Raw genomic sequence first — 144179 nt, 5'->3', positions numbered from 1 at the left:
TTCTTCACCTTCTTCATTTTTTTCTTCATTTTCTTCACCTTCTTTTCCACCACTCTCAACAATAACAACCTCCTCTTCACCCAAGCTAGCACCCCTAGAAGCACTAGGAAAGAAGACTTTCCTATCCGCCCAACTAAGCAAAGGACAAGATGGGTCAAGAAGCCCTTGCCTAGCTAGATGTAAGAGAAGCGGATATTGTGCTCTATAAGCATCGACTTTATCCTCATAAGCTTAATTGTGCATTTGTTGCATCAAAAGAGTCAAGTAGTCATTCCCCGCCTTAACATTTTCGGGTTGAAACTCATGGTAGGTGAATGGGTAGGGTGGAGTGATAATAGAGGAGGAGGGCTCGGCAATGTCCTCCCTTTGATGTTGTATAATGTAATCGGCTTCCTCAGAGAGTGGGAGAAGGTAGTGTGGCCTATGGACATTTAATCGGCAAATTTTGTTCGGTAAAGTGAAGGATTAGGCATCTTTTGTTAACCACCCAAATTTGTCGTCAAGAGTATCATTCTTGACCCATTTGAATTTTTGAACCATGGTGGCTAGATCAATGATATGGCCTCCCTTAACCGGTTTATAGGTGTCATCCTTGTTGAAGTTCCGGTTGAAGTGTTTTGCCAAATAAGTTACCAATCCTCCATTAACAATAAAGGCCGTACCTTTCTTGCCATGATCGATATTGAGCCACCTCTCAATTAAAAGTTGAAGAATGTTGTACCTCTTGGTGAACTCTCTACCAATATTCAAGGTCGACTCGAGATAAATAAAATCAAGCTCGGTGAAGTGGTTTGTTCCCTTTCTAGCAATCAAAGTATGCCCAACAACCTTATGCCACACCCTTATGCCCGGATGATGGACATAAAGGGCACGACAATCATGGTAAGATGTAAAATTTCTCCCGGTAATAGCCTTCCATAAGGGAGCGGGATCATATTTGGTCAGGGGCCTCTTCATATAAGTTGGGTCATTGCTAATGCCAAAAACTTTACCCAACTCGTCATAAGACATTTTCCTATCAACATTCTCAAGGTGGAATTCAATGTTTGTTCGAGTCTCCACCTTTGTAACTTTCAATGAGCTTAAAAACTCCAAGGTGAGGGATGAGTAGGTCAACTCTTGCATATTAAACAAAGTAAGCAATCCCATGGACTCGAAGAAATTCTTTGTTTGTTCTGAGACACCCAATTTAGTCAAAGTCTCTTGGCATATGAACTTGGTGGGTAAAATAGATTTCTTAGCAAGAGATAAAAATTTTCTTCCTATGGGCATCGGATGCGAAAATTACCTCCGGATAATCATCTAGTTTCTCAACAACCGGAGTAGAAGTAGTAGTTTCCACCATAGGAGGAGTAGTCTCTTGAATCTCCATACTTGCACTTTGAACCACCAAAGCCTTTGAAGCTTGTAGAGCTTGTTGCCTTTTTGAGAGATTCTTCTTTGGAGGTGCCTTGCTTCCACCTTTTGTCCTAGCCATCTTCTCCTTGTATGTAGTAACACCAAAGGGATGCTTGATTTCTTCAAGTTTCAATAAGACCCAAATCGATTTAGGATAGTTGAATTTTGTCTTGTATCCTAAAAATCGATTCAAACTTTGAAGATTTTGGTGTTTTAACTGCTTGTTGTTGACAAAGGAGTGATTTGTTTGAGTTTGGAATTAATTTGGATGAATTTGGTTGAGAAATTTGATTTTTGTGGATGGAGGGATTGAGGGTTTTGAGGGTTTTGGAGATGTTGTTGTGTTTTGAATGAGTGAAATGAAATGGGAAAGGTGGGGTTTTAATCCCGTTGGATTTGAATTACACGGGAGACGAGCGGATTACGGGTCGGGATGCTCGGATTACGCGATTTGCTTTAAAAATAAGACCGTGTTGAGACGAGCGTCTTCTGAGGAAGACGAGCGTCTTTTTGAAGGGAGACGAGCGGATTTGCTTGAGGACGCTCGAATTCCTTGTCAGGAGGAAATCCCAAATTTTACCAGCAGTAAGACGAGCGGATCCTTGGTGAGACGAGCGTCTTGACTGAGACGAGCGGATTCTACGTGGAGACGCTCGGATCTTCAGTCAGACCAAAATTTTTTCTTTTCAGCTCTCTCAGGACGAGCGTCTTCTTCCCAGGACGCTCGGATTGTCTTTCAGGACGAGCGGATTCTTGTCGGGCCGCTCGGATTGTCCCTCTACCTCACGAATTCAGTTCCATCCGTGGGCATTTCATAACCCGTGTCATTTACTCTTCATTCCTTTGGTCTTCATTGTGGGGGCACTACGAAGGCTTGGATAGCCTAGGCAATTACTATCCCCATACTATGTCAAAACACTACACATCAATAATCATATAAGTCCCTCCCTCACTTTCTCTCGAAATGATGAAAATCTTGATCAAGGCATAAAAATACAAATCCAAAATTGACAAAAATGCAATACAATAAGTAAAGTGCAAGTTAAGGGGTTAGAATATTTACAAATGGTGGTTTAGGGAGGACTCCGCCAAACTCTCATCCATAAATGAGATGTCAAGGGGGCATAGCCAAGGTGTTGTTGATGTTGCTCAACAACTTGAAGAAGTAGTCGAAAGCTTGTTCATTGTCATGATAAAGATCCTCAATAGACCTTTGCACATGTTGTTCTTCATTGTGGTCTTGGGTCATAGCATTACCGATATAGGGATTGAATATCCCTTCAAACTCATCATCCCAAAGACTGCATACTTCATCTACTTGTTCCCCAATAATATCACGAGTTGACAAGAGCAACTCTTCTTCCTTCTTGTCATCATGGCCAATGAGGCCTTATTCTTCTCTTGTCATGAGTAGTGGTGAGCTATTCAAGCTCTCATTCTTGTTGAAACATTCTTGCTCTTTGGATGGAGCATCTTGGAGATTACCCATTTTCTTCTTACATATGGGTGGTGATTCTTTGCCCATATCTTGTTCTTTGCATTGAGATGCCAACTTCTTCCTATCACTTTCTCGGCTATAATGATCAACCATGAAACATGGCTCATGTTGTCGGGGAGCTCTCATTGTCTTGTCAAGATTAAAAGTGATTGTTTCATCTCCCACTTCGAGTGTGAGCTCTCCATGTTTCACGTCAATCACCGCTCCCATGGTGTGTAAGAAAGGTCTTCCTAAAGTGATAGGAATGTTGGAATCCTCCTCCGTATCAACAATAACAAAGTCCACCGGGAGAAGAACTTGCCAATTCTTACCGGCACATCTTCCCATACCCCTAAAGGTGTCTTCGTTGATCGATCCGCCATTTGAAGTGTTATATTAGTGCAATTAAGCTCTCCCATCCCTAACCTTTTGCACACCGAATATGGAATGACATTCACACTTGCCCCAAGGTTACATAGAGCTTTCTTGATTGTGGTGTCGCCAATGGTACATAGAATAGAGAAGCTTCCCGGATCCTTTAGTTTTGGAGGTGAACTTCCCTGTAGGATGGCACTACTCACCTTAGTGAAAGCAATAGTCTCAAGTTTCCGGATGGATTTCTTCTTTGTAAGAATATCTTTCATGTATTTCGCATAGGCCGGAACATGATTGATTAATTCCTTAAATGGAATTCAGACTTCCAAGTTCTTCACAATCTCCATAAACTTCCCAAGTTTTTCATCAAACTTAGGATTAGCCTGACGACCTGTAAATGGAAGCCTAATCATAATAGGCTCCTTCTCTTTAGCCTTCTCTTCATTCTCCTTTGAAACTTCTTGAATGGTGATGGATTATTCTTCTTTCTTAGAGTCTTCAACTCTTTCCTTGTCACTAGCATTCACAACATCTTCATCAATGGGCCTATTCGGCCCTTCATACCTTGTACCACTCCTTAAATGGATGGCACTCACCGACTCTTGTCTTGGGGGATTACCTTGAGGTGGTAATTGTCCCTTTTGTCTTTGTGAACTTGAAGATGCTAATTGAGACATTTGGGTCTCCAACATCTTTGTGTGAGCTAGTATGTTGTTAATGATGATGTCTTTTGCTTGGCTATCCTTTTGTATTTGAGTGAAAAATTCTTGTTGGTTCTTTTGCATTTGAAGGACCGCTTTTTGAACATCAAAACCTTGGTCATTTGTTTGATTGTATGGAGGTTGATTTTGATAACCTTGGTTTTGATTGTAAAAGGGTCTTTGAGCTTGGTTTCTCATTGGAGATAGGGTGTATGATGTTTGAGGGTTTTGAACATTTTGGCTTTTGTATGAGAGGTTGGGATGGAATTTGGTGTTTTCATTGTAATAGTTGGAATAAGGGGTACCATTCTTGTATGCTTGGAAAGCATTCACTTGTACACTTGTTCCCCTACATTCACTTTGGTCATGTCCCAAAGTTCCACAACTCTCACATACTCCACTTGGGATTGATGAAGATACCACCATGGCATTCACATGTTGCTTAGGTGATTTGGAGGCCTCTTCAAGTTTAGCCATAGCCTTCTCAAACTTCAAATTAATGGTGTCAATATGAGCACTAAGTTGAGCACCCAATTGAGTAATAGAGTCCACTTCATGCTTTCCTCCTCTAGTAGCCTTCCGAGGTCTACTATATTGCGAGTTATGGACAGCCATTTCATCAATCTTGTTACATGTTTGATTATCGTCAACTTCGGTAAACATACCATTTGATCCCATATTGAGAATGTTTCGGGAGTCTTCATATAGACCATTCCAAAATTGTTGTACAAGCAACCACTCGCTAAGTCCATGGTGTGGACAAGATCGCCAAGTATCCTTGAATCTCTCCCATGCTTCATATAAAGATTCCTCATACCTTTGTTTGAACCCGGTGATTTGGGCTCTCAACATGTTAGTCTTCTCCGGAGGATAGAACTTTTTGTAGAAAGCAAGTGCCAATTTCTTCCAAGAGTCAATACCAAGAGTAGCCTTATCAAATCTCTTCAACCATTGTTTCGCGGAACCAATCAAATAAAAAGGAAATAAGACCCATCGAATTTGGTCTTGAGTCACTCCGGTTTGATAAATCGCATCACAATAGTCACAAAAAGTCTCCATATGAGAATGAGGGTCTTCACTAGGCATCCCTCCAAATTGACTTCTCTCAACTAATTGTATAAATGTGGATTTTGCGATGAAATTACCGGTTAAGTGTTGTGGTGTAGGAGTACCATTTGGTAGGTTCTCCTCGGTTGGTACGGAATGTGATTAAAATTTAGGCATTGTGGGTTGATTTTGTGGTTGGTTATGTGCTGGGTTATCCTCTCCTTCTCTTGCGAAAGGGTTGATGAACTCAATGTTATTTGGTTGAATGTCCACAATCTCACCAATACCTCTCAAAGTATTTCTAGCAAGTCTTCTATTGTTGGTCAAAGTTCTTTCAATTTCAAGATCAATGGGTAACAAGTTACCTTGTGATCTCCTAGACATGCAAAATATCAAACAACTCAAAAACAATTAGAACAAACCTTGAGGAGTTTGACTTCCCCAAGGTAAAGAAATACACAACTAAAAACAATCAAAGAAAATAAAATCAAGTTAACACCGTCCCCCGCAACGGCGCCATTTTTGGTCGAATTCGGTTTTGTTACTCGTCGTCAAAAGTTACCTAGACCAAAACAATATTTATAACTTCACAAACTACTCTACTCTTAGTAAAGAGGTAAGTAAAGGCCCGTCCGTATTGATGTAGTATTTTCGATTGCAAATGGTTGTGTCTAAGGGTGTCACAATTTGGGTTGAGGTAGGAGATCAACTAAACTAATCAATAATATAAAAGCAAAGCAATGAAAGCAAGCAAGATGATTAAAATGAGATGTAACAATTGATTAAAAGCACTAGGGTGTCATGGGTTCATAGGGGATTCATGGGAATTGATCATACAAACATGTTCTCTACTAGATGCAACCACTTATTGTTGTGATGGGATCGAGTTAGTGTATATCTTACAATCCCTAAGAAGGTTTGGGTCCCGGAGCCGAATCGATTAGATTGTACAACACCTACAAGTCGACTTAATCCTTCCTATCCAACTATATGCATGGTGTAATGAGACTCGAGTTAGTTTATGTCTTACAAGTCTCATTGAAAAGATAAGTGATGGGTAAAAAATGCAAGGATTCATAGGCTCGCATTTCATCAAACATAACATGTGCATAAGTTGGAATGACAACAAGCAAGAAAATTAATTATGAAAACATATTAGATTAAGCATTAATCAATCCCCATGTTGGTTTCCCCTAATTCCCCATTAACCCTAGTTAAGGAAACTACTCACTCATTATCAAGTTTAACATGCTAACAAGGCTGTCAATCATACTAGCAAGGTAAAACATGATGAACAAATGAAGATGATTAACAATAATTAAAAAGGATTAAGAGAGAATTATACCTATAGAGATGATTCCAAATAATAAAGCAAAGAATAATAGAAGTACTTGATGATTTATGGAAGGTTGTCAATCCTCCAAATAAACCCAAATAATCTTCTAATTACCCAAAATAAATGATGAACAATAGAGAAATTAAGGAAAGATTAAGAAATGAGATTTGTATTATTAATGCTAAATTAAGAATTGATTACAAGATTAAGAGAGTATTGAGACTTGATTTAGATAAGATTAAGATCCTATTAAGATGACATGCTAATCTAGGTAGTACAATAAGGTATTTATACTAGAGATTAGGTATAAGGATTAGAGTTACTAAGGGCTTAAATGACTATTAAGACCCTTAAGAAAAGTTGAGGAAGTGCTCCTCTCCAAGGAGATGCTCATCTCCGTTTTGGTAGTCTCCAGGAAATCTGTTCGTCCCGAGCGTCTAGGCAGTAGGCACAGTGGGTTCTGCAAGGGAATCCGAGCGGATCAGGGGAGAGACGCTCGGATTTGTTGGCCTCAAGACGAGCGTCTTGGCATCGGGACGCTCGGATTCTGGGCAGGGAGACGCTCGTCTTGGGCAGGGAGACGCTCGGATCCTGGGTCAGCACTTCTCTTTTCTTCTTTCCTCAACAATCCTCGGGGATCTTGTTGGGGATGCAAGGATCCTTTCTTCATTACCCAATCTACTTTATTATCTACATAGGCCTTCTAGTATCGTCTTCCCTTTGATGCTTGGTCATTGAATTTGATCAATTTAGCTCCATTTTGCCATGAAAATGCAAGGTTTGCACTCCTTTCCTACCAAGGGAACAAAACCTCAAAGAATATGCAAAACGGGAAACTAAAGATAGTAAATGACCCAATTATGCACTAAAAAGCATAGGAACGAGGCTAATTCGGGGACTAAATATGCTTAAATATGAGTCACATCAACACACTATCGCCGGGGCACTGTAAGCAAACCGCTTCTCCTGGGTGGGGTTAAGGTAGGTATCAAAAACACCACCTCATGTGAGTTAAGCTTACTCACATCCTTCCTCCCGTATAGAAAACAAGTCAAGGATCGGAGAAAGATATTTAGGGTCATGTGCTGAACATCATTGATCAGCATGGCACTCAAGGTCAGGACAGGTCTACCGGTAAACAAAGGCAAGTAACTACTAGCACCACACTCGGTCGGGATATCACTAAGATATCTCTTCTTGGCCCAGGTAAGCCTCAAAATGATCGGAAAACTGGTCAAGGGTCAGATAAAAGCTCGTGTTCATCAACCGAAAACCACCATCTTCCCAGCCACGTCATAGGTAAAGGAACTCATAAACTAAAGGGTCAGAAAGGCATACGAATGCTTCCTCAAGTGATATAACCCCTCCAAACCCAACACCTCAAAGATGTGAGAGACATCTACCTCTATCTTTAACTCCTCTAAAACAACCGGATCTATGCACCTTGTGGGTCTCGAGGTGCGGTCTAGAAAGCTAACAAAGGCATCCCTTTGTTTGAAATCAGCAAAGATTATCGTCGGATACCCAGGTACCGGCGGAACAACGGGTCCTTGCCTCCCTTCCCCCACCTCTTCCGCGGCGGCGGTGTTAGATCGGGTCCTCTTGGTCTGTCGTGTAGCAGCAGTTTTTGGCATATCTTTCAACATAGTTTAGCCACACATCGGCTTTTACAAATTCAAAATAGAAATTTTCAATTGTCACATACGAAAAAATGATGTTTAGGATGGATTTTCTTGCCAAAACACGTATAATTTGAGAGCAAAACATGGTTTTAATATTTCCTCTTACCCTTTGCAATCTATAAAAGATGGTTCAAACTCTAAAAATACGAAGTTTAAGCAAATTATAGAAGTAATCGGGCTGCATTCCTACCAAAACTAAACTTAATAAATCGATTATTGCAATAAAAATTGGAACAAAGTTTCAGCTTTGTGCACTCAAAAGACGGAGTTTTAAGGCAAATTTTTTTGATGAAATTAACCAAAATCAAGCACCAAATATGATACTACTAGCATCCCTTACCCTTTTTCAACACTTTAAGATGAATTTGATGAACAAAATCGAAAATTTGGGGCAAACCCTAGAAAAATCCGGGTTGATTATTGTCACAAATCGGGTTTAACTTGTAATTCCTAACATCAATAACAATGATTCAAGGTAGTTTCTATCAAAATCCAATAATTACAACACAAAATTAAGGTATAAAAACCGAATTTTCAGAAACTCCAACACCAACACATGCTTCAAATTGCTTTAAAATCAAAGAAAGGAGTAGAAATTTACCTTGAATTAGTTTGCAAACGAACTAAACGGATGAACTAGAAGGATTTGGGAAGAAATCAAGCACAAATTCCACCAAGATTTTGTAGAGGAAGAAGTTTTATGAGAGTTTTAGGTTTTAAGAAGAAGAAATAAGAAGAAAAGAATGAGAAGAATTAAAGATATAGGCTCGAAAATTTTTAAGAAACCCGTGTACTTTAGCAGCGATACTCGATTGAGTACCGACTCGATCAAGTTAGGGTTGCTCGATCGAGTTTTGACGTTGGCAGAATTAACATTGATTCTGTTTTCTAGAAAACTAGATCGAGTGACCCACCTTCTCGGTCTAATAAGGCCTACTCGGTCGAGTACTCCCTCATACTCGGTCGAGTAAGTCAAAATACTCAACGAAAGATTACGAATTGTTTGGTCGTTCCTGCAAAACAACAAATCGTTCAGAGTCTAAGGCATGCTTGGGACTCGTCACTAATTATCTCTATATTAATACTATCGATTATCATTACTTTACATATAACACAAGTACCACAACTAAAACTTTATAATTCTACTCTATTACATTCCATACAACATATGATTCTACCATTACGTACTTTAATCCATATATTCACTCATAACAGTGACGATATTCTACCTTGTTCATCTGCATAGCAAATTCTTCAACACAACACAACATGTCATACAATCTATCAAATATAGCAAATTTGTAAACCAATTACCAACTTTCATGTCAGCACATATCCTCATGTATACTCCCAACACATCCTACCGTCCATCCACATACTTACGCATACACAATTATACAAGCAATTACGTACCACATGTACTATCATCTACTCACATGACATTACTTCTATACATATATCTTGCACATTACACACATATGCTCATGCAATTCCCGACTCCATATCCCCATTCGAAGTGACTGACTTAAGCATATTGGGGTTAGGATTTTTGAATGAGGGCGCCTTCTCACCCAAAATAAAACATTCAAGGGGCTCCCAACACACATACAATAGGTTCATTTTATTAGACTCACTACGTTCATTATGTTTATTGCTTACAGGTTTCAAAATCGTCGCTCTGATACCACTTTGTAACACCCCCATCTACCAAGGAGCCTTAACAAGACCTTCCCTAGCTGATACGGGCATTACCATCTCAGTTGCCCGAGGAATAGTATATCATAACGTCAATAAAAGAACTGATTAAGTTTATTCCAATTTAACTCAACAAAAGAAAAGATACAACTGATGAATAAACAACTACGGTGAGACTATTCCATGCCAAGACTCGGTGAAAGAGTCGTCCCTCCAACGCACCCAGATAAGCTCCACATATCAACACCTTCTAAGACTGACTGCTCACCATAATGGATCACGGCAGACACATAACAAGAAGAAAGACAAACAAACCACACAAGGTCAGTAACTGAAGACAACATTCAACAACCATAGAACAACACAAGTACAATCTCCAACGTCAATACTCTACCAGTCATCTGACTAACACAAAGGTATAGTCCTGCCAGATTACCAATCGCAACCGGTAATCCACACCGCCAGTGGGGACCGTAGCTTTACCACCTAAGCCCCGCTCAAACCACAGAGCGAATAACCCATGTCCATTAATGTGCACATCCCCCTTGTGACGTGAACCACAAGGGGCGAATATAATCAAGGGCGTGGAACCATTCCCGATGATGACTCCACTCAGCCGAGGGCGCACCTTGCGAACCACAGACAATCACAACCATTCACAAACAAAAACACCACGCGTCACACATGACAACTAATCAACAGTACTGAGTAGGAAAACTGTAGATACCCGTATCTGTCGATATTGGAATTTACAGAAATCCCGACAAAACACCCGATGATGATAGGACACATGTCTACTTACATCGCTTGTTAGCGGATTCCGTTTTGTGATGCAGTACAAGCGTTATTTGACGGTTTTATAACTTAAATAAAATTTAAATTATTTCGAAATAAATGTAATTTATTTCATCGATTTTCATATTTTCGAAGTTTATTTAAAATTTAAGCTTTTATAATTTATTTGAAAAATAAATTATCGTTCAAAGTTTTTATTTTAATTTATGAGATATGTGATGGTTTCACTTTATCGGTTTATCTTTAATGTGAAAAATTAATTTTAAAGCGGTTTTCAAGTGATTTTTTCAAGCGATATTTAACTCGATTTTAAGACGGTTTTTTAGCTCAATTTCTGGACGGATTTTGGCATGATTTTCGAGGCTTGCTATAACCCAACCCATCCCCCCCATACATCTCAGGTTCGAACCCCCCCTACCCACACTTTCCCTTCCCCTATTCCTTTCCAAACCCGACACCCAACCCCCCCCCCCCCTTTCCCCTATTTTTGCCCGAGCCCAACACCCAATCAAACACCAACCAAACACCCACCCGACCCATCCTACACCATATCATCACCTTACCTATTAACCCAACACTCAACCCAGCCCATGCCCACGTCCAAACCCGCACTAAAACCCGCACCCAAACCCGTATCCATACTCTGTTTTGACGCATCAAAACAGGGGAAACCGAGCTCCTTTCGAGCTCTATCCAACCATGGACGTAGCCAGAACTGAATCCTAGGTGGGGCCGAAATTAATCTTTTCGTCTTTGACTTAAATATGTCGACGAAATTAAATCTCTTATAGTACATGCTATTTGTTTTCGATAACACTTATCTCCTCAATATGTCTCGAAATGTATGAATAAAAAATTACAAATTATTAAATAAGTATTATATGAAAAATTTACAAATTATTAAAGAATGTGTATGGAACAAATAAAAAAAATAGCGTAAGAGTAAGAACTTACAAGAATAATGTTAAAAGTTATAGAGTCAACTAATATAAAGGTATAAAGCTTTGATAAAACAATCAAAGGAATCGTAAACCCACTAATGAATTCTAATATAATAGAGGAGAGTTTCAATAGATGGAAAAAAATAAAAATAAAAGAATGCATATATGTAGAGTCGAACACTAGACCATTAGATGGCATATCCTTATTAGAACTGCTTTGGCCAACTGTGCCACTTGACCAACATGTCATATTTGTTGTTTTCTAATACATATATCATTTGTAGAAAGGACCCCGGGCCATGGCCCGGTCTGGCCCAATCCTAGCTACGTCATTGTATCCAACTCCTACTCCATTCCCTATCTTTCCCTACTTGCTCCCCAAGTAAAGAGAGATATTTCCCTCCTATAACCAGCTCACGCAATCCTCCCATAACCGAAAACAATCTCTGAAATCATATCCTTTCCATAACCAACATATCTCCTTCCATACTTCATATCTTTTCCAACTCTCTTCCCCCTTCCACAAGCCAATAATATACAAGCCAAATAACTTAAACCTAGCATCCATACCCCGTTTCCTATAAAAACCAACCCCCACACACCTTAACACAGGACGAAAAAGAGAGCACACACACATACACGATTTTATATTCGAAACCCTAGCAAAATCCCCATCAAAATCACGTTCAAAAGCAACCCTAAACTCCTCTCCTACCCAGAAACAAAGCATAAGGTTCATACAAAGGATTAGATGAACATTAGAGCATCGATTTGCTCTCTTGATCGTGTCTTCCCGCGTTTTGGACAGCCACTTTTCTCGTCCATTTCTCTTTGTATTAAAATCTTTTTTGCTTCTATTTCTTGCTAAAGTTTGTATCTTTTAATTCAAGAATTCCAAAACATCTTTCGGATTTAGATTTGAGCAAGAAACGAAGTCACAATCTTCATTTGAAAATCGTTGTACAAAGTACAACATAAATCGTGTTTTTAACTCGTGTGGACAGCACCTGTTCTTACTCGTTTTTAATAATTTCAAAGTTCTTTTTACTTCTGTTTTTGCTAAATTTCGAAACTTTGGAGCCTAAGGATTCCAGAACATCTTTCGGATTCAGATTTGAGTAAGAAACGAAGTCACAATCTTCGTTTGAAAATCGCTGCACGAAGTGCCTTTTTACGCGAGAAAGTTAGTTTATTTTTCGAAATTGTTTTCGTTAAATTGTTTCAAAAATTGTTTTACGATCGTCGAAGACGCGCCTTCTAAGTAACACTTGCATACGGGATCCCGAGTGGTGTCCAAGTCTACATGTAAGTTGAGGGTGCACAAAATCCCGTCTCAATTCCTTCCATTCACTCGTGTGGTACACGGCCATGTGGCCTTTCTATTTCGTTTTTTTATCGTCTTTTAATTATCATTTCATTAGTTAATGTTTCATAATTAGGATGTAGATGATGGATTAATTGATGTTTAGAATAGATAGTATGTTAATCATATGCTTAGTTTTTCATTTATGACGATAACATGCTTAGTTAGAATAATTAACATGTTTGATGAAATAGTTTACAATTGTATCCTTCAAAAAAAAATAGTTTGCAATTGTATGACGATAACATGTCTTAAATTAATTAAAATGAAATATTAATTAGTTTAATTCGATCTCACATGTTTAATGATTTAATTACAAAGTAATTAGTTTGTTTCACATGTTTAGTGTTTTGGTTTAATTTTAATTATGAAATAATTAGATTAAATCATATGTTTTAATTGATTTATGATGCATGTATGTTATTTGTATCGTTATCAATTGTTAAATCTCAACTTGGCCTAATTAATATGTAGATGCATGTTAATTGAATAAGACATTCATAGGTCATACAAAACTCGACATAGGATTTAAAATGAATTTCTTTAAAGAACTTAATGAATTCATCTTTTCTTATGACGATTTCTTGCTAGTTGAATTACGCATGCTTAGCATCCGATTCATTGCACTCGATGACTAGAATAGTTAATATTGACCATCCCCATGTTGGTCGTGTGTTGGCCGTGTGTTGTCTCAGTTTTCGTGCCGAGTTCGGTTCGGTTTGTTTTCCTCTATTTAATTATTACAGTTTTATTTCAATTGTTATTGTTATTTAATCGTTGTAATTATTGTAATTCATTTCAAGCAATGTAATTTGTACTTTAAAATATGGGTCTAGTTAGTCCTTTATTTTGAGTCAAAATGATTTACAAAACCTTTGTTTTAATTAGTTAAATTGAAGTATTTAATCAATTAAATCGAAGTAAGTGCGCAAAAGGATGATGAGGCTAAGGACGAAGTCCATATGATCCATGGCCTCATCATTGGCATGTTTTTTAAGGCCTAGATAGGCGTGTCAAACGTGTGTCAAGTGTCGTGTTTTAGTAATTGTATTTAGATCGAGTTGTATCTTTAATTCAATTGTTTGCAAATCGAGTCGACGAGAATCGTTTGGGTTGTAATGGTTAGTTCCCTAACGGCTCCCCCATTCCCATCTAAGCCATGTTTGTGAATTCTTGTTAGTATAGTTCAAATCAATCTCACATGCTAAATTACTTGGACAAAGTAGATTAGATGCATTAAACGATTAGAAACCAAGCTCACATATTAGGATCAAAATGGTGTTTTGAATTTTCTTACAACGAATCGTAGTCTTGTCCAACTAGCCATCGTAGTCCTTAATAGAGGTCGTTATTGCAACGGGCGGGGGTGGGCTGATTTTTTTTGTGCCGTGAGAATTTTTTTTTTTTGGCCTGTTTTTTTTGTTGATGATTTATTTCCATTTGATTCATATAAATTATTGTTTTAATATGTTAAGATGATAATAAAATGAATTTGTAGATACCTTGATTTAATTCGGATTAAATTAAATTGTTAATGGAATAATCATGTCGATGATACAAGAACTTGTTTTTGCTATATAGTTTTAGCATATAAGATTAAACATGTTCATTAATTCATTTGCTAAATCATGTTCTATATGGCAACTGTAAACATTTTCTTCATCGGTTTTGTTTTAGGGCAATTCTTGCCGCAAGTTTTTTTGTGACGACTGTTTTATTTTTTTGCCGTTGATTTTTTTCGGTACTGTTCACCGTGAACAGTGTTCAAAAAAAAAAAAAAAAAAAAAAAAAAAAAAAAAAAAAAACTGTTTTTGGGTTATTGTGTTTTTTTTATTGCCGAATCTAAAAGAAAAAGAAAAGGAAAGTTTTTCTTTCCTTGTTTTTGTTTTTTTTTCTTCCGAAAATAAAAAAAATAAAAAAAATTTATTGGCTGTTTTTTTTTTCGGCCGTGAGCTGAGTTTACAAATAAAAAAAAAAATTTGTTTTCCTTTTTGCCGAGACCCAAAAGGAAGAAAAATTGGATTTTTTTTTTTTATTTTGGCCAATTAGATATTGTGAAACGGTTCACAATTTAAAGATATCATATTATTTTAAAGCAGTTTATAATTTTGACGGATAGAATTCATATTACAAGTCTAATATGGATTAAGAATGAAATTAATGTGATTAATTGCGGAATTGTCACTTAATTTAATTTAAATAGGTGGTTTGGATAAATTAATCAACATAATTAAGGAATTGTGTCATGTATGTTTAATTTTTTTAGTTGATGCTTTTAATTTTGTTGAATGAATCGAATGAATGAATTTTATTTACGTATTTAATTTTGCAATCGGTTGTAAATTGTAATACTTAGTGTGGCCTTAGTCAAATTATGTTTTCGTAATGAAGGAAACATGATTTTTTATGTAATTATGAGATCTCGAATCTCCTTTTATTTTAGTTTTGGGTTTTGAAATTAGAATGTAATAAATAGGTCAATTATGTAATTTTATTTATTGTAATTTCAAAGAAGACTAAAGATGGAGATTGGAGCTCACTCCCGCTACATGGATCAAGATGGATGATACGTGCCTAATGTATAGTCTTTTTGGCCTATTTCAGCACGTATTTCTATGCATTTCTATACTGTTTTTATAGTATTTTGCCCCGAATTGGCTACTTTGGTGTATTTTGTCCTTTTTGTAGGAATGATCGCGGAAGTAGCGGAACCATACTCCTTTTCGTCCCTTTTGCATGCATTTAGAGGAGACGGGATTGTCCCAGAGTGAGATGTTGCACTTGGAAGTGTCGTTGCACGCATTACGAGGCATTTGGGTGAAGACGTGAGCTGAATTGAAGACCCAAGTGGTCTATCGAGCTGTTTAGGGGTCTATCGAGCTGTTTGGTGGTCGATCGAGTTATTCCTTACTCGATCGAGTAAGTTTCGCACATGACAAGTCCTCGATCGAGAGCCCATTTGGTCGATCGAGGGACTTCGCCGAGACGATGGTCGATCGAGTGGTGTAAGCCACTCGATCGAGAGGCTTCGACGCTATGGGCTTTAATTAGTCCATGTTTTAGTATTTTTCCGCAAAGACTCTTAGACTTTGGCTATTTAACCTATGTTTACTAGGTTAATTAGGATCTCTCTTTTACTTATCTTTTTAGCTATTATTCATTAGACTCTCTAAGTTTTGACAGTAGAACATTTTCCTGCGTTGCTCTTACTTTTCGACTGCTACTCTTGCTTCCGGGATTGCTTCATTAAATTTCGTGTTCTTTACGCCGGAATTTGCTTGGATTGTAATCTCCTCTCTTCTCTTAATAATAATTAACCTTCTTGTGTTTTTAATTCTTGTTTATGTTATCGTTCTTTCTTGCCCTAATTTCCGTTATTGAATTCTTCTATTATTTCATTATGTCATCTGCTGGAAATTCGTATGCTGTTAGTTTTATTAAGAATATGAGTAGCTAAACCCTTTCATGTTGGGATTAGGGGATCTGCGGTAGTGAAATGACGACGTAGTGAATGAATTAGACGAATTGACTAAGAGACCACCGTCACTATAGCAATATAACCGTAATTCTCGACCTAGTTGAGTGCACGCTTCTATGTCACCCATTAATCTGCCTACAATTAATCCTGGATCGAAAGATTGGACTAAATAGGCCTGCTATAAACAGTAGACTACCCTAATGAGGACGAAAGTTAAGTTAGTGGTATTTTAGGGTGGGAAGTGGACCGAAAGGACCTTCTACTATCCGTCTCGCATTAGTTAAATCCGAGTCATTTACTTTGCTAAGTTGTTGAACTACCGTAGTGAACCGAATTCCCGACATGTCCCCCTCTTATTGATAGTTTTAATTCACTTCCTGCTTCACTGCTTTCTGCTTTATTTCTCTTCCTTTCAACTCCGTAGTTTAGAATCAAAAATCCAATCAAACCCAATTGTTACCATAGGATTAGAAATAGATAGCTGTAGTTGCATTACCTCCCGAGGATTCGATACTGACCGCCTCTACTACATTTTAGTTGAGACCGTTAGGTTTTATTTTTGACAGTACGCGACAGACGTGTCAAATTTTGGCGCCGTTGCCGGGGAGGCAATTGTTCAATTTACTAGCTGTTTTATTTTTAATTCTTCTTTTAGTTTAAGGAACATCGTTCCTTAGACTACTCTTATATCTTGTCTGTAGTTCCTTCTTATGCGCAGGTCGCAAGGTGGGCCACTACTACCTTTTGATCCCGAGATTGAGAGATCTCTGCACGTAAAAAGGAGACTATTTCAAGAACAACAGGCAGAGGAAGAGCCTAGTTCTCGTGGTAGCTTTTACGAGAACGAGCTTTTCAAGACAATCCACCGTCTTCTCCGTTTCCAATTCATCGATTGAATCTATTACTTTCCCAAATTTTCCCGAAATGGCTGAGGAAGCAACCATTGCTAGTCACTCCGAGCCCACGGCCGACAATCTCTATAAAGGGTTCGAATCAGGAGATGCTAGGAAGTTCGAGCCTAAGCCCGCATACATCAATATGGTCGAGAAAAATCATTCGGGAGCTGCAATCAAGACGCAGCTCAAAGATATGGAGACCTTCATTGATTATGCCGCTCCATACCTCCTCCCACCGGCGTGACAGCTGATCAGATCAAAGAAACTATGTTCATCTTCTCACTCCGCGATGCTGCAAGGGAGTGGTATAGGGATTTGGACCGAGCTGCTCACGGCATAACAGATTGGAATTCGCTAGCATTGGCGTTTTATAAGAAGTATTTCTCTGCTTCGAGAACCATCGCCATCAGAGCTCAGATAACGAGTTTCAAACAAGGGCCCGACGAGAACTTCCACGAGGCATGGCTTCGTTTTAAGAAACTAGTGCGGACCATACCACACCACGGTTTCGAAAAATGGAGTCTGTGCAACCATTTTTACAATGGTTTATATGATGATCGGGAGGCTATCTTAGATGCAGCAGCACCAATGGTCGATTTGTCGACAACTTGGGGCGACCAAGGGATGGAAAATCATAGATGATTTAGCCACTCATAGGGCTGAATATGGGAATTCAAGAGGAAACCAAAGAAGAGCCGCCGAGTCCTCTTCAAGAGCCGCATTAGAAGCCCTTACCGCGAGGTTTGACAAGTATGAATTAGGGGGAGCTCTCAAGGGAGGGATGTACCAGGTTAATGCTTTGACAGACGGTCCTTTCGTCTCATACGAGGTGTGGGGTAGATGGACATGTCTCTGATTATTGTCCTCGTCCTTATGAGCAATGTGCTGCCTTCCAACATTACAGGCAAAACAATACTCATTACGAGCCGAATATCCACCCCAATTTGAGGTGGAGTAACCAACGTACTCAACCCCACCGCTCCTCCGAATCAGCAAGAGCAGCCGTATATTCCACCCCATAAGACTCAACAGGGCTATCAGAAGCCTCCATCTTTTAACCCTCCTAACCACGGTTCATCTTCAAGTGGGGTGAGTGAAATGGGCGAGTTAAAGTCTATGATGCAAGCCATTACAAAGCGCCTTCATGCGAGTGATCTACAAAGAAGCACAAGTGATCAACAGAGAGACGCGTCCATAAAGGCACTTGAGACTCAAGTTGCTCAACTCGCCGCGAATCAATCCTCGAGGAAGCCGGGTCATCTACCGACTCAAAATGAGAAGAACCCAAATGAGACGGTACATTTGATAGAGTTGAGAAGCGGTCTTTCTTATGAGGGACCGGAAGTACGTAAATCGGACCGAGGGAAGTCACACGATGATGAACAAGTGCTCGTTAAGAGAAAAGGACTCACGACACAGAGTTACTCGATCGACTGAAGTCTGATGCTCGATCGAGTGGAAATGGTGAAGAAGCTGGTCGATCGAGTAGCATCCCTGCTCGATCGAGTGAAAATGAAGATGAGGTCGGTCGATCGAGTGGTAAGTTTGCTCGATCGACTGACGCTGGTGAAGAAACTACTCGATCGAGTGAGCACAGTTCTCGATCGAGTGATATTGATGACGGGAAGCTTATTCGAGAGCCTGCTAGTGCTCGTTTAGGCGAGGAATTACCAGAAAGGCCTCGATCGAGAGGTAAGAAGCGTCCGAAGGATACCGAACTTGCTCCGGAAGACACTTTGGAAGCGAGAAACAAGGGACTCGAGATTCCACCATTCGTTCCCTTCCCGAGGCGGCTGCAGAATACCAAGATTAATCAACAGTTTAGCAAATTTGTTGAACTTTTGAAGAGTTTGGAAGTTTCCGTGCCGTTCACCAATTGTTGACTAAGGTACCCTCTTATTTAAAATTTATGAAAGAAATTTTAGCTCGTAAGAGGACTATAAACGATAATGAGACCGTAGCTTTGACGAGGTGGGGTCACCCTATCTCAAAATAAGCTACCTCCTAAGCAATCGACCCGGTAGTTTTTCGATCCCTTGTCACATCGGTATGCGATTGATTGATAATGCGCTATGCGATTTAGGCGCTAGCGTAAGTGTTCTACCTTTATCTCTAGCTAAGAGACTTGGTGTGACAAAACTGAGTTGCACCAACATGACTGTCCAGATGGCCGACCGTAGTTTATCACGGCCACTAGGTGTAGCAGAAGACGTACCTGTTCAGATCGGGAAGTTCTTTATTCCCGTTGATTTTGTCGTCTTAGATATCCCCGAAGATGTGCACACCCCTATCATTTTAGGGAGACCATTTTTGTCCACCGCCCGCGCAGCAGTAATAGACGTCGGGGGGAAGACTTTGACCTTTCAGGTAGGGGACGAGGAGCTGACTTTCCATCAGTCCAAGTTCCGGAGGGCTCCCATGCAAGCTCAGCCTTGCAATGCCCTCTCTTCTGTTGACCCTATTATTGACACTCCAGATGAAAATCTAGAGAATATTGCTGTTATTGCTAACCCTCCGCCTCATGCTGAGAGCAAAAAGGAGGAAAATTCGTCTGTTTCCCTTTACCGCAGTGCGGATGAAGGCAAGAAAGGAGTCGTCAAAGGACAGGGTGCAACCATTATCAATCAAACTGGAGCCAAGGATGCCAAAGAAGATGACAGAGGGGCGAGAACGAAGACAGTTCGAACCTACATAGATTGGAACTATGTTCCTCCTCCTCTTGCAAACAGTAATTCAAGCTCATGGAAATCAAAGAGGACGGTCAGTATCGCTGAAGTGACGTCCTCCAGTCAGAAGCCCACGAAGGGGCTACTGAAAGCTGATGGGAATTAAACGGGGAAATGCCCCGTGTAACAAATTGTAATAGATATTTGTTGAATTTCTTTTGAATTTCTTTATTACGTTTTTTTTTAATTAGGACAATTAGTTTAGACAATCCTTTAGCTTAGACTGAGACTTTAGACTGTGTTTTCTACGCATTTGGTATTTTGGGATGTGTTTGGATATGTTTTATGCAGGTTTGGGGAAATGTCACGCATTTCGAGGAAATAAAGACGAAAATCCAAGAGTCAACGAGAAGAATCCCTCGATCGAGTACTTTTTGTACTCGATCGAATGGCGATTGGGTCGATCGAGCTGGCTGGTTACTCGATCGAGGAAGACCAAAAAGAAACAGGTCGATCGAGAGGTTTCGTATTCGATCGAGCAGAGGGACATCAAAAAGTCCTCGATCGAGTGACTTAAAATCACTCGATCGAGTGAAATGAACAGGAGACGGGAGTTTTCTTTCTTAAAACTCTTTACTTTCCTAATTCCATTTCATTTAACCCCTAAATTCCGTCTAACTCCCCCTTAATTGTGATTCCCATTTCCCCCAAATCCCCAATTTTTGCCCAAAATTATCAAATCCACCACCTACATTCTATTACTAGCACTTAGTTCTTCAATAGCCCCTTATATTCCCCCTCTTTTGTGCTCGTTTTTGCGGATTTTAAAGGGAATTAGGGTTTGCGGTTTTTCGATCAAAATCCGCCTTTGTTGCTTGTTATTTGAAGTTTAATTGCTTGTTGTAGGATAATCATCATCAAGTAAGTGTTTCTATCACACTCTTTGCATTTTCTCTTCATTTAATTCGATTTTTTTTTGAGGTGATTTGATTTAGGGCTCGAAAATCCATGTCTAGTCGATTTTGTTTCGACTTATTTGTGTTTTTATGCCCTTAATTAGCTTGTTGATGATCTTTTCGCAATTCCTCGCTGTGTCTACATGTTTAATTCGAATTTCGCGCGATTTCCGCGATTAGGGTTCCTGTAAGTCGAAATATGTCGACTGTCAGACGGTCTTTCTATTGCCTTGCTTGCTTAACTTCAGTTCTTGCTTACTTATCGCTGTTGTTAACTGCCGTTACCGTCCCCTATCGCCATTACTTGATGTGAATTATTGGGAAATCCCGTGCTGTGAGTAGAAATCTTCAACTGCTAGGAGTCATTCATGCTCCCATTTTTGGTTTTCATGCTGTATTCGCCTTTAGCAGTCATATTTTTATCATATCACCACCACTCACATGCTGCCCTTCGAAATTTTTGAGGAATTGTTAGGTTTACATTCTGGGAGTCGATTTTTTCGACTAATAGGGCCATTCTTTTTGGCTGTCACATGCTGGTTAACGCTTCATTTTAGCCACGGTTAGCAGCTATCTTCGCTTATCATGCCTTTAAATACCTTGCAGGATGGACGCGAGTTCTGTACCTTCCACTAGTACGTCCTCCAGCTCGTCCGTGAGCGAGTCAGTGGTCCCTGCTGTTGCCACTAGCTCTGCCTTGGTCACCACTGCAGGCACCGTTCTACTTGTCTCACTGCGGGACGGTTTACTCCGCGGCTAGCTCAGCCGGGAGCTCGGTTCAGGTTACACCGGCCACTACTCCCACCAGGCCTTTCTCTCTGCTAGACTGCGGATTCACGCCCCGTTTCCAATAGCCTGGTATGCTGCCACCGAGGCCACACCAGCAGGCTAGCCAGTTAGCCATCACTTCCACCCTTCTGAGGTCACATGTTGTTACGGGAGAGGGCGCTCTCGCACCTTTACCGAAGCTGCCCACGGTACGTTTCACTTCAGAGGCTCACCGGAAACGGTTAGTTGCTTTACTTCGTTGCCCTCTCTCCCCCACCCGTTTCCTTGCGCGGACTGACCTAGAGACCTTAGGCATTTATGAGGAGGTCTGTAGTTTGTTGAACGGGACGGGTATGTCGGGTCTGATTACCATGCAGGAGGCTACCATTCGTACCCTTACGTACGAGTTCTTTAGCTCCTATTCTTTTGACACCGACTCCTACACTGCTGACCACTCCAGTTCTTGCATTCACTTTCGACTCCGCAATGAGTCACACCACTGGACTTTGGCTAAGTTTGGCCAAGTTTTAGGCCTAGTTAGTGACGGTCCCACCGCCCACCTCGAGACCTCCTTCACCACTGGGTCGTCTTTCTCACACTCCCTTCCACTCACGGAAGGGAGCTCACATTCACTTACCTCGCGCCCGTTACTACTTGCGTCTGTTAGGAGAGACTATTTTTGGGCGCCCTGAGTCCAATAACATGACCAACACTGAGCTAGCCATTCTCGCGGGGTACCTCAACATTGACTACGGTACCCCGTTTGTTCTAAACATTGCTTATCTGGTAGCTCAGCATTGGAATGGAATTGGGACTCGGGTAAAGACCGCTATTGTCTGCGGCGGGCTAGTTACTAGGATTGCCCGCCACCTTTACCCCACTGACCCCAGGCTCACTGCATCTGATGAGATGGCTTACCTTGACCTGGGAGCCATGACTGACTTCGCCTGGTTCCCAAAGGCGAAGGGGAGTGCGAGGACGTGGAAGATCTGTGGTTCCACGTCTGTTACCTTGTCGTGCTCTACCCTTCCGCCACTTCGCGCTCCCTACTGCTGCCGAGGGAGCAAGGCCACCTCCACCTACCTACCACCTTACCTTCACCCCTCCTTCTTCTTCTAGGAAGAGGAAGCGGGAGGCCGGAGCATCTTCTAGCTCTCAGGCTCAGACTCAGGCCCAGGCTGGACCGACCCCCACGCCTCAGCCTACACTCACTCCACCTCCCTCTGACCCGGCCTTTCCGGCCAAATTTGTCTGCCCTCCTGTTTTAGAGGCGCCCGAGGTCATGGACCAAGGGCGTCGTGATGCCGTGCTTTCGGATATGTGCAGGTACATTACGAGATGAGACGGATATGGCTTTGGTCGTATTCCCGCTCTACGAGTTCCATATCCGAGCCCGGCGACCGATTCCAGAGGGGTGGCCGCATCCTTCCTTCTACCGATACCCAATGGACGGGTACCCTCCACTTTCTTCGACTCGAGGAGGAGCCGGAGGAGACAATGTAGCACGAGAGGTGCGGTTACGGCCGAGCAGCAGCACAACGAGCTACCGAGAGAGGAGGAGAGTGATCCTCCGTTCGTACCCGGCCGGAGGATCACCGAGATGACGACCGAGTCTCCCCCTTGTTTGTTCTTTGTTTGGGTAGACTGTTTTGTTAAGTCGGAGTACCTAAGAGACGGCGGTGCCGACGACGAGTAGCTATTGGTCTACTCACTTCCCCGCCTAAATTTGGTTTGGGGAAGTTCGTGTTTTGTATGTTCTCTCACTCTTTTTATTTCGTCTCCTTTATTTTCTTTTATTGGTTGTATACTCCCATCCCCCATTTTTCTCATTGGTGTATCTTTGGAGGACAACGAGGGCGTTGTCCGTTTTGGTTTGGGGAGGGTATTGCATCCTTTTGAGTCTGCATCTGCATTTGTTTTGCATTCACGTTTACTTTTTCAGTTTGCATTTGTTGTTTAAAATCAAAAATCCACAAAAAAATAGAAAATTTCAAAAAATTCAAAAAAATTTCACGTTTATTTTTGCATATAGGTTGAGTCGGAACGGTAGATTCCCGTGATGAAATTGCACTATAGCTTGTCATATTACTTGAGCCTTGCACTTGTATTGATAGTTTTTAGCCTTGTCATACGCATAATCTACGAATTTCTCAAATAATAGCCGATCGTTTAGACTTGACCTATAAACTGGCAAACTACTTAAAAATTCTGAGTTTTAGAGCCATAACTGGTGACATTCATGACCAGTTCATTAGGAATTTTGAGAGTAGTACTCCTTGCATAGCATGTTTGTCTCATTTGCACATTTATGACATTCAATTTCTCGTCAAATGCACATATTCGGGTTTGTGGTTGGTGTCACATGCAGGGAGGGTCTTGCAATTTCCCCTTTCTTACATCTTTCACCCATTTAGCTCCACTTTAGCCAAACTTGCCTTTTTGACCCATTAGCTACATTCCAAACTAAGCCTGCCTAGTCAAGCTAGTTAGTTTGTCCTCTTGTGGTATGTTTCCATTGCAGTTTGGTCTGTCATTCTTGTTGGAGTTGGTGTCTGTATTAAGGAAGGAGAAAAGAGAAAAAAGAGTATTGAAAAAAAAAAAAAAGAAGGAAAACGTGAAAGTAAAGAAGAAAAAAAAAAGAAAGAAAAAAAAAAAATGAAAAACAGAAAAAGAGCTGATAAGCAAAAGAAAGAAATAGAGATTGTGTAAAAAGTTGTCCCCTCTTGTCAGAGTTGAGAAGATGTTCGAAGATGTACAATCGACAAGAGGGTTGGTTGTTTCATTAGTCAATGTGTTTCGAGACGATGTGTTTAAAAAAGGGAACTTTGTGACCGTCTGACTCCTCCACTCTTATTCTATATTTTTGAGGAGATTGTGCTTTGAGTCTAGTGAGTTTTGTGCCAAGTGAAGGGCACCCGTGTTTAGTCTTTCAGTCAGTTTGAGATCCGGATGGTTTATTATGGTCATGTTAGGAACTAGCTTGACGCTTTTACCTCCACATTTCCATAACTTGTTTTGCCTTTTCTCACCTGAACCTCACTATTCCCATATTATTTGCAAATCCTCGGATGTGACGGACATTATTGGTTGGAGTGTGTGCATTAGTACTTGAATTGTCTTTCATTTTTGTTGCATGCATGCTATGTAGGTCGCAGTTAGGTGAGTGACTGTCTTTTCTTCTCTCTTTTACATATAACATTTGCCCTTTGCTTCATGAGAGAAAAGTGACCCCGTGAGAGTCCAGTTTTGTTGGTCTTGCAAGGTCGATAGGTCGACTTTTAGTTATGAACGACTTATATATTCGTTTGCGTATTGACTGCTTGGCTTTAACTGTTGATTTTTGTTGCATTAAATTGGCTCAAGTAGACAAGTTAAGCTAGCTCTGAGTTATCATTTCCGTTCCATTAGTTTAGTTTTGAGTTTACTCGAGGGCGAGTAAAGGTTTGGTTTGGGGAGATTTGATACGTGCCTAATGTATAGTCTTTTTGGCCTATTTCAAAGACGTATTTCTATGCATTTCTATACTGTTTTTATAGTATTTTGCCCCGAATTGGCTACTTTGGTGTATTTTGTCCTTTTTGTAGGAATGATCGCGGAAGTAGCGGAACCATACTCCTTTTCGTCCCTTTTGCATGCATTTAGAGGAGACGGGATTGTCCCAGAGTGAGATGTTGCACTTGGAAGTGTCGTTGCACGCATTACGAGGCATTTGGGTGAAGACGTGAGCTGAATTGAAGACCCAAGTGGTCTATCGAGCTGTTTAGGGGTCTATCGAGTTGTTTGGTGGTCGATCGAGTTATTCCTTACTCGATCGAGTAAGCTGCACATGACAAGTCCTCGATCGAGAGCCCATTTGGTCGATCGAGGGACTTCTGCTGAGACGATGGTCGATCGAGTGGTGTAAGCCACTCGATCGAGAGGCTTCGACGCTATGGGCTTTAATTAGTCCATGTTTTAGTATTTTTCCGCAAAGACTCTTAGACTTTGGCTATTTAACCTATGTTTACTAGGTTAATTAAGATCTCTCTTTTACTTATCTTTTTAGCTATTATTCATTAGACTCTCTAAGTTTTGACAGTAGAACATTTTCCTGCGTTGCTCTTACTTTTCGACTGCTACTCTTGCTTCCGGGATTGCTTCATTAAATTTCGTGTTCTTTACGCCGGAATTTGCTTGGATTGTAATCTCCTCTCTTCTCTTAATAATAATTAACCTTCTTGTGTTTTTAATTCTTGTTTATGTTATCGTTCTTTCTTGCCCTAATTTCCGTTATTGAATTCTTCTATTATTTCATTATGTCATCTGCTGGAAATTCGTATGCTGTTAGTTTTATTAAGAATATGAGTAGCTAAACCCTTTCATGTTGGGATTAGGGGATCTGCGGTAGTGAAATGACGACGTAGTGAATGAATTAGACGAATTGACTAAGAGACCCTGTCACTATAGCAATATAACTGTAATTCTCGACCTAGTTGAGTGCACGCTTCTATGTCACCCATTAATCTGGCTACAATTAATCCTGGATCGAAAGATTGGACTAAATAGGCCTGCTATAAACAGTAGACTACCCTAATGAGGACGAAAGTTAAGTTAGTGGTATTTTAGGGTGGGAAGTGGACCGAAAGGACCTTCTAATATCCGTCTCGCATTAGTTCGTCTGAGTCATTTACTGCTAAGTTGTTGAACTACCGTAGTGAACCGAATTCCCGACATGTCCCCCTCTTATTGATAGTTTTAATTCACTTCCTGCTTCACTGCTTTCTGCTTTATTTCTCTTCCTTTCAACTCCGTAGTTTAGAATCAAAAATTCAATCAAACCCAATTGTTACCATAGGATTAGAAATAGATAGCTGTAGTTGCATTACCTCCCTGAGGATTCGATACTCGACTGCCTCTACTACATTTTAGTTGAGACCGTTAGGTTTTATTTTTGACAGGTACGCGACAGACGTGTCAATGGAACATCAAGACAAGCTTCTCGGGTCCAAGGATGGATTCCAAACTTGTATTTATTGTTCATTTTGATAGGATAGGCCACACTAGGACTTTTACTGTTTTTACGTTTTTTTCTTATTGCTTTCCATTCACATGTTAGTAATTGCATCACACATATTCCGCCTAAAACCAAACCACCTACTACTAAAATGCATGAAAATTGACTCATATAGGTTATATGTTAGTTTTCATGGACATGCAGATGTCACAGTCTTTAAGCCATCACCTTAGTTTAATCATTCTCGCATGCTAGATTATAGTTCACTTAAAATGAATTAATATAAAGTTGATGGGATCTTCCTCTAAAACGGAAATTGAGATTAGTCTTTATAAGGGCAAACATCTATGAATCCCTTCTTCGTCGGTAGGCCTAATATGACCCCTTCTACGTTGGGTAAGTAGTTGTGTTGACTTAGTTTACCTTAACATCATAGTCCGAAGAGTTTCTCGTGATTATGATGGACTATAGATAGAATTTACAGAAATTTATCGACCAAGAATTCTAACGGTAGAATTAGCTAAAAGGTTAGCTTATCAATTTACAGAGAATTGAGTCTTGGGATCATTTATATAATTCTTGAGGGAGGTCAATTGTATAAATGTTTTTTAGTCTTCGCGTTATGACATTAGTTCATTAGACTTAAAATCAAAACGATGCACATGCTTATTATTTTTATTCTTCTTTCGCAGTGTAGAACACGTTTATTATCAATAATACTGTTACAACAAATGGCTGGAAATAACGAAATCCCAATGCCGAGTGTCACACTAGATCGTTCGTCCTGGCTGAAAATATTCATGGACCAAATGAATTAGTCCACGCGACTGAAGAATGATGGGTCCAACTTTGCGGACTGGGAGGCGGCACTACGGAATGCTGCCATTGCTGACGGTAAGCTCAAGTACTTAACTGAGCCAATACCGCCAAATCCAGGCCCAAATGCAAGAATCAATGATATTGATGCTTATAATGACTTCGCTATGGAAGCGGGTGCGATAAAGAACGTACTCATCTTTGCAATGGAAACCAATTTGCAGAGACGCTTCATTGCCCAAGGTGAAAACAAGATATTCACCACGCTCACTAACGAATTCTCAAAAGCACCGAGGATCGTTACATATGAGCATACCTGTCGCTTCTTTGATGCGAAACTCCAAAAGGGCCAACCGGTTAGCCCACACATTCTTCACATGATTGAGAATGTCGAGAAGTTGGAGTCACTTAATTGCAAGATCAGTGCGAGCATTGTCATTGACCGAATGCTTTATTCTCTTCATGATGGTTTTGCCCCTTTCAGGGCGAACTACTACATGAATGACTTGAAAAAGAGTCCTCATGAGCTACACTCCCTTCTCGTACAGACCGAGAAGGATATGAAATTGAGTGGGAGCATGAAGCAGGATGTTCTCACGATTTCCAATAAAAGTAAGGGTAAGGGCAAGGCGAATGGCGACCTAGCTGTAGGTAAGCCAAAGTTTAAAAAGCCAGGAAACGGTAAGAGTGCGCCTGGTGAGACTAGTGGCTCACAGGGCAAGGCAAAGAGCAAGGGCGGTGACATAGAGTGCCACCATTGTCACAAGAATGGACATTGGAGGAGGAACTGTCCCGTCTACCGTGAGGACATCAAAGCAGGCCGCGTCGTTCCTGTTGGTATGTCATCTTATATTCATATGATTGAGATTAACCATGCAAGTTTGAACTTGGGTACTTGATACCGGTTGTGGTTCTCATCTCGTGTAATCATTTGCGGGGCTTAAAGAACATCATACCTCTCGAAAAGGTGATGTGGACTCTGCGAGTCGGGAATGGAGCACGAGTTGTCAGCTTTGCCTCGAAGGGGACATATGTAATCCAACTCCCTAGTGGTTTTGAGTTATCTTTAAATAATCATTACTATGTACCCTGTTTATCTAAGAACATTATTTCTGTTTCCGTACTTGCTAAAGACGGTTTTACATTTTCAATAAAGGATAATAGTTGTATTTTCTCTTTTAATGAAATGATTTATGGCAAAGCAGTTTCCATGAATGGAATTTACATCTTAGATCAAACCACGGAAGTATTACACATGAATAATAAGAAATTAAAGGTTGGTGACAAAGATCAAACCTATCTATGGCATTGTCGAATGGGACACATAAATGAGAAACGCGTGAAGAAACTCGTCGATAATGGGACTATTCCCGCATTCGATTTTTCTACATATGGCACGTGTGAATCATGTCTCATTGGCAAGATGACACGAATTTCCTTCAAAGGTGTTGGAATGCGCGCTAGTGACCTATTAGGACTCATACATAGTGATGTTTGTGGACCTATGTCAATTACCGCTAGAGATGGCTATAGATATTTTATCACTTTCACGGACGATTTGAGTAGATACGGATATGTCTACTTAATGAAGCATAAAAGTGAGTCCTTTGAGAAATTCAAGGAATACCAGAATAGGGTACAGAACCAACTGGGTAGAAAGATTAAAGCACTCCGTTCAGATCGGGGTGGCGAATATCTTTCAAATGAGTTTGATCAACACCTGAAAGACTGTGGAATCGTTTTGCAGTTAACTCCACCTGGAACACCTCAATTGAATGGTGTGTCCGAACGGAGAAATGGAACCTTACTTGATATGGTTCGATCCATGATGAGTCACACCGTAGTGTCTGATTCATTATGGGGTTATGCTCTTTTGTCAGCTGCTCTTATACTTAACCGAAGTCCGTCTAAAGCTGTCGACAAGACTCCATATGAAATGTGGAAGGGAACAGTACCCAACTTGTCCTTTATTCGGGTTTGGGGATGCGAGGCTTACGTCAAGTGGAGACACGAGGATAAGCTCGGCCCGCGATCGGTCAAGACATACTTTTATAGGTTATCCAAAAGGAACATTTGGTCATTACTTCTATTCGCCTACCGAACATCGAGTTTTTGTTGCGGCTAGTGCGACGTTCTTAGAGAAAGAATTTCTTGAGAACAAGTCGAGTAATAGAACCTTCGAGCTGTCGGAGATTCCAGAACCAACAACCGAGGAACGGATAAAGGAAGCTGTACCTCCAACTGATGATACGGTTAATATTCCTGAGGAACCTAGGAGGTCGGGTAGAGACTCTCATCCTCCGGACAGATACATTGGTATGGTCGAGGAGAATGACGTTTTACTTCTAGAAAGTAATGAACCCGCAACCTATAAAGGTGTTATGGCCTGTTCCGACTCAAAGCTATGGCTTGAAGCCATGCAATCCGAGATGGACTCCATGTATGAGAATAACGTATGGAATCTAGTTGATTTACCTAATAAGGTAAAACCTCTACAGTGCAAATGGCTTTACAAGATAAAGCGTTACGTAGACGCCAACCTGCAACCGAGATACCTATAAGGCACGACTTGTGGCAAAAGGTTTCACTCAAGTGCACGGATTGCACTATGATGAGATTTTTGCACCTGTAGTCATGCTACGTTCCATTCGGATAATCTTAGCGATTGCCGCTTTTCATGATTATGAAATTTGGCAAATGGATGTGAAAACCGCCTTCTTAAACGGTTATTTGGAGGAAGAGTTGTACATGGTGCAACCCGAAGGTTTCATAGATCCTGAGCATCCTAAGAAAGTATGCAAGCTTAAGCGTTCCATTTATGGACTTAAGCAAGCTTCTCGGAGTTGGAATCATCGTTTCGACCAAGTGATAAAAGAGTATGGTTTCACTCGATCGGTCGAGGAACCATGCTTATATATCAAGTCGAGTGGGAGCAAGATTGTATTCTTGATATTGTATGTCGATGACATACTCTTGATTGGGAATGACATTCCTCTCCTTTCTTCGGTTAAAGAGTGGTTGAAGAACCATTTCCAGATGAAAGATCTGGGTGAGGCACAGCGCATTTTGGGAATCCGTATCTACCGAGATAGATCACGACGGACGTTATCACTTAGTCAGGAGTCTTCTTTGGATATGGTTCTTGAGAGGTTCAGCATGACCAACTCCAAGAAGGGGAACCTTCCTATGACGACTGGGATGCAGTTGAGCAAGTCTCAGTCACCCACGACGCCTGAAGGGATTGAGCGCATGAGTCGTGTTTCTTATGCATCTGCAATAGGATCGATCATGTATGCCATGATATGCACACTTCCAGACGTGGCATATGCATTGAGTATGACGAGTCGGTACCAAAAGACTACAGGTGAAACACACTGGATAGCAGTCAAAAATATCCCCAAGTACCTACGGAGGACTAAGGATTGGGTATTGACTTATGGAGGCGATACTAAGCTATGCGCAACCGAACCTGTGCAGATGCTAGCTTCCAAACGGATCGAGATGATTCAAAATCTCATCCGGGTTCGTCTTCACTCTTAATGGTGCTGCGGTCACCTGGAAGAGTTCCAAACAGAGTGTTGTAGCAGATTCTACTCAATCCGAGTACTATGCCGCTTCGGAGGCGGCAGGAAGCGATATGGATGCGTCAATTCTTACAAGGGCTTTCGGTAGTTCCTAGTTCGAATGACCCGATCACCATCTATTGTGACAATAGAGGTGCCATCTTCCAAGCTAAGGAGCCAAAGTCTAGCAACAAATCTAGACATGTACTTCGGAAAGCTCACCTGATCCGTGATTACGTGGAGCAAGAAGAGATAGTGATTGACAAGATTGCGACGGATGATAACATCGCGGATCCTCTCACCAAACCGTTGAATTATGATAAGCATGTAGGGCATGTTAACTCCATGGGAATTAAACATGTTCCTGAGTTGTAGTACTTGATTATGGATTTGATACATTATCTTTTTCATATACTATTTATAACTTCATCGTTTTATATATATAATATTTTGTTTTTCATGTGGATTGTACTGACAACATTGAACGCCACAAAGTGAACTGAATTACATTATATTTGTTTTGGTCCGTAATCGCCAATGTGAACTGATAACTCCGGCTATTATATTGTGCAGTCGATTGATGGTGGGTTCAACGAGCCATAAGTTAAACGGTTGACTAATCGATCACAGATACGAGATTATGACGATACCTCGTAGGACAATTTTTTTTGTGACAACGTAATGGAGTCCTAAATGTTTAATAACATTCGGTGCCAGGTCGTGGATAGGACATCCATTGTGTTCCTAGAGTCGATTCTTTTGACTATCAACTATCTCTTGAGGTTAAGGCAGTTTTTGGGTGACTTTGGTTTCTTTCTCACGGTCTACCGTAACTGGGGCTAAGTAGATTTTTTCTGGGTCATTTCATACTGTGCTTACATCTGCAGGATTCGAGTTGAGAAAAATATCCAACCCTTATCAGGCATAGTTATTTCTCAGGGCCACTCGAGGAGTTGTAACTGAAATGCATGGCCATGCTCGAATGTTGATTCGTTTATCAGTTAAGTTACTCTCTAGTCGGGGAAACCACTCTTGATATTGATCTCTTGTAAAATACGACCTTTGTGAATTCGGATTTGCAAATTGTTTTACATTGAGTAGGAGAAATTTTATAGGATATGAGAATCGGTTATCGCACATACACTTGTGAGGACAAGTGGGAGTTTGTTGGAGCTTGTGTCCTCCACAAATTAGTGTGATAACATTTGTAAATCTCTTACAGGTTCACAAGGGTATACTTCGTATATTTAATCAGTTGATTAACGTTTACCTAATAACGGTTGGCTTGCTAGAAAGTTTGACGTTATTATCACACAGATGGCGGTGATCAACTGGTCCCTAAAAGTCACACCTATAGGATGTGTTTGAGAAATGTGGTTATAGAAATATAATCACATTGATGCCCAAAATGACTAAAAAGTTAGTCAATGTGTTGATGAGATAATTATTTAATGAGAATTAAATAATATTAATTGAGACGAATTAACTGTCAATTCGTAAATTAAATATAATAAGTTATATTTAATTAAATATATATAATGTTAGCTTGGACGAATTAATCTGTTAATTCGTAATTAAATATAATCAGTTATATTTAATATCAACAAGTTGAATGTGTCATAGTGGTAATAGTGAGGGTACACAAGCCAAGAGGTCATGGGTTCGATCCTCACTAGATGACAATTTAACACACTTTATATATTTTTGGAAAAACCAAAAATAAGGAGATTACACTCCTTATTTCGGTCAGATGGGCCGAAATTAGGAAAGATTTATCTTTCCTAATTGACTCCCATATTTCGGTCAGTATAAGAAAGAAAGGGAGAGAATTATTCTACCCTAATTCTTTTTCTTGACCTAGCCTCTCTCTCTCATCAGAAAAACACAAAAACAACTAAATTTTACAGAAAATTTTAGATCGATTTCTAGCATAATCAAGGGGCATATCTCATATCGTCTTGGGTGCAACTAATAGGCGAATATCAATTTTGATATTGTTCTTAGGCCAATTTTGCTAGGACCAAAGGTTAATTCTAAATCCTTTATACTTTGTTTATGTATTTTGTTTATGACCTTTAATCATCATTGTTAAATTCGTTATAATCCTTCTAAATTAAGGGAAGTATACAGATTATTTCCCACAGTCCTTATATGTCAGGATTTGGTGAGGTTGTATAAAAGACCAGCTGTGTCACCTAGATGTATGTTCAAGATTGATCTCCAAAAGGCTTATGACACTTTTGAATGGGGTTTTGTGGATCATTTATTACAGGCTTTGCTTTTTCCTATTCAGATCATGGAGTTGATTATGGAATGCATCACAACAGCCACCTTCTCAATATCTCTTAATGGTGAAAATTTTGGATTTTTTCATGGGAGGAGAGGCCTTAGACAAGGGGATCCTCTTTCCCCCTTGATTTTCACTTTATGTATGGACTATCTGACTAGGACACTCACATATTCAGCAAGAGTGCAGGATTTTAAGTATCATCCGCTATGCAAAGAGCTTAAATTAACAAATCTCATGTTTGTCGATGCTGTACTGATGTTCTGTAAGGGTGATGCAAACTCAATGATGCAAATCCTCAAAGCTTTTTCTACCTTCTCTAAGACTTCAGGCTTAAAAGTGAGTGCATCTAAATCGAATGCTTATTTTAATGGTGTGAAAGACAACCTTAAGGAGGATATTCTGAAGGTCTCTGGGTTTACAGAAGGAACTCTTCCTTTTAAATATTTGGGCATGCCTATACAAACCACTAGGCTTAAAAGGAAGGATTGTGATGTCTTAATTGAGAAAATCTGTAGCAGAATTCATGGTATAGGTACGAGAAAACTATCTTATGCAGGCAGGTTAGTCCTAGTAAAGTCAGTTTTAACCACTCTCCATTCTTATTGGGCATCCATTTTCATCATTCCTAAAGGAGTAATCAAGAGTATTGAAGCTATGTGTAGAAACTATCTCTGGGACAGTAGTGCAGAATATAAAAGGGCTCCTCTGGTATCTTGGGCTACAATTTGCAGACCAAAAAAAGAAGGGGGGTTGGGAATTAAAGATCAGGTGACGTGGAATAAGGCTATGGTAGGCAAACTAGTGAACTGGGTCACTACTATGAAAGATAGCTTGTGGGTCAGATGGGTTCACCAAATATACATCAAAAAATTTGTTCACATACATGCCTACCTATGATTCAAGCTGGGCATGGAGAAAGATATGCAAGGTTAAGGAGGAGATTGCTGCTGGATATATCAATGGGACCTGGTTTGGCCAAACAAACAGATACTCGGCAACTGGATGCTATGAATGGATTAGAGAAAAGAATCCTAAATGCGGATAGGCAACAAAGAGTGTGGAATCCTTGGTCCATACCCAAACATGTTATTCTTGCCTGGTTAATCTCTAAGGAATCCCTTAACACCAAAGTAAAGCTTTTAAAAATAGGGGTTTGTCTTGAATCTAATTCTTTGTCTATGTGACCAGGAAGATGAGAGCATTGATCACCTTTTCTATCAATGCATATACAAAGATGCATTAATATAAGTAATTAATGAGAGAGTGGGTATAAGATTACCTGTGAGCAGGATTCTAGATTGGTGCAAGAGTAGAAGGGGATCAAAGATACAACGACGCGTTCAGATTATGGTAGTTGTAGCTGCAGCATATCACATTTGGAGTCAGCAGAATCAAGCTCAAATAGAGGGGAAATCGGACAAACCTGAATTAATTGCACAGAGGATACGAGAGAAGATGGTAAACAAAATTAAGAAGGAGATCAAGTTACCTGTTACTGGCAGAGATCGCAGCTGGCTAGAACGAAAGGGACTAATCAAATAAGTGCGGGTGTGACTCAATGGAGGAAGGTGATGAGACTAAGATAAGATGAGGAAGCTGAGATTCTTTGTTTTATCTAGTTTTGTTGGTGTTTTCTTATTGGAAAGTTAGTGTAATGGTTTTGTGTCTCAAAAAATCTTGCCTAGTCGGTTTTTGACTAGTTAAGATGGACCAACCCAACTTTATACATTCGGACTCTTTTTTGGATATATAACACTTAAATTATACCAAAAAAAAAAGATGTATGCCGTATACTTGTTTTGATTAGAAAGTTGTGTTTGAATGATTGATTTTGTTGTTGGATTTTTTGAATTTAGATTTGAAAAAAAAAAGTTGAATTTGAATTTGAAATACGAATAAGGAAAAGGTAAGGATGAATGGATGAGGGAGTTGGGTAAAATTGGGTAAGTGCGATAATTGGTGGAAAATACGTCCTTTTAGGTCGTGTACATATTAAATTAACTAGTTTTGGAACCCGTGCACTGCACGGGTGGTAACGGAAAGAGTTATTAAAAGCAAGAACTTACGTATTTTTTTGGTTTAGTAGTTACTAAATTTTAGAAAATTTTACTTTGTCTACCCATATATTTTTAATAAGTTTATGTTGCTTAATTTTATTCGAAATCTTCTGCTTTTTTTTCCTCGACTTTTTAACTTATAAGAAGTGAAATTTGAAAAGTGCATAAAAAATTATTGTAGATTTCATAACCTGTTTATTTACATAATGATGTGTATCATATTATCCCTCTTGTTTGTTCTCCTCTCAATTCTCTATATATGATCTTTCCCATTTTCTCTTCCACCCACCATTGCATGAACGTGTGGAAGCAGCGTTCCCTATCACTTACCCAACACCTCAGACCACGACGTCCCTCTCCAGTCTAAACCCGTATCTCAGCCCCACAACCAACTAACCACCACCTTGCAATCCATACCTAGCTACGTCCTTCAACTACCCTACTACCCCTTCTTTACCGACCCCTAACACGGCCCCCACCATATCTTCAGGATAACCACCATCCCAGCCTTACCCCTTGCATGACCCTTAACCCTTCTCGTAACCTTATGCGACTCCCCATCTCATCATTATCCACCCATCGCAACCCCTCCCCTATCACGACCTCCTACGTACCATTAACACTGGCCATTAATTTGCCTTTTAAATCGCCAAATATTAATTTTTTTTATTTCTTTTCTTTTGTTTAATTTATTTAGTCATGGAATTACTTGAGAAATTTAGCTAGTTTATATTTGTTTCGATTTCTTTTCTAAAATTCTAAAATAGTTTTAAGGTAATGAAATATTGTCTTCCACTTCTTTTGTTAAATGACGCACTTTAATTTAGATATTTAATTAAAAATTATGACTACATTCATAATAGTATAAACTTAGTGAAATTGTAGAATACATCACGCTTACATGAAAAAATTATGTTATAATGTACCTCTTAAACCATGATCATCAAGAACAAAATTTAATCAAACTAATCAACTATCATGGAAATTATAAGGTTATTTTCAAAGTATCATCTTCAGCGTTGGATGATTATGATTGATAAGATTATACTCCGTTTGTAAGTTGGGATGAGATACACGAATTATAGAAACTATCTTTTCCTATATTGAACTAAAAATGAAAGCATTTCCTTAATCGTTAATAACAGGAGCTAATTTATGTATTTCCTTAATGTCATGTTAAGTTCATCGTCAATAGTTGTGGGAAATAATCTGTATACTTCCCTTAAAATTGAAGGATTATAACGAATTTAATTAAGACGATCACTAGTCATAAATAAAATACATAAACAAAATAAAGGATTCAGAAATAACCTTCGGTCCTAGCAAATATGGCCTAAGAACAATATCAAAGTGGATATTCGCCTATCAGTTGCACCCAAGACGATATGAGATATGCCCTTCTGATTATGCTAGAATCGATCTAAAATTTTCTGTAAAATTATGTTGTTTTGTGTTTTTTACTGATGAGAGGAGGCACAAAAATTCCTTAGGAAAAATTCGGTCAGAATGATAATCCAAAAATGTATAAAATGTGTTAAATTGTCATCTAGTGAGGATCGAACCCATGACCTTTTGGTTTGTGTACCCTCACTATTACCACTATGACACATTCATCTTGTTGATATTAAATATAACCGATTACATTTAATTACGAATTAACAGATTAATTCGTCCAAGCTAACATTACATACACATTCATCTTGTTGATATTAAATATAACTTATTATATTCAATTTACGAATTGACAGTTAATTCATCTCAACTAATATTATTTAATCTTCATTAAATAATTGTCTCATCAACACATTGACTAACTGTTTAGTCATATTAGGCATCAATGTGATCATATTTCTATAACCACATCTCTCAAACACATCCTATAGGTGTGACCTTTAGGGACCAGTTGATCACCACCATCTGTATGATAATAATAACGTCAAACTTTCTAGCAAGCCAACCGTTATTAGGTAAACGTTAATCAACTGATTAAATATACGAAGTATACCCTTGTGAACCTGTAAGAGATTTACAAATGTTATCACACTAATTTGTGGAGGACACAAGCTCCAACAAACTCCCACTTGTCCTCACAAGTGTATGTGCGATAACCGATTCTCATATCCTAAAATTTCTCCCACTCAATGTAAAACAATTTGCAAATCCGTATTTACAAAGGTCGTATTTTACAAGCGATCATTATCAAGAGTGGTTTCCCCGACTAGAGAGTAACTTAACTGATAAACGAATCAACATTCGAGCATGGCCATGCATTTCAGTTACAACTCCTCGAGTGGCCCTGAGAAATAACTATACCTGATAAGGGTTGGATATTTTCCTCAACTCGAATCCTGCAGATGTAAGCACGTATGAAATGACCCGTAAAAATCTACTTAGCCTCGATTCACGGCAGATCGTGAGAAAGAAACCAAAGTCACCCAAAAACTGCCTTAATCTCAAGAGACAGTCGATAGTCAAAAGAATCGACTCTAGGAACACAATGGATGTCCTATCCACGACCTGGCACCGAATGTTTTTAAACATTTAGGACTCCATTACGTTGTCACAAAAAGTTATCCTACGAGGTATCGTTATAATCTCGCATCTGTGATCGATCAGTCAACCGTTTGACTTATGGCTCGTTGAACCCACCATCAATCGACTGCATAATATAATAGCCGTAGTTATCAGCTCACATTGGCGATTACGGACCAAAACAAATATAATGTAATTCAGTTCACTTTGTGGCGTTCAATGTTGTCAGTACAATCCACATGAAAAACAAAATATTATATATAAAACAATGAAGTTATAAATAGTATATTAAAAAGATAATGCATCAAATCCATAATCAAGTACTACAACTCAGGAACACGTTTAATTCCCATGGAATTAACATGCCCTACATGCTTATCATAATTCAACGGTTTAGTGAGAGGATCCGCGATGTTATCATCCGTCACAATCTTGTCTATCACTATCTCCTCTTGCTCCACGTAATCACGGATCAGGTGAGCTTTCCGATGTACATGTCTAGATTTGTTGCTAGACTTTGGCTCCTTAGCGTGGAAGATGGCACCTCTATTGTCACAATAGATGGTGATCGGGTCATTCGAACTAGGAACTATTGTAAGTCCTTGTAAGAATTGACGCATCCATATCGCTTCCTTTGCTGCCTCCGAAGCGGCATAGTACTCGGATTCAGTAGTAGAATCTGCTACAATACTCTGTTTAGAACTCTTCCAGCTGACCGCAGCACCATTAAGAGTGAAGACGAACCCGGACTGAGATTTTGAATCATCTCGATCCGTTTGGAAGCTAGCATCTGCGTAACCGATTGCGCATAGCTTAGTATCGCCTCCATAAGTCAATACCCAATCCTTAGTCCTCCGTAGGTACTTGAGGATGTTTTTGACAGCTATCCAGTGTGTTTTACCTGGAGTCATTTGGTATCGACTCGTCATACTCAATGCATATGCCACGTCTGGACGTGTGCATATCATGGCATACATGATCGATCCTATTGCAGATGCATAAGGAACACGACTCATGCGCTCAATCCCTTCAGGCGTCGTGGGTGACTGAGACTTGCTCAACCGCATCCCGGCGTCATTGGAAGGTTCCCCTTCTTGGAGTTGGTCATGCTGAACTTCTCAAGAATCTTATCCAAATAAGACTCTTGACTAAGTGATAACGTCCGTCGTGATCTATCTCGGTAGATACGGATTCCCAAAATGCGCTGTGCCTCACCCAGATCTTTCATCTGGAAATGGTTCTTCAACCATTCTTTAACCGAAGATAGAAGAGGAATGTCATTCCCAATCAAGAGTATGTCATCGACATACAATATCAAGAATACAATCTTGCTCCCACTCGACTTGATATATAAGCATGGTTCTTCGACCGATCGAGTGAAACCATACTCTTTTATCACCTGGTCGAAACGATGATTCCAACTCCGAGAAGCTTGCTTAAGTCCATAAATGGAACGCTTAAGCTTGCGTACTTTCTTAGGATGTTCAGGATCTATGAAACCTTCGGGTTGCACCATGTACAACTCTTCCTCCAAATAACCGTTTAAGAAGGCGGTTTTCACATCCATTTGCCAAATTTCATAGTCATGAAATGCGGCAATCGCTAAGATTATCCGAATGGAACGTAGCATGACTACAGGTGCAAAAATCTCATCATAATGCAATCCGTGCACTTGAGTGAAACCTTTTGCCACAAGTCGTGCCTTATAGGTATCTGGTTGCGCGTCTACAGAACGCTTTATTTTGTAAAGTCATTTGCACTGTAGAGGTTTTACCTTATTAGGTAAATCAACTAGATCCCATACGTCATTCTCATACATGGAGTCCATCTCGGATTGCATGGCTTCGAGCCATAGCTTTGAGTTGGAACAGGTCATAGCACCTTTATAGGTAACGGGTTCATTACTCTCTAGGAGTAAAATGTCATTCTCCTCGACCATACCAATGTATCTGTCCGGAGGATGAGAGACTCTACCCGACCTCCTAGGTTCCTCAGGAATATTAACCGTATCATCATGTGGAGGAACAACTTCCTCCATCCGTTCCTCGGTCGTTGGTTCTGGAATCTCCGACAGCTCGAAGGTTCTATTACTCGTCTTGTTCTCGAGAAATTCTTTCTCTAAGAACGTCGCACTAGCCGCAACAAAAACTCGATGTTCGGTAGGCGAATAGAAGTAATGACCAAATGTTCCATTTGGATAACTTATAAAGTATGTCTTGACCGATCGCGGGCCGAGCTTATCCTCGTGTCTCCACTTGACATAAGCCTCGCAGCCCCAAACCCGAATAAAGGACAAGTTAGGTACTGTTCCCTTCCACATTTCATATGGAGTCTTGTCGACAGCTTTAGATGGACTTCGGTTAAGTATAAGAGCAGCTGACAAAAGAGCATAACCCCATAATGAATCAGGCACTACCGTGTGACTCATCATGGATCGAACCATATCAAGTAAGGTTCGATTTCTACGTTCGGACACATCATTCAATTGAGGTGTTCCAGGTGGAGTTAACTGTAGAACGATTCCACAGTCTTTAAGGTGTTGATCAAACTCATTTGAAAGATATTCGCCACCCCGATTTGAACGGAGTGCTTTAACCTTTCTACCCATTTGGTTCTGTACCCTGTTCTGGTATTCCTTGAATTTCTCAAAGGATTCACTTTTATGCTTCATTAAGTAGACATATCCGTACCTACTCAAATCGTCCGTGAAAGTGATGAAATATCTATAGCCATCTCTAGCGGTAATTGACATAGGTCCACAAACATCAGTATGTATGAGTCCTAATAGGTCACTAGCGCGCATTCCAACACCTTTGAAGGAAATTCGTGTCATCTTGCCAATGAGACATGATTCACACGTGCCATATGTAGAAAAATCGAATGCAAGAATAGTCCCATTATCGACGAGTTTCTTCACGCGTTTCTCATTTATGTGTCCCATTCGACAATGCCATAGATAGGTTTGATCTTTGTCACCAACCTTTAATTTCTTATTATTCATGGGTAATATTTCCGTAGTTTGATCTAAGATGTAAATTCCATTCATGGAAACTGCTTTGCCATAAATCATTTCATTAAAAGAGAAAATACAGCTATTATCCTTTATTGAAAATGCAAAACCGTCTTTAGCAAGTACGGAAACAGAAATAATGTTCTTAGACAAACTGGGTACATAGTAACAGTTATTTAAAAATAACTCAAAACCACTAGGGAGTTGGATTACATATGTTCCCTTCGAGACAAAGAGCAAACTCGTGCTCCATTCCCGACTCGCAGGTCCACATCACCTTTTTCGAGAGGTATGATGTTTTTTAGGCCCTGCAAATGATTACACAGATGAGAACCACAACCAAGATCAAGTACCCAAGTTCCGAAACTTGCATGGTTAATCTCAATCATATGAATATAAGATGACATACCAACAGAACGACGCGCCTGGCTGTGATGTCCTCAAGGTAGACGGACAGTTCCTCCTCCAATGTCCAGTCTTGTGACAATGGTGGCACTCTATGTCACCGCCCTGCTCTTTGCCTTGCCCCGTGAGCCACTACTCTCACCAGCGCACTCTTACCGTTTCCCGGCTTCTTAAACTTTGGCTTACCTACAGCTAGGTCGCCATGAGCCTTGCCCTTACCTTTACCCTTGTTGGAAATCGTGAGAACATCCTGCTTCATGCTCCCACTCAATTTCATATCCTTCTCGGTCTGTACGAGAAGGGAGTGTAGCTCATGAGGACTCTTTTTCAAGTCATTCATGTAGTAGTTCGCCCGAAAAGGGCAAAACCATCGTGAAGAGAATGAAGCATTCGGTCAATGACAATGCTCTCACCGATTTTACAATTCAAAGGTGCCTCCACTTCTCGACATTCTCAATCATGTTAAGAATGTGTGGGCTAACCGGTTGGCCCTTTTGGAGTTTCGCATCAAAGAAGCGACAGGTATGCTCATAAGTAACGATTCTCGGTGCCTTTGATAACTCGTTAGTGAGCGTGGTGAAAATCTTGTTTGCACCTTGGGCAATGAAGCGTCTCTGCAAATTGGTTTCCATTGCAAAGATGAGTACGTTCTTTATCGCACCCACTTCCATAACGAAGTCACTATAAGCGAGTGACTCGTTGACTCCTGCATTGGGGCCTGGGTTGACCGGTATTGGCTCAGTTAAGTACTTGAGCTTACCGTCGAATGGCAAGATTCCGTAGTGCCGCCTCCCACCGCAGTTGGACCCATTATTTTTCGTGGTGTGTGAAATGATTCATCCGGTCCATGAATATTTTCACCAGACGCGCGATCAAGTGTGGCACTAGGCATTGGGATTGCGTTATTTCCAGCCATTTCGTTGTAACAAGATAATGAAAATAAACGTGTTCTACATCATGAGAAGAAGAATAAAAATAATAAGCATGTGCATCGTTTATATTTTTAAGTCTAATGAACTACCGTCATAACGCGAAGACTCAAAACATTTATACAATTGACCTCCCTCAAGAACTATATAAATGATCCCAAGACTCAATTCTCTCTAAATTGATAAGCTAACCTTTTAGCTAATTCTACCGTTAGAATTCTTGGTCGATAAATTTCTGTAAATTCTATCTTTAGTCCATCAATCACGAGAAACTCTTCGGACTATGATGTTGAGGTAAACTAAGTCAACACAACTACTTACCCAACGTAGAAGGGGTCATATTATGCCTACCGACGAAGAAGGGATTCATAGTTGTTTGCCCTTATAAAGACTAATCTCAATTTCCGTTTTAGAGGAAGATCCCATCAACTTTATTTTAATTCATTTTAAGTGAACTAATATCTAGCATGCGAGAATGAATAAACTAAGGTGATGGCTTAATAAGACTGTGACATCTGTATGTCCATGAAAACTAACATACAACCTATATGAGTCAATTTTCATGCATTTTGTAGTAGGTGGTTTGGTTTTAGGCGGAATATGATGCATAAACTAACATGTGAATGAAAAGCAATAAGAATGAAAACGTAAAAACAGTAAAAGTCCTAGTGTGGCCTATCCTATCAAAATGAACAATAAATACAAGTTTGGAATCCATCCTTGGACCCGAGAAGCTTGTCTTGATGTTCCATCTTGATCCATGTAGCGGGAGTGAGCTCCAATCTCCATCTTTAGTCTTCTTAGAAATTACAATAATTAAAATTACATAATAAACCTATTTATTACAGTCTAATTTCAAAACCCAAAACTAAAAATAAAGGAGATTCGAGATCTCATAATTACATAAAAATCATGTTTCCTTCATTACGAAAACATAATTTGACTAAGGCCACACTAAGTATTACAATTTACAACCGATTGCAAAAATAAATACGTACATAAAATTCATTCATTCGATTCATTCAACAAAATTAAAATGCATCAACTAAAAATAAATTAAACATACATGACACAATTCCTTAATTATGTTGATTAATTTATCCAAACCACCTATTTTAAATCAAATTAAGTGACAATTCCTCAATTAATCACATTAATTTCAATCTTAATCCATATTAAACTTGTAATATGAATTCAATCCGTCAAAATTTTAAACTGCTTTAAAATAATATGATATCTTTAAATTGTGAACCGTTTCACAATATCTAACTGGCCAAAATCAAAAAAAAAAAACCCTTTTTTTTTGGTCTCGGCTGAACCAAATAAACAATTTTTTTTTTTAAAAAAAAAAAATTCCCAGCTCACGGCTGGAATAATAAAAAAACAGTCCAAATATTTTTTTTATTCGGCATTTAGGCAAAAACAAAAAACTTTCCTTTTTTTTTTCTGTTTCGGCATTTCAAAAAAAACAGTTTTTTTTTTCTCACGGCAAACCCTAAAAAAAAGAGCCGTCAATTTTTTTCTTTTGCGGCAAAAAGCCCTAATACTAAAATTTCGATGAAGAAAAATGTTTACAGTTGCTAATAGAACATGATTTAGCAAATGAATTAATAAACATGATTAATCGTATATGCTAAAACTATATAGCAAAAACAAGTTCTTGTATCATCGACATGACGATTCTATTTGCACTTTTAACTTAATCTGCATTAAATCAAAATCTACCAAGTCTTCATATGATAATTTTAACTGATTAAAACAATGATATGAAAATGAAATTGGAAATAAATCATCAAGCAAAAGAAAAAAAAACGAAAAAAACAGTCCGAAAAAAAAATTCTCTCGGCAAAAATTTTCAGCCGAAAAAAAACCCTAATTTTTTTTTCAAAATTCCTCATTGTTTACATACAATTTTATGAAAATCATCAAAATTAAAATTCGTGGCCTTTGCTCTGATACCACTTGTGGGAAATAATCTGTATACTTCCCTTAAAATTGAAGGATTATAACGAATTTAATTAAGACGATCACTAGTCATAAATAAAATACATAAACAAAATAAAAGATTCAGAAATAACCTTCGGTCCTAGCAAATATGGCCTAAGAACAATATCAAAGTAGATATTCGCCTATCAGTTGCACCCAAGACGATATGAGATATGCCCTTCTGATTATGCTAGAATCGATCTAAAATTTTCTATAAAATTATGTTGTTTTGTGTTTTTTACTGATGAGAGGAGGCACAAAAATTCCTTAGGAAAAATTCGGTCAGAATGATAATATCCCTCACTCCCTATATACCGTGTATAAGGAGTTAATTAGGGTAGATTATCTTCTTTTAATTTTCGGCCCATTTGACCGAAATAAGGAGTATGTTTCCTTATTTTCGGTTAATCCAAAAATGTATAAAATGTGTTAAATTGTCATCTAGTGAGGATCGAACCCATGACCTCTTGGTTTGTGTACCCTCACTATTACCACTATGACACATTCATCTTGTTGATATTAAATATAACCGATTATATTTAATTACGAATTAACAGATTAATTCGTCCAAGCTAACATTACATACATTTAATTAAATATAACTTATTATATTCAATTTACGAATTGACAGTTAATTCGTCTCAACTAATATTATTTAATCTTCATTAAATAATTGTCTCATCAACACATTGACTAACTGTTTAGTCATATTAGGCATCAATGTGATCATATTTCTATAACCACATCTCTCAAACACATCCTATAGGTGTGACCTTTAGGGACCAGTTGATCACCGCCATCTGTATGATAATAACGTCAAACTTTCTAGCAAGCCAACCGTTATTAGGTAAACGTTAATCAACTGATTAAATATACGAAGTATACCCTTGTGAACCTATAAGAGATTTACAAATGTTATCACACTAATTTGTGGAGGACACAAGCTCCAACAACAGTAGGAGCAAATTTATGTATTTCCCTAATCTTCCAACTATATTACCTAACCTTTCAAATAGTTAGCTACCAAATTAATAATTACTCCCTCCTTTTTTTTTGGAAAAGCTATGTTTGAATAAAATACTACTCACATATACTCCTTCCGTCCCGGTTAATTGTTGTCCTTTGGTTTTGGCACGAAGACCAAGGAAAGAGGGGAGGACCAATAACTAAATGACAAGTGGAACAAATTGAATGAGAATGATCAAATTACTCATCAAATTCATTCTTAAAATAGAAAAGACAACAAATGACTGAGACACCCCAATATAGAAAAGGACAACAAATGACCGGGACGGAGGGAGAATTCATCAAACAATGCTTTTTCGGTGAATGAGAGGGATAGTAATTACTCCTTCTGTTTAGTCCTTTGTTTAACTTTGATTAAACTACTCCTCGATTGCAAAGAATATAAAAGACAAAATAAAAAATGATTGAGACAAACGGAGTATATATTTAGAAATACTAACTTAAAAGCAACAAAAAATGGTTTTCATATGATATTTTTTTGCTTGATTGAACTTTTTTTTCTTTTACCGTATTTTTAGGAACGACGGATATATCATGAAGATATTTTGCAATATTTTGATGCAACTATGCGAATCAGTAGATACAATAAACGAAACCAACAAATTCCTAACGTCTAAAGTAAACTTTCATTGGCACTATATACATTCAAAATGAGTACTATATTATATCGCATACATACCAAGTGTTTGTATAATCATAAATCTTAATCTATCGTGTAGATCAACACACGAATATAGTGCGTAAAGTGATATGGAAATAAAATGTTGAAAGATAGATGAAAATATTAAAATTAACAAACTTGGGAGACTTGAGCCATGACATTGGAGGTGAGCTTCGTCAATTTGTTGTTTAATATTCCATCTCTCATTCTTAGTTTTTTTTGGTTCAATTACATCTTGTTGTTGTCACTCACAGTTTTTATGAAACAATAATTAAAACCACGTAAAACAAAATCTAAGAAACCTTGGATAAATTTTTTAAATCTCCCAAAATTAATATTGAATCCTATTTAAAAAAAGAGATTCCAATGTGGCAAAGAGGGATCAAGTTAAATATGAAAAATTTCTAGTGAACACAAATTTCTAGTGAACACAAATTCTAAGACTATCTAAGCAACTTTGCTTCAATGATCGATTTCAGTGCATATATATGCTTATTCACGTAGTTCGTCGAAACTTAGGAATTTACATGAGTACGGCACAAGAAAATCAATAATTGCGAAGATATTGAACTTTGACAAGTATGATGAAATAATGCAGTAAATACAATATATGCAATAATGTAATAAAGGAGAGGATATGTTGATTGTTTGATCTTGGGAGATTGTTGGGTGGAGAGATTTGTGAGGAAGGATGTTATCCTTGATAAGATCAGTTGATAAGAAAGTCCAAATCCCCATAGTTACCTCGAATCCTAGCCTCCAGGCAATGCCTTAATAAAGATAAGTCCTCTTTACTTTTCAGTCCAAATTGCTCTACCTTCAATTAGCCTTATGTATTTTTTTTAAAAAAACATACAAAGGAACAGAAATGATGAAGAAATTGGTTAATTGTAACGGTTTTTATCAAATTAAAACATTGTAAAACTATTATTGATAAAGTACTTTGATGTCCTTGTTAGGCTGTTAGACAATTATGGTAGTTAGTGGTGATTATTGGTAATTAAGTAAACTAACTAATGGCATATGGTTTTATAGAAGACTTTAAATAAGTTTCTGAGACGATGGTCTGTCGATAAGCTTATTGAGAGAACTACAAATTGATGAACAAATGGTACGAAAAGCATTAAAATGAGTTCGAATACTATATAAAATGAGGTAGTAATAGAAATGGTTATATTATATAATAAAATAGGTACGATAATTATGAAACTGTGTGCCACAATCAATAATAAAAGGGGTACGAAAAAAATACATAAATGTGTACGACAAAAGTAGTTTTTCAATAACTTTATAAGAGACTGTCTCTCAAAAGTTTTAGTGGTACACGTTTACAATATTTTTACTGTAATACCGTTTTAATGAACACTTATCCGAACAAACAGGGCACCTTGACTCAGATAAAATACTTTTGGGCAATAATCCAAACTTTGCATCAATGATCGATTTCAGTGCATATATATGCTTATTCACGTAGTTCGTCGAAACTTAGGAATTTACATGAGTACGGCACAAGAAAATCAATAATTGCGAAGATATTGAACTTTGACAAGTATGATGAAATAATGCAGTAAATACAATATATGCAATAATGTAATAAAGGAGAGGATATGTTGATTGTTTGATCTTGGGAGATTGTTGGGTGGAGAGATTTGTGAGGAAGGATGTTATCCTTGATAAGATCAGTTGATAAGAAAGTCCAAATCCCCATAGTCCCAAACCCTAGCCTCCGGGCAATGCCTTAATAAAGATAAGTCCTCTTTACTTTTCAGTCCAAATTGCTCACTTATGACGGTCAAGAAGTGCTTAACTGAGTTTAAACTTGCCCCCAAGCATGATCTTGGCAACTATTTTGGCTTACCTACGAGTATTGGGTCTTCTAAGAGGGATTTATTTAAATTTCTTGTTGACAAGACTAAGCGCAGGCTATCCTCCTAGAATAACATTGTTCTCTCTTCGGCTGGTAAATTGACTCTCATTCGTTCTGTTCTCTCTTCACTATCTCTTTTCTCTCTATCGGTATTTCGCATACCGGTAAGTGATGCCTGTCGTTGTAAGCACCAAAGATAAAATTTATAATCCAACTAAAACTATAGCTAGCGGCAGTCGGGTCGAACCACAGAGAGGCAGATGTAATTTCTAGTTGTCTAATTTCGGTCTAAGGTAACAAATATGTGGGGGTTTGAATTGATTTGGTCTATAGCTAAAAGCAATAAAAGACATTAAACTAAATAAACGGATAAAATCAAGAATAAAAAGGGTGCAAGGATGGTCGGTTCACTATAGTTTCAGCGGCAGCAAACTAGGTAGATCTAAAACAAACACGTGAGACGGGAAAATAAGAGGTTCTCTCAGTCCACTCTCACAAGTAGCATCTTTCGATCTCGCTACAGGTCCCTAATACCACTAATACTGACTTTCGTCCTGAAAAGTGACTCAAAAGGCTAAACTAGCATATCTTTCGATCTCGCTAATCTAGTCGTCCTAATTAGGTAGGCTATCTCCCTTCCCTATCTTTCGATCTTTATTGGGTCGGTCAAATCCTAAACATTCAACTAGTCGCGTGCACTCGATTCGTCAAATATAGAAATTAAAACAATTAAAACGAAGCAATCTCAGCGTGGCCAGTCGATCGACCAGGGAACCCAGTCGATCGACCGGCATGCGATTTCAGGCCATGTTAATTCTAATGCCGCCTAACCTATAGTTCCCCTACATCCTAGCACAATTAATTTAGCTACTCATACTAGGGATGATAACAACAATAAAATTAACGAAATTAACTACTGAATTCATGCTTAAATTAACGGAATAAAAGGCTAGCATAAAACGATAATTATGGCTTCGGGAAACTAACTAACAATTCTATATTACGAACAATAATAAAGTGATAAACTGGAAAAAGAACAGAATAGTACCGGACGGAATTTCAGAAGAAAGATCAAACCAAAAGCGAGAGTAAATTGTATGAAACAATATCCCGAACCCTAATTTGATATTCTAAAACTGATAAAGAATTTAATGAAAACTGAATGTATAAAACTGGATGCCAACTTCTGTAAACTAGGTTATGTTATATAGAATACAACGTAGTTCTTATTCCAAAACCTAATGTACTATGGGCTTCAAATTCATCGATCTTTTAATTCACGTCTGAATCACGGTCTGGTCGATCGACCATGTTGCTCAGTCGATCGACCAGACCTATGCAGAACAGTAGCTTCTGTAAGTCGTGTGATGGTCGATCGACTAAGGGGGGCAGTCGATCGACTGCTTCAGCTGATACTTGACTTCTAACTTCTCGTGGATTTGTCTTTCGGGCCTCGAAATGCGCACCAAGCTCGTTCCTTGAGTAAATACTTTACGTCAAATGCAGTGCAAGGTACTCGGGGATGGATTTAGCTCAAAATCTACTCATTTCCGCATAAATCTGCAATATTACATAAAAATACGAAAGTGGACGAAATGGGGCAAATAGTAGCATAAAACTACACAAATGAGCTCTGAAATGCGTGTAGAATGAGGTGTAAAACATCATATAAAAGACACGCATCAAACTTCCCCAAACCACACCCTTGCTTGTCCCCAAGCAAGAACTAGACTCGATCTAAAGGAACGAGTTCAACCTCAGAGCGAATTGCAAACTTAATAGCCTAAACCAATTTAATGCACAACTAACAATCAATTAGCATCGTGAATCATGCAAACGAGTTATGAAGTCGTTAGAAATATTGCTGAACCGTCAACTATAGAGACTTATCAAATTGGACTCTCACGGGTCGCTCAAATCACTCATAAGCACAGGTGAAAATATGTAAGATAGAAGGAATTCATTTTGTAGTGACTCTCACCTAACTACGACCTATAAGAACATGCCTGCAATATAATATGAAAGTAATCTCTATAACCGTACATATGCACTCCAACCAAACAGATGACCATGACACATGCCGAGGTATATATATGGATATGTGAGGTAATGGGTAAGAAGAGGCAAAGATAATTATGGGAGTGTGGAGGTACAGGTGATCAAGCTAGTACCTAAACAGAACCATGTGACAATATCCACTTCTTGCTCAAACTTCAATCCACACGGTGCTATAGCAAGCACAAAACTCACAATCTCCGAAATAATTATAATCAATCAACTCCCCATAAGATATAAATGCAACATGGGAGCAAAAATCGCCATCAAATAAAACTTTAAATCATGCGAATTGATTTCTTTTCTTTCTCGGGCCTGGGTCGATCGACCAAGTAGAGCAGTCGATCGACTGCATATACAGTACAAGACTCTTTTTTTCTTTTTCAACTCATTTTTTTTCTTTTCTCTTTTTTTTTCTCTTTTCAATCTTATTATTTTTCCTTCTTTCTTTCCAACTTCATCTCAGAATGAGCATATGCTACCAAAACGAAGTAACGATCCCAAAAACATAAACTACTAGCTTGGCAAGGGCAGGCTAAATGTAGGATGTAGTAATGGGACAAAAAGGCTATTGTTGGCAGTGTGGAGTTTATGGGTAAAATGAGAAAGGGGACCTCTACCACATGTGTCAACAAACCACAAACCGAATGCATACAGGTATTAAGCAGATTAAGTTCATATTTATGCATATTGATATAACATGTCTCATAAGGAGTAACTACTCACAATCCTAGATGAACTGGTCATGAATGACACCAGTTATAGGCTCTAAATCTAAGAAATATGATGTAGTTTGCCAAAATTCAAAGTCAAGTCTCAAGTTTCAGCAAGAAATTTAACGAAAACTCGTAGACTATGCATCCCCTTATACTAAAAGAATAAGAGATCTCCCAAATTTTCCCGCCTAAATGAATTTGGCTATAATTGGGCTTTCATTATATCATGTCTGTAATTGAGCTTTTATTATATCATATCTGTAATTGGACTATCAATATATTATATCGACAACTGGATTATCCACTGATTAATGCAAAACATTAATACAAATAAATTTTACAATTAAATTTCAAATTGAGTTAAATATCGGTTGAATAATTGTTATTTTCTTTAATATTCTTATCTAAATAACCGCGCATTTGCGCGTGATCTATACTAGTATATGATTCTACTAATAACATGTCAATTAGCAAGGCTTAGTCATAAACAGATGCAGATGCAATGTCATCATTGAAATACTACCGTTCCGACTCGACCTATATGCTAAAATAAACGTGCAATTTTTGAAATTTTTGAAATTTTTTCAATTTTTTTTGAATTTTCTATATATAAGAAATGAAATAAACAGATGCAAACTGAAATGTAAACGTGAATGCAAGCAAATGAATTGCGACGCAAAACCCTTCCCCAAACCAAATCACACAATGTCCCCATTGTGCAAAATCATGTAATGAAATAAAAGAGAAACGGGAATTTGCGAGAAAATAAGTAAATATAACATGAAGTGGAACTTGGGAACTCACAAGACTTTAAGCGCAGCAAAAGGAAACCTCCCCAAACCAGCGTGAGCTAGGAGGTTTCAGTAGCCAGCAGTGCTACTAATAGGTACCTGAAAAGATAACAATACCACGCATAAAACCAAGAAAGCAATGTGGAAGCGGTAATTATGTGCAAAAGATAAAGAAATGGAAGAAAACAGAATTGTGACGGAAAATAAAGAGGAGGAAAGACTCCCTCAATTCCGCAAAACGACCAAACACAGCAGGGGAAAGGTCGTGAACAGGTACAGCAGCAACAACGGTCGATCGACCATAGCGGTGCGATCGATCTACTGGAATGAACAGAAAGAGCTTCGGAAGTCGCACCTCAGTCGATCGACTAGGGTAGGCGGTCGATCGACTGGAAATACTGCTGTAATTTTCTGATTTCGTCTATTTAGCTCAATAACTTGAGCTAATATGGTCCATAAACCTGCATATGCACATAATAACGCGCCCAAAAAATGCGCAAAACCCGAAGCAATTGTCTAAAGTGCTAAAATTCCTAAGCAAACTTAAAATGCGAAGTCTCGCGCACACGAAAACAATAAAAAGTCTTAAAAAGCAATAAAATGAAAGTTTGTAAAGCATTCGATCAACTAGTAGTTGATCAAGAACGGCCACGGAATGGCCCACTTGGTCGGCTTCTTGCTACAAGAGGTAGCCTCAATAGTGCTCATCTTCTCAGCTGCAGTCTTCTCAACTCCAGCATCCGCAGAACTCAACGGATCAACATGTCGGACATCTTCCCACTCAATGACCTCTTCGGACTCGTCGGAATCCAGATCAAACTCCGTTGCTTTGACTGGCTCATCTTCGGGCTCCTCATCCGTGCCATAACTAAGGCATCCTAGACCGCCTTTTTGAACTATTGGCTCCTTCACAGCTGGAGCGACATGCGGCTCTTCCTTCCCCAAACCAGCTCCTGCAAAATCTAAAACAAAAGAATCTTCCTCCACTTTGCTCCCAATCTGGGGCGGAGGAGTTATAACAGGAACAGGTGTAGAGACAGGCATATCAGGAAGCACAAAATAAGATTTCTTTTCAGAAACCGTATTACAAGTGACGGGCCACATGGGGTCTTTCTTCCTAGCCGTCTGGGCAAAGACAATGGAATGCTTGCCCACCTTAAAGGTCAAAGTACCCGAACCAACATCAATAATTGCACCAGCAGTGTGCAGAAATGGTCTACCCAATATGATAGGAATGTGGGCATCTTCAGGCATATCGAGCACAACGAAGTCAACAGGGAAGAACAACTTCCCTATTTGTACGGGGATGTCTTCTAAGACTCATATTGGCTGGACCGCAGAGCGATCAGCCATCTGTACTGTCATGTTGGTCACTGCAAACCTAGTCAATTTGAGCTTCTTAGCAAGACTCAGAGGCATTACACTAATACTGGCTCCTAGGTCACATAAGGCTTTCTCAATAGGAAAGGTGCCAATATTACATGGGACTGAGAAACTACCCGGGTCTTCTAGCTTAAGGGGTGCAGTATGGGTCAAATATGAGCATGACTCCTCAGTTAGTGCGACAGTGTGCACAGTTTCAAGTGACTTCTTTTTAGATAAAAGTTGTTTCATGAATTTCATATAAGCAGGCACTTGATTGACCAATTCAAGGAAAGGAACTTGCACATTTAAACTACGAATAACCTTTTCAAACTTATTAAATGATACCTGTTCCTTCGTCGGCACTAATCTCCCCGGATAGGGGGCTGAAAGTAGCAACTTAGCCCTCTCCTCTAAATCTCTCATGCCGGCATCGGTGGACTAAGGCTGGAAGTCCACAACCTTCTCCTTGTTTTAGCTTGACCCTTCTTCAGACCGTCTCAAATGTGAACCATTAATAGACAAAGGGTCGTACTTCGGAACCGGAACGGACCCATCAGCGATCGGTCTGTCCTCAATATTTTCGGGGCGAGTACCGAAAACAAGTGGTCCCTCAAGTTATCGGGCATCGGAGGACGAAAAGAATCACTATCGCAAGACTGCCGTCGGTCGATCGACCAGATTGGTCGGTCGATCGATCGATCAGAATAACACCCCCATACTCCAAGTGCCTTACCAGGACCACTCGGTATAAGGATGCCACCATCTCTGCCACCCGAGGCATGATATTCATAAGACAATAACGAAACAACTTTAAAAGGAAATAAAGTTTAAAGTGATTACATGGCAATTCCAAACGATAAAAAGAAATACAAGATTCTCGACGGTCTATTTTGCTAAAACTATCAAAGCTACAAAACACCGTCGACACAAATGAAGACTTCTAATCGCCACGTGATGACTCATCCCAGCTATCCCATACGCGTCATATCATACCGCTCAATAATCGCTCACCACCCCGAATGGATCACCACGCTTTTAAAACATTTAAACGGGTCGATACTAATCACACAACTCAATATATATCAACAATAAGATAAACAGACAGCTTAACCGTCACACACACAACCACACCAATTCCAACAATCTCAATCACCGACCGTCCACTTTGGACCCACCGCCATGGGGGACCGCACCGCACCCACCAAATCCCCGCTCCACATAGTGAGCGATAACCCGTCCATTAATGTGCACATCCCTTCTCGTGGCGGGTTCCACGAAGAAGCGAAACTAGGGCGTGAAGCCACTCCCAAGTGACCCCACTCAGCCGAGGACACGCCTCGAGAACCACAGACAACAATCACAAACACAATCGCAATCACAACCGTCACAATACAATTACTATATCAACAATCAATCTCAACACATCAACCAATATCCCATTATGGGACTAATACTGAGTAGGAAATCCTACCTGGAACAGCAACACAATCAGACGGTCTCAACAGCTGTATCACAAATCCTTTTCTACGAATCCTCCTCCTAACATATAATCACATAATTACTAACAATCACAAAACTAACACAAAACCCCCAATCCCAAAATTAGGGTTTAACGAAACTTGACGAAATACTATAAAATTGGTATGTAGATCTTACCCTTGACGCAAGGATCACAAAGGTATAAAGAACGATGGAATCCGATCTCTCAAGCTCCGGGATTTGTCAACAACACGGATGAATGCGAAGAACGTAACTTGAATCTCCCTTTTAATGTTATTAGGTTTGTAAAAGTGTATTATGAAAGTGACGGAAAGATTTATATATTAATCCGTGTTATTAACAAAACCCGTCGAATTATCACCCGCTAACCGAGCTACTCGATCGAGTAGCTAAGGTACTCGATCGAGTGCCCCCTTACTCGATCGAGTATCCTAGTTACTCGATCGAGTACCCAACAGGTCAGAAACTATTTTAAAACGCCACTCACCCTTACTCGACAGAGTAAGGCCTACTCGATAGAGTACCCAAAGACTCAGAAATACGGATTATTACAGTCTTCCCTCCTTAAAAAGAACTTCGTCCCCGAAGTTCAACCCATACATAAAAACAAACATACTAACTCGGTAAAGACGCAACAAAGCTACTAAGAACTCAAAACAAAACCCCAACTTATAGAACATGAAACCATGAACTCTTAACACCAACTCTACCCACTATTCTTACCTCCACACCTCGCTCACGATGTCGTATCAACTACATCATAAACTCTCCCGACACTAACTCCATACATAACCAACTAGCTCCTTAATACATCATCCAGGGCCAATCCAATATCAAAATACCCATAACATCAAACGGAATGTTACATTCTACCACCTTTAAAAGGAACTTCGTCCTCGAAGTTTACTTACACTCATAAACATCATCACGCCACTATCAAAACTCTCGAACTCCTAAACATCACACTACTACAAGCACGACCATGGTCTTTTAACAACATCCACCACAAAACAAATCCCTCCTTTACGCTATGCTAACACTCTACTTCCAATTATTTTACAACATGCACAACCATGAAACTCACTTTTATCGCATCCTACTCCTCTTAAGACAAATGTTACGTCCTCGTAACGTACTAATACTAAATCATTAGTTAAATCATCTCATCATCCTCATCACCACCACATGTCAAAGATAACCGCCTATAGCCTCATTTCTATAACCGTTCCTATTTCCAAGGCTTTCTTACTTAAACAGTTCTCATACTTCAATTCACTCTGCACTCCATCTAACTAATACTGCAAAACCCTTAGCATAACCAATACTCCAACTCTTTCACATTACCGCAACATGACATACCTCTCTATATAGACTATATAAAACTTCTATCGCCAAAAGCATAACTCACGATCCACACGTGTTACGTACACTCACACAAGATCCTCAAGTTCTTTTCTTTCATCACTGCAAAACTCATACATGACTTAACAAGACACTAAATACAAACACCCTTCCCTCACTGGCCCAACGAAAGATTAAAAACCACCTGCAGCTTTCAGATCATTACCACACATGTTCTACGAATCACTTGCCATGACTATGTGCACCGATGTCTCATCTACAACAAGGTCAAATGTTCTGTACAACCTCTTACAAATGTGCCCTATCAACAGAAAATCACTATACCATCACAACAACAAAACATACACAACTTTCTCCCATATCATACTCTACCCTCACACCCAAGTTGAAACTGGTAAGAAACATCAACAAACAAAACAACAAATACATGTTCAACCAAAACTCACAAAGAACAACAGCAAACAAAACAATAATCTATGTATAACTGGTATGCACTTTCGAAAACTCGTATCATAATCATCCCGCCTACTCCACCACAACCGGTGACGGCATCACAACACCGTCACCAACAATCGCACAGCACCGCAGTGCGAAAATACCCGCATCACAACACGAAGTACCGTGCCCGGATCACCACCCGAGGCACCACAACCGCACCGATAGACATCACAACTTACTCAAACCCATAAACACTGACTCAGCATAACTTCTCAGACAGGAAAAAATTACTCAAATCCACTTTATTAAATCACAACGCAACATATTATATGGATAAACAGATAAGCACCTCATGAACATCATCTCTATCACTTCACGGAATACGCATGTGTTATCAATACACATAAAATTATAACTAGCCATGCCAAATCAATCAAATTATTACCTTTTTAGCCTCATTCCATCAGATTGTCGTACCCTACATATATCACAAACATTCATATAACATCTTTATAACTAACACACCATACCGCTTCTCGTGAGGTCAGAACCTCACACAAACATTTATACACATCATAGACCCATAATCACATCCAACTAGTCCATCCTGATCACGTAAGTTACCACTCGATAAAGGTTACCTGTCGCCCGAGCTTAACTCATATGCCCCTCATAACATATTTTCCCATTCGCATAACCATCACCTCATGCCATACCATTAATATTCAACCACTAGCGCTCGCCTCGTATAACCACATCTTATACTCCTTTACAACCATACATATCAATCCGGCTTTTGTAAAATCAACCTCTCTAGATCATTGTCTTTCTTATCTATCATCACCCTTAACCACTAGTGACAACACCACAATACCACCACTGCTCGTATATCAAACCTCTTACACTCATATCAAAACAACACGGTTTTTCTCCTATCTTTGGTTAACATCCCCAAATAAAGAACATCAAATCCATCAAAAAAAAAAAAAAAAAATTACCTCAACATTCTTCCCAATACTATCCTTGATTGTATCATCATCTAACGTTCCACCAAAATCTCATATCATGCAAATATTCTATCAACTTCTTACTTTCCTTAATCCCTCAAAACTCAAGACTAATCATGTTATTCCGAAACTCCTATATAACCATTAATTCAATTCCTCATGATAGTATCATGCATCTCGACGATTACTTACTTTTATATCACATAACTCCGGTGAATATTTTTCTCAGCTTACTTTTATCCTTCTTTTCTCTTCATACTCAACAATTCCATTTAATATCTTAACTCCTATTACTTCCACCTAACCCCTTTAGTGCTCCAATTACCTTCTCATCGCTCCAAAACTCAAATCTCACTATTTCATGTCTATATCATCTCATTCTTTCTTACCTTGGATCCTTTCTCATCACTCCACTCACTCACACTTGTCACTAATTTGTCCATAAAAATCAACGTTTAATGTTCAAACAATTACATCTCCCTTTTTACATTTCTAGAAATCAAAATTCTTTTTACATTGTTAATCGTCCAATGAAATCACACTTTAGTTTCGTCTCTCGATAACACAAATTTCCAATCTCAGTCACTATCTGCAAATCCACCTCGCGACATGTCTCCATTAAGTTCACCATATACCACTTTTCTCAATTCCTCTAAAATGACCTTTCATTACATATATTCTTACTCAACACTATTCCTAACCATCTCCCTCCATAATTCGTTATACATCTCAGATTGTTACTATCCACATCATTTCTTTCAATCTTTTCATTCTCACGTTCCATAAACTCACATCATCCCCTGCCCACATTCACTTACTTTTACGTTACTCAACACACAACCATATCACTCATCTCATTTCATCTCAGAAAACATGCTCTATGTCTCAATTAAGCCATAACAATCTTCCTTTTCTTTTTCCACTATCTATCACAACACATATAACCCATGTCCTCCCACCAAATTCCTACTCACCACAGGCGTCACTCACTTCAACATAAGATTGGGTAACTTACGTATCAAGACCAACATACATGTAAAACGGTGCATAAAGAAGCAAATTAATACCTTTAAATTAAACATAATATGCAACAAATGTTAAAAGATAAGCATATGACCCAAAACAGGGGTCACTAGATCGAGTACAGGCCACTCGATCGAGTAAGTGACTTACTCGATCGAGTAGGTGAAGATCAGAAGCACGTAAAACAAATCACCAGGTATACTCGATCGAGTAACTAACGTACTCGATCGAGTGCCCACTTACTCGATCGAGTACCAAGGGTACTCGATCGAGTACCCCAATTCTCAGCACTGTCCAGTTTTCGTAAAACAGTCATAACTCACTCATTTCTTGGTCGTTTTGGGCGTGTGACCTATCGTTAGAATCGTAAAAGGACAAGCTATCACCTCCAATTGGAATTACATCAAAATCATTTATGCATCTCAAGTTATAACAGTTTAAAGACAACCTCTTTATAAACGAAAAAAACACAACTATTGATTTTTACTTCCCAAACGACTTAAACAACAACAAGGTAGACAAAACGACTCAATACTCATAAAACCAGTATTGCTAATCTCATGTTACCATCTTCAAAAAAAAATCAAGCAACAACATCCATCATGCACATAGATTATTTAACTCATTAGTCATGTACTAACCGCATACTTTAAATTTTATAACTTTTCGTAACACAAAACATTCTCATACATTACAAATCCTATTTCCATGTTACTAATACAACAACATTACAAATACACTTCGTCACCTAAACATATTCGTAATCACAAAATTCATATTCTCATGCAATTGTTACTCCATCTTTTCCAATCAATTCATCCATTTCCAACACATTACTCATTATTCTCATACACTTTTCTAACAATTCCAACCAACATTGTAAACCAACTATCATACAACATGCTTTCAGTCAACAACATACGAAATCACATTATCACCATCTTTTCTACACATTCCTCATTCTCCACATACATACATCCACTGATTCATGCCACACATCACCATATAGGTACACAATTCACACGATAAACACATAGCGATCCCGACTCATATCCCATGGTGACCGGTTCAAAATTGTAGGGCGAGTTCGCGACTTTAGGACGTCTCCCAAGTCTTTGCATTAGCTCCTACAACCTTTACCCCGGGTTCATTTTAATTGACTCCCTATATTCATTGGATTCATTGGTTACAGGTTTCAGGATCGTCTCTCTGATACCATTTGTAACACCCCCATACTCCAAGTGCCTTACCAGGACCACTCAGGTATAAGGATGCCACCATCTCGGTTACCCGAGGCATGATATTCATAAGACAATAACGAAACAACTTTAAAAGAAAATAAAGTTTAAAGTGATTACATGGCAATTCCAAACTGATAAAAAGAAATACAAGATTCTCGACGGTCTCTCGCTAAAACTATCAAAGCTACAAAACACCGTCGACACAATGAAGACTTCTAACAGCCACGTGATGACTCATCCCGGCTATCCCATACGCGTCATATCATACCGCTCAATAACCGCTCACCACCCCGAATGGATCACCACGCTTTTAAAACATTTAAACGGGTCGATTAATCACACAACTCAATATATATCAACAATAAGATAAACAGACTGCTTAACCGTCACACACACAACCACACCAATTCCAACAATCTCAATCACCGATCGTCCACTTTGGACCCGCCCCGCCCAGGGGGGACCGCAGACAGTACCCACCAAATCCCTACTCCACATAGTGAGCGATAACCCCGTCCATTAATGTGCACATCCCTTCTGTGGCGGGTTCCACGATAGGCGAAACTAGGGCGTGAAGCCACTCCCGCAAGTGACCCCACTCGGTAGAGGACACGCCTCGAGAACCACAGACAACAATCACAAACACAATCGCAATCACAACCGTCACAATACAATTACTATATCAACAATCAATCTCAACACATCAACCAATATCCCATTATGGGACTAATACCGAGTAGGAAATCCTACCGGAACAAAGAACACAATCGAGACGGTCTCAACAAAATGTATCACAAATCCTTTTCTACGAATCCTCCTCCTAACATATAATCACATAATTACTAACAATCACAAAACTAACACAAAACCCCCAATCCCAAAATTAGGGTTTAACGAAACTTGACGAAATACTATAAAATTGGTATGTAGATCTTACCCTTGACGCAAGGATCACAAAGGTATAAAGAACGATGGAATCCGATCTCTCAAGCTCCGGGATTTGTCAACAACACGGATGAATGCGAAGAACGTAACTTGAATCTCCCTTTTAATGTTATTAGGTTTGTAAAAGTGTATTATGAAAGTGACGGAAAGATTTATATATTAATCCGTGTTATTAACAAAACCCGTCGAATTATCACCCGCTAACCGAGCTACTCGATCGAGTAGCTAAGGTACTCGATCGAGTGCCCCCTTACTCGATCGAGTATCCTAGTTACTCGATCGAGTACCCAACAGGTCAGAAACTATTTTAAAACGCCACTCACCCTTACTCGACAGAGTAAGGCCTACTCGATAGAGTACCCAAAGACTCAGAAATACGGAGTATTACACTGACCTCTACAAAAACAGTAGCTTCTGGTTGTCGCGGACCAGTCGATCGACTGGGTATGTCAGTCGATCGACTGACATACCTGCTGATCGTCTTTTTCTTATTTTTATTCGTCGCTGCCTTCTCTTTGCTCGGTTCCGCCTCATCTTTCCAGTGACATCCTCAGCCATAGCGGGCCCATCAAGGGTAGACCCACTCCTCAAGGTAATTGCATTTAGGGTCTCCTTTTGATCAGTTTGAGTCGGTAAATGTCCCGGAGCTCGATTTGTATTCTTGCTAGCCAATTGGGCAATTTGGCTTTCCAACATCTTCATCCCGGCCTCTCTAGCCTGGGATTCCTTCAGCAACAAATTCTTCAACTCATTGAAATCAGAACTTAGGGCTTGTTGCTGCTGCTGTGGGACATAAGGAGGCTTTTGGTACTGTTGTTGCTTATGAGGGGGCACATAGTTCTGCTGCTGTGGAGGTTGAGTCGGATTCAAGACATTTTGGCTACTCCACCTCAAGTTGGGGTGGACATTCGGCTCATAGTAAGTATTTGTCTGCCTATAATGTTAAAAGGCAACACAAGACTCAAAGGGACTAGGACAATTGTCTGAAACATGTCCCTCAGCTCCGTATCTTTTACAGACGAAAGGACCATCTAAAACAGCATTTACATGGTAAATCCCTCCTTTTGAAGCTCCTCCCAACTCGTACTTGTCAAATCTCGCCGTGAGAGCTTCTAATGCGACTACGAGAAGAGATTCAAGACTCTCCTTTGATTTCCCCGGGAATTCCCATACTCAGCTTTGTGGGTGGCCAAGTCATCAATGATCTTCCACCCCTTAGTCTCCCCCGTATTCTCCTGGAATCTGCCATTTGATGTCGCTGTTGGAGTAGTGTCCTCCACAATGAGTGCGTTTACATATTAAATCTCGTAAAAGGAATATCAGGGATTTATTTATTTATTTGTCAGCTGGTCATCGTTAATCGGTAATTATTGGCTGACTAGAGTTTGACATTACTGTCGTGTGACGGCGGTGATCAGCTGATCCCTTTAGGTCACACCTATAGGATGACGCCCAAATAGAATAAATTAATTGTTTGTATGAGATACGAGATAATCAATTCCTTGTATTATTTGACTCTTAGTTAGTCACATAAATGTATTATTTGATGACGGGTTACGAACTCGGGACAAAGAGATTTGTTATTTAATTATGAGATATTTAAATAATAAATGATTAGAATTTATTAATTAATTGTTAATTAATTAATTTTATACGATATGTGTATATGTTTTGAGGTACATTCAATTAGCTATTAAATTTTACAAGAAGTTGTAAAATTAGCTAAATGGGTTAATATTGACACATTGTATGTTGATAAAACGGTCTTATGATTACTTAATGGTTAAGTAGTTATTGGTAGTTAATTTATATTATTTAAGTGTTAAATAATTAAATTAATATTTAATTATGTAAGATAATTAAATATAAGACTAATAAGCATTTGTGGGGCAAATGTCGAAAACCGAAATGGACCAAATACAGTCCAATTGTTCCGGTTTTTTAGAGGACTACATGTGTCCATTAAGTGGCAAATTCCACTACATTTTGTTCCCCATATTTGGCTATAAATACCCATCTCTTCACCTCATTTTCTTAGTTGAAAAAATTTGAAGAAAATTTGGTCCTTTATTTGTGCTTTGGCCGGTTTTCATGATCACCAAAAAGACCAATATTTCTTCTTATTTTCTTCATCATTTTTCATCTTAAAACACATATAAAAACTTACTAATAATATTATCAAAGTAATAATATTAATTAGTACATCAAATATACAATTACAAGGTTACTACCATTATTAACTAGTTATTAATTTTAGTAGTTTTTGGGTTGATTCTTGGGTGCCACCAAAGGAGATTACCTATATTGGTAATTGGTGTTATTGGAGGATCATCCTTATTGCATTAGCACAAGAACAACATCAAGGAAGGAGTCCTTGAGTTGTGCCCATTTTGCCTTATAAGTTATAACAATGTAAGGAATTTTTGTCTTAAGATGGTCTTGCATGTAAATAATCTGGTCTTAGGATGATATGGGACGAAAATTTGATTTTTGTTAAATTTTTCCACTTTTTATAACTTAAAATGGCATAAAATTGAGTAAAAATGCATTAAAAATTAATTAAGAGTTAATTAAATTGGGTTGCATGTTAATTTTATGCATATTTATTTATAAATAACCACATGCATGTTCTATTTATGAGAAAAATAGAAACTTTAAATTAATGTGATTAATTTAGGTTGTTTATTAATTTTTATTTGATAAAAATGGGTAAATAATGGTTATTTTGTAAATAAATATTGATTTAATTTTAGGGCTCGAAATTTCTGAATTTTTAGCTCCTGGAAATTGTTCCAAAATGTATAAAATTTTATTTTAAGTCATTTCAATTTTTATGGTTTGATTTAGAATTAAATCGTAAAAATTATCGCTTTACCGATTAAATTGTGAAATCTTTTTAAATAAATTTTAAAAACAAAAATTTTCACTTGCATGGCATTTTTGGTGTAAGACCAGAATGTTCATGGTTTTGAAATTTATTTTTCCAAGAATTTTTATATTAAATGGAATTTTTGTATGATAATTGTGAATTATTATATCTTTTTTTGTCACAATTGTATTTTAATTCCCATATAAATTCAAGATAATTGTTGAGAATAATTATTTTGATATTAGACCAGATTAATATGATGAGTAAGTCTTAAAATTGTTTTAAGAATTGATTATGAATTTTTATTGGTAAAAATTCCGTCAAGGCAAGCTCAAATGATCATTGTTGGTAAGTTAGACGATTTGGTATGTCATTTTCCATAATGCATTTTATTATTCATTTAGATGAATGGTTTTTAGAATTATAATTATGTAATTTTTCCTAATATGGCCATAGGTAGAAGTTGGTATTTCCCGAAATGTAAGCGAATATCGACTTGTTTTGTAATTAATTGCGATTTCGTATCGCCTAATTTGTAATTAATTAATAGTTTTTATTTTAATTTTATTACAAATTGTATAATAGGTTATTGTTATGTAATTTAATTATTAGTAATTAGATGAAGCATCTAAAGACGGAGTTTTCATGAAGACGGTGTTTTCGGAAAGGCGTTCCGAAATCCTAAAGAAGGAGGCCTATTTATGAAGACTCAAGGGACCAAGGAGTTGGTTTCCGAAGTGTAATAATTTTAGTTAATTAGATTAACTAGGTGGCCATATTAGGACTTGTTTGTTTTAATTCTTTTATGCATTCATGCCAAATCGTCACTACATGTTTTATTTTTTTGTTATCGATTTAATTGTCTAGCATTCACCAATTTAGTTCACTTAAAAGTGATAGACAATTAATTTGATAAGATCTCTCACATTTGTTTAAAATTGAGATTAAGCCTTACCAAATAATAGCACCTATGAATCCCTTCTTCATTAGAGGTAGGTTCGGATCACCGAGGTACACTCTTTTTACGTTGGGTAAGTAGGGTAATAAAAGTTATTACGCGTGAAAATTGGTTGGACTCAACGGGATAAATATTGGTTGAATCGGTCCACCGTGCCCATATTTATTCTGGGGCTAAAAGATAGATTTTAAGAAAATCCGTCAACCAAGAGTTCTAGTAGTAGAATCAGTCAAAGTTGTTGACTCACCAAATTTATATAAATATGGGTTGAATCGGTCCACCGTGCCCGTGTTTATATAAAATTGGATATTGGAATCATTTATATAATTCAGTGGGAGATCATTATATAAATGGGAACTTGTTAAATAGTTTCACAAGTTAAATATTTCTAGACGATAAATGTTAATCTTTCCTTTATTTCCTTTGTAGTAATCACGATGACTTCTACTAGTGAAACCGCCACAATAGCTAGAGATTCATGGCTACGTTCTTTTATGGACAAATATGTTTTAAAAGCCGACGGTAGTAATTTTAAAGATTGGGAAGAACAACTTCGATTAGTCGCGCAGGTGATGGCAAATTAAGCTACCTTGTCGATCCCTCTCCCCTTCGCCTAGTACTAGGGCCACTGCCGATGTAAGGGAGGCTTTTTCAAATTATCAAAAAGAATCCGCTGCAATAAAAAATGTTTTGATTTTTTCAATGGATCCTGCTTTACAAAGGCAATGTGTCAAGTTTCGTGATGCACATGAAGTATTCTCGAGGCTTTCAACTATGTTTTCTCAAGCCCCGAGAATAATTCAAGATGACACCATTGTTCGTTTCTTTGAAGCTAACCTCAAAGATGGTCAACCAATAAGTTCACACGTACTTAAAATGATTGAGTACGTGGAAACTTTAGAGGGGTTGGGATGCAAGATCCCCGACGAACTTGTGGTGGACCGAGTGCTCCACTCTCTCTCGCACGTCAAGGGATTTACCCAATTTAGGGTAAATTATAATATGACGAACATGAAAAAGAGTTTACATGAGCTCCATTCTCTGCTTGTGCAAGCAGAGAAGGACATGGGATTGAGTGGGAGTACAAGGAAAGATGTGCTTGCGATTAACGTGAAGGGGAAGAAGCGCTTTAAGAGGAACGCAGTAAGAAGCCCGTTCAGGTGGAGGGCAAAGGTAAAGCAATTGCGAATTGCTCTACCAAGACAAAATCCATAAAGGGTAATCCTCTTAAAGATACTTGTAATTATTGTAATAACAAGGGACATTGGAGACGTAATTGTACAAAGTACCTGGATGACATAAAAGTTGGCATTGTGAAGCCGACATGTAATTTCTCAACTGAATCTTTTATGATAGACATAAATTATGCTTCAAATACAACTTGGGTATTAGATACTGGTTGTGGTTCTCACTTGTGCAATCATTTGCAGGGCCTAAAAAGCATAAGAAAGCTAAACAAAGGTGATGTCGATCTCCGAATGGGAAACGGGTCTAAAGTAGCTGCCGTCTCAGTAGGAACTTATGTACTTAGTTTAGCTTCGGGTTTGGAGTTGCATCTTAATAATTGTTATTTTGTACCAACGCTATCTAGGAATATAATATCCGTATCTGTGTTAGACACAGAAGGGTTTTCTTTTGTAATTAAAGACTAGTGTTGTACTTTTTCCCTTAATGGGATTGTATATAGTCAAGCTATTTCAATCAATGGTATTTATATTCTAGATACTTGCAACGATGTTTATCATTTAGATAATAAAAGACTCAAAACAGGTGATCCTGATCTATCTTATTTATGGCATTGTCGATTAGGACACATCAACGAGAAGCGCATTAAAAGACTAGTGTCGACTGGTGTAATTAAACCTTTTGATTTCGAATCATTTGGTACATGCGAATCTTGTCTTCTTGGCAAGATGACTCGTTCACCTTTTCTAGGAAAAGGATCTCGAGCTAGTGAGTTATTGGGTTTAATACACACCGATGTGTGTGGCCCAATGACAACCATCTGCTAGAGGTAATTATGACTATTTCATTACTTTTACCGATGACATGAGTAGATATGGGTATATCTACTTAATGAGGTATAAAAGTGAAGCTTTTGATAAGTTCAAAGAGTTTCGAATGAAGTAGAAAACCAATTAAATAAGAAGATTAAAGCATTACGATCAGATCGTGGTGGGGAATACTTAAGCAATGAATTTAAAGATCACCTTATAAACTCGGTATTGTATCTCGCTTAACTCCTCCTGCACACCACAATTAAATGGTGTGGCTGAAAGGAGGAATCGAACTTTATTAGATATGGTTCGATCGATGATGAGTCAAACAGAATTACCTAAGTCATTCGGGGTTTTGCCATTTTATCTCATTGTACAATCACTTAATAAAAGTCCCACTAAAGCAACTGACAAAACTCCATATGAGATATGGAAAGGGAAAGTCCCGAATCTGCGATACATGAAAGTTTATAAACTGCGGTATTGTATCTCAGTTAACTCCTCCTGGCACACCACAATTAAATGGTGTGGCTGAAAGGAGGAATCGAACTTTATTAGATATGGTTTGATCGATGATGAGTCAAACAGAATTACCTAAGTCATTCTGGGGTTTTGCCATTTTATCTGTTGTACAATCACTTAATAAAAGTCCCACTAAAGCAACTGACAAAACTCCATATGAGATATGGAAAGGGAAAGTCCCGAATCTGCGATACATGAAAGTATGGGGTTGTGATGCTTATGTCAAGAGCAAGTCTGACGATAAGCTTGCACCTCGTTCTGAAAAGTGTATTTTTGTAGGCTACCCTAAGGAAACTTGTGGATTTTACTTCTACAATAGTAACGAGAACAAAGTGTTTGTGGCTCGTGAAGTCGTCTTTTCTAGAAAAAGAGTTTATTTCTAGAAGACAGTGGGAGAAAATTTGAACTTGACGAAGTTCAAGAGCCACAAACTGATATGACAATACTAGAAGATGTTCCTTCTACGTCTGAATCAGTTATTGTTCCTTCTGAACCTAGGAGGTCAGAAAGGGTTAGTCGTCAGCCTGATAGATACCTTGGTATTATCGAGGAAGATGGTGACTATGAGGTTTTACATTTAGAAAGTGATGAACCCAAGACCTATAAAGCAGCTATTATGAGTTCTGACTCTAAGCTATGGCTCAAGCCCCAAATCCGAAATGGATTCCATGTACGATAATCGGGTATGGGACTGGTTGACTTACCTAAAGATGTTCGACCTCTTCAGTGTAAGTGGATATTCAAGATTAAAATCGGCATTGATGGACATAAAGATGTCTACAAAGCTAGATTGGTTGCAAAAGGTTTCACTCAGGTTCATGGTTTACACTATGATAAAACTTTTGCACCAGTTGATATGCTTAGATCTGTTCGGATAATGTTAGCGATTGCTGCATTTCATGATTATGAGATATGGCAAATGGATGTCAAAACCGCTTTCCTGAACGGGTTTCTGGAAGAGGAAGTGTTCATGACACAACCTGAGGGTTTTGTGGATCCTAAGAATCCTAACAAAGTATGCAAACTTAAGAGATCCATTTATGGTCTTAAGCAAGCGTCAAGGAGTTGGAATCATCGTTTTGATCATGTTATTAAACAGAATGGTTTTTCTCGAAGTGTTGAGGAACCATGTTTATACATGAAGTTTAGTGGGAGTAAAGTTGTTTTCTTACTTCTTTATGTGGACGACATATTACTCATTGGGAATGATGTTGATATGCTTGCTTCTGTTAAGAAGTGGTTGGGAAATCACTTCCAAATGAAAGATTTGGGAGAAGCTCAGCGCATCTTGGGTATCCGGATCTATAGGGATAGATCCAAAAGGATATTAGCATTGAGTCAAGAACCCTATATCGATAAGATTCTTGACCGATTCAATATGAAAAACTCCAAGAGAGGTTTTCTACCTATGGGCAGTGGGATCACTTTGAGTAAGTCACAGTGTCCTACTGAGCCTAAGGATATTGAACGCATAAAATCGATTCCCTATGCTTCCGCTGTTGGATCGATCATGTATGCTATGATGTGTTCTCGTCCTGATGTCTCATATGCTTTGAGTATGACGAGTCGTTTTCAGAAAACTCCAGGTGAGAGTCACTGGATAGCCGTCAAGAATATTCTGAAGTACTTGAGAAGGACTAAAGATTCATTCTTAGTGTTTGGAGGAGAATCTGAATTACGTATAAGAGGTTATACGGATGCCAGTTTCCAAACCGATAGGGATGATTTGAAATCCCAGACTGGTTTTGTTTTTTTTTGTTGAACGGAGGGGCGGTTTGCTGGAGAAGTTTCAAGGAGTCTCAGATCGCTAATTCTACAACGGAAGTTTGAGTACATTGCGCCTCGAAGCTGCAAAGGAAGCTGTTTGGATAAGGCAATTTTAGAGGGACTGAAAGTAGTTCCGACCGCCGAGGATCCTATCACTTTCTATTGTGATAACAGTGGGGCTATTTTTCAAGCAAAAGAGCCCAAGTCTAGTAACAAGTCTAGACATGTACTTAGGAAATTTCATGTAATTAGAGATTTAATCGAAAGGAAAGAAATTACGCTTTGTAAGGTTGGGACAAATGACAACATCGCGATCCTTTAACCAAACCTTTGTCTCAAGCTAAACATGATAGTCATGTAGTTTCGATGGGGTTGAGACGAATGCCGAATCGTTGTAAATTATATGATATGTAATAATCAAATATTGTATTTATTATTTCATATGTGATAAGTTGCATTTATCGTTATATTCAGTTTTATGTCTGAATTTATATACTTTGTTTTCTCCAAATAGGTTGTAAAGACAATGTCGAACCCTATTAAGTGAACTGGATTAACATTGTATTTTGTCCCTAGTTACTTAATGAGGTGACGTCTCGGAGTGACTAGATTGTGAGGCGATAGATGACAGGTTCGACTGTCATATGGTCATAGTGATGACTGGTCGATTACATAGGCATATTGTGAGACAATTTGTCGGACAGTGACCGTTTATAGAGTCCTTTTGTGGCTAGGTCGTGGCGAGGACTTCTATTTATTCCTTCGAGTCAATTCTTTAGACTGGTGACTATTTGTCTGAGTTGGTACGGTTTTCCGGTGGCTTTGGTTTTTGTTCTAGGTCGCACCGTAAAAGGAGGCCGATGAGCATTTACTGGGTCATTGTGATCTGTATCGAATGAATAAAATAGGTCAACGGGATTGTCCTTATAAGTCATATTTTATCTCAAGGCCACTCGAGGAGAGATGACTGTGAATGCGTGGCCACGCTCGGATGAGATCTATAGTAGATTATCCGGTCAGACAGTCATTCTCCTGATCGAGGAAACCACTTTATGATATGATCACGTGCAAGAACGACCTGGAAGACATCTTGCATTGAGTGGGAGATATTATTGGACAAGAGAATTGGTAACGCACACTTGTGTCAGACAAGTGGGAGATTGTTGGAGTAGTGTCCTCCACAATGAGTGCGTTTACATATTAAATCTCGTAAAAGGAATATCAAGGATTTATTTATTTATTTGTCAGCTGGTCATCGTTAATCGGTAATGATTGGCTGACTAGAGTTTGACATTACTGTCGTGTGACGGCGGTGATCAGCTGATCCCTTTAGGTCACACCTATAGGATGACGCCCAAATAGAATAAATTAATTGTTTGTATGAGATACGAGATAATCAATTCCTTGTATTATTTGACTCTTAGTTAGTCACATAAATGTATTATTTGATGACGGGTTACGAACTCGGGACAAAGAGATTTGTTATTTAATTATGAGATATTTAAATAATAAATGATTAGAATTTATTAATTAATTGTTAATTAATTAATTTTATACGATATGTGTATATGTTTTGAGGTACATTCAATTAGCTATTAAATTTTACAAGAAGTTGTAAAATTAGCTAAATGGGTTAATATTGACACATTGTATGTTGATAAAATGGTCTTATGATTACTTAATGGTTAAGTAGTTATTGGTAGTTAATTTATATTATTTAAGTGTTAAATAATTAAATTAATATTTAATTATGTAAGATAATTAAATATAAGACTAATAAGCATTTGTGAGGCAAATGTCGAAAACCGAAATGGACCAAATACAGTCCAATTGTTCCGGTTTTTTAGAGGACTACATGTGTCCATTAAGTGGCAAATTCCACTACATTTTGTTCCCCATATTTGGCTATAAATACCCATCTCTTCACCTCATTTTCTTAGTTGAAAAAATTTGAAGAAAATTTGGTCCTTTATTTGTGCTTTGGCCGGTTTTCATGATCACCAAAAAGACCAATATTTCTTCTTATTTTCTTCATCATTTTTCATCTTAAAACACATATAAAAACTTACTAATAATATTATCAAAGTAATAATATTAATTAGTACATCAAATATACAATTACAAGGTTACTACCATTATTAACTAGTTATTAATTTTAGTAGTTTTTGGGTTGATTCTTGGGTGCCACCAAAGGAGATTACCTATATTGGTAATTGGTGTTATTGGAGGATCATCCTTATTGCATTAGCACAAGAACAACATCAAGGAAGGAGTCCTTGAGTTGTGCCCATTTTGCCTTATAACAATGTAAGGAATTTTTGTCTTAAGATGGTTTTAGACCATCTCTTTTATACATTCTTTTGCATGCATGTAGATTTAAACCACTTTTAATTAACTTGTAATTTTAATATCATAAGATGAGTATTAATATGGTCTAAATAACTAACAGTCGCGTCCAGGATAGGCCTTTGATCGTCATAGAGCCCATTGTAGAACTGATTGCATAGGCTCCATTTCTCAAACCCATGATGCGGAATGGTTCGCACCAGCTTCTTGAAACGGACCCATGCCTCATGAAAGTTCTCATCAGGCCCCTGTTTAAAGCTCGTGATTTGAGCTCTAATAGCATTCGTCTTCGAGGCAGAAAAGTACTTCTTGTAGAATGCCAAGGCCAAAGAATTCCAGTCGGTGATCCCATTAGCAGCTCGGTCCAGATCTCTGTACCACTCACTTGCAGCATCGCGGAGTGAGAATATAAACATAGTCTCCTTTATCTGGTCCTGGGTCACACCGGTCGGCGGGGGTATAGAGCAGCAATAATCAATAAATATCTCCATATGCTTGGCTGCATCTTCATTTGCAGCTCCCCCGAATTGGTTCCTCTCAACCAAGTTGATATAAGAAGGCTTCGGTTCGAATTTTCTATCAGCTCCCGGTAATTCGAACCCCTTATATAAATTTGCAGCTGTCGGCTCTGAGTGACTTGCTATACTCGCTTCTTCAGCCATGACTGGAAATTCTGGAGATGTGACTGTCTCAGCTGAAGAAGTGGAAATGGGTGATGAAGGTGGATCCTCCTCGTATAGCTCGTTCTCGTAGTAACTAGACAGAGTACTCAGCTCTTCCTCTGTCGGCAATATCCTAGATGATCGTCTCAACTCACGCAAGGTCTTCTCAATCTCGGGATTGATCGGTAGTAGTTCACCGCCCTGTGACCTGCGCATAAGAAGAAACTACAAAAAGAATATGAGAATAGTTTAAGGAACGAATGTCCCTTAAACTAAGAAACAGACTAAAATAAAACAACTAAAAATTAGAACAATTGCCTCCCCGGCAACGGCGCCAAAATTTGATGCCTGTCGTTGTAAGCACCAAAGATAAAATTTATAATCCAACTACAACTATAGCTAGCGGCAGTCGGGTCGAACCAGAGAGAGGCAGATGTAATTTCTAGTTGTCTAATTTCGGTCTAAGGTAACAAATATGTGGGGGTTTGAATTGATTTGGTCTATAGCTAAAAGCAATAAAAGACAGTAAACTAAATAAACGGATAAAATCAAGAATAAAAAGGGTGCAAGGATGGTCGGTTCACAATAGTTTCGGCGGCAGCAAACTAGGTAGGTCTAAAACAAACACGTGAGATGGGAAAATAAGAGGTCCTCTCGGTCCACTCTCACAAGTAGCATCTTTCGATCTCGCTACAGGTCCCTAATACCACTAATACTGACTTTCGTCCTGAAAAGTGACTCAAAAGGCTAAACTAGCATATCTTTCGATCTCGTTAATCTAGTCGTCCTAATTAGGTAGGCTATCTCCCTTCCTTATCTTTCGATCTTTATTGGGTCGGTCAAATCCTAAACATTCAACTAGTCGCGTGCACTCGATTCGTCAAATATAAAAATTAAAACAATTAAAACGAAGCAATCTCAGCGTGGCCAGTCGATCGACCAGGGAACCCAGTCGATCGACCGGCATGCGATTTCAGGCCATGTTAATTCTAATGCCGCCTAACCTATAGTTCCCCTACATCCTAGCACAATTAATTTAGCTACTCATACTAGGGATGATAACAACAATGAAATTAACGAAATTAACTACTGAATTCATGCTTAAATTAACGGAATAAAAGGCTAGCATAAAACGATAATTATGGCTTCGGGAAACTAACTAACAATTCTATATTACGAACAATAATAAAGTGATAAACTGGAAAAAGAACAGAATAGTACCGGACGGAATTTCAGAAGAAAGATCAAACCAAAAGCGAGAGTAAATTGTATGAAACAATATCCCGAACCCTAATTTGATATTCTAAAACTGATAAAGAATTTAATGAAAACTGAATGTATAAAACTGGATGCCAACTTCTGTAAACTAGGTTACGTTATATAGAATACAACGTAGTTCTTATTCCAAAACCTAATGTACTATGGGCTTCAAATTCATCGATCTTTTAATTCACGTCTGAATCACGGTCTGGTCGATCGACCAGACCTATGCAGAACAGTAGCTTCTGTAAGTCGTGTGATGGTCGATCGACTAAGGGGGCCAGTCGATCGACTGCTTCAGCTGATACTTGACTTCTAACTTCTCGTGGATTTGTCTTTCGGGCCTCGAAATGCGCACCAAGCTCGTTCCTTGAGTAAATACTTTACGTCAAATGCAGTGCAAGGTACTCGGGGACGGATTTAGCTCAAAATCTACTCATTTCCGCATAAATCTGCAATATTACATAAAAATACGAAAGTGGACGAAATGGGGCAAATAGTAGCATAAAACTACACAAATGAGCTCTGAAATGCGTGTAGAATGAGGTGTAAAACATCATATAAAAGACACGCATCAGTAAGTGTAACATCAAAGCTTCAGTCCTTGATGGTGCATTTTTGGTGGAGTGGAACTAGAGCTAATAAGTCTATTCATTGGTGTAGTAAAGAATTCCTTAGTAGGCCAGTCGGAGAAGGGGGTCTTGGACTTCGCAATATTGGATGTTTTAACCAAGCTCTTCTGGTCTGCTTGGAGAATCTTATGTGTTCCAGGAAGCCTTATTAGTAAAGTTATTGGTCCCAAGCTTGGTGTCCAAGACGATATTTTATTTCAGAACCGTTGGAAGGCTCCCCAAGCGTCGTCATGGGCTCTAAAAAGCCTTGTCTGGGGCTCTGATATTATCTATAACAATATTGCTTGGTCTATTGGATCTTCATCTCGTCTTAATGCTTGGAAGAGTAAATGGATTGAAGGTTATAGTCTTCATGATTTTTGTGGGGACTCTATTGATGCTCCTAATGATTCCACACTTATGGTTGGTGAGCTTCATGATAATCATAGGAGATGGGATCTCTCTTCTCTTGGCTTCGATCCGGGTGAGGAAGTTACAAAGAAAATCCTCGCAACTTATATCCCGTGTCAACCCTCGGATGACTCCTTCTACTGGAAATTCTCTGAACATGGTGTTTTCACTGTCAAGTCGGGATACTATGTTGCTGCTATGGCCTCTTCTAATGGACCTACCTCGAATGCTGATCGATCTAGAATGTCTGCACCAATTGTGGCCTTCTGCAAATCAAAACTATGGAAGTTGCCTATTTCTAACAAACTAAGGGTGTTTTTGTGGAAATTTATGGCTAATGCGCTTCCAGTAGGCTCTGAATTCCTTAAACGAAAAATGAATTGGCGCTCCTCTTGTTCTCTTTGTGATGATTCATCTCATTGCGTGGAGTCTATTTCTCACCTCTTCAGAGATTGTAGCTTTGCAAAGGCGTTATGGTTTGGATGTCCTTCAGGACTTAGAATCACGGGAGGGGTGGACATTGATGCTAGAGTTTGGGTCATTAACTGGGTTACTTACTTCTTAACTAGCCCAGATCCTAAATCCCTCCTCTTTCCCCTCATTTCTACCCTCTGGAGAATTTGGTGTTGTAGGAATGAGATGGTCTTCAAAAATCGTCGCCCTTGGCCTTTGAGTGCTCTCAATTCTATTCTTGGTGACATTCAGTGTATGAATGAGGTTGTGCGCAGTAAGGATGCTAACCTCCTTAGAGCATCTTTGTTGGACTCCTCTCCTGGTTTTGGTCTAGCTAAGAGAATTAGAAACTCCTTCCCCTACTGGATTGTTGGTGGACCTGTGTGCGGAAATATTTGCACTATCAAGTGTGATGCTGCCTGGAGGGCCGATAGAAGTTTTGGCATGGGGTGTTGCTTGTTGGATGGTAATGGGACCTTAAGGAATACTGCTCACGCTCGCTCGTTTGCTTCTTCTGCCCTGCATGCCGAAGGACATGCAGCTATCATGGCACTCAAATGGGCCTTGGACGAAGGGTACCTTCATGTTAGACTCGTTACAGATTGTCTTATCTTGGTTATGCAGGTTGCTGGAGCGGAGAAGGCGATTGCATCTGTTAAGTGGATCATCCATGATTTAAAGTCTATTGCGTCTCATTTTCATTGTTGCTCTCTTAGTTTCTGTCCTAGGGGGTGAATAGGATAGCTCATAATCTTGCTCAAGAAGCTCTTTTGTAAGCTATGCTATTTGTTGCTGTCAAAAAAAAAAAAAAAGATAAGATCAGTTGATTCCAAGATTGAAAGAAATAATCTCTTTATATCAATTATTTAAGAAATGATATTATATGATGAGACGGGAATGTAGCATCGAAAATGGAAAGTATATCAATTTGGGATTCAAAATGGCATGTAAATTACGTTTTGCCAAAATTATAAAAATCATAGCTAACGCTTAATTAATAATCAATCAATTTGCTATATAATTAATTAATTAATTAAGAGTACACGAAATTGAGAGATTATTAATTAATCATTTTAAATTTATTTTTTTCTTTAATTTGCTGAAGATGACATGTGGCAGAGGTCATCTGCCGATGACATGTGGTAGATGATTTTTGCTTTAATATAATATATGATTTTTATAAATATTGGCCCCAAAACTCATTTACGACAAAACGATAATTAAGTATAATAGAAATCGTCATCGAAAATCATTTATGATAGTACAATAAGTCAATAATTAGTTATTGTATAAAACGTCACCGAAATCCAATAACTATAAAACGATAATTTATTTTTACGATTTAAAAAACCGTCTCTGAAATAAATTTGCGCTAAAACGAGATATTTATTTTAGTTTAATTAATTTGAAAGTCCAAGGGCAAAAAAGAAATAAATGAAAAAGTAAGGGGCGTAATATATTAATTTTGCAATTAAATCCACAATTACATGACGCACCTATTTTTTTCATCTTTACCCCCTCCTTTTTCCATCTTTTCTTAAATTTTCTGTTTTTTAATATGTTACCTTTTGATCTTGATCGAAGGGAGTAATATTTTAATCAAATTCTTGATTTATCACGGGTCGATCAGTTCGAATCGGGTTTCAACCCTTTAATAACGAGTCATTTCGAATTCGTGTTAAACGATTCGCGTTTCAAGATTTTTGTATATTGAACCTTAGAAAAGCGGGTTGAGTCAAGTTTTTAAGCCGGGACAGAATTTGGTAGGTCTAGTTTTAACCCAACGGTCAACTTTGTGGTGGATTGGGACTTGGGAGAGATCGAGAATTCCTTCTTTTGTGCGTCCTATTGCGCAAGAAAAGTAAATAAAACGGTGCGTTCCAAAGAGTAGCATATACCAGACAAATAATAACCAGAGTAGAATATGAATATATGAACACAAATACATAAAACGTTGATACTTTGCTCATTCTGGAAGAATTCCTGGTTAAAAAAAAAAAAGTAAATTCCTAAGCAAATTGATTAGTGAAAAATGGCATGTATGCATGATCACAGTTGCGAGGACCATGATTGTTCTTCTGATTGGTCTCTTTATAAACACATCGACATCCCCAAGGTTTACTTCTATTCTCAATTTTTTTGCTGCATTTTTGGGTTTTAATTCATAATACACGATACAACTTAACATCCGATGTATTAATTTGATTGTTTGTTGTGAATATGAAATACCCAGATGGAATTCTCCAACATTTGTGTGTGTACCATCTTATTAGCTGAATTTCTTGCTTGATGAATCTTGATTCATTGAATTTTGTTTACTCAACTGCTTTTAAGTAGAGAACTACAAGTATTTTACGGGTTTTGTTTGCGGGTTGGATTCCGGTCATTTTTCGGTTGTGGCTATTAAGGTTTTTGTTGCAAATTAGTCATTTTCGGGTTGGTCATTCGCTCGGGGTCAGTTTTAGCATGGTCTGCCAAGGAGTAAGTTCAGTTTAAATGACTGAATGTCTATTTACACTTTGAGAATGTTATGGGGTTTGATTCAAATGGAAGATATTGAATGTGCAGATTGATTTTTGAATGCCAGGGTTTTCTATTAATCTGTATTTCTTTTGAACAAGTTTGTAAATTTGGTGGGATCAATGTACTCTTTAATTATTTTGGTGCATCGTCAATTTTGATATATTTGATTGTATATATATATATATATATATATATATATATGTGGTTAGGATGTTGAGTTGATACTTGATAGGCATCAAGGCATGATTATGATCATTCTTCTTGTATCAGTAGTACTTGTGCGGGATGTGGGCATGAAGAGTTGATACAGTTTTGTGCATACTTTTTTAGGGGTTGCAAGAATAGATTCTTTTCATTTCCTCGACTAATTTGTGTATTTTTCTCTCGTTGCTGAACCTCGATTTGTATGTAACCATTCCCCTGCTCAGTGCACGAGGGTTAGAGAGTTGATTTCTGACATGTTGGACAAAAGTATGCACAAATGACTGAATGAGGGAAAGAACACGCCAAGTGAGCGGGAGGGAAAAAAAATAGAGTTCATATAACATGTTTTGATACTTCAATAACTATGTCAGAAATCAACTCAAAATTTCAAAATTCGTTAAGAAATTGGCGTAGATGTAACATGTGGGTGTCCCATATTGTCATATCACTATAAATTAGTGACCTACTCCTCCTATTGTGAAACAGCAGTCAGTCGATATTTGCATGTTTGCATTCGTCAATAATTAGTGTCAACATCTGACAGCCTCGTGTGATTTCCTACATGGAAAACATTGTATAGCAATGACCGCTACTCACGAAGAACATTTTCTTCCCGATTTTTACATAAGTCTAACTATTGGTTCTGCAGGTGTCAGCTCTGAATGAGGCTATTTCTGGAAGTGTGAAATCAGTTTTCAGATCTTGGGATCAGCGCCTAAACTTTTCAGGGGTATATATATCTGTAATGCTTTTGTTTGCTACGTTAGAGAGCTCTCTCCATCCCATATATGTTGTCCCGTTAACCAATTTCAACTGCAACCACTAAAATATATGCATCTCAAAAAGAAAATGTTGCATTTGATTATCATACCATAATTTCATGTCGTGAGAAAATATCAGTCAATGCTATCATTTGACAACATATGTCAAATGGAAAAATATAAATGGGATGGAAGGAAAATATTCCTGCGCATCCTTTTTTTCTGTTACCTTGTGAGACTAGATTATTTGTACAAAGCTTGCCTGCTGAGGGGTGATATAAGACTTGTTTTCTGCTCCAGGAATTTCTGGAAAGCAATGAAGGTGATCCTGAGTTGATTGTTTTTATCCCGTGAGTAAATGGATATTTCATACTGCGCTTCTATTTGTGTTCGATGGAGTATGTACTGATTTTCCAACACTGTGTGTCAGATTCACATCTGATGTCAAGATTAAAAGCATATCAATTGTTGGTGGCAGTGATGGAACAAGTCCTTCTAAGATGAGAGCGTAAGCTATTGCTATACTTTTAGTTATGAATTTCCTTGGCAGTTGCTCATGCTAATTAGATTTAGGATGTACTGTAGCTTTTACTATCGGTTTTGTTGGGCCGTGGGCGGAAACATTTCTACAGTGTTTGACTCTATTTTAACCAACTCGTAAAATCTTTTTGCCCTTTGAAAAGAAATCCTTCATAATATAGTTTGCCTTCATAGTACTTGGGAATATGGGATTCTTGCTGTGGATAAAGTATTTGTTTGGATAAAACTAAATTGCTGATGTGCTGAAATTTAGTAGGCAGCCCTGTATCATTTTGAGTGCTGTCTGATTATCTACTGGGCCTTCATCATACAATGAGGGATACTGTATGATTTTTGAGTTCTGTCTTGTGAAATTGCTAAATTATAATTTAGTTCACTATGACCTTGTAAACATCAATGTAAAAGCTGTGATAAACGACTAAATGTAGAGGCAAAATGATTTGTGTAAAGAAAAAAATTATCAGGGGAGAGCTTGTTGCCCTCTTTTGGTCGGAAGAGTAGGAATTCATTGTTTAGTTCTCGGCTAAAATGGCTTTATATTATACTGGTTTATGTGAGTTTCATTTCCAGTAAAATGCAAGTTATGAACTTATATATCATCTTTAGGTTCATCAACCGTGAGGGCATTGATTTTTCTGATGCACAAAGTATGCAAGCCGTTCAGGTAATAATTAGTTGCATCCAAAATGTTCATAGTTCCAAAGTTTTTGCTTCCTTATAATAATGTGTGGTCTCGCCTTCAGGAATGGGACTTGGCTGAAAATCTGCAAGGAGTATTGGAATATCAAACAAGGTAATTGTCTTGTTGTTTTTGCCCTTGAATTTCAGTAGGTAGTAACGCTAATTAGGATTCTAAAAGGGGACCTCAGGATCTAGTCCCTGTCATTTTTGCTAATGAAGTAGCTCATCTTCTCCCAGAAGTATTTTATGTTGACAATGTCCCATCGTCTAACGTAAGTGTTAAGAAAGTGAATTATACTTTTTGGTTGCCTGTACCCTGTATATTTAGAATAGTACAGTTTGCTATCTATTATGATTACTTAATCTAGCTCGTTTGTTTAGCTATTTATAGCACCGTTTGTTTAGCTATTTATGGCACCATTTAAATGCTTCATGGTTATTTGGACAGGTACTCTAAATTTCAGGGTGTGGGAAACTTGACTCTTCACTTTCCAGATACTTTTGGAGCTGACACAAGCAAGATACATTACATTGGCTTAAAGGGTGAAGCAACCCAGGTATGATGACAGCCCAATGGACAATAGTCGTTGATTGCATTAATATAGTAGGCGCTGCTTGTCATGTTGCTCTTCTTTGATACAATCCTTCTTTATTATGTATGTTTAGCTGAAGAGGGATGTTGTTGCAACAATTGTTTATGAACTGATGCCAAATCCGTCTGACCACAAGTAAGTCTTTTTTCCCCTTTTTGTTTTAGAGAAGGAGAGATGTGAAAGGTGTGGGGAAGACAGGCCTACGGTAGGTTATGCTAATAAGTGGTGTGGTCTCGACCTGCAACTTTGAATGCTAACTATTATATTATTGCAACTTTAGTGTAAAACGGTCTGCCCCAAATATACGCCTTGAGCTATTTATTAGTCACCTGAATAACGGTATATAAATATAATGCAAGACCAACCTAATTGAACTAGTATCTCCTATATATACAGTCAGTCACCCTCTGGAAACTGAAATCAATACATGACTACTCGTAATATGGGTCATTACATTAGTCCTTAACATTCTGAAAGATCTTAATAGAAGTTTACGCAAGGAATTCACAACAGGATGTAAATATAGACTCCTATAAACTCCAGTTTATATTTGCAAACGCGCAAATAGTTGGAGAAAGATTTGTGACAGTCGTGTTTTTTCTCGTTCAGGACCCGTGCCGAGGCAGGAGGGGGTCTTTCACAAGTGGAGTAAATGTAATTCCCGTTTATGTACTCTTGGTGTTGCTCTTTGCTTTTTTGACGGCCACATCGAAACACAAGAGTGCATGAGACTAAGAGAAGATCATTTCCGACTGTTAATGACCTTTGGAGCAGTTAGCTTACTTAAATCTGCACATTCATAATCTTTAAAAAATAGGATTTGCTTGCCATGTAGCATTCAGTTCTACTGTTTTAATCTTCGACTGGAAATACTTGAACAATCATTACCGTACAAAATGCTGACTGCATATGTGCTGCCTTAAAGTTCACTTGGACGACGTAAAATCTTTTTTTTTTCCCTTTTTTTTTTTTTTTTACAATTGGAAAGAGTATTTTACATTCTAATTGCATGGCTCACTAAGCCATACTTATAAAGTAGAACCAGTGAGGATCCCCTGTCCCATTTGGTGTCCCATTGTGTGTGTCACACCACTTACATTTCGACACATCGCTTATAGCAAAATAAAATATTGCAATAAATATATTAATTTGTTGATACATAAAATATAACATAACAAAATATAGAAATACAATTTTCTAGTAGAAAACAAGAAAAGATGAGATCAACTTCGACAACATAATATCTTAGCTTTAAGCAGGGGTTGATTTGTAAGTTACTAATCTTTGCAATTTGATGATATAACTTTACAATGTTGATACTCTGTAGTTTTTTTTTTTTGGATGGTGATAAATTGATACTAGTACATATTCGAGTCGACGTGCCAACTGCCAAAGACAGAGAAAAATATCTGCCTGATGTTATCGAATAAGAGCCATACATTGCCAATATTGTGCTCTATAACGAATCACCTTTGAGAGTTCAGATTACCTGAAATTGAGCACAAGCTGGGAATTTACTGAAACGAAGTAGGAATTGAATCACATTCTCTATCACGTTTAGCTTCACGCAATGTTCTTCATTCCACAAATCAGTCGAAGAATATTAATTTCTTTATTCAAGGCCTTGTTTGGATTGTTCGATTTCTAGGAAAAGGGTGCTGAAAGATTTGAAAGAAGCCAACATTCTTTGTTTAGGCTCCGTTTGGCAATCATTTTCAGTCACTGATTTGGTCAAAAGTAAATTTATTCGACCAAAATTTCGCACCTTTATTTTTCTCGTAGCGTTTGGCAAGTCGCTTATTTAACCAAATAAGGTCTGAAATAAAATCTACCTAGAGTAGATTTGAGATTCAGTCTTGATTTGATTTGATTTTCCGTTTTTACCCCTTAAATTTATACTATTAAATTATTATCATATCTTTTTACGTCATTTCATCAAAATCAGTTAGCTTTTCAATTAGTTTGCCAAACATCTTTTTATATAATTAGCTACCTTATCGATTCCTAATTTTCACTTCCTTATCATCACCTTTTCAGTTTGATTAGCTTTTTTCGGTTTTAAATACCTTTTCGTGTTTAAATTTACCCTTTTCGATTAGTTTTACCAAACAGAGCCTTAGATAGCATAGTGGTCCTCGAGAGATTTGGAGAATTCTGTTTTCCTGCCTTTGGCCCTATTTTTTTGGACTGAAATTGTCTAACTGAATAGACATGAACTAAATCTTAATAAAGTTGAACCGTACTGAAATAATAATAATAATAATAATAATAATAATAATAATAATAATAATAATAATAATAATAATAATAATAATAATAATCATAATAATAATAATAATAATAATAATAATAATAATAATAATAATAAAAATAATAAAAATAATAATAATAATAATACATCCCTCTCTTCTAAGTGTCGCCTTGGTTTTCCTCATGTTTTAGTACGGGCATTAGATGACGTGGCTGACTCTCCTGGTGACCTCTCTTGTTGGATTCTCTTGCTTATGTTGCATCTTTGTATACTTAAGACCTTTTCCCCGATGAGTAATCTTGAGTGTAAGACCCCTGCCAGGCGTCAGCGTCAGGAGGAGAGCATTACAGTGCTATTCTTGCTTGGGGTGTGCCTAGTGACAGTTTGCAGCTTGTGCAGGAGATCTTAGCTGACGTTCCTCTTTCTTTTAGTGTGGAGGAGGACCTTGATTTGAGTGAGCTTAACCTCCGGCAATGTCAAGAGGAAGATTTGTGATGGTCACTACACTACCGTTGTTCGGGTGCTTTCTTCATCAGGCGTTGCTTCTTACTCTGATGCCACTCTTGAGGCTCTGCGGGATAAGCACCCCATTGCCCCATCTCCCAACTTTCCGCCTTTGTCGGTTGATCACCATCCCCTCGTTGCCTTTAAGGCCGTTGTTTTGGATATGATTCAGAGTGTTCCGCGTGGCACATCATGTGGGAGGGATGGGTTTCGTGCTTTAGCATCTTGTGGATTATTTGGGTGGAGATGTTGTTGCTATTTCGTATGATTTAATCGTCTCTATTACTTGGGTGGTTAATCTTTTCCTTGAGGGCGATATCCACAGGCTCTAGGTGAGTACATTGCTAGTGCTCCGCTCACGCCGGTTGTTAGACCAGGTGGTGGTATACATCCTATCGTTGTAGGCACTGTTTGGAGGCGCATTATCTCTAAGGTTGGTGCTTGTTTGGTCGGTGCTTCTTTATTTGGTTATTTTACAGGTCTTCAGTTTGGGGTCGAGGTATCCGGTGGAGGAGGGGCTATTTTGCATACCTTGAATCGGTTGGTTGAGGCTCGTGGTGGTGACGTAGGACTTTCTATGTTGTTAGTCGACTTCCGGAATGTTTTTAACTTAGCTGATCGTGTGACCATACTACACGAAATTCGCCGTCACTGCCCGGTTTTATCCCGATGGGTGGAGTTTTGTTACTCTGTTCTGCCCGCCTGTATTATGGGGAGCATAGTTTATGGTCTTGTCAGGGGGATTCAACAGAATGATCCTTTGGGTCCTCTACTTTTTTCTTTCGTGTGCAAGATCAGAAACTCTTTTGACTTGAGTCTGTAGGCTTGCTACTTAGATGATGCCACTATTGCTGGGAACACCTTGGTTGTGGGGAAGGTCTTAGATCTGCTTATGGAAGATGGTCCTCGATTTAGCCTTCATCTTAATATTGATAAGACCGAATTATTTTGGCCTACGAAAGACCTTAGGAGTCGGCTTCCTGGTGTCCCCCCCCCCCTCTCTCCTCTATCGCTAGGCCTTTGCATGGTGTCACAGTTCTGAATGGTCTTATTAGTGTGTGCCTTGTTTTCGGCAGCGACCTTGTGGCGAAGAGAGCGACTAGGACCATAGAGCTTATGGATTTTGTCGTGAGGATTGATGACCCACAGTGCAAGTTGCTTCTGTTTCGGGCTTGTACTGGTATTTCTAAACTTTTACTTTGCCTTGCGCACTTGTTCCCCGCGTATCTTTGGGTCGGCCCAGTGATGAGCCTGTCGCAACCCTATCAAAGATAAACCCGAGGGGTCTCTAACTAATGCAGCTAGGGAAGTCGGGGTCGAATCCACAGGGAGGCTATGTTGCTATCTACTTGCTAATCTAAGTCTGTCGGTGTCACGATTAGGGGTTTTGATTGGAAACTAAACTAAAACAACGATAAATAAAGAGTCTAGCAGTTAAAGAAAGAGACTAGGATTGTCGGTTCATCAATGAACGTTAAATAGTCACAATTAAGGTCACAAATCGGTCACGTGTATCAGTCTAAGGGGCAGTGAATACGTCCTTCCGGTCCTCTATTCACCCTAAAATACTACTAACTTAGCTTCTGCCCTCATTAGAGTATCCTAAAGAATGTAGCGGGTCTCACTCCTTCCAATCTTCCGATCTAGGTCAGAGTTTGCCAAAAACAACTGTAGATACCCAGTATCCGCACCTTCCAAAAACCACCCGATGATGATCGGACTGTAACGTGTTTTTGATATGCGTGCGTGGATTGGCTATACATGAGACGGTTTAATGCACTACTGGAATATGAAAAATGATTTCAAAAAGTTTTCTAACTTCATTTGCATTAAAATGACGCTAATTAGAGTCAAAAGCGTCTTCGGACCCAAAACCGACTCAGAAACCCGCAACTCGAGTCAACCTGAGTCAACCCAAATCTCGAATGTCGAAAATAATACCATGAATGTCTTTATCATGTCATTTCCATTAAAATGACCCTAATTAGAGTCAAAACCGACACCGAGCCAAAAACCGAATCCATATTCAAATCCCGACTCACACGGGTCAAACCCGAGTCAAGCACACAAAACACCTACCTCAAGTAACACCAAAATCATCTTATTAGATGCCCATATTGTTACACGACATCCTATTTGATTACCACAAATCAATAATGGATGGAGAATAGGCCACGTCCAAATTGAAAGGGACAATACACCCATTTGTATCACGAGGTAGCTCGCGCCTCAATGGGGTGTCTGCTTAGCCTCTAAGCAAACTCAACCGACCTACCTCCCCACATTTCTCTATAAATACCACCCTTCACACAACACAATCCTCACGCGAGTGTCCGCCCCCTCACCTCTCTCTTAAACTTCTAGACCCGACTTCCTAAGTCACAAAATGGACACGTGTTTATGACCTACCGATCGTAAACACAAGCCTTACACATTTTGTTTGGTACCGTCGCCGTGCATTCGACCGGCCCATTTGACCAACTCAATTCATCAATCAACATGTTTTAATTAACATATTTTCAACTCATTTTCAAAACAAAATCCTTTTCTAAGGCATCTTTTAAACTTCTTTGATCGCGATTAGTCACAACGAGAAAACCGCCTCTAAAGTCGTCTACTTCGCAAACATCAATATACGTAAGTTTGAGGGTGTAAACATCTCATTTATTTCATGTCTTTACTGTTTTTATGAGTTTATGAGCATGAACAATGCATAACACGGTTCAAATATAGGTTAGACGAGCCAAAACCGAGTTTTGGCCCGAGACAGAAGCTCCTTGCTATGCATGGAAGCTCGCGCCTCTTGTGGCATCTCGGGTCAGACTCAAATGTGTTTGAGTTCGTCTTTCCTCCAACACTTTCTTTTATTTTTACTTCTTTCCTTTTACGGTTTTTACCATTTCAAACATTTTAATTCATTTTTATGATAAACATATTTTGACCATTACAAAAATCATCCTTGGTTCCTTATACCATGACGGTTTATTCCGTGACTCGATGATATTATTGGTTAATTACATTTTAATGGGTATTTTAACACCCTTTTCTTTATTTACCATTTTTCTCATTTATTTACACTTGTAAACATATTAGTCATAATCCATAATCATCCTTGGTTCTTTATACCATGTCGGTTTAATCCGAGTACGATGACAAACTTGACTAATTACAAAGAAATGAACTTAACATGATTAGTTCAAATCAAACATTTTACATTTTTATTTGTAAACTATACTTTTCAAATATGCAAATCCGACAACGAATATTACTAACACAATAGTAATTATTCCGAGTCATGCAAACAACATTTGCAAATCTTTCATCATAAATACGGTCTTAAATAAACTTTTCAAGAACCAGGAGACGCCCCCTTAGGTCGGCTCATGGCTCGCGCCCCAAGCGGCCGTCTGTTTCCATCTTTCAAAACCAGGGCAGAGCCCTTTATCTCGCCAATAGGCTCGCGCCTTAACAGGGCTGCCTGGCACTGTTCTGTCCCATTTTGATACTTGTCTAGGACGATCCCGATTACGGTTAATCCGAATACATGACGGATCAGATTGACAAGTTTACGTGTTTTTACACTTTGTCATTTGACACCCTTTTTCAAAACAATGGATCATGTTAAGCATCATAATCCGATTTTGGTAAATAGATGTTTAATTTCCGTTTTCACATGCAAACCAATCTAAATCCAAATTTGACACCAATTTCTTGGTACATGCATAAACAACCGACTAAGGAAATTCTCACATGTTAGGTTAAAACTTTTGGATGCGCATTCATGCATTTAAACCGTTTTATCAACTCTTGCACTTAAACAATCACGATCGACTAGTAGAGGCCGCTAACGCGGGCGGGATTGGGTGTCCGATTAAAGGGCTTCCCAATACATACCCTCACCCCTTACTCAGAACCTTTGGATAGTGGATGGCCTTATCCAGGGCGCACGAGAGTCATTTTATGCATAGAATGCTAAAAGGGGGACGAGTCCTTATCTTTAGTACCTATGTCAAACACCGCTTTTTGCCTTGATTGACCTAGGTATAAAGTGGATTTGAACGGGTTCCAAGAATCCCACAAATGCTTGGTGGCGACTCCGAACATCTCTAATCGTTTCGAGACCTTTACCGAGACGAAACCGACCGATCTAAAACGATCCGGTCGAAAGCATTTTTACGCCGCCGAGCGTGGCTTTCAAAAGACCGCTGCATGTCCACAGTTTGGCTTGGCTGCAGGTGGCCCGTGACCGCAGATCGGTAGGTGGCCCAAATCCACAGACCGGCCTGTGGCCCATGTCCACAACAACTAGAACAATTATGCGCATTAACCGTCTAATCATCATTAAATGCTACTTATAACAACAAAGACATGATAACAACAACAGATCTGCAAACCTATTTAGCAACTATCCTCAATTCATTGATTCCACTAAATCCTAGTAAGGGAATTAGCTACTCATAATAATTATAATGAAATTAACAATAACGATAGTGATAACTAAACTAAACATAATGATTAAATTGAAATAACAATTAAACTAATTAAGATAAGAGAGTAAGGAGAGAATAAAGAGGAAAACAATTAAGGGAAATCCAAAGTTTAAATTAACTAAAGAGAAAGGAGAGAAAGGAGTAAAGAATTACAAGTATAGATCCGGAATAAGAAAAACAAAGCAACGTAATAGAGGTTCAAGTAGTGAAAAGTTCCAAACCCTTAACCTAATGAATGTTTTTCTCTTATATAGTAAGAGATTTTATTATCTAATAATATAATATAGCTAAATATAATAAGTCTCGACATAAATCATGCGCGTCAGCCTTGGTTTTGCTCGATCGAGCAACATAAAGTTGGTCGATCGAGTATTTTTTCCTCAAAAGCTCTCGATCGAACACTAAAGCACTCGATCGAGTACAGTAAGAATCAAGGTAGTCGATCGAGAGATTTAAAGTACTCGATCGAACACAAAAAGTACTCGATCGAGCACTAAAGTACTCGACCGAGTGGTTTCAGCGCGTAATTCCTACTTCGCACACTGGACTTCAAACGGCCGCCATTTCTTCGTTACTTCTAGGAATAAAGCGATTTTTACGGAGTTGGAAAGCTAAGAAGATAAGCTTTCATCTCCAATTGGAATCACTTGAATATCAGTTGTAGAACTCGAGATATGGCTCTTCAAAGTAGGCACTAGTAATTTGAAGCTCTTATTTTGCTCGCCTAGCTTCTTTACTTCTATGCGCATCACCAAATAGTAGTTTCCAAGCTCCGACTCAACTCATCTCCTAAATGTATGCATAGGGACAGGTTTTAAGCTTGGTTATGCTCCTCTCCGGTTCATACCTGCAAATAATACAAGACAAACCAAAGTAGACTATTAGGGGGACATTTGTAGCTAAATGCTACTAAATATGCATAAAAATGCGTGCAAATATGGTACAAAAAGTCTATATAAAATGCACGCATCAAACTTCCCCAAACCAAACATTTGCTTGTCCCCAAGCAAACTATATGCAACTAACTAATGGAACGGAGTGAAACTCAGAGCTAGCTACAAATCGTCCACCTAAACTAGTTTAATGCAATAAATTAACCAGACAGCAACAATATCAGATGCAAACGAGTTATGAAGATGTTTATGAAAATAGCTGAACCATCGACCTTGCAAGACTTTCAAAATTTGACTCTCACGGGTCACTCTCTCTCTCAATAAAGTAAAGGGTAAACATATAGATGTAAGAGAGAAAGAAAAATATAGTTGTTCACCTAAACTACGACCTACATAAACATGCATGCAATCTAATATGATAAACAATTCTAACTACCGTACACTTACACTCCATCCAACGAGGCCCTATCACATGCCGAGTGCTTACAAAATATGGGAAGTGAGGTAATGGGTAAGAAGGGGCAAAACATTTTGGGAATGTGGAGGTAAAAGCCAAGCTAGCACCTAAACAAACCAATTTTACAGCATCCACTTCTAAACCAACTCCAAAACTGAACACAATGCCCTTAATGCGGCATAAAAACTCACTAAACCAAATAATAACAACTCCTCATGAGATAAAATGAGAGCATAGGAGCAAAACCGATAGTATTCAAACTCTTTTTCATTTTTTTTCTTTCTTTCCTCATTGGTTTTTTTTGTTTTTTTCTTCTTTTTTTTTCAACCTTTTTTTTTCACATTCTCCTTTTCCAAAACTACCACTCCCAACTTTACAGTGCAAACCAAATTTGACACAATAAGCAATATACCCGCAAAAACAAACACTAAACTAGCTTGACAAGGCAGGCTAAATTTGGATGTAGTTAAGGGTCAAAAAGGCGAATTTGGCTAATGTGGAGTTAATGGGTAGTAATGAAATAAAGGGGTATGTAAGCACTCTCCTACATGTGACACCGGCCACTAACCCGAATGTATGCAGATAAAAAGAAATTGAATTTCATACTTATGCAAATTAATGTTACATGTTATGCAAGGAGTAACTACTCACAATCCTACATGAAACTGGTCATAGATGTCATCAGTTTATACGGCTCTAAATCCTTAGAAATTATAAGTAGGTTGCCAAAAATCTCAGGTCAAGTCTATTCGTTCAGCTAAATTTTAAACATAAACTCGTAGATTATGCAAATGACTATGCTAAGAGATGCCAAAATTGCAAGGCTTAGGCAAATTGACTAAATGTAGTGCAATTTCATCATTGAAAAACTACCGTTCCGACTCAACCTATATGCTAAAAGAAACATGATTTTTTTTTTTTGAATTTTTCGAAAAATTTTTAATTTTTATGGGAATAAATAACAATGCATACAAAAATTAAACCTGATAACAGAAATGCAATAAAAACAATATGCAGACACGGATATGGATGCATATACCCTCCCCAAACCAAACTGTACAATGCCTTCATTGTACTCAACAGCTAACAACAGCAGCTAATGGGGAAAAGGAAAATGCAAACTAAAGGAAATGAAGGATATAAAGAGCTAAGAAACTCACAAAATAGCGTGACAAAAGGAGAGACCTCCCCAAACCAGCCAGCAACATGGGAGGTCGTAGCTAGCAGCACCGGAGCAACTCAATTCGCGAAAAGAATGCAGGTGTACTTGCAATTACGCAAATAGCGCCCCAAAAATACTACCAAAACCAAATCTAAAATGTTCCGCAATCTATAGTCGATAAAACTATTTATTAAACACGCAATAAAAACTAAAATGTTTGAAAAATCCAACTAAGCATAAAAATCCGGGTTGCCTCCTGGTCAGCGCTAGTTTCAGATAGGTCCTAGCTCGACCTTCTTTCGTCATCCACCAACAAAAATTAATGGCCCACAACAAGGCTTATGACTGAACGCAGTCCCTTCAGCATCCATGATTTTCACTATTGGCCTCCACAGCAAAGCATCAGAAGAACAGCGGCTCTTTACAGCATCATGGGCTCCGCCATTTTTGCCCTTCTCTCGCGCCTTCTTCCTACGTGGGATGGAATCTTCAAATCCTCCTCCCCGGTCTTCTAACCTGTCAAGACCTGTGTAAGAAGAAACAAAACGATATTCCTCCAACTTGCTCCCAAACTGGGGCGGAGGCGTCAAATCAACAGCAATATATGATTTAACGGAAGGATTAGAAGGAACCCCATCGGGATCAATAAAAGGAATAGCATTACCTTCAATTGTATAGTATTGGTCTTCAATTACCTTCTTATCGTCATCCGGGATAGGCGTAAATGACAAATCAACGCTGTCCATAACCAAATAATTCGATCGAGAGAGAACAATACACGATCGAGATGTTTCCTCGCCAAAACTGCTCGATCGAACACTTGCATTAGTTCGATCGAGGTTTTCCTCGTACAAACTGTTCGATCGAATGTTGAATTTTGTTAGATCGAGCTCTCCCTCATATAGTTCTTTCGATCGAACACTGTAGCTAGTTCGATCGAATTTTTGTTGCTGTACAATGCAGAAGTCTTCGTAGGATGCTTCATTTTCAACTAAATCTTCGAATTCCAAGTCATACATATCATCATCGTCAATAGGCAACTCAACTCCTTCATAGGAGAGACCGCTTTTGGTACAGATAGCATATACCGTCTCTGAGTGCCTGAAATCCAAATCGCCAGCTAATTGAGCTATTTGAGACTCAAATTCCTTGAAATAAGCTTCTCTAGATTTATCATATTCTTGCACTTGAAGTACAAGCATCTTCACTAAAGACTTCAATTCAGCAATCTCTTCCTTGTTGATAGTAGAGGGAGGAACCTGCTGCGGCGGAAAAGAAAATGAAGGCTTTTGAAAGCCTTGCTGCTGAATCGGATGTGGCGGCACATAGTAATTCTGCGGCGGAAGTGGAGAATAGTTTGGGTAACCCCCACTTTGAGAACCATAACGACCTTGTCTATACAGCCGATAGGCATAGACTCGGTCATTCTCCGCATAACAAGTAACAGCATCGTGCCCCGCAGCACCACATCTCTTACAAAATGCCGCCTGTTGCGCAATGGGATTGAACATAGATGGAAGATCAAAGGTACTCAAGCCTTCCCTTTGATGATCTTCTCCCAATAATCCTGTTCAGCTAGACCAGTAGGACCTATCAAAACAACACTAGAAAATAAAATAAGAACTGCCGCAAGGAATAAATTCCTTGAGGCTAAAGACAAACAAAAATAAAGCAAGTAAAAAGGGTCGCCTCCCCGGCAACGGCGCCAAAATTTGATGAGGCTGCCGCAACCCTATCAAAGATAAACCCAAGGGGTCTCTAACTAATGCAGCTAGGGAAGTCGGGGTCGAATCCACAGGGAGGCTATGTTGCTATCTACTTGCTAATCTAAGTCTGTCGGTGTCACGATTGGGGGTTTTGATTGGAAACTAAACTAAAACAACGATAAATAAAGAGTCTAGTAGTAAAAGAAAGAGACTAGGATTGTCGGTTCATCAATGAACGTTAAATAGTCGCAATTAAGGTCACAGATCGGTCGCATGTATCAGTCTAAGGGGTTGTGAATACATCCTTCCGGTCCTCTATTCGCCCTAAAATACTACTATTTTAGCTTCCGTCCTCATTAGAGTATCCTAAAGAATGTAGCGGGTCTCACTCCTTCCAATCTTCCGATCTAGGTCAGAGTTTGCCAAAAACAACTAGAACAATCATGCGCATTAACCGTCATATCATCATTAAATGCTACTTATAACAACAAAGACATGATAACAACAACAGATCTGCAAACCTATTTAGCAACTATCATCAATTCATTGATTACACTAAATCCTAGCAAGGGAATTAGCTACTCATAATAATTATAATGAAATTAACAATAACGATAGCGATAACTAAACTAAACATAATGATTAAATTGAAATAACAATTAAACTAATTAAGATAAGAGATTAAGGAGGGAATAAAGAGGAAAACAATTAAGGGAATTCCAAAGTTTAAATTAACTAAAGAGAAAGGAGAGAAAGGAGAAAATAATTACAAGTATAGATCCGGAATAAGAAGAACAAAGCAACGTAATAGAGGTTCAAGTAGTGAAAAGTTTCGAACCCTTAACCTAATGAATGTTTATCTCTTATATAGTAAGATATTTTATTATCTAATAATATAATATAGCTAAATATAATAAGTCTCGACATAAATCCTGCGCGTCAGACTTGGTTTGCTCGATCGAGCAACATAAAGTTGGTCGATCGAGTATTTTTTCCTCAAAAGCTCTCGATCGAACACTAAAGTACTCGATCGAGTACAGTAAGAATCAAGGTAGTCGATTGAGAGATTTAAAGTACTCGATCGAACACAAAAAGTACTCGATCGAGCACTAAAGTACTCGATCGAGTGGTTTCAGCGCGTAATTCCTCCTTCGCGCACTGAACTTCAAACGGCCGCCATTTCTTCGTTACTTGTCGGAATAAAGCGATTTTCACGGAGTTGGAAAGCTAAGAAGATAAGATTTCATATCCAATTGGAATCACTTGAATATCAGTTGTAGAACTCGAGATATGGCTCTTCAAAGTAGGCACTAGTAATTTGAAACTCTTATTTTGCTCGCCTAGCTTCTTTACTTCTACGCGCATCACCAAATAGTAGTTTCCAAGCTCCGACTCAACTCATATCCTAAATGTATGCATAGGGACAGGTTTTAAACTTGATTATGCTCCTCTCCGGTTCATACCTGCAAATAATACAAGACAAATCAAAGTAGACTATTCAGGCGACATTTGTAACTAAATGCTACTAAATATGCATAGAAATGCGGCGTGCAAATACGGTACAAAAAGTCTATATAATATGCACGCATCATCCAGATTTCTTTTGATGCGGCACTTCGTTCTAGCTTGGAACGTACTGTCATTGCGTCTGTGCCTGGTTTTGGGGATTGGCAGTGGCGGCTTGCCACCTTCCCTTTTTCATTTTAGTGGGCTTTGGGTTTATGCTGTTGGGGATGTCCTACATTATGCCTTTCTGGCACCCCGTTTGCAATCTACTAGGCTAAGCTCCTACGTCCTTCTAGTATCATTGTCGATGGCCTTATTTTTGATGATGCTTTGCGCGTTTTTAATGAGACCATAGGTTCCGATCTTCTACGCAATCCTAGTGAATCTCTGCCCCTAAATTTATGGAGAAATTGGCAGATATATATTTCACGAAGGTTGCTGCTACATCAGACTTTGTTTTCTCCTGGACTCCGCAACATGTGACATTATGGAAGTCTCAACAGGGTGCCCGCTCCTTTGATTGGTTGCGTGCAATTCCTATTTCTGGGTTGGGGTAAACTATGTACCATATATTATGAGGATTTTATATTTGTTACTACGTATTTCCTTTTAAAATTTATTAATTTAAAAATAGTCTTTTATTAACTTTCGTAATATTATTAGAGTTTTTAACCCCATCTTGTTCTATTTAACAAAACCAATTGCAATACAACCTCTGCTATTTGCGTTCCTCTCTTTGTGAGGTTTAATGCCTCTATATTACCATCAATCACTTTAATATGCATGAGTCACCATTATTATTGGCAATGACCAACCCCTTTATCGGATCAACATCCGTCATGACCATCGACTGAGTGCTTATAGCCAACCTCTGTCTGTGTCTTCTCTATTGTGGAGCTTATGGGTTATTAACGAGGCCCGTCTGTATTCCTAAGTAATATGTCGTTCCTATATGGGCTTAGGTTATCTTACCTTGCCCTACAAGCTATGTACTCCTATATATATTTCCGTATTGAATAATAAGAATGACAAGTCGTATCATATTGTCATACCTTGAGTTTAACATGGTATCAGCTTTCCTAAAACACAATAAAGATCATTAACCCTAATTTCTCTCTCGCCATGGTTGACTGCGACGGGAAATCCGAAACATCCGGAACCACAAAAATCGACCCCTCCTCTCCATACTTTGTCGGCCAAAACGATAAACCCGGGGACCATATCACTGACGTTCGTCTCGATCTCACCAACTTCGATGAATGGACGTATGCTGTCCGTACAGCGTTAAAAGCACGTCCTAAGTACGTGTTCCTCAACGGGACAATTAACGAGCCTCAACCACCGTGTACTGCTGCTGATTGGGAGACGCTTCATTCGCTCCTTGTGTCCTGGCTTCTAAACACCATCACTCCCGAGGTAAAAAGCTTTCTCCCTAATTACGAAGATGCAAAACGCCTATGGGATGCCCTCCATGAGCGTTTTAGCATCATCGATGGACCAAAAATTCAACAGCTTAAATCGGATATTTATGAGTGTCGCCAAACGGAGTCGATGAGTATAGCTGCTTATTATGGTCGTTTGTGTCAATTATGGGACGAGCTCGATAAACTACAGCCCCTTATTACTTGTACGTGTCGTAAGTGCGATTGTAATATTGCCACACAATACGGTGAACGTCGTGACTCCGATCACTTGCATCAATTCTTGCTCGGCTTATTGCCTGTCTATGCCACCCTACGGTCCTTTCTTTTGTCTCAAACCCCTCTGCCTACTTTGCATAGGGCATTTAATTTGTTGTCACAGGAGGAACGAGTACGGGGTGTTAATCAACCTCCTGCACCAGTCAGCGAAGTGTCTTCGTTTGCTGTCCGTAATGCTACCAGTCCACGTCCGTCTGTCCCAAAAGATCCTTCTCAAATGTCTCGTACCGAGCGTCAGGCTTTGACTTGTTCCAACTGTAATCGGAAAGGGCATAACCGTAGCATGTGTTTCGATCTTCTTGATGAATTACCGGACTGGTGGTATGATTTGAAAGGCATTAAGAAACCGTATAAGGGTGGTAATGGTCGTGGTGGTAGTACCAGTCGTGGTGGGACTGGACGTGGTGGTGGTAACAGTCGTGGTGGTCGTGGTGAAGCAAGCAAGGGAGAGGCAGACGATGTTGTTGCTGCTGCCGTCAATGGAAAAACAGAAGAAAATGTGACGGTTTATGCAGCTGCTAATCACAATTTCTCAGGTAAGTGGCTCATTGACACGGGTTGCTCGCATCATGTTATGGGCAATTTAAAAATCTTGACAGACATACAAAAGGTTCCCACTCGTGTTGTTGGCTTGCCGGATGGCACGCAAATCCATGCCTCCCAAGTCGGTCGTGCAGTACTTACATCCACCATCTCTCTATATCCCGTCTTATATGTACCAAATTTGTGTTGCAATTTAATTTCCGTATCGCAACTAAGTGATAGTCTTAATTGTGAAATTGTTACTAATGCACATAATTGCACTATACAGACCGTCATACGAGAGCGGCGATTGGAGCGGGCGACAGGTTGACGGATGTACTATCTCGATAAAGAACAAATAATCACGGGTTCGGTAGATGTTGAAGACTCAGTTAATTTATGGCATAGTAGGTTGGGCCATCCATCTGAAAAAGTAGTCAAATTACTTCCTTTTTTGCGTAATAATAAGAATTATGTGACACAACCATGTGAAGTGTGTCATCGTGCTAAGCATGTTCGTAATAGTTTCCCGTTGAGTAATAATAAAAGTAGTCGAATTTTTGAGCTCATCCATTGTGATTTATGGGGGCCATATGACCCGCCATCTACCTGTGTTGCGCGTTATTTCTTAACTCTTGTTGACGATTTTTCACGTGGCGTATGGATATATTTGTTACGCAATAAAACGGAAGTTTATGAAAAATTTATGGAATTTTCAGCAATGGCCCTCCGGCAATTCTCCTTGGTCATTAAAATAGTCCGTAGTGACAATGGTACAGAATTTAATTGTCTCCAATCATATTTCAGTAAACAGGGCATCTTGTTCCAATCGTCTTGTGTTGGGACGCCCCAACAAAATGGCAGAGTAGAACGGAAGCATCAACATATCCTTAATGTAGCACGTGCCCTTCGGTTCCAAGCTCATCTTCCATTAGAATTCTGGGGTGAATGTGCCTTGGCCGCAGCTCATCTGATAAACCGTACCCCGTCTGTATTAATTGGAGGTATAACTCCATATGAAGTTCTGTTTGGCTCACCACCGCCTTTTGAACGCCTCAAAGTATTTGGTTCGTTATGCTTTGCTCATAACCAAAAATCAAAAGGTGACAAATTTGCCAGTCGAAGTCGTAAGTGTGCTTTTATGGGGTACCCTTCGGGAAAGAAAGGTTGGTACCTATATGATCTCGAGAGTAAAGTCTTCTTTGTGTCTCGTGATGTGAAGTTTTATGAAGATCAATTTCCGTTTCGTCTTCCCGCGCCCTCCTCGCCAAACCCTATTGCTCCTTCCTCTGACTATGTGGTGGATTGGGAGAGTATGGACAGTGATACCGCAGCCCCAACCCACGACACAGAGAACCCACTGGCGAGTTCAGGGGGGGATGATGAGCCCTCTGTTGAAAATGTCGAGAATGGAGAAACGGGTGAAGGGAGCCATGGGAATGAGGGCTGTGGTGCCACGACAGCTGACCCGTCGTCACATGAAACCGTGTTGGGACGCGGGCACCGTACGAAGATTCCAAATAAAAATTTACGTGATTATGTTCTTGAGAGCACCAATGCAAACAGTCCGTCCGACGCCTTGCAAGTCACCGTTACATCGCCTCTCTCAGGTATGCCATATCCTTTAGTTAATTATGTAAATAGTAATAAATTCTCACTGGAGTATCGTGCTTATTTAGCTGCTATTACTTCTAATAAAGAGCCACGATCGTTTAAAGAAGCTGTGAAAGACGAAGGGTGGCGCAAGGCGATGGAAACTGAAATGAATGCCTTAATTAAAAATGGTACATGGACCTTGGAACCATTGCCCGCCGGGCAAGAAAGCCCTTGCGATAAGTGGTTGTATAAAATAAAGTACAAATCCGATTCTACAATTGAAAGGTGAAGGCTCGTCTAGTTGTATTTGGTAACCATCGACGAAGGTGTGGATTACGAGGAAACATTCGCTCCTGTGGTAAAAATGAGTACAGTGCGTACTTTTCTAGCTGTGGCCGCCTCTCGCAACTGGATACTTCAGCAGATGGATGTTCATAATGCGTTCCTGCATGGGGACCTCAACGAAGAAGTGTATATGAGGTTACCACCAGGCTTTCGCTCTCTTGTGCCAGGTATGGTGTGTCGACTTCGTAAATCTTTGTATGGGCTTAAGCAAGCACCGCGATGTTGGTTTGCTAAGCTGGGTGTAGCATTGAAGGAATATGGGTTCAAACAGAGCTATTATGACTATTCATTGTTCACTTTGGTTAAGGGGAGAGTGCAAATGAATGTCTTAATTTATGTCGACGACCTTATTGTGTCGGGAAATGACCTTGCTGCGGTTACTAATTTCAAGAAATACCTTAATTCATGTTTCCACATGAAAGATTTAGGTGACCTCAAGTACTTTCTGGGTATCGAAGTAGCACGGAACCCCGATGGTATTTTTCTCTGTCAGCGCAAATACGCGCTAGATGTCGTTGCTGAAGTTGGTTACCTCGGCAGTAAGCCGGCCTCCACTCCAATTGAACAAAACCATCGTCTGTCTGTCACTACGAGCGCATTGCTTGATAATCCCGAGTCTTATCGACGCCTGGTGGGTCGTTTGGTATACTTGTCTGTGACTCGGCCCGATCTTACGTATGTCGTTCATGTGTTGTCTCAATATATGAATCAGCCACGCCAAGCTCACTGGGAAGCTGCCCTTCGAGTAGTCCGTTATCTTAAAGGTACACCGGGACAAGGTATTTTACTTCGTTCTAATACTGACCTACACCTCGAAAGATGGTGTGACTCTGATTGGGGTACGTGTCCTCTCTCTCGACGTTTTCTCACCGGATGGGTTGTGTTCTTAGGGTCGTCCATTGTGTCATGGAAGACTAAGAAACAACACACTGTATCTCTCTCGTCCACTGAAGCCGAGTACCGTGCGATGGCAGCCATCACTTGCGAGATAAAATGGTTAATTGGGTTACTAAGCGACCTGGGAGTTGCACGTTCCGCTGCCGTGCCTATTTTTTGTGACAATCAATCTGCCTTGCACATCGCTAAAAATCCAGTTTTCCATGAGCGTACTAAACACATTGAAATCGATTGTCATTTTGTGCGTGATGCTATGACTGATGGTCTCATCGCACCATCGTTTGTTCGAACTAATGTTCAGTTGGCCGATGTACTTACTAAAGCTTTAGGTGTGTCTCAGTTTGTTTCACTAACCTCCAAGTTGGGCATTTACAATCCGTATGCTCCATCTTGAGGGGGGGTAACGAGGCCCGTCTGTATTCCTAAGTAATATGTCGTTCCTATATGGGCTTAGGTTATCTTACCTTGCCCTACAAGCTATGTACTCCTATATATATTTCCGTATTGAATAATAAGAATGACAAGTCGTATCATATTGTCGTACCTTGAGTTTAACAGTTATTGTTTTGAGCGACCTGGGCCAAATTTCAATGTAACACAATTCTACCGATCCTAATACTCTTATTATTGTTCGGGGTTGTATGAAATATGTGCTAATTATTTTTCCTATTTGAACTTATATGGTGATTACTCTTTTCGTACTTGATGGTAGTTATTGTTATAATATATGAATTAATATTACAATAGTAATAATAATTTAGCTTCGTCAAGTTCATGGTTGTGAGATGGGCTTCGTTTATTTGAGGATTTGCACTTGTTTATTGCAACGGAATTAGAGCTCGTCGAAATTCGGATTTAGAGCAAACGAGAGTGTCTATGCTTAAAACGTAAACAAGCTCGGCATAGCATACGTTGAGTGTATGAAAGTGACAGAATGATTAATGACAAATTGACAATTAGACCATCCCCAAGCAAGGTCAATTGCTTGGTCATGACCTTGCTTGGTCATGATTAGGGACTTAATTAAACCACTTAATTGGTGACCAAAATTGTTAATTTGTGACCAAAGGTCAATTTGTGACCTCTGCTTCATTTTTGTGACCTCTTCCATGACCCAATAGGTGTCATTTTCTGATTTGTTGGACACAAAAAGGACAATTACAATCTGCATTCTCTCTGCCAAAATGTGTTGCTCTGACATTTTCACCAAAAATGAGAAAAGGAAAGAACAAGTTAGTAACAAAATTAAATGATGAATATATACTAAATTAAAACAAGAAAAAATAAAAGTATATGAAAAAAGGCTATATTTTCTAATTGTTAACAAAATAAACTCAATTTTGATGTATTTTGACCCACAAAAATTTACCAAGTTGAACAATAAAATCGTTTTAAACAGTTTGGAGATGGTCTAACAACAACAAACTAACCAACAAAAATTTACCAACTTTATTATATCAACTATCAACAATACAAAATCAATGTAATAAAAATCCAAAATTTTATTAATCTTTACCGCACAAAACAAGCAGTTTATAATATTTTTGAATCAAAAATACAGGAGATTAATAATAAGAAATGAACTTACACAAAAATAGAGTAGATCGGCCGGTATGTGTGAAGATCTTGTGGCATCACTTTTGTCATGTATGTTATCAGATTTGTTCTATTCGGCTGGGTATGTGTGAGAAGGATAGAGTAGATCGGCCGGTATGTGTGAAGATGATGATTGAGTTTGAAGATGATGATTGGGTTTGAAGATGATGATCGGCTATGGACAGGGAGAGGATGGAGAAAGAGGATGGAGATCGTGTATGGAGAAGGGATGGAGATCGTGAATGAAGATCGACTATGGAGAGGGAGAGGATGGAGAATGAGGATGGAGATCGTGTATGGAGATCGGCTATGGAGAGGGAGAGGTGGAGGGAGAGGATGATGGAGAAGGAGGGTGTATGGAGGGAGAGTATGATGGAGATCGTGTATGGAGGGAGAGTGGATGAGATGGAGAAGGAGGCTGTGATGAATTACAAACCCTAAATGAGTTACTCGGATTGTGTTAGTTGGTTACTCGATTTTTATTAATTGGTTACTCGGATTTAGATGAGTTACTCGGTTTTTATTAATTAGTTATTCGAAATTAAATTTGTTTATTAAGAGAGTTATTCAGAATTAAGAGAGATGTTTTTTTTAATTATATATGCGATATTTTATATGTCGAATCATGTTTTTCAATAAAAAAAATTAATTGTTAATAAAATCGTCTAATCACTTTTCGAAATTATAACGTTATTTAATATTTTTTTCTGTAAAGTACGTCATAAGATTAATATAGTCGTAAAATATTGGTGTAGTTTTTTTTTTTTTTAACGATAGTTACAAAAATAGATAAATAATATATTTATTAAATGTTATGAAAAATAATTGTAAAAGTAAGAGAGAGAAAAGTGGGGTAGAGAATGTGGAAAATGATTGGGAATGTTGTAAAGTGGATAATGATTGAGTTGATGACCTAGGTCGCGACCTTCTGCTTGGGAGGGTGAAAATGGGTCAAGATTAATAAGGTGAGATTAAGAGTAAAATCGGGTCGTGACCTAGTTAGCGTGACCACTGCTTGGGGATGGTCTTAGTTGTATGGTTAAAGCGGTGCTTTTGTGAGCAAGTTGTCCCATTATTTGGCCAAAGTGATAAGAGATATAGAAGTAATCGATGATTTATGGTATGAAGAATTATTTTCGTATTCGGCATTGTACATTACCACTTGTACCTTGTATTGTATTTTTATTATCGTTTTCTTTAACCTTGACTAGTGGGTGAGTAGCTTAGAAATTTACTTTAAGCAATTCTTAACAGAACATTTGACGTATGACATTAATATTGAGATGAATATTCATTATTGGTATTGAGTAATGGGGCCTTTGTGCCGAGTTATGTTTACAGTCCAGTGTGACCATGGTTAATGAGTTATATGTTCTGACTTTGAAATCGATATTGAGATGGAAATATTGTTTCGCGGTTTATCCGCCAGTTCACTCACCCCTTGTCCTGGTCTTAGGGTCGACTATGAGAATGCGATGTCTGGTCACTTTGGAGTATTATATTATGAGACGTTGTAATGAGTTAAGATTTGTCTAACTATTGGAACGAGAGAGTGTATTATATTATGGGAATATAGTAGATCGTATGTTTGAGGTTGTGATTAGTTTATGGGGAGTGTTTTTATTTTACTCTGTGTTTATTTTATTTTTACGTGTGTATGATACCATGACCAAAACTATGCTGCTTATATTGAGGTATTATACTGATAAGCATAATTTTGGTATCATGTTACTCATACTTTAACCGTTTATTTATCTCGATTTTGTGTGCTTTATTATTTTATAGTTCATTTTGCCAATTTAATTAGTAATTAGTAGCATTATTATAATTAATATGAATAAATGTTATATTTTGGAACTTTGGTACTACTCTTGAGTCTTGTGTGTTTAATAATTGTAGGAATCGGGTCAAAGGGGAGGTCAAACATTAGTTCAAAGAAATGAAGCCCCTGCCATTTCTTCATTCCCACCCACACCCCATCAACATACTCCATCTAGCAGCAGCAGCCGGACACCGCATCTCAGCAACGAACCCGATAATTCTGCTACTACTTCGTGCTCCACCTCGCCGCCTGCAATGTCAAAATCAGAGCACCCTATTCTTCTCGGCTCATCACAGCAACAGCCCACGACCACCAGCTGCTCCTCTTCACGCCACCAGCAGTTCACCTCAGACTCGATTCCGACGCGATGCAGTAAACCGCGCATCACCACTCTCGACATCAATCACCATGGCTCGAGCCACCACCACCTTCAATTGAGCAGCAGCTCTCGAGTGCGTCTCACCAGGAAACAAGCAGGTCTGACAACCTTGGACCAATTCGTGGGTCGTGCTTCCCCGTCATCACCTCGCTCCTCCTTCTCTACTCACGGCAGCAGCAACAAACACCAGTAGCCACCGTGCTAGCCAGCCAACCATCCATTCGGACTACCGTACTCTCGCACCTGCTCTTCTAATCTGCTCGGAATCACCGCTAGCTACCAAAGGCGGCTCAACCCAATCCATCACCAGCCGTCATCGATCACCATTGAACCCATCTCAGTCAAGTTAATGCCACCACCAGTCATACGGATTGATTGAGTCAATTAATTGACTGAGTTTAGTTTTGAAGGGATGATAAAGAAATGAAAGATGACGGAAAAGACGATTCTACCCTTATTATAATTTGATGGAGCTGCGTTTTGTTTGCTGCGCTGTGTCGTTTCATTTATGCCTTTTGGACAATATATATACTAGAAATAAGAAACTTGAAAAAAAAAAACCCTGATAGTTTCAGACGGCAGCCATCATTTTAGAGTAGAAAACAGTAGGGAGAGAAAGTAGGACTAGTTTAAAAAACAGTTGATCTTGCTAAAGACGGATAGTGCCCCTCTCATAAAAAGGCAAGTGGGAGGGCAAGTGGTGGGAAATGGAGCATCCCATGGATAGTGCCACTTGCATATTGTGAGAGGGGTACTATCCGTCTTCAGCTTGTGACGGATAGTGTCCGTCTTCAATGAGATTTTGTGTTTAGAAAATAAAACCCATCTTATTTCTCCTCCTTATTAGTTTAATTAGAAATTAATTTAGTTCATCAATTTGGTTCAAGGTTTAATCCTTTTGTATTCAACTTATAGATCTATCCCATTTATGCAATCTCCTCTCTTATGGTATACTTTCTTCCATTTTCTCATTTTTATTGTTCTAGTTTCAAGTTTTTATTATAATCTATATTGTTAATTTTAGTTGGTGATTTCTTTAAAGTTTGTATCTTTGTTAATTTAGTTAAATTTATGTTCATGTTCATGTTATTTGTTAATTTAATTAGTGCAGTTCTAATCATTATTAGTTTATTGTCTTACTAATTCAAGTTATCGTCTTTATACATGTTTATTATTGTTGTTATTGTATCATTTTAATTGCTTGTGTTAAACATGTTTGAGTAGATTAATGCTAGGGTTAAGGGAAAGCTCTTGTGGATTAATGGGTGGAATATGAGTTGTGTTTGGTTGTTAATGATTATGGATAACTTGTCTTTAAGCTTATGCACATAAGGTGTTTGTGGAAATGACCAAGTGAGAACTTGAGCAATTCTACTCTCCTTATTAGCTATTCTTTGAAGCGAGAGTTTAAAACTAGTTAGTAGAGAACTTAAGCTTTGCCTAGACAAAATATCCATATTCATAGTTTCATTTGTTTACATATTTCGTTGGATATTGGTCTCTTATCTTGTGTAACACCCCCTCATACCAAGGTACCTTACCAGGACTACCCAAGCATGAAAGGCTGTTACCATCTCGGTTGCCCGAGGTTAGTATATATCAAAGCGTCCGTCCTAAACACATTTATTAGAAGTCTTTGTAAAAGTATTAATGTTTACAACAATCCAATTCCAAACCAAAACCAATAAAGTGAATACAACCGAGGACAACTACAAAATCATAGCTAAGACTCGTGGATCGTGATACTACAACCGGTGATGACGACTTCCCCATGACCGCCCAAGCTCACCAAATGCAATACCTGTCAAGTCTGCTCATCATCCCCGAATGGATCACCGCAGGTTTTACAAAACAACAACAACGGGGTCAGTACCATTCAATCAATGTAAGACAAACAAACAATGTAACCGACTGATTATCCTCCATAGTAACCGACGCACACCGAAGTGTGTAGCCCCGCCGATTACCCATCGCAACAGGGTAATCCACTCCGCCAAATGGGTGACCGCAGCCCATCCCCACCTAGTCCATCTCATCAACGAGCGACTAACAATCCCCGTCCCTTAATGTGCACATCCCCTCCCGTGACGGGTTCCACGGAGGGCGAACTAGGGTGTGAAGCCACTCCCGCAAGTGACTCCACCACAATCACACAACACCACAAAGATCACAAATTGTCCACAACACCACAACCGTCACAACACAACCACATCACCACCGTCATCACAACACCCATACTCCGATGATCAGCAGATAACAACAATCACAACACAAGCACAGTCTTAAATCAATTAACAGTAACTGAGTAGGGAAACCCTACCTTTTTCGCAATCCGCTTACGCTGCAATCAACCATACAAATGCATAACAATTACCACATTGTCACCTACAACAACAATCATATAATTCTAATCACTAACTGTAAAACCCCATTTCACCCAATTCAAAGAATAAAGACAAACCCTAGAATTAATCATCAACAACATAGGGATAAAGACTTACCGGCGAAAGAATGAAAGATTGAACGCAAGGACTACGACGATTGCCCACACAGTGGAGGATTAGGGAGTGATTAGAGAAATCGTAAAATGTTTAGGGTTGTAAATGACGTTTAGAAACTGACTTTCAATATTAAATAACCCTAAACACTCCCGCATCAACCGCTGAAATATTACTCGCCAGACCGGATACTCGGTCGAGTAAAGTGTATACTCGGCCGAGTATCCTCTACTCGGTCGAGTATTCACTATACTCGGCCGAGTATTACTCGGCAGAACCCAAACAAACTACACTCTTGACACTACTCGGCCGAGTAAGCTCTACTCGGTCGAGTACTTAGCTTATAAAAATCCGTAGTATTACAGTCTTCCCCCCTTAAAAAGAACTTCGTCCCCGAAGTTCCAACCTAACCTATAAAACATGGACACCTAACATTAACTCCACCAACCACGCTTACTAGTTAACATATCCTCTCGATATTGACTCCATAATATTATCGAATAACCACAATATAACATTGCCAACCTTGTCTCACTTCCATAACACTCACTAGCAACTCAATACAAGGACAATCCACAAAACAAGATCAACCATCGAAACGGAAGGTTACATTCTACCACCCTAAAAAGGAACTTCGTCCTCGAAGTTTACTCACACTTATAACATCATCATCCAACTGTCAACACTATTGAAAAAATTCTCCCATTCCTAAACATCGAACTACTACAAGCACGGTCATGACCTTTAATAAAATTAATCAAAACAAATATCCGTCCTTTATGCTACACCAACACTCTACTTCCAATTATAATACCATATGCACAACCATCCAAAATCTCTTTTATCGCATCCTACTCCTCTTAAGATAAATGTTACGTCCTCGTAACTCACTAATACTAAATCCTAGCTATATCGTCTCATTATCCTCATCACCACCGCATGTCAAAGATAACCACCTATAATCTAAACACTCGTCATGTATATATCCAAGGCTCTCTTACTTAAACATTTCTCATACCTCAACTCATTCGGCACACCACCTAACCTATACCATAAAACTCGTAGCAAAATCACCATACTAACTCTCCATTATTACTGCAAAACAACATACCTCTCTATGTAAAGCACATGTCTCCCAAAAGCATAACTCACGATCCACACTCGTTACGTACACTCACACTAGATCCTCAAATTCTTTCCTTCATTACCGCAAAACTCATACATAACTTAACATGACACTAATTCCCCAACACCCTACACTCACTGTCTCAACAAAGGATTATGAACCACCTGCATCTTTCAGGTCATTACCACACATGTTTTACGAGTCACTTGCCATTACCATGTCTACTAAAGCCTTATCTAGAACAAGATCAAAATTAATGTAACAACCTCTCACAACCGTGTTCCATCAACAGAATATCACTATACCATGACAACAACGAAAACATATACAACTCTATTTCATATCATACTCTACCCTCATTCCCAAACTTAACCTGGTAAAGAAAACATCAATAAACAAGACAACCGTCTATCTCGCACAAACCGAAACTCGCAGGAGCAACATCAAACAAAACAACAATCTATGTATAACTGGTATGTACTGTCGAAACTCGAATCATAATCATCCCGCCTACTCCACCACAACCGGTGACGGCATCGCAACACCGCCACCAACAGCCGCACCGCAGTGCGAAAATGCCCGCATCACAACATGAAGTACCATGCCCGGATCACCACTCGAGGCACAACAACCACATCGATAAACATCACAATCACATATAATTCCCATAAACACTGACTCAGTATGACATTTTGAACAAGAAAACTCATTTAACACAACATATTATACGGGAGAAACTGACAAGAATCTCATGAACATCATCCTTACCATTTCACGGAATAAACATGTATCATCAATACACATACAATTTTAACTATCCATGCCAGATCAATCAAATTATTACCTTTTGAACCTCATTCCATTAGTATACCGTACCAAACATAAATTACAAAACATTCATATAACAACTTTATAATTATCACACCATACCACTTCTTGTGAGGTCAGAACCTCACATAAACATTTACACATATCATAGACCCGTAATCACATCCAACTAGTCAATCTTGACCACGTAAGTTACCCCCCGATAAAGGTTACCTCTCGCTTCGCTTGAGTTTAACTCGTATGCCCCTCATAACACATTCTCCCATTCGCATATCCATCACCCCATGCCGAATGTAACCATACCATTAATACTCAACTACTAACAACCGCCTCATATAACCACATCTTATGCTCTCTCACAACTATACATATCAACCTGGTCTCTACAAAATCAACCTCTTTAGAATTGCTACCTTTCTAATATACCATCACCCTTAACCACTAGTCACAAACGATAACACTACCATTGTCCGGACATCAACCTCTTACACTCATCTCTAAACATCACGATTTCTTTCCTAACTTTGGTTAACATCCCTAATAACGAACATCAAATCCATCAACAAAATTACCTCAACGTTCTTCCCAATACTATTCTTAATTGTATTATTACCCGATTCACCACCAAGATTTCATATCGTGCAAATTCTCTACCCAACTTTTACATTACTTAATTCCTCGAAACTCCTGACTAATCATGTTGTTCTGAAACTCCTATATAACCATTAACTCAAATCCTCATGCTAGTATCATACATCTCGACGATTCCTTACTTTATATCACATAATTCCGGTGAACATTTTCTTAGTTTTACTCCCCTCATTCTTTTCTTTTTACCCTCGACAAAAGCAATTAACCACTCAACTCCTTATTACTTCTTACCTAACTCTTTAATGCTCCGGTTACCTTCTCATTGCTCCAAAACTTACATCTCATTATTTCATATCGATATCATCTAACTCTTTCTTACCATAAATATTCTCTTATTATGCTATCACTCACCCTGTCACCAATCCATCCATAGAATCAACGTTTATTTGTTCAAACAATTGCATCTCCCTTTTTACATCTCTAGAAATCAAAATTCATTTTATATCGTTAATTGCCCAAGGAAATCACACGTTAGTTTCACCTCTTGATAACACCAATTCCCAAATTCGACCACTATCTACCCATCGCGGCGTAACTCGATCTCACTATACACCATTTGTTTTCATCCCTCTATAACGACCTTTTCCCACATATATCCTTAACCAACACAATCCTAACCGTCTCCCTCCATAAATCCTTACACATACCACTGTATCACTATTCATATCCCTCATCTCAATCTTTTCTTTCTCATGTTTCTTTACACCCACATCACCCTTGCTCATATATACTTACTTTTATATTACTCAACACACGACTATATCACTCACCATATCTCACAAAACATGCTCTTTGCCTCAATTAGCTCACATTCTTCCTTTTTCTTTTTCCACTATCTCTCACATGTCTTCCTTATCCAACACATGTCCCTCATAAGCCGGCATTCTCCCTATCATAGCATTTGGTAACTTACGTATCAAGACCGTCTCACATATAAAAGAATGCCTTAAGACTCAAAACATACATGTGTAGATACCCTACGACTCAAAACAATGTAAAAAACATAGCCACCGGCTCAAAACAAAAGTAAGAACATAGCCACCGACTCAAAACAAAAGTAAGAACATAGCCACCGACTCGAAGTGGCCGCCCAATGAGGTACTCGGTCGAGTACATAACATACTAGGTCGAGTACAAGGTACTCGGTCGAGTAACTATATTACTCGGTCGATTTTTCGACTCCAGAAGCAAACTCAATTGTCGCAGAAGGATTACTCGGTCGAGTATTGGGAATACTCGGCCGAGTAGACCTTACTCGGTCGAGTATGAGACTACTCGGCCGAGTTCACGACTCCAGGCGCTAAACAAAGATTATCACGGAGAGAGATTACTCGGCCGAATATGGAATACTCGGTCGAGTATAAAAGATACTCGGCCGAGTAGGGACTACTCGGTCGAGTATCGGCGCAGTTCTCAGCACCGTCCAGTTTTCGTAAAACAGTCATATCTCACTCGTTACTTGGTCATTTTGGGCGTGTGACCTATCGTTAGAATCGTAAGAGGACAAGTTATCACCTCAACTTGGAATCACAGCAATATCATTTATAGAACTCGACTTATGACAGTTTTAAGACAACCCTTCCAAAATCGATTTGTATACAAATCAAAATTTCTTAACAAAACAACTTAAACATGCATAAAACAAACAATAACGATCCAATACTTCTAAAAACCAGTACATGGGTGAAATTTTATCATATCCACATGGAAATTAAATACGACATTCATATGCATAGACGCATGACCTTAATCACATGCTACTACCAACAACCAAACATTAACATCATCATGATTATGTACGCATGTTCCACTACCCTTTTGAAAGCCACACAATAAACACTTAAGATGCCAACATATTTCATACCAAATCCGTCTCAACAAGTTTCACCATGTCTTACACATGTTTCCACACATCTCACTTCCTTTCACATGATTCAACCATTCAAGTTCCACATACCACGCACACGCATCGAAAAGACTCACAACAAATTCCCCCTGGTGACCGGCTTGAGATTCTGAGGGCCATAATGCGACTTTGGGACGTCTCCCAAGTCTTTGCGGTAGCTCCAAATAACTCTCCCCGGGTTCATTTTATTTAGACTCCCTAAGTTCATTGGGTTCATTAGTTTTAGGTGCCAGAATCTTCGGCTCTGATACCACTTTGTAACACCCCCTCATACCAAGGTACCTTACCAGGACTACCCAAGCATGAAAGGCTGTTACCATCTCGGTTGCCCGAGGTTAGTATATATCAAAGCGTCCGTCCTAAACACATTTATTAGAAGTACTGTAAAGTATTAATGTTTACAACAATCCAAATCCAAACCAAAACGAATAAAGTGAATACAACTGAGGACAACTACAAAATCATAGCTAAGACTCGTGACTGTGATACTACAACTGGTGATGACGACTTCCCCATGACCGCCCAAGCTCACCAAATGCAATACACTCAAGTCTCGCTCACCATCCCCGAATGGATCACCGCAGGTTTTACAAAACAACAACAACAACGGGGTCAGTACCATTCAATCAATGTAAGACAAACAAACAATGTAACCGACTGATTATCCTCCATAGTAACCGACTGCACACCGAAGTGTGTAGCCCTGCCAGATTACCTATCGCAACAGGTAATCCACTCCGCCAGTGGGTGACCGCAGCCCATCCCCACCAAGTCCAGCTCATCAACGAGCGACTAACAATCCATGTCCCTTAATGTGCACATCCCCTCCCGTGACGGGTTCCACGAAGGGCGAACTAGGGTGTGAAGCCACTCCCGCAAGTGACTCCACCACAATCACACAACACCACAGCATCACAGCTGTCACAACACCACAACCGTCACAACACAACCACATCACCACCGTCATCACAACACCCATACTCCGATGATCAGAAGATAACAACAATCACAACACAAGCACAGTCTTAAATCAATTAACAGTAACTGAGTAGGGAAACCCTACCTTTTTCGCAATCCGCTTATGCTGCAATCAACCATACAAATGCATAACAATTACCACATCGTCACCTACAACAACAATCATATAATTCTAATCACTAACTGTAAAACCCCATTTCCCCCAATTCAAAGAATAAAGACAAACCCTAGAATTAATCATCAACAACATAGGGATAAAGACTTACCGGCGAAAGAATGAAAGATTGAACGCAAGGACTACGACGATTGCCCACACAGTGGAGGATTAGGGAGTGATTAGAGAAATCGTAAAATGTTTAGGGTTGTAAATGACGTTTAGAAACTGACTTTCAATATTAAATAACCCTAAACACTCCCGCATCAACCGCTGAAATATTACTCGCCAGACCGGATACTCGGTCGAGTAAAGTGTATACTCGGCCGAGTATCCTCTACTCGGTCGAGTATTCACTATACTCGGCCGAGTATTCCTCGGCAGAACCCAAACAGACTACACTCTTGACACTACTCGGCCGAGTAGGCTCTACTCGGTCGAGTACTTAGCTTATAAAAATCCGTAGTATTACATCTTGTGTTTTGAACATGTGTGGGATTGCTTGGACGAGAGTTCGACTCTCCTTGTGTTTGGTTTGACTTGCTTGCGGCGAGAGTCGGGCTTAGTTGGACCGTGCTAGATAGGTGGTTGAGGTTAGTTAGGGCGAGAGTTCAACTAGACTTGACCTAAGGACCGTCTCATATCGAGAGATAGGGATACACCTAGACTTCACCCTCCGTTATACCCTCTACATTGACTTAGACTCGACCCCTCCTACTTGGGTGACCCCGACACCCTAGTCTTTCTTCTCATTGTGCTTATCTTGCTTGTTCATTTATTTCATGTTCTTAGTTTAGATATTTATCATAGATAACCACTTCAATCTTATTGACCGGCTGGACTAAAACAAAGACCGAGACTTATAAACCATTTCTAACACACAATCTCTATGGATCGACCTCTCTACCCTACTACATTCATTAGTTTGGTATTGAGATTATAAATATTGTTTGCATATCGAGGAGTACGACAAACTTGGTATCAAAATGGCACTGTTGCCGGGGATGGTGCATAATTAGATATAAGTCTTAGTCTAAGTTTTGGCCTAGTCATTTTATTGCTTTTAAAAAAAAAAAAATGTATTTTATTTCCGAATTTCCTCCACACATTTATTTCCATTGGAAATTATGTAAATAAATAAGTGTGGGGAGGAAATTCTATTATTTAAAAGTACAAAAACATGTCTTTCATTGTTTTCTATTTCCTCCCTACATTTCGTTCCATCGAGAACGATGTAAATTTTAAGTGTGGGGAGGGAAATATTCACTTTGTGTATATCTGTTTGTATTTGTATATATCCACTTGTATATATTTGAATAAAATTTCAAAAATGACTAAAAATTGAAAAAAATCAAAAATTCAAAAAATATTGCATTGTATATATATATATGTTTGTCTAACAAGTGGCGTAGGCACATGCGAAACATTTGAAGCAAAAGGAGACTAGAAGACGCTTGGTATAACCGTTCTTATCTCTTTCTCCTTTACTATTCTTTTCCTTTATCGTTGTATATATGGAGGAGGATGGGATTTTGCTGCTGAGGATTGAGGAACTGTTGGTTTTGTGTTGATGTGCTGCTAGGATTAGACATTTGTTGCATTTTTCCTTTCATGTTGTTTCCATTTCTCGCATGCATTTGTTTCACATGTATATATGTGTTGTGTTTCCTTCTTTGTTGCATTGAGTTTGTATATAAATTTTTGAACAAAATATGGTCTAGGAAGGGAGCATGATACCCTCTATGATTATTTTATCTTGGCTGTGTCTTTCCCCTCCTAGTGGCTTGCACCTTGTGACCTCCTTGTTAGGGTGTTTGCTTGCAAATACCCGGGAAATGAGGCCTGACCGGAGAGTATTGACCACCTTGTGAGACCATAGACCGTAGTCTAGACCTAGATTTCGACATAGCTACTTCCATGTGAGATTTAGAGCCTCCTTGGGACCGGTACATCCATACCCGGTCTCCCTTAGGTTGTGAGTAGGCTCCTTGTGTGGCATGTCACATCACTACGCATAAGCGTGGCGTCCTCTCCTTTTTTTTATCATGAGATGTTTATTTGTGTGCATAATTTGAAACAACTCGTTGCATTTCATTCTTGAGCCTCACATTGCCAAATAAGCCTAATTTTCGACCCTTTAGACTAGGACCGATTTTGCTTACCCCTTTTGAGCCTTAACCTTTCAGTTGACACCTAGAATACTAACTACAACCCAAAAACAACCGACCTTGATCAAGAAAGTTGTCTATGAGTTTTGGTAGTATGAAGAAGGGGATTTGAGTCTTGGTTTAGTGGATGTGCACAATCCACTTGAGTCGGAATAATGGTTTCATTTGCCTTGCTTTGAATAAAGAGGTTTAGAAAAGAAAATATAAAAGAAGAAAAATTTGAAAAGAAGAAAAAATTTTACTTGTAGCTTGTTTGATGAGAAAAAGCCATGCAACACTCCTCATTCGTCATTAAGGAGTAGAAAAAGGCGTTGCAAAATAAAGGGGCATATGATGTTTTTCCAATGTGAGTCGGGTTTATACAATTTTTACTTGAATTTGGCAAGCCGAGTCCATGTTAGGGTGTAGACGTTACTCAATTGTTGCAATAAGGTGATGATTATCATGTTTTTCCAAAGTGAGTCGGGTTTGCACAATTTTTGCATAATTTGGGAAACCGAATTTTTGTTAGGGTGTAGACGTTACTCATTTGTAGTAATAAAGTGGAAGAAATGGAATTTTAGCTGCTTCTTGATATGTACCTCCACATTTTTCCAAAATGGTGCTTGCACCAACCCCGTTTCGACCCGTCACCTAGCCCCATTACAACCCTTGTTTCTCTTTGTGCACATTTCCCTTTTTGCATCTCATGTATGGTCATGTATGAGAGGATTCCACGTTAGATTGCGGGCATGTCTCATGAGTCGAGTAGTTGAGTGATTTTGGTTACTTTTTGGCACATAAATCATCTGTCCTTAAAAAATGAGCGAGTAGTGAAAACCGTGAGGAAGTCGGTAGTCTAGGTCCTCTTAGTCATGGGTCAACTCGGTTGAATCTTGAGTGTGTCTTGTTATTCTTGAAGGTTAGGCTTTGCTTCCCCCTTTCCCACCTTTGAATTTGTTTCCTAGGCATTCAGTTGTCATATTGAGGTTGCTTGAGCCATCACTAGGGCATTGACACCCCGCTAAAGACTATGAGACGGTATCTTCCGACCGAAACCTTTGATTTTTGGAACAAACCCTCCGCTTAGATGAGGAAAGCGGTTGAATTTTTGATTGATGCATCCTATGCTTGATTACGTGCTTAAATGTAGGATGTGTCTAGTTTTTCCGCAAGCCCCCACCTGCCTTGCAAAGGAGTGCATACCTCATTGCAATGCATTGTGAGTTGAAGGGACGGAGGAGAGCCGTTAATTGCCTACCATCGGATATTATTAGGATAGATTAGTTGTTGATTTAATAAGGTCTTTGTCTTAGTTTATGAGCTTACTCGAGGATGAGTAAGGTTTAAGTGTGGGGAGATTTGATAAGCATAATTTTGGTATCATTTTACTCATACTTTAACCGTTTATTTATCTCGATTTTGTGTGCTTTATTATTTTATAGTTCATTTTACCAATTTAATTAGTAATTAGTAGCATTATTATAATTAACTAGTTTTGTGGCCCGTGAAACTCGCGAATCACTTCGACTAATTGCACACCCACTTTGAAGCGATTAGTTTTCTTCCCAAAGGTAATCTTAAGGAGGGGAATGAATATTTCATATGATTGATTTTATAAACTTATGCAAACATATATGTAGGCATAACTTGTCATTGGCTTTAGACGTAAACACATCACTCATTTTTTGAAAAAAAAAAGGCCAACTTGAGTTTAGTTAAGATCAATAACATTAAGATGAGCGAGAACAAATGTTTCTATTATTTTTTTTTTAAACAAATCTAATACTCCGTAGTAGATTAATAAAGTTCATTATCAGTTATATACTTATATGGTAAATGTACAGTATTGGCATTGCTCAACTTACTCCTCAAATACAACTTAAATAAATACTCCACAATATACAATACAAAGCAAAGAAACTAAAAAAGGAAAAAGAAAAATGAAAGACCATTGTTGGGCTCAAGCTTGACGTTGTTTATCTTTTTCTGAGGGAAAAAGATTGTTATAATTAATAGCAATATGCCGATATAAAATCGGTGGTTACACAATCAGCTATCATCTCGGGGCACATGTCAACCCACACCCAAGTCGAAAAATCCAAAGGGGTGTAAGCGAGTCATACAATGAGCCGCCCCATTACCACTTTACCAGTAGTCCAGTACGTCTAACAAAGCTATAGGAGGCAGAATCAAAATTATCACCAATGATCAGAATCTCATTGACCATAGTTTGCTGGAACCTCCCAAGGTTTGAGTGGCGCGATAAGAAGTAGCGAATCAGACTCCAAAATTACCGCACCTATCCCCATTTGCCTCGCCAGCCTCATGCCTAGCACAATGGCCTTAGCTTCAGCGATGTCTACCTCCTACCGAGCGCGAGCGCACACCTGCTGGACAGCAGCCTAGCCTACGCTTCCTCCGTTTTCTCTAATGCCGACAACCATTTCACTACCCTTCCCATCAAGAGTAGATGCACCCACATTAATCTTCCCAACACCCATTGGTGGTGCACCCCAAATTTTCCCCATCCTGTTCACGCCCACTTCTTATATCCCTCTGGTCAGACTCACGCAATTCAAAGTAGCATTCCCAGTATCGCTGCATTACCAGTTTTCTTATTCTTAATTTCTTATATGTGAAAATGGGCAAAAGTTCATTTGAGAAAGTTGGAAGAGTATGAAATAACTACTTTCTTTAAGATGCACCTCCTATATATTATTGTATAGAAATAAGCAACAATACCCACTCAACACCCATAAACAAATAAAGATACCGAGTAATAGATTAATCGCTTCACCATAGTGTCCATAGAACATTTCCAGATGAACAATCAACGACCAATAAAACAATACTACCCAATTAGGGCCAATATTTGATTGAGATCACATTCAATAAAACAATAGTTTAGTAACTCAATCAAACTTAGGATCAATATTTTAACATTGTTTATACTTAATCAACCAAAGTTATCAAGCTAAACATAAGCGAAATTTCGAATAAAGAAACACAACTAAAATTGCTCACCTTCCATCAGAATTAGGAGCAAAATTTGCACTTTGTTCAGTAAACGTTAATCTCAGTCCTGGAAATAGTGAAACTAATTACCCATTGTGCTCAACTACCCTATCAGCTATAGGGTGAATCACAATTACATAAATAATACAGTTCATCACCATTATTACACAATTAACAAACATAATTAAAAAATCTTCGGCCCACATAATATTTCGTCACTTTCAAAACTAATATGACTAATGTAGGACAATGAAGAATAAAAAAACAAAAGAAAGATTCATACTTTCACACCAAATTCTGTAGCAAGCTTGTTCATCTTGTGTAGAATTAGAAGACAAACGTCATGTTGAGGGTCAAGAGACCTGTAAAAAAACCACAGAATTAGGACATTCTAAATTAAATTTACAGAGATATAACCTAAATAGAGATTACAATGAAGAATGAAATCATGCGAGCAATTGAAAAAAAAGAGTAAAGAAGATATGACACATCTGCAACAGCCGTAGAGCATTACACCAAAACGCAAAAATCAAGCTTTTAATATATAACTCACTTTGTAGACATAGTAGGTTCGGGCACTTACCTTGATTATACGGGAACAATTTGTAGACCGCGAAGCATACTATTGAATCAATTAACCCCAAACCTGCAAAATTCGGATTAAATCGTAACTCAGAATAATCAGAAACAAATTGTATCAATCCAACCGAAAATGCAAAATCAGGTTTAAATCGTAACTCGGAATATACAGAAATAAATTGAATAATTTATTAGCTTCACCCGAACACAAACAAACCATATATTAATTTATGACATATACATTCCGGCCAATAGCAACAAAAAGAAAATAGAAACGCAGGTTTGAAGGCTCTAGATGAAGTTACCGGCAGCGTAAATCAGTGAAGCAGCAATCGGAATTAAATAGCAAACATTGATGTCATTGATAGTCATTTAGGGTGAATTGAAAAACGTATGAAGTATTGAATTAAGGTTTGTATTGAATTGAACTTGGGGAGAAAACCGTTTTGGATTGGGAAAGATGAATGGTACGGAGTTATTATTGAATCATTCATGAACATTGATTTGTGATTAGTAATTAATCATTCAAGAGCATTGATTTGCATTAAGTTAAATTTGTATTGAATTGAAATTGGGGAGGAATTCGTTTTGGGTTGGGGAAGATGAACGGTAGGGAGTAATTGTTTGTTTGTTTGTTTGTTTTTTCCATTTTGTCGACTGAATAGGTAGTGTTTGAAAATGTGTGTTTTTTATGCTTTAGAAGTCATTTACGCATGCCACATAGGATTTTCTACACACCCCTCAACTAACCTTTTTATACTATTGTATAGATAGATAGATATAAATAAATGTTATATTTTGGAACTTTGGTACTACTCTTGACTCTTGAGTCTTGTATGTTTAATAATTGTAGGAATCGGGTCAAAGGGGAGGTCAAACATTAGTTCAAAGAAATGAAGCCCCTGCCATTTCTTCATTCCCACCCACACCCCATCAACATACTCCATCTAGCAGCAGCAGCCGGACACCGCATCTCAGCAACGAACCCGATAATTCTGCTACTACTTCGTGCTCCACCTCGCCGCCTGCAATGTCAAAATCAGAGCACCCTATTCTTCTCGGCTCATCACAGCAACAGCCCACGACCACCAGCTGCTCCTCTTCACGCCACCAGCAGTTCACCTCAGACTCGATTCCGACGCGATGCAGTAAACCGCGCATCACCACTCTCGACATCAATCACCATGGCTCGAGCCACCACCACCTTCAATTGAGCAGCAGCTCTCGAGTGCGTCTCACCAGGAAACAAGCAGGTCTGACAACCTTGGACCAATTCGTGGGTCGTGCTTCCCCGTCATCACCTCGCTCCTCCTTCTCTACTCACGGCAGCAGCAACAAACACCAGTAGCCACCGTGCTAGCCAGCCAACCATCCATTCGGACTACCGTACTCTCGCACCTGCTCTTCTAATCTGCTCGGAATCACCGCTAGCTACCAAAGGCGGCTCAACCCAATCCATCACCAGCCGTCATCGATCACCATTGAACCCATCTCAGTCAAGTTAATGCCACCACCAGTCATACGGATTGATTGAGTCAATTAATTGACTGAGTTTAGTTTTGAAGGGATGATAAAGAAATGAAAGATGACGGAAAAGACGATTCTACCCTTATTATAATTTGATGGAGCTGCGTTTTGTTTGCTGCGCTGTGTCGTTTCATTTATGCCTTTTGGACAATATATATACTAGAAATAAGAAACTTGAAAAAAAAAAACCCTGATAGTTTCAGACGGCAGCCATCATTTTAGAGTAGAAAACAGTAGGGAGAGAAAGTAGGACTAGTTTAAAAAACAGTTGATCTTGCTAAAGACGGATAGTCTTTCTCTAAAAAAAGCGAGTGGGAGGGCAGTGGGGAAATGGAGCGTCCTGGATAGTGCCACTTGAATATGCGTATTGTGAGAGAGTCTATCCGTCTTGACTAATGACGGATAGTGTCCGTCTTCAATGAGATTTTGTGTTTAGAAAATAAAACCCATCTTATTTCTCCTCCTTATTAGTTTAATTAGAAATTAATTTAGTTCATCAATTCGGTTCAAGGTTTAGAACTGTTTGGTAAAAACTAAATTAAAAGCTATGTGAAAACCCGAAAATTTACTCGAAACACGAAAAGGTAGCTAAAACCGAAAAGAATCGAAAAGATAATTAAAATTACGACTGAAAAGTTACCGATTTTTATTTAAATTGTTTGGAAGACTAATTTGAAAAAGAATCGATATTTGGTCAAATGACGTAAAAGGACATGGCTTATTATTGTTATCATTTATGTTTTTATTATTATTGTTGTGTTATTGTCGTTGGCATTGTTAGTAATTAGAAGAAAATGTAATTTTTTTCACTATAATTGCACAAGTCTTCAACATGTTCAAAATGACGAAAACAATAATTAAAGTATCACGATAACGTAAAAAAAAAATCAAACAGTATATCATCAAAAAATGTATTTTATGGATACGAAGTAAGTTTTCTATTAAACCATACATAAAAATAGTTAATTAAATTGCACCCTGAATTAAAGTATTGATATTATGACGGACGCTTTTTATTTCCGTAGAAACTCTTTAATTGGGTTTATTTGACATCATAATATAAAAAATAATAATATTGGAGTAATATATAAAAAGTTGAAGGGTAAAAAAGGTAAGCAAAATATAATCAGGTACCTGAAATCCCAAATGCTACCCTAGGTAGCATTTCATTTCAGGTACCCTTTTTTTGCTATAAAATGCTACTTGCCAAACGCGTTCAAGAAAATAAGCTACCTGAAATTTTTGTCAAAAAAGCTACTTCGATGAAAAAAGTTACCTGAAATGCGCTACCAAACAGAGCCTTAATCTTTTTGCATTCAACTTATAGATCTATCCCATTTATGCAATCTCCTCTCTTATAGTATAATTTCTTCCATTTTCTCATTTTTATTGTTCTAGTTTCAAGTTTTTATTATAATCTATATTGTTAATTTTAGTTGGTGATTTCTTTAAAGTTTGTATCTTTGTTAATTTAGTTAAATTTATGTTCATGTTCATGTTATTTGATAGTTTAATGAGTGCAGTTCTAATCATTATTAGTTTATTGTTTTACTAATTCAAGTTATCTTCTTTATACATGTTTATTATTGTTGTTATTGTATCATTTGTATTGCTTGTGTTAAACATATTTGAGTAGATTAATGCTAGGGTTAAGGGAAAGCTCTTGTGGATTAATGGGTGGAATATGAGTTGTGTTTGGTTGTTAATGATTATGGATAACTTGTCATTAAGCTTATGCACATAAGGTGTTTGTGGAAATGACTAAGTGAGAACTTGAGCAATTTCACTCTCCTTATTAGCTATTCTCTGAAGCGAGAGTTTAAAACTAGTTAGTAGAGTGCTTAAGCTTTGCCTAGACAAAATATCCATATTCATAGTTTCATTTGTTTACATATTTCGTTGGATGTTGGCCTCTTATCTTGTGCTTTGAACATGTGTGGGATTGCTTGGACGAGAGTTCGGCTCTCCTTGTGTTTGGTTTGACTTGCTTGCGGCGAGAGTCGGGCTTAGTTGGACCGTGCTAGATAGGTGGGTTGAGGTTAGTTAGGGCGAGAGTTCAACTAGACTTGACCCAAGGACGGTCTCATATCGAGAGATAGGGACACACCTAGACTTCACCCTCCGTTATACCCTCTACATTGACTTAGCCTCGACCCCTCCTACTTGGGTGACCCCGACACCCTAGTCTTTCTTCTCATTGTGCTTACCTTGCTTGTTCATTTATTTCATGTTCTTAGCTTAGATATTTAGCATAGATAACCACTTCAATCTTATTGACCGGCTAGACTAAAACGAAGACCGAGACTTATAAACCATTTATAACACACCATCTCTATGGATCGACCTCCCTACCCTACTACATTCATTAGTTTGGTATTGAGATTATAAATACTGTTTGCATATCGAGGAGTACGACAAACTCGGTATCAGTTACTCAGCTCCCCGGCTGGCATGTTTTCTCCTTTCTGGGTTACTCGTCATGGGGGTAGGTCCTTTGTGTCTTCTTGTTTTGTTTTCAGGTCTTCCGCTACTGTTCAAAAAGATCTTATTTCAAGTCAAGTTTTTATGAAAGACTTTGTAAAATTTTAATTTCATTTTCTATCTTTGTATATTTTAATTAAAACATTTGTAAAAAAGACTTTGTGTATTGATTATAATATCCCTGTATTTGGCGAGTTGTATATGTAAAAATTTAGTTGTAGTTTAGCTAAAAATCAGGGGTGTTACACTATGAATGGAAGGACCTATCGTAGTGTGTTTAGCTATCGACTGGGTGTTCCGCTGTTCACGGTGTCTAGGCCTTGTCCTGCTTGTTCTCAGGTCTTTGATGGTGATGTCTATGGTGATCATGTTGTGTCTTGTGCTGGTACTATGGGTATTAAGCATCGACATAACCTCATTCGCGACACCTTGTTCTACTTCAGGTCCGGGATGTCTGCCGGTAAGGAGGTTGATATCGGTTTGGTTGATGGGCATGACAAGCCCCTTCGTCCGGCGGATTTGTTGCTTTATTCCTGGGACAAGGGGTGAGATGTGTGTGTCAGTCTGACGGGGTCTTCCCCCCTGACTCAGTCTTGATTTTGTGCCCGGTCGTGTTGTTGTTGATGCTGCTCAGCGTAAGTGTGCCAAGTACCGGGATTTGTGCATGGCGGCTGGTTATGATTTCTTACCCTTCTCATTCTCTTCGTTGGGGGAGTTGGATACGGATGTTATTGCCTTGCTAAAGCGGATTCGGAAATTCTATGTGTCTTAGGATGTCGGGGCTCGTGCTGCCGTTTACATTTTTACTAGGCTTAGCTTTGTTATCGCTAAGGGAGAGTGCGTCCAGATTACATATCGGCTGCCCACTAATTTCTTATAAATTTTGATTTTATATTAATAAAAGTTGCCCTTTTTTTTAAAAAAGAAAAGAAAATAATAATAATAGTAGTAGTAGTAGTAGTAGTAGTAGTAGTAGTAGTTTTAGTAGTAATAACAACAATAACAATAACAATAACAATAATAACAATAACAATAATAATAATAACAACAACAAAAAAAAAAATAACAACAATAATAATAACAACAACAATACTTTACAGAGAGAACATTAATAATAATAATAAAAAGGGATATTCTATGGTGTACCCTCGAGTTTTTCAGTTTTATGTATTGTACCCCTACATTTGTGAAGTTCTATGGTATACCCCTGAACTCTATACATTAGTCCATACCCTGACCTTATTTATTGTTTTTGCTAACTTAGTTTCCTAAATGACCTATTAAATCATCTATTTACTATTCCATTTACTCGATAACCTACTCGTTTATTTATTAGTTCGTCGAATTACTCATTAACCCACCAAGTAATATACGATGTTGGACCATATAGATATATGATTAAGTTTTGATAATGACAAGTGTGTGCTTCGTTTTATATATACTCTTGCTCGTAATCGTTTGTTTAGTCTTTGTTAGATCGACTTAGGTTTACAAGTTTAGCAAGTAATGTTATAGCATTCTTAGTTATAACATTGAAGATTTGTGAGGCATCGTTCAAGTAATGTTATAGCAGCTTGAGCTATAACATTGAAGATTCTTAAAGCGTCATAGTAACTGTAACAAGTTTTAAGTATGATGATCACTCAAGCAAAAGGCTAGATCAAGTCTTTAACAAGCTCAAGATGAAGAGCTTTTGGTCAAAATAAAGAGAAGATCCTATCACTAAAGATCTCCAGGAAGATTAGCTAGTATAGGTCTTCATCTAATGACGGTATCTTAAGAATTGAATATTGGGAAGGTAACGTTATAGCCATTTCACCTATAACTTTACTTACCAAACTAAAAGTTATAGCTGTTTCTACTATAACTTTGGGTAGCATTTTAATGGCACGATTTTAATAGTTTTAAAATCATTTTTCAAAGGATAAAATTCTTTAAACATATTTCGAAATCATATGTATCCATAGTGGAGTTGATATATGGGTTGTTATAATGAATAACTTGCATATCTCTATTGGTTAGTAAAACGACTTATGGGTCGTCATGCTACCTAGGGTTTGCTGGTTTATTTTTAACCTAACCCTAATCCAAGAAGAGAGATTTCCATCTAGATGGACACAGGCCTAGGGTTTCGGCCGTTGGCTGCAAACCGTTGAGTCGTGTAAGTCCTCTAGTACAAGTAACATATCTAATTAAATCTAGCTTATATAAGATATTTTCTTATTTGTTTACTTATCTAAAAATCTTATGGATATGGTTTTGGAAAAATAAGATTTACTTTTATCTTATTTACCTAAACTAATATATCTTGGATTAAAATTAGGATAGGGATAGAGATTTATCCCTTATAAGATAAACCGCCTATCTCACGGCATCCTAGGGTTTCGTGCAAACCCTAGTTCTCTCCTCTACTATAAATACATATGATCATTCTTTATTCTAGTCAAGCTTTACGAAATATTAAAAATCCCTTGCAAACAAAATTGAGTTTAATTTTTAATTGACTATTTTTATTGTTTTGCGTTTGGAAAATCTTGCGAAAAGTCGTGCTCTTTAATTTGCTTATTTTTCTTAAGGTTACGTCATAAGATAATAGTACTTCATATTGTTTCTTACTCGTTCAATTGTGTGAACACTTAGAAGAACAATCAAGTGCTTTCTTAGTAACTTAAGATAGTCAAAACCGAATATCTAGTGATATTCAAATTGAGTTATAGTTAGAGTTAGCTATACGAGTGGGTTAATAATTTTGTAATTCGGAGAGAGGTACTAAAATTATTAATCGAGAATAGTGGACGTAGGCTTCGACGTGTGAAGCTGAACCACTTCAAATATCGTGTGTCCTTGCAGTTTTTCCTTTCTTTCATTTCACTACGTTCATAATCACTTAGTTAATTAATTAAAGTTTAATCAATAAACTTTAAGTAATTAATTACTTTGATATAAAATAAAAAGTAGGCATAAGTTTTTAAATACTCAATTCACCCCCCCCCCCGAGTATTTCAGGTGTGATAGACTCTTCAATTGGTATCAGAGCCTCGTGCTCTTGATTGCCTAACCGCAAAGAGGCTAGATCCGTCTATCTTTTTATCTTTTTATTTTATTTTTATTCCGCTGCCTTACACGTGTGAAATGGATTCCAAGTATCTTAAGTGTCCCGTCTTTGATGGGAAGAATTATGGACATTGGAAAAACATGATGACACACTATATAAAAGGACATGATTGGGAGTGCTGGACGATCATCAAGAATGGACCAAACAAAATTTTGGTTGCATCTTCGGAATGCACTACCTATGAGAAAAAGGAAGAAGACTATATTGAGGCTGATTACAAGAAGGCTGAGAAAAACTCGAAAGCGATAAGCCTGTTACAAAACGGCATGACATCGACTGAATTCGATCGTTTTTCCTCTTGCACTTCGGCCAAGGAAATATGGGATGGTCTTGAGTTGACCTATGAAGGAACGTCGGCTCTAAGGAAATATCGCATTGACCTGCTGATTCAAAAATATGAACTTTTTAGAATAGAAAAGAATGAATCACTTGATAGCATGTCAGCACGATTTTCTACTATAGTCAATGAGCTCAAAAATCTTGGTAAAACTTTTGACTCCGAGGATATTGCTAGAAAAGTACTTAGGAGTCTAACCAAGAAATGGCGTCCCAAGGTCACGGTTATGGAAGAAGTCAGAGATCTCACTTCTCTTCCTTATGCAGAACTTATTGGTGCTCTCATTGTAACACCCCCATATTCAGAGGAGCCTTAACTAGGCCTTCCTTAGGATATAAGGGCGTTACCATCTCGGTTGCCCGAGGATAGCAATATTCAAATGTCGATAAAAGAACTATTAAGATATATTACAAGCGATTTAAACCAAAATACAATATAAAGGTACAACTCAAAGACTATTCATTATGACCGCCATATCTCGTGAGGACTCATCCCCGGGACTCCGACTATCCACAACATCAACACCTGCTAAGACCGACTGCTCACCATAAGGGATCACGGCGGACACGTAACAAACAAACAACCACACAAGGTCGATGATCGAGACAAGACACAAAGAATAACGCTACCACCAACAGCACAATACGATGCTATCAATCTCACACACACAGTCACGACAATCCAACCAATCTCTGTCACTGACTGTCCACTGGACCAGTCCTGCCAGTGGGGGACCGCAGCCGCACCCACCAAATCCCCGCTCATCATACCGAGCGATAACCCTGTCCATTAATGTGCACATCCCTTCTGTGGCGGGTTCCACAGAAGGCGAAACTAGGGCGTGAAGCCACTCCCGCAAGTGACCCCACTCAGCCGAGGCCACGCCTCGCGAACCATAGACAACGATCACAACCATAATCACAATACAATTACTATATCAAACAAACAAACACAACACATCAACCAACTGACACGCTAGACCATCTACAGAAACTGAGTAGGCGAACCTACCTTTAAGCCACCGCAACCAATCCATGCCGACAGATAACATGTCCAGCGACCAAGCAACGCCTATTAGGGAGAAAACTCAGCAAGAGACCGCTACCCGACACCAGTGACACCCTCCTAAGGTTCAAGGATCTTCAAAAAGGCTTCCATGGAGGTTTTGAGGTGAAGGGGAGGGAAAGAGGCGACTGAAGGAAAGTGGCGGAAGTGATTTGCGGATTTAACAAAACGCGATATAAAACCCTCGCTGAAAACCAGGTACTCGATCGAGTACCCAACATACTCGATCGAGTGGCCCCCTACTCGATCGAGTAACCTAGCTACTCGATCGAGTAGCCTCTACTCTATCGAGTACCACTCTTAACACGCAACCCAAGATGGTTTTGGCACACTTTTCTAAGACTACTCCCGCTCCCATGGTCAGTCAACGCTGGTCAAAGGGTCCCTAAAAGGGCGGGTATTACAGTCTTCCCCCCTTAAAAAGAACTTCGTCCCCGAAGTTCAACTCACCTATCTCCCGCTCGCGGCACGAGAACAACACGACCTCACCACTCTTTCCGCTCAAACCACAACTCCTTGGAAATACCATTCCCCCCCCCCCCCACGTCATCATCATCACCGTCCACATTTATACATATCGATTCTTACTACTGTCATGCAAGCGTTACCACCGTCAACCGTTATTCTATATATATATAAAACATCAAACTCGCAAAGCGAATCACCACCCACGATCACCCAACATGCAGTAACAACTATCAAACTATCAATCTAGAACATGTCTCATATTAACTTTCATGTGGTACAACTAATGCCACCATGTTACTTGGCAACGTGATTCAAATACGATTCATCGCACTATAACTATTTCTTCATGACCGTCTCTTGAAACATACAACCACATTCACTTTAAAGAACTAAAGTAATCCGTTATACTTCAGAAATTTTTTTGTAATTAAAGCAAAACATAATACCAACAACATTATAAACAAGCAAAACATTATTCAAAAAATAGTCTTTTTATTTCGCGACATTACTCTTCCCCTCTAAAAAGGAACTTCGTCCCCGAAGTTCACTACCCAATTTCAACGCATATTACTTATTATCTAATTCATGACATGGGTTAAAGCATATTATTTATTGTAGACATTACTCGCTAAGCCTAACTCGTTAAATTATAAATCATACATAACTCTCCGGGACAACTAGTCGCCAACGATAAAGCACGTTAACATTGCATGCACAGCGTATGACGAAATGTAACTTCAATGAATAAATGGTAAAAATGACATATTGTAATGTTAAAACAACAAGAAACCGTCACCACTTCACTAATCGTTATCAAGATGTATATAAAACCGAAACTTGACTTCCAACATATAAAATTAATGGTTCAAAGGTGTAACTACGCACTAATAGCCACATTAAACATTAAACTTGCAATTATAAAACAATTGAACATTTTAATTTTTTAAAAACCTCCTGTAACAGTGCTACTCGATCGAGTATGTAGCGATACTCGATCGAGTGCCATGCTACTCGATCGAGTGCCTTGGCTACTCGATCGAGTAGCCTACAGTCGAGAATGCTTTTATCCGTCTTCCTGCAGCTACTCGATAGAGTACGGGGTACTCTATCGGGTACCTACAGGCCAAGCTCCTTACAAAGCCTGTCATAAACTAACACATATATATATAGCCGTCACATAACTTGGGTCGAGATGATTTCCCGACCCCAAAGTCAATCCTGCAACATAGGTAAGTAATAAATCCGGCCTTATGGCCACAATACAAGTCCAAAATCAAGTCTCAATGAAATAACTACTAAAGTCTAGCAATACTTCTAACCACTAATACCAACTACCATCAACAAGGATAAAACAAGGAGTATCACTCCTCCTGCTGCTGCTGCTGCTCAAACATCACCTCATCATCACCACCACCAGAAGTACCTGCTCCCGATGACCCGATCCCCGCATCCACTCCTGCTCCTGCTCCTGGGCCCACGTACCATGGAGTCAAGCCACCGTAAGGGAAGGACTAAGGTGCCCCCCACGTCGACTGATCCACCCCGTAGGAATGGAAAACCCCTGAGTAGTCCCCAACTCCACTCCACCAAACTGGATGCGGTCCCTCGGTCCCTATCCCCTGAGCGTACGCCATCTCGTGCATGTTCCGGAGTGTCAAGGTAGATGACACTCTATCTGCCAAGTAGCTGGACCGCGTCTCCGGGGTGTCGAGGTAAGGGTAGCACGGAAAAGGATCTTTGCTGGCTGTGTGGCGCTACCGGCTGCGGCCTAGTCTCCGAGGCCCTCTCCCTCACTCGACGGGGTCCCCTCCCCAATCTGGGTCTCTCCACCACCGCAACTCCCGCATTCTCGCCTTTCGTCGGCTCCGGCATCTCCTCGAGGATGGTGCCGTCGATGAGATAGGTCTGTAGCTGGCGGGGTCCGTCATCATCCTCCTCCTCCTCATCATCGGAGTCCACCGTCACTACCTTTGTCGGCTCCAAGGGCTCCGTGGATGGGAGGTGCTCGAGAGCCGGAATCTTCATCCAACTCATGCCCCACACCCTCCACGCTAGGCTACCGTCAGCCAAGGTCCTCAACCATTTCAGGTCGAGATAGTAGTCACGATCCATGGTAGGCACTGGGGTAGCTAGAGGCACGTACTCCGAAGAAGCTTCAAAAGAGGTTAGATTTTCATTCTAACCGAGTGACAATAGCGCCACAACTCGTGCACGGAAGAGGAAGAAGCCATCAAGGCAAGGGCAGCACAAACCATAGAAGGAGCATTAAAGACCACTTTCCTGGCCCGCTCCGGGTTGAGGTAAGACATCAGAAGTAAGACCTCATGATTATTCAATTTACTGATATCCTTTCTGTCATAGAGGAGGTTCGAAAGAGAACGGAGAAAGACCCTCAAGGTAATATCTTTGACGTCATTAATCAGCATGTTGCTCGAGGTGGGAGCTTGCTTCCCGATCAAGCAAGGCATTAGGCGCGAGACGCCGCACTCAGCCGGGATATCGGTGATGGAGTCCTTGGGAGGCTTGGCCAACCCAAGGTGAGAGGCAAACAGATCCATGGTCAACAGAAAACTGGTATTCATCAATCTAAACTCAACAGTCTGGCCCGGTCATAGCTAAAAGAGCTCATGAACTCCAAGGTAAGAAAAGGGTAAGTATGCTTCCTCAGCCTATACAAACCCGTGAAACCCAAAGTCTCGAATATGTGACGGACATCCGTCTCTATCTCCAACTCCTCTAACACAGTAGTGTCTATACACTTCGTAGGTCTCATTTTGCGTTTTTGTAAAGCTACAAAACGCTCCCTCTGCTTGAAATCAACAAAAACAACTGAAGGGTATTCGGGAACTGCGGGTACCACAGGTCCACTCCCTTCCCCCATCTCAGGTGGATTACCCCTCCCCCGTTTACTTTGGCGGATTCCAAGGTTCAGCCTCGGCATCTGCTTTAGTCATATGATCAAGCAACTTGTATAAACATGCAAATATTTATTTCATGTAATTTGAATTCAACATACTTGCTAATATAAGTACACAATTTTACCAACGAATTTGACATGTGAAGCACATAATTCATGCTATTAACCTTGAATATCACACTATGTACACACATTCGTCACTGGTTTCCAAATTTTGACATACAAGCTCAGTTTACTACTACTCATAGGCCATAGTTATGAAAATTTGACGTGTAAACACATTTACTCAGCAATTTCGAACATCCTAGTATGACTCTAAAGTTGTTCCAACACGCTACTAAACACATGTGAGGCAAGTATACAAGTTCGCAGAGAAGAAATTTTATGACATATGACCATCATCTTCAATATTAGAAAAGAAATTAGCTCAGGTAAGTTGTCAGACGGTCTCTACAGCTGTGACTATTTTGACATCTTTTCATCAATTATCGTTTCTACTATCATACTGGAGTTCATCCTTTAGTTAAGCTTTCACATACAACGCCAAATTCCACATATAAATCACGAATTTCCACTTAAGGCACTTTTAAGACGGAGTTTTAAGGCAACTTCCTAGGGTGAAAATCATCAAAATTCATTCTCCAACATGATACAAATAGTGTATAATACTTAATTCCATCATCTAATCAATGTAACTCAATCAAAAATCAATTTCAATTTTGTAAACCCTAGAATTTTCGGTCCCCTAATTGCAAATTTCTAGTTTAATTTACAGCAATTAATCACCAACAAACACGAAAAGAAGGCATGTGAATCATGTTTCAACAATTAGAAACACCAAATTGATCATAATAATCGGAATTTCAGATTGTTCCTCTTCTCTAACACATTCAAAACAATCAATCGTGTAAGTTAAGAAGAATAGCATACCTTGATTGATTAGCAAAGCAAAAGAACGGAATTAAACAAGAAAATCAACCCCAAGAATCACCACTAACCCAAGAGAAAGAGAGATTTTGAGAGGAATTAGGTTTAGCTATTTCGAAATATAGAGGAAGGATGAGGAGAATGGGAAAGAAATAGAAAGAATAGGGGTTTTATGAAAACCCGTAGGATTCGCTGTACAGTAACCTACTCGATCGAGTGCATGGAGTACTCGATCGAGTACCACCCTACTCGATCGAGTAGGGGCTAAATCATCGAGTATCAGCAGGAATTTTCCCACATCCCGACGTCATAGCTTCTTAACTAGATCGAGTGAGGTCTACTCGGTCTAGTAAACACCCGCACTCGATAAGGTATAGTTAAGTACTCGATCGGAAATGCACGACGTAAATCAAAGATACCCAAAATAACACACGTGTCGATTCCAAACTAAGTTCGGAATTCGGCACTAATTATCACTTCAATCACGTATTACAATCATTAGTCACGCACAACGTATCGCCTTACTAACAAGGCGTATGCCACCTTACGCTACAGCAACTACCCAACTCGGTTCACCTGCTGCCAAACGTTCCATAAACATATTCACGTTACCATATTGTACTTGAACTTACTATACATGTTACTACTAGACTCATATTCACTCCAATTTGAAGCATATAATTCACCTCAATTCTTTCTTTCACTTATCACATAAATACACACTTTTCAAACAATTGTTCAATCATGTCTTACATTCTATCCTAAGCAATTCATCTTGTACTATCAAATATTACGCAGCGGAAAGTTTCAACTGATTAGCAAAGCATATACACATTGCCATATGCTAAGATTCGGATTTTTACTCAACTATGCTATAGCTATCATCATAGTCATTATGGTAGGATTTATAAACTCGCTTACAACTTCCGTCATTGTTACTTTTTAGCAAACACCTACATGTTCACTCTTCATGTCACGACATTTGATTCCACATTTTCACGCATCACTATCACTTAAACCTTCGTCCCATATCTCATAACCATCCTATAAGGTTGCTATTCATTCAAAGAATTTCAATAATCTCATCAACAATTACCTTGCACGGCCCAAATACTACCGTCACACCCCTACTAATTCCTAACAAAACCCCACCGGAGGTAGCTCCGGCACAGTTAACATACATATCACACATAGACGCACGGACTCTACATTCCCATACCATGTGACTGGCTTAAGCGTCATGGGGCCAAGATTTTGAAATGAGGGCGCCTACTCACCCAAAACCTAGCATCAGCTGGGGCTCCCATTACACATACACCAGGTTCATTTTATTAGACTCTCTACGTTCATTATGTTCATTTGTTACAGGTTCCAAAATCGTCGCTCTGATACCACTTTGTAACACCCCCATATTCAGAGGAGCCTTAACTAGGCCTTCCTTAGGATATAAGGGCTTTACCATCTCGGTTGCCCGAGGATAGCAATATTCAAATGTCGATAAAAGAACTATTAAGATATATTACAAGCGATTTAAACCAAAATACAATATAAAGGTACAACTCAAAGACTATTCATTATGACCGCCATATCTCGTGAGGACTCATCCCCGCCGGACTCCGCTATCCACAACATCAACACCGCTAAGACCGATTGCTCACCATAAGGGATCACGGCGGACACGTAACAAACAAACAACCACACAAGGTCGATCGAGACAAGACACAAGAATAACAATACCACCAACAAAGACAATACGATGCTATCAATCTCACACACACAAATCCGACAATCCAACCAATCTCTCTCACATCGATCGTCCACTGGACTACCGATCCTGCCAGTGGGGACCGCAGCCGCACCCACCAAATCCCCGCTCATCATACCGAGCGATAACCCCGTCCATTAATGTGCACATCCCTTCGTGGCGGGTTCCACGAAGGCGAAACTAGGGCGTGAAGCCACTCCCGCAAGTGACCCCACTCGGTAGAGGCCACGCCTCGCGAACCATAGACAACGATCACAACCATAATCACAATACAATTACTATATCAAACAAACAAACACAACACATCAACCAATCGACACGCTAGACCATCTACGACCGAGTAGGCGAACCTACCTTTAAGCCACCGCAACCAATCCATGCCGACGATAACATGTCCAATACCAAGCAACGCCTATTAGGGAGAAAACTCAAAGAAGAGACCGCTACCCGACACCAAAGACACCCTCCTAAGGTTCAAGGATCTTCAAAAAGGCTTCCATGGAGGTTTTGAGGTGAAGGGGAGGGAAAGAGGCGACTGAAGGATAGAAGGAAAGTGGCGGAAGTGATTTGCGGATTTAACAAAACGCGATATAAAACCCTCGCTAAAAACCAGGTACTCGATCGAGTACCCAACATACTCGATCGAGTGGCCCCCTACTCGATCGAGTAACCTAGCTACTCGATCGAGTAGCCTCTACTCTATCGAGTACCACTCTTAACACGCAGCCCAAGATGGTTTTGGCACACTTTTCTAAGACTACTCCCGCTCCCATGGTCAGTCAACGCTGGTCAAAGGGTCCCTAAAACGGCGGGTATTACACTCATGGCTCATGAACTCATCTTGGAAGACGATGAGGCCGAGGCCAGTAACACTAAGAGCATGGCTTTACAAGCTTCTGCTCGGGAAGAAGAAGTTGTTGAAATAGAGGACGAAACGGTTTTGTTTGCTAAACGATTTAACAAACGCATCTTCAGAAATAAGCAAGCAAAATCGTTCAACAACAATAACAACAAGTTCTCTAATAAGAAAACTTCTGAGTCAAAAAATACGTTTGCTAATAGAGGATGCTTCAAGTGTGGAGAATCCAGTCATATGATTAAGGATTGTCCCACATGGGGAGAAAATTAAAGACAAAGCAAAACGCGAGAAGACCAAGAAGGAATTCAAGCAAGTAATGATGGCATCATGTTGGGGAGATGTCGACCCTGAGGACGACGAAGCATCAGAAGAATAAGAAGTTGTTAACCTATGTCTAAGCAACGTTAGTCTTTACCTCTTCTCAGACAATGATAAAGATAGCGTGGACTCCTACTACTGCTTCCTAGGAGACTCCGATTCAAAAGAAGAAGAAGAGGTAAGTTATCTTGAACTTAAGAAAAGTGTTAAGAAATTGCCTAAGAATGCTTTAATTGAATATTTTGAGCAATCTCTTGATAAGTGTCACGAACAAGAATTGGAATTGAAAGACTTGAAAGAACAAATTCTTGACATTGCTGAAGAGAATCATCTTCTTAAAGCAAAGGCCAAAAAGCTTAAATCTAAAGTTACAGCTAATATAGCTACAACTTCAGATGCGACAAATGCTGAAACGAAGGCTCTTGAGTCTAAAGTTATAGCTAATGAAGCTATAACCTCATACCTGAAACTCAACATTAAGCATCTTCAAGCCAAAGTTATAGCTAGTGAAGCTATAACATTGGAATTGAGGAAAGTCAAAGAGCTTCTTGAGTCCAAGGCTATGGCTAGAGAAGCCTTGATCTCAGATCAAAAGAAGGAGATTGAATCTCTAACTTAGCAGTTAAAGGAATCTAAAACCGTTCTTTCAAATACTAAAAGAACGCATACCTAGACGGTACGAGTTCTTAATGATAGATTCCAGAACTTTCGTGATAATTATGAAGAGACTCATCCTCCCAAAGTCGTAGAGTCAGACCATTCCAAATGCAACAAAGAAATACAGTCCTTAAAAGAATTACTCTTGCACGCTAGAAAGGTTCACAAAAAATGGGAAGGTAGCACGCGTGTTCTAAATTTCCTAACTGAGCAATCAGATAATAACATGAAAATGGGATTAGGGCACGAGTGCTATGGTCATAGAGATCAATCTAAATGAAAATCAACCCCTTCCGAACGAGATTTCAGAAGGAGAAAATATACAAATTTACCAGAATATTTGATTTGCAATTACTGTGGTCATACTGGACATATCCAAGAAAATTGTGTCAAATATGCTCAGGATTTAAGAAAAGGAATCAATTTTGTTAAAGCATCTGACACTGCTTTCGAGGAAAGTAATTGTACCCCATCTGAATCATGTGCCAATGAAGAACGCAACAATGATCATCGTTGGTTCTACGATATGAGCTTCGATTTCCAGAAAGCTACCAAATCAAAACAAACACCTAAACCTAAAGAGCCCTTCAATACCAAAGCTCCTCTAAAACAACCTGAAAGACCACGACATAAGGAACCGACAACTAAACCTAAGACGGTTCCTAAACAAACCCATTCGCCTCCAAAACGAAAAGTTATAAAAAGGGTTTGGGGTAGAAAAGATCTAGTTTTTAGAGTGACTAACGTCAAAGGACCCAACTTAGCTTGGGTACCTAAAAACTGTATCTAATTATTTTGCAGGTTGTGGTGAAAGAAAATAACTTATGGTACCTTGATAGTGGATGCTCAAGGCACATGACTGGAGATGTAAATTTATTTCTTTCACTTGAACCTTTCGATGGAGGTAAGGTCACATTTGGTGATAACAAGAAGGGTAAGGTTATCGGTGTTGGTAAAGTTGGAATATCCTCTTCTCATGGTATAAGTGATGTTTATCTTGTTAGTGGTCTCAAGCAAAATTTACTAAGTATCTCTCAATTATGCGACAAAGGAAATAAAGTTGTCTTTCATTCAGATTCTTGTCGAATAATAATTGAAGGAACAAGTAGTGTTGTGCTTGAAGGACACCGTAGAAGGAATGTTTATATGATTGATCTAAATAATATTCCTACTAATTCATTCACGTGCATGAAATTAATGACAGATGATCCGTGCCTTTGGCACAAAAGATTTGCTCACATAAATTCAACAACATTGAATAAGCTAAAGAAATGGGATTTGGTTGAAGGACTTCCCTCAATCAAATTCGATCAAGAAACATTATGTGATTCATGTGCCCGATGCAAACATGTGAGATCATCATTCAAACCTAAGAGAATGGTAAGTACCAAGGAACCACTAGAACTCGTGCATATGGATCTTTGTGGCCCAATGAAGGTAAGAAGTAGAGGTGGATCCAGGTATGTCTTCGTTCTAGTTGATAATTATTCCAGATATGTTTAGCCAATCTTCCTCAATTCAAAAGATGAAACTTTCGAAGAATTTGCAGTTCTAATGAAGCTTGCCCAAAATAAGTATAAATCAAAATTAGTTTCCATTCGTACGAATCATGGCACCGAATTTGATAATCATGCCTTTATAGAATATTGTAGGGAGAATGGTGTTGGGCATAACTTCTCAGCACCACGAACCCCACAACAAACGGTGTTGTTGAGCGTATGAATAGAACATTGGAGGATATGGCACGCACGATGTTGTTATGTAGCGGCCTACCTCGAAATTTCTGGGCTGAAGCTATTAGTACTGCATGCTATGTTCATAATCGAGCTTTGATTAGACCCATTCTCAAGAAGACTCCTTATGAGCTTCTTAGGAGACGTAAACCTAACATATCACATCTACGTTGCTTCGGGAGTAAGTGTTTTGTCCATAATAATGGCAAAAATAGATTAAGCAAATTCGATCCCAGAAGTGACGAAGCGGTGTTTGTCGGTTATTCTAATCATAGTAAAGCATATAAGGTTTTCAATAAGAGAACCTTATGCATCGAAGAAAGTATTCATGTTGTTTTTGATGAAAATAATATGTTTGACAAAGCTGAACGGGATGAGGAAGAAGATTTGAACGAACCTGATTTCCGACTATCCAGGGATGAACTTCCAGAATTGGATGAAGTAGATAAAGAAATTGAGGGCACAAATGATGAACAAGGAAGCCCTTCGAATGATAAAGGAAAGAGAACTGAGAGTTTAGTTGATGATACTAAAACCTCTTCTCAATCTAAGCAATTGGAGGATAAAGTTATAACTGATGAAGCTATAACTTCAACTCCAAATCAACGAATTAGATCCAATATTATAACTGATTCTGTTATAACTCCAGGATTGGATTCAGGGGGAACAAGACTTGAACCCCAATCATTCGAAGAAGGCGAGACTAGTTCAGATGAAAATGTGCCTCCTGTTTCTAAGAAATGGAAATATAAGGATTCTCATCCAATGGAAACCATCCTAGGAAATTTGAAAGAAGCTGTTCGAACTCGTAGAAGACTTAACAACTTCTGTTCGTTCTAATCCTTTCTCTCAACCATTGAGCCAACAAATATCAAAGAAGCACTTGCCGAACCAGATTGGATCGTTGCTATGCAAGAAGAGCTTCAACAGTTCGAACGGAACAAAGTGTGGCATTTGGTTCCAAGACCTAAAGACCGAACGGTTATTGGTACAAGATGGGTTTTTAGAAACAAGCTGGACGATACAAGAGTTATTGTACGAAATAAAGCTAGATTGGTTGTACAAGGGTATAATCAACAAGAAGGAATTGACTATGATGAGACCTTCGCTCCTGTAGCCAGACTTGAAGCTATTAGACTATTAATAGCATTTGCTGCTCATAAAAGAATTAAACTTTATCAAATGGACGTTAAGACAACATTTCTTAACGGTTATTTGAATGAGGAGGTCTTCGTCGAACAACCTCCAGGATTTCTCGATAGCAAGTTTCAAAACCACGTTTTTAAACTAGATAAAGCTTTGTATGGTTTGAAACAAGCTCCGAGGTCATGGTACAACAGATTGTCAAAATATCTTCTTGAAAGTGGTTTTAAAAGAGGATCTGTCGATAAAACCCTATTTCTAAAAACTGAGGATTCCGATTTATTAGTTGTACAAATTTACGTTGATGATATTATTTTTGGTTCAACTAATGATCGTTTATGTAAGTATTTTTCAGAATTAATGACATCAGAATTCGAGATGAGCATGATGGGAGAACTTAAGTTCTTCCTTGGACTCCAGATTCAACAAACACCTGAAGGAATTATGATACACCAACAGAAATACATCAAGGAGCTAATAAAGAAATTCGGTATGGAAAACTCTAATTCTAAACCTACTCCTATGGGTACGGATAAGAAGTTGACCTTGGATGAAAATGGTAAGTGTGTCGATGAGACGACCTATCGAGGTATGATTGGCTCACTTCTTTATCTAACTGCAAGTCATCCAGATATTATGTTTAGTGTATGCGTATGTGCTCGATTCCAATCGTGCCCTAAAGAATCGCATATGATTGCAGTTAAGAGATTCTTGAAATATTTAATCGGTACATCCAAATTATATCTGTGGTATCCTCTTGAGTGTAATTCGATCTCATAGGGTATTCAGATGCAGATTATGCAGGTTGTTCACTTGACAGAAAAAGTACTTCCGGCATAGCCACGTTTGTTGGACCGTGTCTCATTACGTGGGGGTCAAAGAAGCAAAATTCCATTGCGTTATCTACAGCTGAAGCCGAATACATTGCTGCTGGATTGGTATGTTCTCAACTTTTATGGCTTAAGCAACAACTATGTGATTACGGTGTTAATGTTGGGTGTATACCTATTTTGTGCGACAACACGAGTGCTATAATCATATCTAAGAACCCGGTACAACACTCACGAACTAAGCATATAGACATCAGACACTATTTTCTACGTGATCATGTAGATAAGGGCAACATAAGACTGGAATTTTGTAGTACAGAAAAACAATGGGCTGACGTTTTTACTAAAGCATTGGCTAGAGAACGTTTTGAGATTTTACGGTTGGAAATTGGTTTAATTGGTGGCAACTAAACTTGTCACAAATATTCTACTCTCCGTATGACTGACTAGATTTGACGAGATTGTATGACTGTGTCCGTATTTTTCGTTGCAAGTTTATTTATGTCAAATGTTATTTTATAATATGAGAATATTCCATTTGCTAGTCATGTATATTTTGAGTTTTATTACGAATCATAAAGTCGTAACAAATTTCTTCCTTATTTTTCCCTTAACCGAAATTCTCTACCAAAATTTTATCTCTTGCCATATCTTATCTTATCATATCTTATAAATTATCTACCCTAACCACTTATATTATTTTATGGAAAGTAAATAATTAACAAAAAAAAGGAGGGAATATTTACCTACCTAATTCCACACGTCACCTCCACTTTCCTTACCTTACTCAACCTCTTTTACCATAATTCACAATTAACACTCCCCATAAATACCCCACCCTCTACCGTCACCATCAACACACAACTCTCAATATTTGCTTTTTCTTTCTACACCTTTCCACACTCAACCTCCAAAATCAAATCATCATCATGAGTCATCCCTCAACTCGCCTTCACTCACGCTCAACTCGGTCCACAACTCGGACCGGATCCTCCAAGTCTCCTTGCAACAAAACCTATGTCCCTCTCAAAACTTCCTCACCTTCATCAAACCAAAAACCAACTAATCCCGATCATAACCGGGTTGATCCTCACTTAGAAGGGAAAAGACGGAAGTTGAATAAGGGGAAGAAGAAGGCCTTGGGGTTTGAAGGCTCGGTGGAGGAAACCGAGGTCGTAGCTACTCAAGAAGGTCATCAAAGAGCAATGTTCCGAGAGTATATGTCGAATGCAACATCATCGGGGCTTGATAAGATTCGACTTACCGCGGACGAAAGAACCCGAGTCAACAATGTTATGCGGTATGGTATTCATGGCGGTCGTTCTTACTCCGAAAAATGGTATGAGAAAATTGAAGCTTTACAATTTTTTAAGGATTTCTTGAATTTTCAAGAATGGAAGAAAGTTAGTTCCTTTGTTGGTTCGGTTTATCCTATTGAGGTAATCCAGTATTATTCTTCTGTCTCCGTAAGAAATAACGTGTTGCATGCTATGGTGAATGAATCCGAAGTCAAAATCTCCCTTGCCGATTTTTGTACTCTATTTTCGGTCCCTGATTATGGGATCGAAATAAATTCGAGTGCGGAATGGGGAGATGTGACAGAGGAAGAAAAGCTTAAAATTAAGAAGTCTTTTGATGTTGATGCTACGGGGTCGAGTAAAATGCTTGCGGGGTCGTTCACTCCAAAATTGAAATTCTTTCTCAATTTTCTTTGGAACACGGTTGTCCCGAGGAGGGGTGGTCATGATAAATTGTCGAGTTATGAGATGGTATTGATGTCTAAGTGGCTTGAAGGGTCCAAAGTTAGTCTTCCTCGTCTCGTGTATCATAAAATCGTCCAAACAAGTATTTCCGTCACCGAGGAAAAGTTTTATACTACTTTGGATTTGTCGTATGGTATGTGGGTCTCTCGGCTTTTGGAACAAAAAGGGGTAATTGGGTCTTCTAGCTATGGTGTAATTGTCAAAGATGAGATGTGTGACACTCATCTTAAATTCATGAAGATTGGTGCAATTGGACCCGATTTGGTGTTTTTGGCGAAAGGGAATGTGGTGGAGAAATCGTCGGATGTGGTCTCGGTTGTTGAACAAAAGTTGGACTCGTTTATGGCGAGTATTTGTGAGAAAATGGATGCACAAAATAAGATGGTTGTGGAATTGGTCTCGGGTTTGGGTCAAGACAGGAATGGGGCTTCGGGTTCGAAGGGTTCGGATCTTGCCGAGTTCTTGTCTTATTTGCATGAGTTGGAAGCTCGGGTTGGTGCTATGGGTAAGGATGCGGCTAGGGAGGCTAAGGAGTGTGTCCGTCATTCCGGGTCATTGGCTAACTTAGCTAGTCAAGGAGGGGCAATATGGCGTGAAGGGAAGGTTATGCATGAGGATATGCTGGTTGTTTACGAGGCTACTAAAGCCTTGTCCTTGAAAGTGCTCAATTTCGAGACGTGTCTCACGGCACAAGCTAACCATGTCCGCTCATGCTTTGATCGTCTTGACTCTCTTGAGTTTAGGACCCGTCCCGGTTATGTGAACCCAAATGTCGAGAAACGCGACTACCCTTAACCCGTCATCATCCTTACCTTGCTTTTCTTTTTATTAGACTTTCTATTTTGAATAATTGTCTAATTCGGCCCATTTTGGCTTGCTCTTCCATTCGGCCCATTTGGCTTCATCACTTGTCTCCTTATTCGGCCCATTGGCAATTAGACTACTTTGGTTTGTAGTACTCTTATTTTATATTTGGCATGCTTAATGTAGATTATTTTCTCGTTTTATAATCTTTCTTTGCATGATTAATACGTGTCTCGATCTATATCATTCTAGTTGTTTTATGTCTTTTCTCGTCTTTTCGATGATGTCAAGAGGGGGAAGAAAATTATCGTGACTTAAGTATTTGTCTAAACTTGCTCCTTGTCAGAACCTTTAATCTCTTAAGGTCCTTAGATGCTATGCTTTGTATATTAGTGGATTGTTCTTGCGTTTGACTGACTATAACTTTTATAATATTATGTTGAGGGGGAACGTTCACTTAGTCACAAATCATAAGAGACTTGTCATCATCAAAAAGGGGGAATTTGTTGGACCATATAGATATATGATTAAGTTTTGATAATGACAAGTGTGTGCTTCGTTTTATATATACTCTTGCTCGTAATCGTTTGTTTAGTCTTTGTTAGATCGACTTAGGTTTACAAGTTTAGCAAGTAATGTTATAGCATTATTAGTTATAACATTGAAGATTTGTGAGGCATCGTTCAAGTAATGTTATAGCAGCTTGAGCTATAAGATTGAAGATTCTTAAAGCGTCATAGTAACTGTAACAAGTTTCAAGTATGATGATCACTCAAGCAAAAGGCTAGATCAAGTCTTTAACAAGCTCAAGATGAAGAGATTTTGGTCAAGATAAAGAGAAGATCCTATCACTGAACATCTCCAGGAATATTAGCTAGTATAGGTCTTCATCTAATGACGGTATCTTAAGAAAAGAATATTGGGAAGGTAAAGTTATATCCATTTCACCTATAACTTTACTTACCAAACTTAAAGTTATAACTGTTTCTACTATAACTTTACTTACCAGACTTAAAGTTATAGTTTTAAAATCATTTTTCAAAGGATAAAATTCTTTAAATATATTTCGAAATCATATGTATCCATAGTGGAGTTGATATATGAGTTGTTATAATGAATAACTTGCATATCTCTATTGGTTAGTAAAACGACTTATGGGTCGTCATGCTACCTAGGGTTTGCTGGTTTATTTTTAACCTAACCCTAATCCAAGAAGAGAGATTTCCATCTAGATGGACACAGGCCTAGGGTTTCGGCCGTTTGGCTGCAAACAGTTGAGTCGTGTAAGTCCTCAAGTACAAGTAACATATCTAATTAAATCTAGCTTATATAAGATATTTTCTTATCTTAAATATATATGATTTGATTTGTTTACTTATCTAAAAATTATGGATATGGTTTTGGAAAAATAAGATTTACTTTTATCTTATTTACCTAAACTAATATATCTTGGATTAAAATTAGGAAAGGGATAGAGATTTATCTCTTATAAAATAAACCGCCTATCTCACGGCATCCTAGGGTTTCGTGCAAACCCTAGTTCTCTCCTCTACTATAAATATATATGATCATTCTTTACTCTAGTCAAGCTTTTCGAAATATTAAAAATCCCTTGCAAACAAAATTGAGTTTAATTTTTAATTGGCTATTTTTATTGTTTTGCGTTTGGAAAATCTTGCGAAAAGTCGTGCTCTTTAATTTGCTTATTTTTCTTAAGGTTACGTCATAAGATAATAGTACTTCATATTGTTTCTTACTCGTTCAATTGTGTGAACACTTAGAAGAACAATCAAGTGCTTTCTTAGTAACTTAAGATAGTCAAAACCGAATATCTAGTGATATTCAAATTGAGTTATAGTTAGAGTTAGCTATACGAGTGGGTTGATAATTTTGTAATCCGGAAAGAGGTACTAAAATTATTAATCGAGAATAGTGGACGTAGGCTTCGACGTGTGAAGCTGAACCACTTCAAATATCGTGTGTCCTTGCAGTTTTTCTTTTCGTTCATTTCACTACGTCATAATCACTTAGTTAATTAATTAAAGTTTAATCAATAAACTTTAAGTAATTAATTACTTTGATATAAAATAAAAAGTAGGCATAAGTTTTTAAATACTCAATTCAACCCCCACCCCCCCCCCCCCCCTCTCGAGTATTTCGGGTGTGATAGACTCTTCATACGAAACTAACTAAAAGTTCATCAAATCTCCATTATCATTTCATAAATCATACCAGATCTTTTTAATAGGAGTTGGTGCTTATTAAAAGTGATTTGTGATGGTTGTCATATAGGATGGTGATACAACATTAATAAGTTAGAATAAAGGTCAAAGTATGATTGTTTGATAGTGATTAAGTCAATGGAGAGTTAAACAAGGTCATGATGGAGAAATAAGTAAGAAGTTTAGGGGTACAATGTAGAATATAAAAAAAGGAGGGGTACAACATAGAAAAACGAAAACTTCAGGAGTACACCGAAGAATATCCCTAAAAAAAATGTAGTCTAAGATACAAGAAAAGATAATAACATTCATCCATTTTATTTACATTGGTTTGCGAATACATATTAGTATGATTACATTACGATAAAAAATAAGTCACATATCACAAATTTTTTTCCTAATCATCTATTTGCATATTATCATCCTCCTCGTCACTTTCTTCTTTATCTTCATTTTCACTCACATCATCGAATCCATTGCCTCGTCAAATATTTTTGACTATGTTATTTTGTACCTTGTATATAGCCTTCTTCCGCTTCTTATCAAGCACGCCCAAATCTATTATTCCTTGAATGTTCACGTCATGCTAAAAAAAATGGTGTACTGAATACACATCAGCATCTTCTACAACAAAGTAGGAGCATATTTTACGAGCGCTACAAGGTAGAAACATTCTAAAGATGTAAAAAGGAAGTTAGCAGCACATTCTAAATTGCATAGAAATATAGGCAGCAACAACATTCCAAATTTGTCCAGCACTTCTATTTTATAAGGATGTGGTAAAAAAAAAAAGAACCAATTGTACTAGGAGGTGTTAAATTTGTCCAACCCTTCTATTTTACAAGGTCATTCTAAATTTGTCCATGGACTTCAACTTCATATATAAAATTAGAGGGGTTATTATTTGTATTAAAAGAATAATGTATGTAGCGAACAATTAATGTCGAATGCTTTCGCTTCAATTTTCAAAGGATAACTAGGTTTGGTGCCCGGGTCCGCCCGGACCACCTCTATTTATCGTCAAAATTTATTTTTTAGGAAATAAAACTATGTTAGATTAGCTTAACTTATACGTTTACCAACTGAAATGTAGAATTTATCAAAAATTTATGAGATACATTTACTACTCTCGCGGTTAATATTACTACTTGCACGACATCTCATGTTAATATTATTACATTCATTACTCCTCCAGTTATTGTTGTTTTTTGACTACTCACACTATTTTTACAGTTATATCAATTCGCGTTAATTTTATCAAACTTATATTTAAATAAATAATTTTTTTTCTTAAATCGAATTGTTAGCTAATTTTTCATACTTATTCCGTTGTTCCTACTGTTATTTTTATTATATTTGATGTGACTACTGTTACTTTTACAACTCACTCCGTCGTAATAGTTTCTTTTATTACTTCCGCATATAATAATGTTAAATTTCACTACTCTTGTTGTTGCTACTATTACTTTTACTACTCGCTGTTATTATTGTTACTTTTATTACTCCTATATAAGTGATTACTATCATATTTGCTACATCCAATGTTGCTGCAATTATTTTATCAAATTTAATTTTTAAATAAATTGATTATCTAATTTTATGGAATGTACATACTATGGAATATTGTATCTTTTGAAATAATCCTTATTTATTTCCTTTTACATAGTTTCCAAACATAACCTGCTTATATTATTTTTGTCTATGTTAAACATCTTTATACATCTAATAAACTATATAGTATAATGAAATTGTATAGATTTATCTAATTACATTGAAGTCCCTTACTTTCTGGATTATATAATATACCAGTATTGGTGCTCGGCTACGCCTGGACTACCTTTATTTACCATTAAAATTTATTTTCAATTCCCATAAAACTACTTTAAAGTTGCAAAACACATACATTTATCTTTAATATATTTTTCTATACCATATCTTAAACCTACAATGAAATAAATTATGAGACAAATTCATTACTCCTGCTATTAATATTTTACTTAAATCGATTAGTTAGCTAATTGTTCGTATACGCCTTCTTTTATTGTTAGTATTGATACTTTTATTACATCCGTTATTACTACGGTTACTTTCACTACTCCCGCTATAATTATTGTTACTTTCACTACTGTCGCATGAATATTGATAATTCCACTACTTCCGTTGTTGCTTCTATTACTTGCACTACCCCCTTGCTATAAAGTTACAATGACTATTCAAATGAGTAATTACTATAATTTTATTATATTCAATGTTAGTACAATTATTTTCACTACTAACATAATTACTTTACTATTTCGCCATACAATTTTAAGAGGTTATATATTTATATAAATTTATTACATATCTTCTATATATATATTTATAAAAGAGGCTTTTTTTTAGCATTCTAAGCTATCCACATCATCAAAAATCAATTTAGAAAAGTATCATAAATAATATTTTTTATATAAAAAATAAAGTAAAAAATCTTTTAAAATTATAATATATATTTCCTAAATTATATTCAAGTGATTTTTTTAATTTTTATATAAAAACTTTTTACATTTCATTTGAAGAAAAAAAATATCGTTAAAAAAATTATGAAAATGGTATAATTAGATTCATGGTAAAAAAATGTTATTGTTAGAGTATATATTTCATATTATTTGCACATATTTAAGATGATATGCTTCTTAGTATTTTATATGTTCCACATTAAGCATATATAAATAATAAAATTGTCCCACATCGAAAGATTAGCATAAAGTGAGTTGATCCTATGATTATAAATAGAAGGCATCCTTGTAATTTATTTATCAACCCAAAATCTTTTAACTGTCTCAAGTATTGTCTAACAGAGTTTTTAAGAGTTTGTATCATTATCTTCACAATATGATATAAAAAAAATAATGTGGAGAATGTTTTAATTATTATGATAATATTTCTTATATGAAAATGGGTTATAATGTTTTAATTATTCAATTTAATGAGAATGAGAATGTAAAAATGAGTTAGATATGATTTCATTACAATAGGACCAACTCAGTGAATGTTAGTCAAATAATTAAGCGGACAACAGTTGAAGAAATCCAAGTATAGCAAAGAGCTCATGGTTTAGCTACCATCTTAGCTCTAGGAACTGCCAACACACTCATAATAAAATGCTACAAAAATATTTTCCTAAAAGACCCATAGGCCATAACGGCTTATGTAGTCTTAATACCAAATTTATTTGTATTTTATTATCACGAAATTTTTATTTGAGACGGAATTATCCGTCTTCAATTTTTTTTGTTTAAATAGGTACTTAGATTAAAAGACTTATAAACAGAGTTCATACATCAATTAAGGGGGAGTAGAAGGCCTGACTCCAAAGAACAAATCGTTACTAAATCGAGTTGGATGTCGAACTAGGTGCGAAAAAAATCGATGTACTTCTTAGTATGTTATATGTCACACATTGAAAAATAATGTAGATGTGGTGAACATACTACATATAAATAGTAGAAAAGGTGGAGTCATCCTATTATAAATAGTAGAATTGTCCCACATCGAAAGATTAACATAAGGTGTGTTGATCCTATTATTATAGACTAGGTTGAAAGCCCGTGCATTGCACGGGATAATTAACTTAGTTATAATGAAAAAAAAGATTATAAGGCTTTCATTTTTACATAAAATTATTTGTTTATATATAATTACAACAATATTTCTTTCAATAAAAATAGAAGATAAATACAGTACATACACACCTACCGTTTCTTATTTATGCGAGAAAAAATTTTTTTTTGTTATTGTAGAGATAATAATAGAACCTCTAATAAGAGACCTCTTAGACAATACTTAAGAGACTTAAAAGATTTTAGGTTGTTGACACGTAAGTTCAAAGATTACTCATATTTATAATCATAGAAATATAGGATCACACCAATTCGACTCTTTATACTTTAATATTAACCATATCTATATTATTTTTCAATGTGGGACAAATAACATACTATGTTCGTAAGTTTTTGTTTTCTATTTTTTTTATCATAATTAAAATATGTGCAAATAATAAGAAATATATACTCTAATGGTAGCATTTTTTTTACCACGAATCTAATTATATAATTTCCATAATTTTTGTTATTTACGATTACGATATTTTTTGTAAAATGAAATGTATAAGTGTGTATATAAAAATTATAAACATCACTTAAATATAATACAGGAAATGTGTATTACAATAATTAAAACATTCTTCGC

The 144179-nt window shown here is 38.5% G+C and overlaps 3 protein-coding genes and 1 non-coding gene across 4 annotated transcripts; 3 read left to right on the top strand and 1 right to left on the bottom strand.

Annotated features, from left to right (window-relative positions):
• Positions 1-4696: 4696 nt before the first annotated feature.
• Positions 4697-4803, top strand: LOC141654511 (small nucleolar RNA R71). Its single transcript, XR_012548069.1, has one exon. It is a non-coding gene; the product is annotated as a small nucleolar RNA R71 (small nucleolar RNA).
• Positions 4804-33149: 28346 nt separating this feature from the next.
• On the top strand, positions 33150-74743 carry LOC141651420 (uncharacterized). Its single transcript, XM_074459134.1, has 4 exons — positions 33150-33944; positions 34063-34205; positions 34526-34694; positions 73202-74743. Exons 1-4 carry the CDS (start codon positions 33150-33152, stop codon positions 74741-74743), a joined length of 2649 nt encoding a protein of 882 aa, XP_074315235.1.
• A 1077-nt stretch (positions 74744-75820) lies between these two features.
• On the top strand, positions 75821-80255 carry LOC141653457 (uncharacterized). The gene is made up of 9 exons (XM_074461225.1): positions 75821-76124; positions 77385-77465; positions 77797-77846; positions 77927-78004; positions 78643-78700; positions 78780-78829; positions 79166-79274; positions 79384-79445; positions 79920-80255. The coding sequence occupies exons 1-9, from the start codon at positions 76041-76043 to the stop codon at positions 79960-79962; spliced, it is 615 nt and encodes a 204-aa protein (XP_074317326.1). The 5' UTR covers positions 75821-76040; the 3' UTR covers positions 79963-80255.
• A 6527-nt stretch (positions 80256-86782) lies between these two features.
• Positions 86783-90662, bottom strand: LOC141652218 (uncharacterized). The gene is made up of 2 exons (XM_074459793.1): positions 89066-90662; positions 86783-87402 (listed from the first exon to the last, which is right to left on the bottom strand). Exon 1 carries the CDS (start codon positions 90576-90578, stop codon positions 89370-89372), a length of 1209 nt encoding a protein of 402 aa, XP_074315894.1. The 5' UTR covers positions 90579-90662; the 3' UTR covers positions 86783-87402; positions 89066-89369.
• Between the last annotated feature and the right edge of the window lie 53517 nt (positions 90663-144179).

The sequence above is a fragment of the Silene latifolia genome, chromosome 4 (genome assembly GCF_048544455.1).
Source record: "Silene latifolia isolate original U9 population chromosome 4, ASM4854445v1, whole genome shotgun sequence".
In the NCBI taxonomy this organism is placed as follows: Eukaryota; Viridiplantae; Streptophyta; class Magnoliopsida; order Caryophyllales; family Caryophyllaceae; genus Silene; species Silene latifolia.
This window is presented reverse-complemented; position numbering and strand designations above follow the sequence as displayed.

Bases quoted from the DNA above. Each gene is read 5' to 3' on its own strand.
- LOC141651420 (XM_074459134.1), top strand. From the start codon at position 33,150: ATGTTCAAGATTGATCTCCAAAAGGCTTATGACACTTTTGAATGGGGT. The intron at 34,206-34,525 runs GTTTGGCCAAAC...ACCTGTGAGCAG, and splicing joins GGATATATCAATGGGACCTG to GATTCTAGATTGGTGCAAGA. The intron at 34,695-73,201 runs GTAAACAAAATT...GGTGTAGTAAAG, and splicing joins AGAGGATACGAGAGAAGATG to AATTCCTTAGTAGGCCAGTC.
- LOC141653457 (XM_074461225.1), top strand. From the start codon at position 76,041: ATGGCATGTATGCATGATCACAGTTGCGAGGACCATGATTGTTCTTCT. The intron at 77,466-77,796 runs GTATATATATCT...TTTCTGCTCCAG, and splicing joins AGCGCCTAAACTTTTCAGGG to GAATTTCTGGAAAGCAATGA. The intron at 79,446-79,919 runs GTAAGTCTTTTT...TTTCTCGTTCAG, and splicing joins CCAAATCCGTCTGACCACAA to GACCCGTGCCGAGGCAGGAG.
- LOC141652218 (XM_074459793.1), bottom strand. From the start codon at position 90,578: ATGTTCAATCCCATTGCGCAACAGGCGGCATTTTGTAAGAGATGTGGT.